Source organism: Clupea harengus, chromosome 21, assembly GCF_900700415.2.
Source record: "Clupea harengus chromosome 21, Ch_v2.0.2, whole genome shotgun sequence".
NCBI classification, from domain to species: Eukaryota; Metazoa; Chordata; class Actinopteri; order Clupeiformes; family Clupeidae; genus Clupea; species Clupea harengus.
The window spans coordinates 566,734-688,629 of record NC_045172.1 but is presented as its reverse complement, the minus strand read 5'-3'; the positions used below and the strand labels follow the sequence as shown (position 1 = coordinate 688,629).

The window sequence follows — 121,896 nt, the reverse complement described above, 5'->3', positions numbered from 1 at the left end:
CATAACACTGAGGCAAAACACAAATACCACAACAATGTAACAATACAGCAAACAACATAAACACAACATAAAAGTACACACAATTATAGGGCAAAGTAAAATATATGACCATTAATAAACGCTGAAAATATGACAAATACAAGGTGGACATGCAGTACAATAATTTGAATAACAGAAGAGAGGTGGAGCTGGGGGTGGTGAAATGGAAATGACTGAAGACTGGCTTAAATGGACCGCCTTCATTCAGAGAGTGACTGGTTGAAATGACCGAAGACTGGCTTAAATGGACCACCTTCATTCAGAGAGTGACTGGTTGAAATGACCGAAGACTGGCTTAAATGGACCGCCTTCATTCAGAGAGTGGCGGTGGTTGAAATGGCTGAAGACTGGCTTAAATGGACCGCCTTCATTTAGAGAGTGACGGTGGTGCCGGTGAATCAGGGAGTAGGTATACTAGAATGGCCTGCCTGAATGCCTCATAAATATGTTCTTCTTAAAGACTAAAATCAATTATCAGGATAGCAAACTAGCAGAAATAAGTACCAGCGAGGGTATTCTTGTCCACATAAACTTTAGATTTTTAAAGACAATGATATTCTCTCAATCTTGTCACATGTAACCTACATGCTAATTTTTCATCAAACTATAGATTAGTGTAAGAAAGTGGAGATTGTCATGGAGGATAAAAAGAGGGGATCCATCATAGCCTGGGGTAAATCCAGGTTCCACTGAGAGATCACTGGTAAACTGCTCTATCAGTCAATACAAATATAGGAATAGCACTTGGCTGACCTTTGTCCGTATGAAAGTGAGAGGGTGACTGATCTTTTGTTGAAGTCAGACAGACAATTGGTAAACATTTTTGTAGAGGAGGAGTGGTGTGTGTGTGTGTGTGCATTTGGGAAAGAGAGAGCATACTTGCATCCTAATCTAACACCAGCTGACAGGCTGCTCTGCAGTCACTGATATCATGGGAATTGCCTTTTTAGGAGACACCTGATCGCAGCCTAACTCACAAAGAGCTTATAAAAAGCAGCGGGTATGCGGCGTGGGGATTGGAGGAGAGAGGAGCATTAGTGGAGAATGTGAGAGGGCTGTATGGAGAGACAAAAAAGCGAAAGGCATTGTAAAGAACGTGTGTACTTCAGAGCGTATTTCGTTGTTTTAAGTGCCTCTGCTTACTTGAAATATTAGATATCATATAGGACAACTAATCAGAGTGGGCTAACAGAAGACTGTGGACCTTTCTCAGACTAGTGCGCGAGGTCACTGCCAACCCAGGAGCTGTGAGGCTGTTTGGGGCTGGAGATGGACCCCTTCTTAGAGAGGTTCAGGGCTGGGATGGCGCTAGGTGGAGCAGGAGACGCTCTAGGATACTGGAAAGGACGCTGGGAAGGCTGCTCATCTGGAGCAAAGGTTCAGGACGAGCTTGTGGTCATCGGGGGTCTGGTGGCCCTGAAACTGGACCCTGAAAACTGGCCTCTTAGTGATGGAGCCCTGATGCTCATTACCACTGCGGAGGCACTCGTCACAGGTGAGGATTCGTCTGTATACAGGAAGACATACTTTTGGACATGGGTGAGGTCAAACCTAAATGAAACAAAACTGTACAATACAATATTAGGCCAACGTAAGGTTACTCACCTCAGAATGTTTCAAAGATGTTTTGGTGACCACTGACATGATGGAGACCCTTTTCTTCTTGTCCTCTAATTTCATTCCATATCTATATTTTGAGATCTGTACTGCTGTTTTTACTGTTATGTATGGCACATAAGCATGTACATTACACCTAAATATGCATTCTATTCAGATATTTCTTATTCACCAAGTTGTTCTGCTCTCTAAACTCAACCTCTGCAAATATGTTGTTGTCACATTGCATCTGTTTTAACACAGCTCTACATCATAACCCACCATTGGATCTCTGTTGTGTTGACACATGAACAAATGTACATCAGTGTCGCTCATCTCTTGTGATATACAATATGGGGATTAGAATAGTGACAAGACTGTTTTTTTCTGTTCATGCTCATTAGTACACTAAATACTTCCAGGCGTATTCCATTTGTCGATGTGTCTATGTAAAACCATTCCAGGGCTAGATTGAGACAATGTGATAACAGTAATGACGCTGATGGGTTGTGTTTCTTTGGTTGGTTGGGTTTAATGCTCTGTAGTGTAGTGGTGGTCTGGATGGCTTGAAGACAGAGATTAGAGATCTGATTACACTAAATCTAGCGTAATGCGGGTGGTTAATAAATGCATTGTTAAATCAGGTCACAGAATGTCAGTGGTGCCTGGTAGCAAAATAAAAAACCTACCTGGATCACATCATTCTATGAAATGGTATTGTTAAGAAACAAATGGTTATTTGGTTAGAATGTCCTTGACACAATCTAGTCCCTCCAAACAAAAAAAGCCATGCTCTATCTCACTGTTTAGGTTTACTCTTACAATGACTTATCATAAGCACATGTGGAATGTGAAATGACAGATTGCCAAGAGCGTTGTGTCTATGTCTGGACATCCATCTATATTCATCTGAACTCAGAGCTGTGAAACAATAGATGAGTAGGAGCCAAGGGGACTCTATGAGCGGATCTGCCCTAGACCACCTAATGCCTGGAAAGTGTCACTAAGTCGTCCAGGCAGAAGTTAATCATAGCTAAACTTAGCTCCGCACAGCACTCCTCATCAGAGAAGCATGCCAAACATGCAGGAGGCTGAGGAGGCTTTCACCACATGTCTCTGTGAGTGATAGTGACTGATTTGGTGTATGTCCTTGAAGTTCAAACAATGCACAATGTGTTGCCAGTTCCCACAGAGCAATACTGGATTTACACATTTTACTGTGGCCTTAATATCTAAATACCTATTTAAAAATATCAAGGACGAGTATCAGTTTAAATTGAGTCAAGATTGTTTGTTTGCATCTGAAGTAGTTCCTCAAACATCTGGTGCTACTCTGTAATGTGTGTGTGTGTGTGTGTGTGTGTGTGTGTGTGTGTGTGTGTGTGTGTGTGTGTGTCTTAAATCACAGATTATTGGTGCCTAGAGGACCTGTACCGTGAGCTGGTGAAGCAGTATGTGGAGGCCATGGTGTTGCTGCAGGGGCGGCCCCCAGACCCAAGCACCGTAGAGGGTTGTGTCAATCTGAAACCTGACAACTTCCTCCTGGCCTGGCACACCCCCTTCAATGACAAAGGTCAGAGGCCAGTGCCTTGAGGTTGGGCAAAGTATATGAGCAACATTGTTAAACGCATGACATATAACAATCAGAGAAGCTTTTCTAGAAATGCTTAGTTATATAAAAATTGAAATATATTACAGATTCAAAAGCTAAATTTACGAAGCATACAGACTTTAACAAGTCTCATTATATGACCACCTCTCGGGTTTACATTCTTAACCAAACAAGAGCTATATCATGTAATTTACCCTAGTTTAGTTTGTCCAAGAGGTACTCAATCATGCTTGTTTGTTTAGGCTGGTTCCTGGACACAAATGTAAGAAATCTTGGAAATATGAAAAAGTATGTGTGTACATGTTATGTATGTGTATATCTGTATATGTGACATGTTATGTATGTGTATATCTGTATAGGTGTATATATGTTTATGTTACATGTTATGTATGTGTATATCTGTATATGTGTATATATGTACATGTGTATATCTGTTTATGTTACATGTTATGTATGTGTCTACAGGCTCTGGTTCGGGTGCTGCCACGAAGGCCATATGCGTGGGTATGCGGTACTGGCAGCCAGAAAGACTGGACAGCCTGGTTGAAGTGAGCATAGAGACCGGTCGGATGACCCACAACCATCCCATAGGTAATGTTTTCCTAATTGCTGGTGAAGATTCAGGCTGACCTGTATGATACGTTTTGTAGGGCCATATCTGTCTTCTTTGAAAGGCGCTGTAGGCAAACATTGAGGACAATCGAGAATCCACAATGACAATCAGGCTTGATTTTATGGTAATCACATATTAAACTTTTAAATGGAGTTGATTATTATCCAGTTGTCTGTACCTTATATCTGTTATCAGTATCCCCAGATAATTAGAGTAGCCAGGCCCATTCAGTTTCTTAAATCTGTAGGTGGGCTTTCCACCTCTACGTCATTGCAAGTGTCAGCATTTTCCACCAGCCCTTCACATTCTCAACTCAGCCATAGTGGAGCCATAGTGGAGTAGCAAGCCCAGCGTACTCTGGATTGCCATTTCAAATGGACCTTAGGTTTTGTAATCTTGGAATTTAAATAGTGTTGGCTTTTAGCCTAGATTTATTTGACTTGATCTCCAGACAAAAGATTAATATTAATTAAGGAATTAATTAGGGTTTTAACCCACAAAGGGAATTAATGTAAATCCATAACTTTTAACTTCATGTTGTTTGTCATAGGAGAAATTTGAATCAACTTGAACTAGAAATGAAAATGTTGGCTGAAGTCGTATTATTAACATCATTGAGAAAATGCACACAACTGCTTACAAGAGAAATGGGTGTGATTCTGAGGAGTAATATCTGTGCATGCTTCTCTATGTATGTATTAAAACAAGATATATTTACACTATTTCTAACTCAGAAATTGTTTTATGTAGTGTTTTTGTAGACACTCAAAGCACTACAAATATATCTTCACCATTAAAGCATCCCCACACATAGCTGTAATAGCAGCCATTTCACAGCAGTATACTCATGACACAATGGTGGTTTCAAAAGGGAAAACAAGCAGACAGGGAAAAGGGCAGTTGGATCAACTGAGGTGAGTTAGATTAAGAACAATAAGGTTACAACCCTTTCTCTTTCCAAAAGGTGTCATGGGATCAAAGACCAAGAGCGCGTGGAGAGCTTTGTTACATTTTAGACGAAAAAAGATATATGTGTAGAATATATTTATAACTGTTAAACTCAAAACCAGAGAAATTTGAACCCAAACTCAAAGTTCGTGGCAGCCTCAACATTCTGCATATTGAGTTATCTTTTGACATATTCTTGACCTGCTTTTGAAAACGACCTCTGTCCCCTTTCAATCTAATTTAGAGAAACACAATAGCAACGTTTGTAAACAATATACAGGAAACAGTCTGTTGTGTACCTGTTGAAGTGAAACTCCTAGATGACTTAAATCAATGTCTAAGCTTCAGTGTAACCTGTACCCTCCTGTCCAACAGGCTTCCTGGGTGCTCTGTGTACAGCACTGTTTGCCTCCTACGCTCTACAGGGTAAGCCAGTGGCCAGCTGGGGTCGTGACCTTCTGAAGGTCATTCCTAAAGCTGAGGAATACTGCAGAAAAACCATTCGTCACATGGCAGGTAAAAGAACAAGAGAGAACAGATACATAGTTAAACATGATTACGTACTTCTACTGGGAATTCTATTCTAAACTCAAATCATTTCGACTGTAAAACAAGAGCATTGCCTCAGAGTGTGTACATGTCCGGTCATTAGCGTGTTAGCACGTCTCCCTTCATGGGTATGTATGTGTGGTTTCCCCCAGAGTACCTGGAGAAATGGTTTTACTTTGAGGCCAAGTGGCAGTTCTACCTGGAGGAAAGAGGGATTACAGAAGAAGGACAAGAGAAGCCCATCTTTCCTAAAGAATATGATGCCAGCGAGACAGACAAGGTCATACTTTTACACAAACACACACGAAAATACAAACCCAACAGCTGCTGAATTTAAGATACTGAAAGATCGTTGGATCAACACCATCCAAAAGATCATTGCGGCTGAGTGGAAAGACAAAATTAAAGATCGGCCTGTTCCGACAGATTTTCAGTGAAAACACCACTGTTATATTATATTACAACGTACCTCTATTTTAGCTCTGATGTTAGTTGGGGTTGTGTGATTTAGCAAAGAACTCGATGGAATGCCGGTCTGATGAGTAGGGTGTCGGTTTATTCTATGCAACAGACCTCAAGCACACACAACACGCTACGATGGAAAGAGAGGAGATGATTAGGAGATATGGTCCATAGTGTAGTTTCTCTTCTGTGTTGGCCGTCAAAGGCTGCGATGTCTCCTCAATGATCCTTGCTCCGTTCTCTCACCACACATAGCGGTTGGTGCCTCGATGATGTTCTTTCTCCAACACAATGTACATACAAGTTACATTTCAGTTATAGGAAGGTAGAATACACAACTTAACATAAGGGTTGTGTCTGGGGGGTCTAGTTCAAGGTGTAAGATGGGGTATGGCCGGAAGGGAACCGTATGGGATCTACCTAGATATGAAAGGTGTGAATGTCAGACAAGGAGGTCTTGCTGACCATTTGTATGTTCATGAATGCGGCATGAATGTGATACATTCTTGTGGGGGAGGAATTCTAAGGAGTTTGAATATTCTTCAAAACATACAGTATATATAGTATGAAAAAAAATGTATGGATACAAACAAATTGTATTCAATAGTTCAATAATCTCTTCCTATCAATGGCTCAGGTGTATAAACACTGGAGCTCCGAAGGACGCCCAGGGAGGCGAGGGCATGATGCTCCCATGATCGCCTATGATGCTCTCCTGGCTGCAGGCTCTGACTGGACGGAGCTCTGCAAAAGAGCGATGTTCCATGGAGGTAATGAAACATATATATGCATGAATGTGTATCAATATACACAATTATCTATCACGCAGATGAGAACACGAAGTGATCTAATGATGTTGGTATATGATGTGTGTTTGTGTGCGTCTCCTGCAGGAGAGGGCAGCGCAACTGGTCTAATAGCAGGCTGTCTACATGGGCTTTTGTATGGACTGTCAAAAGTACCTGCTGGACTGTACCAGACACTGGACAAACGTGAGCAGCTGGAAGAACTAGGACAGAAGCTCTTCCATGCAGCCGCTAAAGAGAAGTACACAGAGAAGTAGTGTTCTCTCCTCACAGCCACTGGAAGTACACAGAGAAGTAGTCTTCTCTTCTCACAGCCACTGGAAGTACACAGAGAAGTAGTGTTCTCTTCTCACAGCCACTGGAAGTACACAGAGAAGTAGTGCTCTCTCCTCACAGCCACTGGAAGTACACAGTACAGTGTTCCCTCACATCTCCCACCTTGCACTCTATTCTACGTTGCTCAATCCCATAATCCCATTTGTTTTGCTAGATTTCTGTTTGCTTAGTTGTTCAGCACTCACTCCTGCCCTTTAAGAGACACCTTTCTGGTCAGTATTGAGTTGTTCAGCACTCACTCCTGCCCTTTAAGAGACACCTTTCTGGTCAGTATTGAGTTGTTCAGCACTCACTCCTGCCCTTTAAGAAACACCTTTCTGGTCAGTATTGAGTTGTTAAGCACTCACTCCTGCCCTTTAAGAGACACCTTTATGATCAGTATGGTACGTTGGGAGGCAGACAAAATACTCAAACCTGCTTAGGTTTTATTTTTCCTTTGAGAAGTTGGTTGTTGGTTGTTGAATTTACACATGGAGATTCCACACAGTTACACCATACTCTAGCAGAAGGGGCAGAACAGCAAATACTGTAGGTAAAAGAATGGGCCTAATAGTTAACAATAGAGATATTAGTAAAAAAAATGGGCATAATAGGTAACAATAGAGATAGTAGTAAAGTATAGGTTTTTGTGGCTGTTGAAATGAACGGTCTTTACTGGCCTGTCTTGTTACAACCATCTTTGAGTGTCTACTAAATATGTAACTGATATATTTTCATTAAATTGTCCTCACATCACCAGGATGTCTTGAGAGTTAGGGGATGATTGAATGCATTATTATGTATCATCTTAACAAAATACAAAATCTCAAAGTATTTACTTTGATTCATCATTGGGTCATGTAAGGAATGCTGCAAAGTTTAGGCTGAAAAAAAAAATCCACATTTTGAAAATCTGTTTGTTATCCTCACAAGGATACTTTTATGAGTCTGTCCAATGATAATGTTTTCACTACAGTGCTCACATGCACTGATCGTTTGAAACTTTGACTTCAGAGATAAGTGATGTGACATTGCATAAACACTTGTTCTTCATAATGTGGCTCACTTTTTATGGTCTTGATCACTTCAATGTGTCTCCATGTAGATTATATACAGCTAACCTAAGGAAATATGTAAACCATATTTTGAACATTTTCCCCCATCATGTTAAATTAGTAATGGTGGAACTGTTGTCTGTCATGGTTGGGTAGGATTGATATGGCCTGGCTCTTTGGGTAGGGGCATGCTGGTGTGTGTACAGAGGTGCAAGATTTCTGAAAGTGTGCAGCAAGACCACATTACAGAGACTTAAGCAACATTTACATTTAAATGTATTCATTTAGCAGATGCTTTTATCCAAATTGATATAATTGTACAAATTGTAATACAGTGGGAGATATACATTTATATCAGGATGGGTACCTCCAGTGGACATCATGTTACCTGTGGTTGCTTTTTGTGTGGGCTAGATACACAACTAGCCAGCAAGATCAAGGTACAGTCCGTGATTCGAATCCAATACACTTTTTGTCATATTCAGTTCATTGCTGCTCACAGTCCTCTAGCTGTCAGTTCTGTGTGTGCACCTCAAAAACACTCAGGTGTTTTACATAGTCGATGGTAACAGGGGATATAAACAGAGCATTCAGACGAGGCAAAACGTCAGTTATGCCATTTCCCTAAATGTGATTGGCTTGTTATAATACAGGGCAGGACTTCCAGTAACAAAACCACTAATTCATTTCCCGTCAGTGATTTGTCTCCTCCCTTACAACGTGTCTGGCTTATACGAAAGCCAGGGTTGGCAATTGTCTAGAGAAAGAAGAGACTTCTGTGTGGAGTCTGCATGTGGCCGGTAAAAGATATCAGGAAGCATTGGGCTTAGTAAGCTGCTTTGGATGCTACATGACTAAATGTAAATGTAATACATGCTCTGCTCATTTTAACAGCAGATCGATGGGAGAGCTTTTTTCTGGGTGTGTGTGTCATGCTTTTTCTCCACTTCTATTAGGTATGACTGCTTATAAACATACACCTATACCAGTTCTTAAACATTGTTCTTCAAAGTTTATAATGAGTGTTTGAAGTTTGGTGTAATTGTTTGAGTTTTCAAAATTTAAATTGGTTGAAGAGTCTTTAAAGACTGACCCATGCATTGAAGATACCATCTAAAAACTGCTTCACTCTTTGGTGGGACAAGAACAAGAAGATTCAATAGGATGTCCACGGCTGTCCAAAGAGAGAGAGAGAGGTGAGATGGCAGGGAATAGGAGCAGTAAGAGTTTTCATATTACCAGGAAGTAGTAGGAGTAATATCTTTACTAATACTATATGGAACGTTGGCAAGAGGAGGAAGATGTGCAGTGTTGTTTTGACTGAGATCTGAGTTGTTGTTTTGACTGAGATCTGAGTTGTTGTTTTGACTGAGATCTGAGTTGTTGTTTTGACTGAGACCTGAGTTGTTGTTTTGACTGAGATCTGAGTTGTTGTTTTGACTGAGATCTGAGTTGTTGTTTTGACTGAGATCTGAGTTGATATTTTGACTGAGATCTGAGTTGTTGTTTTGACTGAGATCTGAGTTGATATTTTGACTGAGATCTGAGTTGATATTTTGACTGAGATCTGAGTTGTTGTTTTGACTGAGATGTGCAGTGTTGTTTTGACTGAGATCTGAGTTGTTGTTTTGACTGAGATCTGAGTTGATATTTTGACTGAGATCTCTAATACCCACAGAGTTCTCCTCCCTGGTTGCATTTACTCCTGCTCCAAGCATATTCTCATGTATCATGGCAGGGATAGACATTCAAGTCACTACATCTCTCCTGGAGAACCTCATAGCTCCTTGCTTAAATCCCACTTCTTTCTGACCCCACCACTTTGGATAAATGCATCTGCTAAATAAACAACCACAATTGAAAGTTATCTAACACCACAAAAGTAATAAGTAAAAAGTTCTAATATGTTCTTATATATACAGCTAGTTAGATTAGCATAGTTAAATTGGTCTGAAATAGTTTACATTGGCCCATTGCAGTGCAGATTTATTTGTTTATATTACAGGTATAACTTTTCAAGTATGCTCGATGCTTGTGCCTGGCAGGATCAAAAGTTATGCGTTACAAAAGTGTTCTACAGCATGTGATTGATTGATTTACTTTAGTTAATAAAAAACATTCATATGCTTCTAGGTTATGCTATTCTCAGACACTTTCTTCTGCACCTGCTTTGGCACATTTGCTTTTGTCCCACAATCCTGCAACTTCACAAATGATTCCAAGCCAAGCACACAATAATTCCTTCAGTTCAGATGATGTAACTTTATCTCTAAATACCCTGGCTTCTATGAGGGGTACTTCAGTGAATGATATGACATTGGTGAATATATTGTTATTCTTTTCTTGAGCAAAATGAAGCCCCCTTTTATGTCATACAGGCCCATGATGATGAGACGGGTGTGGGCAGAGATCACTGCTCCCATTGATGCCAAGTCACTGAGGCGAGTTATCCATGACAGAACGACCCACCCAGCAGTGCGTGCAGTTTTGGACATCCTTCTACAGTACTTCCTTCTGGAGTTATCCAACAGAAACCACCTCCAAAATGATATGAGGACCCGAGTGAGGCCTGAACCAAGATGCAGTGTCAAAGGTGGACCACAGGGAAGCGGTATCATTAGACATCTAACCACATTCCAGCTTCTTCGGTCCAAGTTCCTGAGGGTCACACCCAATCAAACTTTCACTCGTCAGTACAAATTAGGATCTTCCTCCTGCAGGCGGTATGGTGGCCTTGTCAAGCAAGCCTCCAGTGGTGCATTGACAAGACAAACAGTAGGGGGTTGGAGGGTGAAACACTTGTCAGCCAGTTCTGCTGCAGAGGGAAGGAGTAGCACCAACCGCATGCGGACCATGCCGCGTGAATCCAAACCACGTGTCAGGGGCTCGGTTTTAGCGACCATACAGAGATTTGAGACCATTGGTCCAGTGCACAGTGTAAATAATTGTATAACTGTCAGGAAAAACAAAGATATTGATATGAATGTCACTTTTTTAGTAGCAGGAGAACAAAAGAATGACAAAAGGCAGAGAACACATGGGAGATGTCAAGGATCAGAGAAGCCAACAACAAAGAATGTAGATAGCAAGCTTTCAGAGGAGCTATCTGATAACAACTCTACACGTGAGCTAGTGATAGGAGATGCTGCACTAAATACAGCTGTAAGTCATGAAGGTTTTAGGACGCAGGCTCCTGGAGAAGTCACTTCAAGTGAAGGTTCAGGTGAGGAAGTGAAAGAGAAACGTTTAGGTAATGGAATGCACATCTCCCCTCACACGCTTCAGCAATCACCACTTATCACACCACTTAGGCCAGATTCACATCACTGCATCAAACCGTCACCATTACTATCAAATGACTTGGAAAACAAATCTAGAGAGTTTATCGGGGAAGATGATGTAAAACACAGAATTGCAAAGTGTTTACATGAACCTAAGTCACATGACTCAAAGCCTTGCCAGGTTAACCTCGGTGAAAAAGCACAACCCCATGAGTCAACACTGACGTGCACTCAGTTACATGGGAGGAATCTCCTGACAGACTCAAAGGAACTCATAAAGGGCCAATCTGTTCATACTGAACCAGATACTTCTTTCCACACTGATACGGAATTTCTGCACCATGAACCAACATGTCAGAGTAAGGCCTCTATCTCCCAGAAGAATCTAGATGACAAACCAGACGACAGATGCCAATCAAATAAACCTCAACCTCAGTCTCTAAATGATCTAATCCCAAAACCACAGCTGTCACAGCTTGGAGGACAGAGAGTAAGTGATCAAACCAGTTCATCTCACCAAACCTTCAAATCAGAAGGCCCAGACACTGAAACTGGTCTCATCACTCCTGATGACACCACCACATCCCAGTTGTGCAGACGGCACATTATTGATCCAAAACATGATGCCTGTCATGATGACATAACATATAATGCAACGAGCCATGGGCAGCATGTATGCAACATCATGGCAGCCAATGAGGATAGAAATAAAACAAGTGGGAGGTTATCTAGAGTTACACCAATGGGAAATAAGGCATCACAAGAGAATGAGCATACAGAGACTACCCTAATCCATGTGAAAGAGAATGATCAGAAGACAGAGAATCAGACTGAACATCCTTCACAGACTGAGGAGGCTGAAGGTCACTGCCTGGTCCAGCCAGAGAGAGCCAAGTATAAGACCTTTCACTATGAGGATCTGTCTGTGGAGAAGACTTACATTCCCAGAATAATTAGATTCACTGACACATTCTAGTCCTAAATGTATTTAATGATGGTATACATATTTTAGAAGTGAAGCTACTTTTGTCCAAATCATTTGATTAAAACTAAATGAATATGCTTTAATTGAATATCTTTATGTTCAATATTTCAGGTGGACCGTGGACCTAATTTATGAAAAATCGAATCCTTATCCTTCATGCTTTATATCAGTAACACAAAAATTCTATGAAAGGGTTAGTTTGGTATGGCTGTGTATATGCGATGGTGTGTGTACCAAATGTGCAAATTTCTCTCATATTTTTCTAAGACTTGTATTCCTCAACCAAGTGGACGTGAGAAAAGCATGCTGGCATCCTGGCTGGAATATCCAGGACAGTACAGTGCTAATCATGAAAGACCCCGGAAAGGAACAACACCAATTTGCATTTCCACAAGAAAGAACCTTCTGCCAGGCATAACAGTAATCAAGCTAATGTGTAAACCAGTGCTGGGGAAGCTACTTTGAAAGCATAGCTTTGCAAGCTACCAATTACTTCACACTGGAAGACATTGAAAGACAGCAAAGCTACCCTATAAGGATAAATCTAGTATGGCTAATTAAAGCTACTTAGAAAACAGTAGTGTGTTAAAGTACTCTGTAAAAAATGATCAAATTTACAATGTACATTTGCTATGAAATTATAACAAAATTAAAAAATATTAAAAAATCATGTGCCAGGAAAAAATGCCAATCAATTGAGGTTATTGCAAAAGGTGCTCACTTGTCCACAGGTCATACATAAACCCCCAAAATAAAATAGTACAAATAATGTCAGCTTTGGTTTTGTATATAACGTCCATCAGTCAGACACCTGATTGAGTCCAAGCAAGATTACTCAGCAAGCCAGGTAACAATTTCATGCAACAACTTATCTGAACATTTGTTAAAGAATAAGAATGATCAATTTTGCACATCAAGTGTGTGGTGGTGGCTGCCTGACGGGTGGTGGGGCTGGTCAAAGGGGGTTTAAGTACAGTAGAGAAGCAATGGTAACATACAAATGAAAAAGCATTCCTTTGTTTTTATGGGCCAAAATAGTTTGTAGTTTCAGTAGTTAACTACACAAAAATGGCAAAAGAGTAATTCTACTACATAAATCACTATGCCAATATGAATGCAGTTAAACTATGAGCAAGCTACTGCAAAATGTACTTAAACCATTAGTTAAACTACATGTAGTTCAATACTCCCCAACATTAGTGTTAACATATGAATCAAACGGTACAATACAGGAATCAAGAGTGTTATCAATCATGTACCAATACATTAGCAAAGCTAAAAAAGGAATTGGAAATGATCAGCTGATTGCAGAGGCAGTAATGCCGTGGGATTCAATGTCCTGACAAACTGGTCTAATTAATAGCTTATTGGAATTTTAAAAAGGGTCTTATAAATTCATTGCATATGGACTGGCCAGAGGGATGGGACCTGATTACTCTCTATTCCTAAGGTGAGGTGTTAACCCGAGATGTATTATTATTGAAGTGATTTGAAGAAAAAATGTAATTGGTCATTTAGTTCTTTTCATACTCTGAATCTGCCTCTTAACCCAGAGGGGGGAAAAACACATACAGTAAGGTGAAGCCAGTGACAGTACCTCTCATTAAGTAGTAATATGGCATTTTAGAACATAGAAAAACTGTCAAAATAAAAATCCAACAAAACTTGTTTTCAAGATGTTTCAATGTTTGAACACATACGAATTTGAGCTGCTGATTAGTAGTAGTGGCTCTATGTAACTGGTGCCCATTCAAATTAAATTATTCATATCCTGTCTAATCCATTTCTAGTTGTATATGCTACAATCCAGCCCGTACTCACATTGACAAACACAATAGGACTTTTAACTTGACATTGTGAAATCATTATTTGTCAGGATTTATGCCTTATTCAAGACAACTCGGAATGAATTTTCTTTATTGGTTTCAACAATTATGTTCAAATTGGTCAGACGACCTGCTGATGTCGGGGATCGTTTCCTTGTCAAAGCTCCGAATGATTGTGGCGTAGGGTACTTTGGTAGAGCGTTCCGAGTTGGAACTCGGAAATAAACGAGACCTGTATTATCTCGAACACAGCAATACTGTACACCTTCCGCTTTTTTGTAGCGTGTAGCCAACGGGAAAACGTTGATACACAGTCTGTCAAACGTGCCTGTCACTGCATGAGGGGACTATTCCCAAATTCAGAGGTTTAAATGGCAAAGTTAAGAAACATGAATGCAACCCTGATACCTATTTAACAGTGACTGCATGGTCGGGGCTAAATTCGAAAACTGCTAACTGTTAGTAGGTTAGGCCAACCAAGTGTATTTGGTGAGCAAGCTAGCTACTATTCTAGTTTAAGAGGTAACGTTAAAGAATATGGGGAGTTCATTTCGGGCGTACGTTTGGAAATGCACAGCAAAGTATGTCGCGTTGAATAGGGGTTGTTGCATTCCTAACTTTTATAGAACCACCGTTAGACTAAACTGTGCTAGTACGCGGTCCAGTGAGCGAAAATGGTGGAAACCATCGGGATTTGATACAGGGTTAAAAGTATACAACAGCCTCACCAAACAGAAAGAGCCACTTATATTGGCAGAGGAGGGGGTCGCAAAATGGTATGTCACGAGTTACAAAATCTGACCCCATAATATTACTGATTGACGTGGAGCTGTCCCTGCATTTATCGTGTGTCTTGTCATTTGAAGGTACAGCTGCGGACCTACTGTGTATGATCATGCGCATCTTGGACACGCATGGTAAATATCTCGCCCCTTGGACTTGTATCTAAGTGACCCTGATAAGACATTTGTACTAGCTAGTTAGTGCTGATGATAGTATGGTAACTTAAATAAAATGAACATGCGATAAAAGCTAATCACATTTTCTTACGATGATGGCCAACTTCGTAGCCTAGCACCAGTGGCAATACTAATAGAACTAGTATTCCCACCTACCCTTGTCGTATAGCCTATTTGCTCTGAATGATTTCAAAACAAGTTATTACAATTCATTCGTTGTCACGACGCAGAAAATGAACGTTTTGTAACACTTCTCAACGATACAACTTGAAAGAAAGAGTAAAAAGATCACATATTATGAATGTGCTTGGGATGTTTCAAATGTTTTTCACTGTACACACATTCATACGTCGCTCATCCCATTCATTCACTTATCATGTGTGGGAAACCGAACGTTGTAGGCTAAGCTATAACTGAACATATTGTATCCTGTCTCGTTTAACATGTTGAATCGATTCATGTCTGTGTCTCTTTTCGTAGCTCCTATGTTAGATTTGACCTTGTGCAAAGGGTTCTGTCAAAGGTTTTTGGAATAAATGTCATCCACGTCATGGTCATCACTGATATTGATGATAAAATCATAAGAAGAAGTATGGAGGTAAGCTACCAATCAGTCTGTTAGTTACGTGTTTCTAATTACAGCATAGAACTATATAATTCAGAATTTTCCAGCTAAATTCACTTCTTGCTGGTATAGAAAATGACCTAATAGCATGGATGCAGGAGACCTAGTGATCACTAATGTTGCAAATATTGTACTAATGCTTGCATCTTAACACCTGCTTATTGTGCAGTATTAAAAGTTTTACCACAATTCTAATCCAATACACTTTTTGGCAAGTTCAGCTAATTGCTCCTCACAGTCCTCTGGCTGTCCATTCTATGTGTGTGCTCTTTAAACAGGATACAAACAAAGTGGTTCTGAGTAGTTGCGAGTTTGACCAGGCTAATCCAGGCAATCAACATGTTACTTCAAGAGCAGGGAAGGGAGGGGTGTAATTCGATTTGCTGTTGAGCTCAAATATCTACAACCTCTCTGCAGAATTACAGACAGTGCCTTTAAACTGATGTTTGATTTTTACAGAAGAACATGTCACCCACTGTACTTGCCAGAATGTATGAGGAGGACTTCAAACAAGACATGTTAGCCTTGAAGGTAAATAAGGGAACTAGTTCGCAAAATGCCTCAATAAGGTCAAGTTTATGTAGCATTGGTGTTAATGTGCCCCTGAACATGAATTAAAACTTTATACAGCTGGTATACAGCTGGTCTGGTTAATAGGGCTTTCCCCCCAAATAGAGCAGATTGTTCATAATATAGTAGATTGCTAAAACACCAAAACATTGATGTGTTGTCTTACTTCTGATGTCCATTAGCGGTTGTTCATTTTCAGTTCATCAATTAGCTAATAATACAGTGTGTAGTGGCATCTAGTGGTGAAGATACTGAATTAGAACCAGCTGGATCCCCTTCCCTTTACAAGCGTGTGCAAGTACCTATGGCGGCTGTCAAATAAATAAAATAAAAATGCGACAAGCCCTGTCTTGAAACAGTGTTTTAGTTTGTCCACTCTGGGCTACTGTAGAGACACAGGCACAACATGGTTCACCCCATGGGAGAGGGCCGCTCCTTATGTAGATAGGAATGGCTCATTCTAAGGAAACGGAAACACAACAATTCATAGTGACAGGTATACACTAATGAAAAACATAATTATGAATACTATATTCCATTTCTACTCGGAGCTCTTGTTTAAAACTGATCAAATATGGTTTTCAGATTGCCTGACACATTGTTCTATTCTTTGGATCAGTTCATGTTAGGCACATGTCCGTTGTATTTAGGTGGGCTACTCCTTCTAACATATAGGCTAAACGGCCTCGGTCATATTCTATAATTAGCAGTGGGCTATAAATTCACCAAATAGGTTAATTTCAGGCTACTGGGCTGTAAGAGCGCTGCCATACTTAATTTGACCACTAGTTTGTTGTTCAGGGTCTGTTCCACTTTTTCACTGCTGTAACTCCACACCCCCTGGGAGGCCCTTTGGGAACCAGTGGTATAAGTGCTGATAGTAACGACTGGTTATGTATTGAATGTTAATAAATGGGAATCACTACATCTGAAATACTGTTGTGCTTCCAGGTTATTCCTCCAGTTGTTTATATGCGTGTGACAGAGAACGTTGCCCTTATCGTGGCTTTCATCGAACAAATCATACAAAATGGACATGCCTATGCAACAGCGAGTGGTGAGTCCTCTCATACTAGATCGATAATCTTGGTGTTTGAAACTCCAGATTTTCATCTCAGCCTAACACAATGGACTTCATTTTGTTCAAACAGGAGATGTCTACTTTGATGTAGGGTCCATGGGTCACAGCTATGGCAAATTTATGAACATGGGAGAGACGGCCGGAGAATCAGGTATTTCTTCTTTTTTGTTTGTATGTTATGACTGAGGCTGGATTTGATAACATGCTTAGCCATTAAAGCTTTCCTTGGAAGGGATGTTTAATATAAGTTTAATAACTGTTACTTTGTAATGCTTCAACATCTTAACTGAATGACTATATATACTGCAGGTTGAAATAAAATTACCTGATTTAACATGGCACTGACATATGTTAAATCAAGTTGTTATCTTGGTATAAATCCATTTTCCACATTTGCCTGTACAAACTAGCTGTACAAAGTATGTCTTAACAAGATGAGCTTGAAAAGGACAAGCTAGAGATATGACTTCTATGTGTGTTCACAGAGGGGACAAATAAGAGGGACATCAGGGACTTTGCTCTATGGAAGGCCTCCAAACCGCAAGAGCCTTTCTGGGAGTCGCCATGGGGACCTGGAAGGCCTGGATGGCACATCGAGTGTTCTACTGTTGCTAGGTTACCATCAATCATCCTCTCTTCCAAACTCTCATTAAGCTCAGGAGTACCAATACTCCCAGCATGTACTCTCACTACCAGTCATTAGCCAGGGCAATATATCTATCTCTCACTACCACTCATTAACCAGGGCAATATATATATTTTCCTGTCAGGAGTAGCTCAAGTCAGTCAATTGAAGTCCAGCACACAGTTCTGTGGTAAAAGTCCAAACCTAACCAAATTTGGTACACACAATGGGCCTCATTCTCGAACGCAGTTAAGAAGAATTTAAGAGGAATTTCTTCTGAATTGGATTTAGGAAAACATTTGGCATTCATGAAAGTTCTCTCATCTGGGATTTGTTCTGAACTTCAGAAGACTTTCCGAACTCGAAATAGCAGTCGTAACTCGGCCAGAGTTTTCTCAAATGCGATTCCTTAAAAAACCACAAGATGGCCCTGTGGGAGGAATCGCATTTAAGAAAACTCTCCGTGTTAGAAGTGTTAATGAATTTGTGAGAACTCGTTGGTGATTGCGTTCACATCAACTCTACAGACATCCTCGGATTAAAGTAATTATAATAATAATAATTACGAGAATATTTGTATCATTAACAATTACGTTTCACATGTATAGTCATGATTCTACGAGGCACCGTGATGTCATAAAATAAATAAAAGGACTGCGCTCGTCTAGTGTGCGTCGTTTGGCACTGCCGTCTGTGTAAGTACGGCAATCCAGAATTTTCATTTGTAGTTCCACGTTGGTGGAACGAACTGCCTAGCACTACCAGAGCAGGGGCGTCCCTCTCTACCTTTAAGAAGCTTTTGAAGACCCAACTCTTCAGAGAGCACCTCCCTTCCTAACTGGCACTTTGACTAGTGCTTAACTTGCACTTACAGCAGTTACATTCCTGCACTTCGTTTTTATTTTCTATTTCGTTTTTCTATTTCTTATGTAAAGTAGTATTTATTGTTACACTAGGTCTCTATTGCTCGTAGCTTGACTGTTCTCTCCCTTGTACGTCGCTTTGGACAAAGGCGTCTGCTAAATGACTAAATGTAAATGTAGATGTACACGAACACTGCAAATGTAAGTGAATAAATAAATAAGCACTAAACTCAATCGCGTAAAAGTAGCCATAGTGGAATATAATGGACACATCTATCCTGCAACAGTACCTCCACCTCTACACCGGTTCTGCGTTTACTTGTGCTCGCTTTCCGCTTTGACATGACTGCTTACGAGTTGCTTTCGCGTGGACTCGGTAGATTCCGACAGCACATGTCACTACGGTTGCGTGCCCTTATAAGGTGCTGGCGGGGCGTGTATGTATGCAAATCCAGGTGCACGAGAACGCGCTTTCAATTTAAGAAAACTCTTCCGGGGGAGCACAGCTCAGAACACTTCTGCTGTGTAGGAACACATGTTCAAGCGTTCATGAATTTGGTGGAGGTCTTTTTCTTACGTTGCTTTTCCGAAGCCCGTAAGAAACATTTCAGAAGAAACTTCAGAAAATTTTCGAGAATGAGGCCCATTCAGTACAACATTCTTTGGATGCAACGTCCATATGTCCAACATATGCATTACATTATCTCAAGAACTACTTCACCTAAAAATGTGGCTTTTTTACTTGGCCCAATTTGCTCACATTTCCTAAAGTGCCAGTGTCCTCTTTCATCTGCTGAAGCTGAAACTAATAATTCTCTCTTGGTGAAGATATGAGTACTCCAAACACATTGTGTAAACCTGACAGTGATGCAAAAAACATTTTAATGTCTGCATGCATACTGTTGAATATACTTGGAAGTCAGTCAGGTGATCATTTCCCATATAATTGGCATGATGGCTACGTTGCCAGTTCAGTTGTGGCTGTAATAGGCCTACACAATTACCAATAAGAGTGGGAGAATGTAATGACTGATACATGAGCCTACTTATATATAGACTGTTTACATTTCTATGAATACAATACTTTCTCTTCATACCGTACTATTTTTTCCCTAGTTGAGTTCTCACTACAGATGTGATGTAATGGTGGTCAGTTTCTGATATTTCTTTTTCTTTTCCTCAGCTCTGTCTTTGGGAGTCAGCTGGACATCCATTCGGGGGGGATCGATCTGGCCTTCCCCCACCATGAGAATGAGATCGCCCAGTGTGAGGCTCATCACCAGTGCACACAGTGGGGGAACTACTTCCTCCACTCAGGTACAGGTCTTTATATGCACACTGACATCTGATCAGTGAGCTTCAACCACAGTATACCATTTAAGCTGTAGACAAGCACTACTTCTCATAAACCCTGCCAATTGAGGAGATGAAAATGATGAAAATGTGTGATACATCTGCACCTCTTCCCTTGTCTTACCATACATGTAAATGATAATTCGATTACACAATTCAAACAATTGTATGTGCCTTCCAGGTCATCTTCATTTGAAAGGAAGTGTAGAGAAGATGTCAAAGTCCTTGAAGAATTATATAACTATTAAGGTAAGACATATCTATACTACTTGGGTTTAAACTGAGCACAGTAACTGAGTTATATTATCTCTATTAAATGGTTTCTTTCTCTATAGTCACTATATACACCCAACTATTTGTGAGATTTTTTTAAAGTGGGAAATAATTTATCAAGCAACAAATCTGAAGTCATTGAACTGTTTAGTTAAGGACTGCAACACATGAGAAATGAACTTGATGTTATACTTACACTTTTACGGATGACCGATCAGATTAGATACTGAAGCTAGGTCTGCAGCAGGAGGGATTGACATTTAGGCTAGCCTTTTTAAAGCAACATTATGTAACAATTTTACCTTAAAATAACACGTTCAAAATCCTTTTGGTGGTAGACTGACTTGTAATACAGATAATGGCATATGTAACACTGCCACAGCATGCCTGGTATGCCTGGTATCTTTGGTTGTTGTGCTGCTTTGTTTGCCAGGCGTGGGCTACAGATAGTTCCTGGATGTTGTTATAGTTCCCAGGTGTGCCTTCTCTAGGGAAACCTAAGGAAGAAAAGAGACACAGAATAATTCATTTAGCAAACATTTAAAAAATGCCAATCTATACCATACCAAGAACACAGTGTCACTTAAACTGACGACACATATGGTTGACAGATAATGATAGCTGGTTTAAACCATTTGCATGTCATGACTTTCACACTGAATAGATACCTAGATGTTTGGTAGAGCAAAAGCATTTTCAAAATGTGCAAAACAATGATAAATTGATGTTATGATGTGCACAAGTGACTAGATGATGTGGTGGTTGAACAAACAGTTTTGAGAATTTTACCTCTGATCTGAGAAATATACCAAAGCGACTGAGAAAAACTGTAAAAACAAGTATTGAACTTAACACTATAAATAATGAGCTCAAACATAATGATCTAAGGTAACTGGAAAGCTACACAGACATTCGTGGAAAACATTCACATTACGTAAAACTAGTTTGAAATGTTAGCCAAACACAAAACCAGACTCTGAATCTGTAAGCACTTTAGAGACTGTACATTTGTCAAGAAGTTAATATAGCCTATGTCACATCAGCCATCTCATGTTAACTAGCAAACAAGCTAACACGTACCTTGTGTTTCCCGTTGTGCTGTAGATTATTCTCTGAAAAACGTGTAGTTGCTTTCGTGTGGAGAATAAGGCTTCAAATGATGTTAGTTCGTGAAAAGTGCTTTTTTACCGCCAGCAATGCTCGAAATGAAAGGTTTCATCTGAGGGACAGTGAGTTTACAATTAATGGTAACTACATTCGCTGCTTCAGAACAGCCAACCAGTCATTGACCGATCCTTATAAAATGTATAAATTAATTGGCTCCACTGTTGCTGGGCTGTTGCAATGGTGAAAGGCATGACTATAGCAGCTACACCCCTGAACCCCTGCGAGCTGCGGTTTTCACCTCTTAACAAATGTGGACTCGATACGTTAAAAACGCAAATATGGTGCTTTAGCAGATAAGATGCCCACATAGCCATTGAATTAACGTGTTTGCAAAGGGCAAGGGGGTGGGGGTACTTCTCCCCCCTCATTCACTAACGTTACATTGATATCAGAGTAAGCTCTTGCTCCATTGATCTCAGGATTGTTTGATGTCTATGTGACGCCATTTAACATCACTTGCAAGTGGTTGTGATCACTTTGAACCCATGACTGCCTGTTATTGGTGAACTGATGTTGAGGAATTCAACTTTGCAGCAAACGTGTTTCCTGGTTGCTATGGTTGTCTATTATGCTAGCTAACTTTGACGCATGTGCAGATGGTTCAGTATTCAGTGACTCTTATGGACGGTGTCCTTATTTTTCGTCTTTCCCTTTCCCTTCCCGAGAAGGTTTTGTTTTAAGGTATTTATTCTTCATCTTAACCTTAACCTCAACCTCACTGAATCTGATTGATCTCAGTGCTGCCATGAGCTATAAAGCCAGATTGGTAGTCTTGATGGATGTTGTGTCTGTGTTGAAAGGAAGAGAGTTGCTCTGCTTTCTTTCAAATGAAAAGAACCTAATATTGATAAGATGTAGACATTGGACATGGGTACACAGGCATAAAGGGCCATTTGATGCAACCATCCCTCCTGTTTCAGTGGCATAATATGTTGGCTAATTCTGAGTCTGTTGTCTACATTCTACTGTTATTCTCAGAAATGAACACGATTCCATGCAAGAAATTGAAAAGAAACTAAAAGAAACTTCCAACTGTGTGCACCACATCCTTTACAGTGCAAACAGGCTCTAACCAGAAGAGTAAGAGATGTGGGAGGCCTCAGTGCACAACTGGGCTTGAGGATAAAAACATCAGAATCTCTAGTTTGATAAACAGATGCCTCATAGGTCTTTAGCTGGCAGCTTTTGGTAAAAGTATCCACAAAACATTCCTATCTACAACAGTGAAAAGGCCCTAGAATACCGGCCGCCTAGGCAGAGTTTAAAAGAAAACCGCATATCCCAGACAATGCAGGGAAAAGAATAAATGGGCGAAAGAAAATAGATACTGAGTGGAGTATGATTGAAAAGATGCTATGGACAGACCAATGAAGTTGAGATGTTTGGATCACAGTAGAGACAAGAAACTGGACATCATTGGTCAAGCACAATAAGGGAAATATCATTCATTGACATCATTGGTCAAGCACAATAAGGGAAATGTGATAGTCTGGCAGGGTTGGTGCTGGTAAAGTATGAATTTGTACAGAATAAAAAATCTTTCAACAAGGAAGGCTGAAACTCCATTTTACATTGTCATGCCCTTGTTTGCATCATGGCACATGACTGGAACCAGTTTCATCCTACACCATGCCCTTGTAGGGAAGAAGCAGTCAGAGTTGGGGAAGAAGCAGTCAGAGTTGGGGAAGAATTTGCAATTAAAAGTTTGTAATTGCAGCAAATGGAGGATTCTTTGATGAAAGCTTCAAACACAATATTCTGATTTTGATTAGAAATCATTGTTTCTAACTTTGTTAAATTCCTGACTATATTTTTCGTTCATTTGAATCGATGTTTAAACATGTCTTAGTAAGATAACTGGGCCTCCTCTCTGCATGGGAATGTACCTCTCAGTGTATGTACAGTGCCCTCCACACTTATTGGCACCCCTAGTGAATATGTCTTTGCTGTTTATCCTCTTGGTCTTTCACTCAAAATATTTAAGAAAATCTTACCTTTTCATTGAAGTAAAACTATTGAAAGAAAAAAAAAACTGTTGACATTAAATAAATATTTTTCCCCAAAACATGTGTGCCACAATTATTGGCACCCCTTAATTTAATGTTTTGTGCAGCCTCCCTTTGCCAAGATAACAGCTCTGAGTCTTCTCCTATAATGCGTGATGAGGTTGGTGAACACATGGCACGGGATCTGAGACCATTCCTACATGCAGTATCTCTCCAGATCCTTCAGATTCTGAGGTCAACGTTTGACTCAGCTTCAGCTCATCCCACAGATTTTCTATGGGGTTTAGGTCGGGGACTGTGATGGCCATGGCAAAACCTTTATTCTGCGGTCGGTGAACCATTTTTGTTGTTGATATTGAGGTGTGCTTCGGATCATTGACCTGCTGGAAGGTCCAACCACAGCCCATTTTAAGCTTACTGGAGGGGGCTGTTAGGTTTTCATTTAATATCTGCTGGTATTTGATGGAGTCCATGATACCATGTATCCTAACAAGATGTCCAGGGTCTTTGGAAGAAAAACAGCCCCACAACATCAAAGATCCGCCACCATTCTTCACATTGGGTATGGGGGTCTTTTCTGTATGGCTATCTTTCTGTCTACGCCAAACCCACCTTTGATGTTTGTTGCCAAAAAGCTTTATTTTGGTCTCATCTGACCATATAACTCGGCCCCATTGAAGGTCTGACTTACATTTGGCAAACTGTAGGCGCTTTAGTTTGTAGTTGATTGACAGCAGCCCTCCAAAACAACTTGTGGTGATGTAGGTGGCGTCTGATGGTAGTTTTGGAGACTTTCTGACCCCAAGACTCAACTCACCTCTACAATTCTCGAGCTGTGATCCTTGGAGATTCTTTTGCCAGTCGAACCATCCTCCTCACGGTGCTTGGGGTCAATGTACACACACGTCCTCTTCCAGGCTGATTCTTAACATCTCCTGTCGCTTTAAACTTCTTAATTATTTCCATGATACTGGAAATGGGTATTTTCAACTCTTTAGAGATTTTCTTGTGTCCATTTCTTGATTTGTGCAGCTCCACAACTTTCCGTCGCACATCGTCACTGTGTTCTTGGGTCTTTCCCATACTAATGGAATTTGGCCTGTGTCACCTCATATTTGTACGCCAGTGGAACAGGAAGTCATGGTTGACCTCTTAAGAGTTCCTTATCAAACAGGTGAACTTAAAAATGTAAAACATGACTGGAAATATACTTCAGTTAGATTTTAATTATAAGATTTTTGTAGGGGTGCCAATAATTGTGGCACACATGTTTTGGGGAAAAATATTTATTTAATGTCAACAGTTTTTTTTTTCTTTCAATAGTTTTACTTCAATGAAAATGTAAGATTTTTGTGAATATTTTGAGTGAAAGACCAAGAAGATAAACAGCAAAGACATATTTTTTTATAGCCTGTTTTGCTCATATTCACTAGGGGTGCCAATAATTGTGGAGGGCACTGTATGAACAGATCTGTAACATTAGACTGTACGCTACATGAAAGCTGTATGACCTAGCAGTTGTTATTCCATTGTGTTTAACTACTTGTGTCTCTTTGTCATGTAATACAGTACATGATCATTTTATGAAATGGATGCCAAGCGCACACATTCATGTGGCTCGTGCACTTCAATGTGGTAGACCAATTCTACTCTTTAATGCTGGGGGGTTCTATTAAGAATAAACATCAAACACATTAATACACATGTTCATCTGTGTACCTGCAGGATTTTCTACAGGCCTATACTGCAAATGAATTCCGTATGTTTTGCCTCTTGACAAAATACCGATCAGGTAAGTTTAATTACACATTAGCTAATATGAAGCCAAGTTTACAAATAGTTCAAATGAGAAATACAATTCTGTCCATAAATGCCAAGTTTCATATTCAATTTAGACTTAATCTTATTGGACAATATTGGAAAATAATTAAGTATATTTACTCAAATTTTGTAGTAGAGTATTTCTGTATTTCCATTTTATGCTACTACTTCGACTCCACTAGAGGGGAATGTTGTACTTTCTACTCCACTACAATTTGACAACTTTAGCTACGTTTAAGATGAAGATTTTACACAATGGATAATATTGCAAGCTTTTAAAAATGCAACCCAAACCTGTGACGTCTAACAAAAAGCAGTGTGTAATCGGGATCACATTTCATGTCTATGAGTTGTCAACAGCTCCTCTAAACTTCTCACATGGTTTCATTTCAATAAATGTTCAAATGAAAAAGATTAGAGAAAAAGTCCAAAAACTGAAAACATCGTGTATCAGAACTATCCCTCATTCATCAACTCATGCCCCCTCTGAAGTCCTTCAAACTAGCTTCACCTCCAGCAGCTACAACAGTAACATGCTGCTTACACACTGGTGCTTCAGTATTAATTATCTAATGTCATATATAATCAATAATAATCAATCAGAGGGACCAAACTAGTACTTTTACTTTAATGCTAACTAGATTATGCATCTATTGCTTATGTAGTTTTACTTAAGTGGGGTATTTCATGCAGGACTGTAATGGAGTATTTTTTACTGTATACTTTTACTTGAAGGTGCAGTGTGTCGGATGTAGTGGCATATAGCTGTGAGCTTGCAGATAGCAAACAACTGAATACCCCTCCCTCTCCCCTCATGATCCAAACATGTAGGAACACGTAAAGAGGCCGTCAGCTGCCATCAAAAAGAGAAAGCCTTCTCTAGAGCCAGTATTTAGTTTGATCCGTTTTGGGCTCCTGTAAAAACATGGTGGCAGACTGGCAGTTGAATGATGTAGAGATATGAGGTTCTATTTGTGCCTCTGTCAAAATGAAGGGGGCAGAGATATAATGACACATTATGGAAAATGGAGAAGAAATGCAGAAAAGACAAACTAATACTTCCATGTTTAAGGCATACCTTTGTGTTGTGGCGTGTGGAAATGGTGTAACAGACTGACCTAGCTACCAAGCTAGCCAGGTAATAGGCGATCCAGTCACTTCAACTGTCATTCTGTTAAAGTAAGCCCAGCATTAAATATATAACGTACTATAATAATTAATACCTTTGTCAGGTTTTTAATGGCACACACGACACACTGGAACACACACGTGCATATATGGAGGCGACACAGGACACACACACACACACACACGCACACACGCAGGTAGGCCTGAGGTCGCGGTGAATTTATTTTCTGCTTTTTCCCATCCTGGACCGTCCTTCCTCAAGGACCCCCCAGGAGCAGTGGGCAGCTTTGCAGCGCCCGAGGAACAAGTGAAGTGAACTGTCTATCTTTGGTCAGGGATGGACATGAGTTCTGTTATTTTGCATGTTTTTACTGTTGGGGTTCTTAGTGGAGGAAACCCCTTGTGAACACGGGGAGAACATGCAAACTCCACACAGAAAGGCCCGGGAGATAGCCCACCTGAGCACTGTGCATTCTGGGGAGGACCTGCCCCCCAGAGCCAACAGCGCCCCATGCGGGAATCGAACCCATGACCTTCTTGTTGTGAGGCAGCAGTGCAAGCAGTGCAAGCAACTGAGCCACCGTGCCACAATAGGAGCAACAACAACCCCTTACAAGACCCTCCAAGCTGTTCTTTTTAGCAAACTAAACGACCAAACAATGCCATAGTTCGGCAATTTTCAGACTGTCAGAGACAGCAACAAACTATCTGATTGGCCTCCACCGGTTAAATTGGCTCCTCATTTGCAATTTCTCAAAACATACGACATGCGTCCAAAGTAACCATGTTGTGTTTCCACAAGACCGCGTGGAAAAGCCTTAAGCCTCCATCAGGCTCTGACAGATGTCTCTGTCTAGTGAGACTACATGAGTAGTTTCATCCTCTGTATGTATGTGTGTTGCATACAAACCCCCAGAACAACATGTTCCATTTTGATTAGAACTACACCTACTGTTGGGACTTCAACATGTAGACTGTCAGCCCTAGCTACTCTGGTCTTTGCTTAAGCACAAAATGCAGAGGCTGCTTGGACTAAACACACCAGACTGAATGTCATCATTTAAATTAATATTATTAACATTCAGTATAAATGACATACCTAAACAATCATTTCGATTATTGACAATTCATTTTTTTTCATTGAGTTGAGGACAAAGACAGACTTATTACTTTAGCTTTTCTTAGAGATCAGCGTTGAAGTGACTGATTAGAAAATTCTATTCCGTGACTATAAGAGACTGGAATTTATTTGATGAATTAAAATGTTCTGTTGGAGACCCGGTTGTTATTGTATGGTTTACAGTACTTTAAGTCAAATGTTTTTTTTTTTTTTTTTTTCATACCACAGATTATCAATTTACTCAAAAACAAAGGTTTACCCAAACAACAAAGCTTTACCCAAACATTTTTTTTTTTTTGTAAACTAACTGATCATGTAAATGTTTTGGGTAGAATAGCTTGGGTGTAATGGGCATGAACACTGTCCAGTAACAACGTGAACACAGAGGCTGGGGAACACAGTGATTCTGACATGTTTGTTGGGCGTGAACACAGAGGCTGGGGAACACAGTGATTCTGACATGTTTGTTGGGCGTGAACACAGAGGCTGGGGAACACAGTGATTCTGACATGTTTGTTGGGCGTGAACACAGAGGCTGGGGAACACAGTCATTCTGACATGTTTGTTGGGCATGCTGGTGTTTGTTTGCTTCCTCCAGGAATAGAGTACAGCGACAAGAGCATGAGTGAAGCACGCAGTTCAATGGCCACCATCTCTTCTTTTACCCACAATGCTCAGGCTTACATGCAGGGCCATGTTCTGTGCCAACCCATAGACGAGGCAGTGCTGTGGCAGAGGTACACGTCTCAATATAGATTTATTGAATGTTTTGTGAAACTGAAGTTTGCACTCAATCTAATCAGTAATAAGGGTGAACCCATCCCTCACACTTCACTCCATCTGGTGTCTTGTGAGAAGCTGCCATACTCAGTCACCTCTGTGTCATGCATTACATCACAGAATCACATCACAGAATATTGTAATCCATCCAAAAACAAATCCCCATTCTGTAGGTTTTAAGTGCAAACACACCTTTCTTCAAAGTAGTATGTTGTTAAACTAAGAGCAAAAGCAGACTGCTGTTCTTACAGTACAAGAAGAAATCCATGTCTATAACAAATGTGCATCATTTCATATCCTTGCTCTGTTTTTAAGGCTAGCTTCTACCCAAACCAATGTGCGTGCAGCTCTGGCTGATGACTTTGACACCCCAAAAGCAGTGGATGCCATCATGAACCTCATTCATCAATGCAACTGTCAGCTTCAGACTGTCTCTAAGGTAACCTCCATTTCTCCTTGTGAATGGCACTATATCTTAAGAGTGACATGACCTACCTGATGAACATGCTGACTAAGTGAACAGTCAGAGTACCCTCACTGGCAGAGATAAACACAGAAATACTGTGATCTTCTGGAGGGGGGGGGGGAATCAGACACATGGCAGAAGAATTCATACACATATCAGGATAAGCATGTGGCAAATGTACACAAACATAAAGATGGTATACACATGATACATACTAAATGAATAGTGGATAAAATGGTAGAGCAATGAAACAGAAAACATTACGTGTAAAAAGGCTAGCACAGAGTATGTAGATGTATCATTCTGTAGTAGAATGAATGTGATGGGGATGGGTAGGTGTAGGCAGAGGGGATCAGGTGGAGAGACTACTGCAGCATTCCACAGCAGAGACAGTCTACACTAGATTAGACTATGAGGGGAAGAAAAGAGACAAAGTGAGTGGGCAGAGCTTGGTTCCCTAATATGTGTGTATGTACTTATGGTTATGGCGATGAGGAACAATGTTTGACTGCGGGCAAAGGTCACGTTATAAGAGAGAGAAAAGTTTGGTTAGTAAACATCAATTTGATAAACAGATAAAGTACTAGTGCCTTAGCATAATATGATTTAGAAGGAGACGCAGAGGGAGCGTCTGCATGGCGTGGTGTATGGGAATTGAGTTTATGTTAAGTGTTGTTGAGTTATGGTTGGTTATGGTTGGATGACCTGGTGCATGAGAATTTGAGTTATACAAGGATAGCAAAGGTGGCAGGATACAACCGGGTGGTGACAACCGCAACACACACCACATCCTGTACCCGGGATCCGTAAAGGCCCTCCTACACAGTACACCATGCCCCCAATTTGATTAATGTTGGGAATTTTATATATGTTCAGTTTATGATTAGTTATGTTGGCTGACATGGTGCGTGGGAATTTTAGCCTTCTATCTATATGGAGATAATACATAAAATACATAAGTAGCTAGCTACATTGGCTACACAGTTTAGGAAAAATAACAATAAAGCTTACAGCCCATGCACACCTGTCCTAAAGAAATACCACCACCAAGCTAACACACATACAATCACAACAGCTTACAGCCAGAGAGCTACAGGCTCAGAAAAGATGTTAACTTTGCCGGCCTTCTGAGTACCATGCAAACTCCATTACCACAGTCCCTGTTGGCACGGCACTCTGTGACATAGTCACTCACCACACCAGAAGAACAGTCTTTGAAATGAACCTGGATATGGTCTGCATGGGAAGCGGAAACAATAAAGATAAAATGGAAAATTCGTGACACCTGTAAAGCTTCCAATGATGGCCACAGAGTTGATTTCTCATAACAATGAACCCAAGTGTAGGCCAGTGTGTGTTCCACACAGCAAACCAGAGAGCATAGAAGGGATGTTTGTGTATTAGCTGGTTTAGCTAGCCTCATTGCCTTGGTGGAGACACAGTGCTACAGGCGTCTCTGTACACTAGCCTTAAACCTTTAGAAGAACTGTGCAACAATAGGCAGTGTAATAACAATATCATGAATAACCTGTTCCTGTATTTACACTACATTGCTGCAAGAAAGTCTTCTTTTTGTTTATTTGTTTATTTTATTTATTTAATTATTTAGAGATTTGATGTAATTTGCTCTCTTTGATAAGACTGCAGGACTGTCAAGAAGTCCAGCTGTATTTGGGGCTGTCCTCTCCTACCTAAGGGACATGATGGAGGTGTTTGGAGTTGACCTGCTGGACAGAAAGGTCAGAGCCTTCATTTCAGAATGCCTTCACTTAAGTCTAAGATTTAGGGTTGTTTTGTACATCCATACACAGATATGATAATGAATAAGAAATACTTCAAAGCTTCATAAGGAAGTTATCATTACCAAAAAAGCATCATTATCATCGATTCTGTTCTTCCTGCGATCCTGTAGGACTCCTGTGGTGTAGATAGCTCCAGAGTCCTTGAGAATGTGGTGGAGCAGTTGGTGCAGTTCCGCAGCGAAGTACGCAACTTTGCTCTGGAGGTGAATGAGTCTGGTGCTGCAGATGGCAAGAAGCACTTACACTCAGACAGACGACCCCTGCTGAAAGCCTGTGACGCCTTGCGGAGGGATTTGGCTCCATTAGGGGTTCATGTCAAAGTGAGTACCTTCAATTCATCGACTGGAATGAGTAGCATATTTAGGAACATTTTTTGTGTTCTAATTTTGTTAATTTTAACAATGGCTAAAACCGTTGTCTCAGCTGGCCAATCACAGAGTTTATTTAGCAGAACTTCCTCCTATAGCTGACATCAGCTGCCATTTGATATGTTTGGTTAAGAGGTTTATGACACGATTTTTTGACGCATCATGAAAAAACATATTTTACTTGGTTTGCAACTTCAGAACTAGGTACTGAAACAGAAAATGAATAGCTTATGTTATGATATATATTCTACTTCGTATGCAACTTGTGGGAGCTCTATTTTCTATGGAAATAAACATTTTCAGATGGAAACGCTAACAGTCAGTTCGAAGGGATGTGGCTAGCGCCTTTTAAAACCGGGCCGACAAGCTACAATTATTTGTCAACGAATGTTATTGTTTTGAACAACAGAAGAAGCACTATGGTTTATTCCTTGTAAAGCTGCTCCTGGCGAACACTGTCCAAAACTCACGGCCATATTGCCATATTCTGATATTGTAATCTCGTTTGACGCCTTCAGTTTAAAGGGATTGCTCAGCAATGCTATTGGTCGTCTTTAACCAAACCTTACAGTAATTAACTTCGGCCTGGCTCTGCCCGCTTTCTACCTTTATTTGAGCACACCTTGATGCTCACTCTGCATTGTGTTCTTTATTTGAGCACACCTTGATGCTCACTCTGCAGCGTGTACTTTATTTGAGCACACCTTGATGTTCACTCTGCAGCGTGTTCTTTATTTGAGCACACCTTGATGTTCACTCTGCAGCGTGTTCTTTATTTGAGCACACCTTGACCCCTCACTCTGCAGCGTGTCCTTTATCTGAGCACCCCTCACTCAGTTTCCAGTGGCCGCTTTCACCATCAAACTAGACCCCAAAAACTACATATACAATATGTTAATAAATACAATACAATTAATAAATAAATAACGTCTGCAGCGTGTTCTTTATTTGAGCACACCTTGATGTTCACTCTGCAGCGTGTTCTTTATTTGAGCACACCTTGATGCTGCAGCGTGTTCTTTATTTGAGCACACCTTGATGTTCACTCTGCAGCGTGTTCTTTATTTGAGCACACCTTGATGCTCACTCTGCAGCGTGTACTTTATTTGAGCACACCTTGATGCTCACTCTGCAGCGTGTCCTTTATTTGAGCACACCTTGACCCCTCACTCTGCAGCGTGTTCTTTATTTGAGCACACCTTGATGCTCACTCTGCAGCGTGTTCTTTATTTGAGCACACCTTGATGTTCACTCTGCAGCGTGTTCTTTATTTGAGCACACCTTGATGTTCACTCTGCAGCGTGTTCTTTATTTGAGCACACCTTGATGTTCACTCTGCAGCGTGTACTTTATTTGAGCACACCTTGATGTTCACTCTGCAGCGTGTTCTTTATTTGAGCACACCTTGATGTTCACTCTGCAGCGTGTACTTTATTTGAGCACACCTTGACCCCTCACTCTGCAGCGTGTCCTTTATCTGAGCACACCTTGACCCCTCACTCTGTTTCCAGTGGCCGCTTTCACCATCAAACTAGACCCCAAAAACTACATATACAATAATAAATACAATACCATTAATAAATAAATAACGCCTGCAAAAACGGTCTTCTGAAGTGAGAGGCGCATTGTTCTGCAGTGTTTTTTCTCGGGTTCTTCTTTGTAGAATTTATAGAGATCATCTAGGTGGGTGTGGTCCTAGACTGTAGTGCTACAAATTCTCTGTAGGATTTTGATCAGATGAGCCATTCTAGAATATTTACTTTACTATCTTTGAGCCACTCTAGTGTTGCTTTAGCCTTCGTCCTCGGATAATTGGCCTATTGGTAATCCCTCTCCCACATTTTACAACAGATTGGTTTTGTGATTATGATTATTATGTAGAATTGATTTCCATCCATTCTACTTTAAATTCTAAAAAGTGTCCTAGTTCCTGCAGACAAATCTCCCACAGCAGCTAACACTGCTATATTTTCTAATTAGGATGGCATCTCAAGAGTTACGCTACATGTAGTACTTTGAGGATTGGCCAAAAAAATTTTTTTTTGGTTTAATTTGACCATAAACCAGTGGTTCCCAACCTTGGGGTCGTGACCCCTAGTGGGGTCGCATGGAATTGAAATGGGGTCGCCTGAAATAGTAAGTGATCAATGCAAAAACATATCAATAATTTTTTTTATTATAAAAATAAAAACACCACACACAATTCAAAACAACCCCTCATAAAAATCGAATTCAAATAAAATGCGGGCACTCGGCATATCTTCATTCACACGACCACACATATCAACATAAACATAAACATAACATCAAACATAAACCGCGCGCAAAGTAAGCTAGCTAGCAAGAAAATCAGAGCGAGAGAAATACAATTAAGAAAATGGAAAGATTTCTTCACCCACGCAAGTCGCCAACATCTTCAAGTGAAACTCAGAAACAGACACCAAAAAGACAGCGAAAATATGATGAAACCTTCCTTCAGTATGGATTTACTAGCATAATTGAAAACAACGAGGAGAAGCCTAAATGTCTGCTGTGTAGTAATGTCCTGTCTACCGAGAGCATGAAACCCAACAAGCTCAAAAGACATTTTGAGACAACACATAAAGAATATGTGGGGAAACCAAAATCTTTCTTGCTAGAACGCAACAGGGGCTGCATTCGCGAATGGCGGTGGAGGAATTCTGGTTTGGCGCAAGAGAAGAGTACCCAGAGATCTCACAGTGTGCTTTAAAACTGTTGGTTCCTTTTGGAAGCACATATTTGTGTGAAGCCGGATTAAGTGCTCTTGTGTGCATGAAATCAAAGTACCGTTCGCAACTGGATGTAACGGCAGAGATGAGATGCACTCTGTCTACTATACCACCCAACTTTGAAAGGCTGCAGCGAGATGTGCAAGCTCAACCGTCCCATTAAATATGGTGAGCCCATATTTAGCTCATATTTGTAGCCTACTTAGCCTTGTCATTGTTTGTTCAGAATTAATTAATTTGCAGCCCATAAAATCCTCACTTAATGTGGTCTAAAATGAACGTTTACTTGCAACATAGTTTGTAATTCTATTAGGCCCACTTGATTGAAAACAAATATTTTGAATATCTGGGGTCACTACAGCTTTGTGATGTCAAAGTGGGGTCACAAGCCAAAAAAGGTTGGGAACCACTGCCATAAACCCTTTTTCCTATGTCTAAAGCAACATGCATCATGCTTTAATGTGGATCAATGGCTTCTATTTGCCACCCTCCAACAGTCAAGTTTTATGTATAGCTCTTAAAGGCCCTGTCACACCATGACGTTCTGGTCAACGTTCTCTGAACTTTCTAATCGTTCAATTTCGAGCGTTCTAGGGCGATGTGGACACATCTGGCGTGTTACTAACAAAAGAATAGCGTAGGACTGACACATGACTAGCGTGGGACTGACGCATGAGGAGTGTGTAACACCGACCAAGTGACGTGTCACTGGTCCGCGACAAACGTGTGCTGACGTGTCACTCCAGCGCGACAAACGATAAGTCAACATTAGAAGAGCGTGTTAAAGGTGTAATTAACGTGTGAATAATGACAGAAAAGCGTTTTGCGGCGTGTGGGTTTTATGGTCAAACGGGTATAAAACGCTGGAAAATCATAGTGGATTCAGTTGATCTGAACAGTGAACATCATGCCTCCAAGACCACGAAAAGGTGTGAGGGGGGCTTCTGCTACTAGCGCTGCTGAAAGTAAGAAGAATACAAAGCCTCTTTCACTAGCAATGTCTTCGGACGAAGATTTACTGTTATTATTACTGTGATTTACGAAATAACGGGCGTTATTCCTGGGGTTTTATGTTATTAAAATAAATGATTTAAATTTGACACTGAATTTGTGTTTCTCAATGTTTATTATTAGAAAACATCAACACATCCACACACATTGTCCATGTCACAAGAGTCTTCATATCATATCCATCTGCCATGGAACAGCACCAGCTATAACAGTGCTCAGCTATGTTCAAGTTCAGTACATCTACTTCATGCTGGCTCAAGCAAGCAAATACCCTCCACTCCGCTTTTCGCTAGATTATGCAATGACCTTGCATGACATGATAGCATTGGATATGTAGATGTATAGTGCACAGAATAACGTTTGCAATGATGTAAGTTGCGTTTGTTGATCACGTATGGTTAATAACATATTAATTGTATGTAAGATCTTCCCTTGGTGAAAAAACGTTCGCCAATATCTTCCTACGAGAGATGGGTTAGGTGCTCAAATTTCCCTCGATCAAAGAGGACGTTAGTAGGCATGTCCAAACTAAAAATCACGTCTCAGGATTGCTGCGCACATAAGTTATTTCGGGTGCATCAACTGTAGGTACTCAGTCTACCCTACCCAACGACTGACTACGATAGCCAAACGCGTGCAAAGTTAATAAAACGTTCCACGAAAGTTCTCCAGCGTTTAAATTAAACGTTGATGAACGCTGATCTCCATGAGAACTTTTGTGCATGTTCAAAACTTTTTTTTTGGACCAGCGTTCTCCTCCGATTACCGACGATTACCGACGATTACAGCGTTCACCAGCTTTCACACAAAGCTCTTCTGGCGCAATACCAGCGACCATGGACGATTACCAACGTTTCCTCTAACATCATAGAACGTTGACCAGAACGTCATGGTGTGACGGGGCCTTTAGATTGGCCTACTATACCTGCACCTAGATGTTTCAGAGTGATGGATGGGCTGTGGTGGCCTCCCTCACCAGTTAATAGTGTGATGCAACTTCCTCTTTCTTCTTATGGATCCAATGTTGGAGTTTTTTCCTCACTTAAGCATTCTAATCACCTTGCCTCTTTAGTCTTAATTTAATAAGTGGCACTTCTGTGTCATTTGGGAGTAATTTGTCATCTGCCTTAACCTTAATGGTTTTGATACAAGTAGTGGTTTTAATTTATTTATTTTTAATGTTGGTAGACAAATAATGATGGCCTTTGGAAATATACTTCACAATAAAAATACTGATGAATGTTTGTGTAAGTTTCTTTTGTAATTGTGAAAATGTTTATGACTTCTATGAGATTTGAATGCTTTTGCAAGCTATTGTATGTTATTCACAATGTCACATACCCTCATGTCCTCCAGCAGTAACACAATCATTATTCAAAGGGACTCATATATGCTTGTTTTAGCCTAGTGCTGGAGATGTCCTCTACTATAAATGGTGAAATTGGTTCTATAATAAGTAGTGTTTTGGTGTGAACAGGTGACATAAGAGTGGTGCTTTACTTTATGATCTTTAATAACCCAGGATGTTTGCTATCTCATTCCAGGACAGAGGCACAGCCTCCACGTGGGAGATCACACAGCTAAGAAGAGGCAAGGAAGAGAGAGAGTAGCTGTCTATTCTCTGTGAACGCTGTGGAACAGATCTTGTGTTATGTTGGGGTGATGAACGGCAGTAAACTACATCAGTAGTTGTCAACTCTTTGTCAGTGTTGCCGCTGTGACAGCAATTCTGTGATACTGTGTTTTTGTAGTCAAATATATGTCATCCCTGTGCACACATTATTTATGGTAGCAGCTTACTCTCTCTCACCCACACACAAACTAATGAAAACAGCGATTGCTGTATTCATTTTCAGTCATGAAATAGTTTAAACAAATCTCAAATAATACCAATTTGTAGAAATGCTGAAAAGAAAAATATTTGAAAAGAGAATCTGAGAATAATACACTGGACAGTTGGCAGCAGAAGACTTTGGAAAAAAGGAAAATAAAATGTTGCCTGCTGGTACCCTGATGCCCATGTACCAATAATTGACCATTTTAAGCTTGGCCTACCATTTTATGGGAGCGATGAGGCACAGGTGGGGCTTGAAAAGGCCCCCTTGTTCAAAGTGGGGGAATGACAGAAAAAGTTTGAGAACCACTGCCTTATACCATCTAAATGGTAATGGTAAGGTGATGCCAAACTACTTGCTTACAAAAACAAACATCAGAAAGTGGCAAATTGCTTCATACGGTTCCTTTAACTCAACTAAAAGCTAACCTACTAAATTGAAAAAAAATATGCTTATTTGTAATATCTAAACATGGATACAATCAGAATCCGAACTGTTTTTTTTTTTTTTGGCCAAGTATATTTTCACATACAGGAAATTGACTTGGTGTGGTTGGTGCATAGGACATAAAACAACAATATAACAGCTGTATAACAGATAAAATAGAAGCTAAGAGATCCAGCTCCAGTAGTAGTTCTTTATTGAGGGTGTGGTGCATGAACCCTCTGAACACTTCATATGGGTAGCATGGTATTGACACCATATGGTATCATTCCCTGTGGGCTAATTGTTATCATATAACTGTTTCCCCTGCTCTGCAGTAGTCTGCAATATAAACAACCAGAGGTGGGACATGTTATTGCTTGGTAAGTAACAAGTAGCCTAAGTCTCAAGTCCTAACGGTCTTGATTTCTGGATGACAGACGGTAAAAATGATAAGTAAAAGCCCAAGAATACTGCAGTATAACAGCACGAACGAAATAATCTTACTTCACTTAATCCATATAGCGGTAAAGCATTTTGACATGTAATGCTCTGTTGTTAGCCAAGGTTGTATTTTGATGCTTTAGTGTGGTCTATCAAACTACACCACTTTTGCAATTGTTCAGAGAAATGTCTCACCTTAAAATAAAAATACCATACCTCCTTTCTTACGACTTCATCTCATGGCTGTTCACTCCCGATAACATACCTAATAGTTACCGCCAATAGACTGATGCTAAAAACGTTGTTAGGCAGAAAACTAAAATGTTTCCCCCTCAACATAGGGGTAAAATCTCTGGAAGATGTAGAATATAATTCTTAAATAAAAAATGGGGAATTGTCATCTGTGTGGCATCCAGCCTTTAAGCACGGGGCCTATTGACATTTATAGGCCGAAACTACAAATTGTACCCCTCAATATAGGGGTCAAATTTCTTTATTGGAAGATGTAGAACTTGATTCTGAAATAAAAAGCGGGGAATTGTCGTCTGTGTGGTGTAGGCTATGCAGCCTTTCAATGTGGACTCGACTTCTACTGGTCTACACTCATAATGCAAAAGTTGTTAGGTTGGGCGAACTACAATTGAGTTTATACCCGAAAAAACAGCATGTGATTTAATAAAAAGAAGCATTCCATTAGACAACCATTAGCCTACAGTGTACAGGTTTATTGTTATACAATACCAATATTATCAATATTAAACAGTATAATCAGAAAAAGGGTTTGGGAAATAATCGTATTGATTGCTTCCTTTGTTATTCAAAGCAAAATATATAATTTTCATTACATTTCATAGATTTATTACCAGACTCTATGTAAAAAGTGCCACACACCTCGCGGGAAATAATATCCGTATTGTGTTCGAGAGCTGCAGATGTGAGTCGTTCTACACGAAAGCGGAGGGAAACTATTTTGCACCTGATGCAACATTGTGGTCGAACATAAGCCAGACACCCAGGATTTCGCGATGTTTTTTTTTCATCGTATGTGAAGGCTGAGACATTCATACCATTTTATTCAGTCTTACTAATGATGATTTGTAATATTAACAGGTTCATTTTGTTGTGGATAAGTAAAGCGTACTTTGCTACATTTTTGTAGTCCTGGTCATCTTTTGTTTGGCATGTTGGTAAGGTTATTTAGACTCTAAAGAGGACCATTTCTCAGTGGTTTTGTTCTTTAATTAATGTTTGTTCATGAATTACTTATTCTTCAACAAATGATTCAATTGTAGCCTAATTACAAATAGTTAATGTTAAACTATCATTATGGATGACGCTCTTAATGTATTACGGTAATACCATTGGCTGTTATATTTGAGGTATTACGGTTTCTCATATGACATGACATGTATGTCGTTAAGTTCACTTGTTGTGCAGAGAGACGGATGAATATAGCCGGTGCACTTGTAATGAATAAATACTTATAAAGACGCTCTACTTATTCTTTCACACCAAGTTAATTCCTGCGCAAGTCAGTTAACTTAACAGTTAAATTCACAACTCCTTATCCACAACTCTCTCTTGCTCACGCAATTTCATCGCAATAAACACCTTAGGGCCGCGAAATCCTGGGGGTAGGCTACTGATTGAAGCTCTGGAGAACGACTATCGCCAATTCATATTTTTCACGTGACTGAAAACGATGAATACTCGATTTGGTTGCTAAGCAGTGATTGGGAGAAGACCGTGTCAATCATTCTGAAAACGTGTCATGCCTATTTGAATAATACTGGAAAACTACAGTATGTTGACATTGTAGTGCAGCTAAAGAAGTGTTTCTCGTTATTAGTTTTACAGGGTATTCATCATTGAGAGCAGGCAAGCATCTCATTAGCCCTACATAATAGCTAGGCTATGTAGATAACGTTTGTTAAAAACAAAACATTATATTATTGCACAAGGCTCATGCTGTTGTTTTGTGGTAAAATGTCTCTTCAATGATTAAGGGTTTTGCCGGTAATTAAAGCAACCAGCTGAATGCCTGCAGGGAAAATGAGAGTTATGTATTTCTTGGTTACATTTAGCTTGATGACAAGCATACAGCACACGTTGACACTGGTAAGATACAGTAGGCTATTCTTTCAAATTCTGTCAGCTGTTGTTAAAAAAGAAACAACTGAATTATTTCTGATGTAGCCCATATCTAATGTTTCCACAGCCAGTGTCTTCAGCAGTAGGTGAGTTTCAATACTTAGGCTATATAAACTTGTCAAAAAAAGTTTGGAAATTTGTGTTTGGTCGATTATTTCTCTGTTGTTACAATGCTAATTGGCATTGTATTTTATATCCAAATTGTAAGGATCATGCATTTGTGGGATGAGCAGCACAGCTGATTATGTGGGTAGCGGCCAGTGTTGTATAGTAGCTTAAGTACGTTACTGTACTTAAGTCGTTTTTTTGGATATCTGTTCTTTACTTTACTACTTATATTTTTGTTTACTTTTACCTCGCTACATTTTGCAAAGAAAACGGATACTTTTACTCCGATACATTTCCCCTAAAACCTTTCTTACTCGTTACAAAATCAAATCATCTTTAGAAAAAAAATGATCATGAGAGTGACGAGACCAACGTCGGGGACTGTGGTAGAACACAGACTGCAGGCAGGTTTGGCGAATCAGTGGTCCTAGCGCACGTTAATGCGTTATTTACCGTTACCATGGAAACACCAATGAGCGTGAACCACACAGGCCAAAGTTAACATTGAGCAGTGGGGCACTTTCAGATGTGCCCCACGAAATCTGCCTGGCAACTAGACTGGAATAATGCGAAAACCGCGAGACCTGTACCCCGGTTCTAAGAGAAAAAAAACATACAGTCAGATCAAAATCAGACAGATCAATGCCAGTAACGTTACTGCTAGTTAGCTATCGCTAGTTTTCGAGTATTTGGGAAGTGTTTTAATTCAGCCTGAGACTGAACTCCATGCTTTCCATTGAAACCCCGTGTGTTCATGAACTGGTGGATTTTAACAGCAAAGTCATCGAGAGGTTTGCTCAAGCAAAGAATCACCGCGCCAACGTCCTATTTAAGTGATCTGCATTGGTGAGTCAAACCTTTTTTTTTTTTTGGAGCTGATGGATGTCAATGCAATCTGCAAGGACATCGTATTTTTACAAAGTTTTGTTCATTTAGCAGCATGTTTTGTTGCTGTGATTTGTTTAAGTTGTGCCTTTTGCTTCATATTGTATGCCACACGTGTGCCACAAGCTTAATAAATGAGTCAAGTTATTTGAGCTATGTGTCTGTCTAATATTTTTACTTTGTTGCAATCATTTTACTTTAATGCTGTATTATAGGCAACATCTTTGTGTTGCGCTGAGCGCTGAAGCATGTGAAATGTATTTGAAATAGGATTTCTGCTCCCTGCTGGCACTCAAAATGCAGCCCATAACACATCTTACTGGTCTACTGCTTCTAATAATCAGCTACTTCTACTTTTTTGACGGTGACATGAAGTCATACAAAATTGCCCCACCAGAAATTTCAGGCTAAAATCGCCTCTGCTCCAGATCAAGGCAAAATGGACTGCAATATGCAGTGTAAGGATATATCCAAAACATTAAGATCAACAACGAAGGGGACACAACAATAATCGAAGCAAAAGCACACAGGTCTCAATCTAAAAATTAGAAACCCCACGACATCTTCATTAAATGCCACCAGCACAACCTTGTAGACTAGTCATGTTCTTTCACCGCTGGGTAAGATCTGTATATAATATGTCAAGCTAGCTAATAACCTACAAAGATTATTTATTCGTATTCTTTATTCCATCTCTGGCGAAGTATCTAGCTAGTTAGCTAGGATGGTGTCAATCTACACTACAGTAGCATAGCAGTGTGGAGCAAAATAGCTGCTAGTAACGTTATTGTTCAAGGGATGTGTGTGCATGTTGCTGAAAGTATTTCACAGTCACTGTACAGATAACTTGCTTGTAAAACTGATGATCCTGATGTAATGCTATGGCTTTGTATCAGATCGCCAGGTTATTGCTCTCAGGTTGTGCCTTATGCATACCTTGCGATACTCAGGAGCCAATTCACAAAATGTTACAAAGATTCAAATTTAAAAAATTCATAATGGCTTTTTGGGACGTTTTGTTTGAAGATGAACAAAACATTTTTCAGTTTCAAGTAATGACTGGGTTGTTACTTTCGGTGCTGCTTTAGTATTGCCTATTGTGTTAAAATTAAGGCCCAGTTTATAAGTATGCTCATTCTAGTCGGAATAAACTTCATAATTCTCAAAATTCTGACCCTTTGCTTTTTTATTAACAGCATTTACTTGTACTACTTTCAATACTTAAGTACATTTAATATCAGAAAATTACTTTTGATACTTAAGTACAGTAAAGATCAGATACTTTAAGACTTTTACTCAAGTAGTATTCTAAAAGGTTACTTTTACTTTTACTTGAGTCATTTTCCAGGAAGGTATCACGGCCAAGTGAAATATGCCAAAATTCTCTATTGTCCTGTTGGTATTGACTCTTCATTAAATCAATAAAGTGAAAAATTGCTAATATTATTATTTATTTGAGCACTGAAGGTCTGGGGAGAATCTGCCCCCCAGTACCAACAGCACCCCATGCAGGAATTGAACCCAGGACCTTCTTGCTGTGAGGTGGCAGTGCAAGCACCTGAGCATTGTAACATTGTACATTTACATTGTAACAATAGAGAAATAATCGACCAAACACAAATTTCCAAACTTTTTTTGAAAAGTTTATTACACCCTAGACTACACACTGAACAAAATATCTCTAATAGGCTACACACAAACATTGCTTTCTACAATTGATATCCCTTTATTATGTCTCAAGATTAAAAATGAACAAGCCAAATATTCACTTGGAAACTATTTGTCTGAGATAAGATTTTTTTTTTTTTTTTAATCCATCTTAAAGGTGGTAGGTTACAAAATAACATGTTACTAATTAGGAAATAATAGAACCCTACCGTAACTCACTTCTATTAACTCCTAATGCCTCCAAATAAATTCCTCTCTTGGGGTAATGAAGAAATGTGACAACTAGTTGCAGCCATCTTAGGGTACACTTTACCCTACAGACTGAATAGCAGGTTTAATAATGTAGCCCCTAACTGGCTTTGTCTCCTGTATTGTGCTCTTGCAAATATTGTAACTGTGACTTATTGTCCTCAGGTATTTTTAAAGAAATTAAGAATAATACAGATATCATTAACATCAACAAAGGTAAGAGTAAACTACAATAATGAAACACTAAACATTAATTTTGTCATTGGAATATCATTGAACTAATAAATTCCTCTAACAGATTTGGATCTCTTTGAGGGCGACATAAAGTTAAAATCAGTAAGTTTGATAATGGCATACGGCAAGTAATCTCTTCATATGCATACATTTTACTTGCTTGAATTAACATGCTCATTTACATATTTTGCCTATAGGAATTTCAGAGAGGTGCCATTATTGACCAGAAATACAGGTGGACTTTTCCAATACCCCTTGTGTTTGACATTTCCCTTGGTACGTACCAGCATAACAGTGACGTCTGTCTGTAAACTGGAGATTTTCTTGTGGATTGCCGTGTCCTCACAGACTTTCTGAAAATATTTTTGCAGATTTAAATGCCAAAGGCGTGATTACAAAGGCTGTGGAACAGTTCCGTCTGAAGAGTTGTGTAGACTTCAAAATCAGAGATACAGAGTCACACTATATCACACTTAAAAAAAATATTGGGTAATGACATCCTTCTGAATGTTTAAAAAAGAATTAGCATATTTTCTTCAAGTCGATACACTGGTTGGATTTCTTTCTCCATATTCAGATGCTATTCCTATGTTGGATACAATCACATAGCAGACCAAACGGTATCCATTGGTGATCGTTGTGATAGCATTGCTACCGTGGAGCATGAGCTTCTCCATGCTCTGGGCTTCTGGCATGAGCAGTCCAGACCCGACAGGGATAGCCATGTTGACATTATGTGGAACAACATTGAAACAGGTACAGAATAAGTTGGCTGACCTCAGTAGCAACATTAGAGGATGATAGGCTGACCTAAGAAGGTTTTGCTCAGTCTTAAAAGAGTATCCAGCATACTAATGCATAAATGACTCATTTATTTGTGATTACATCAGTTGAAAACATATTGGATTAGTTGCTTTCATCATTGATTTAGTTCTCAATTGAGTGAGCATAGATTAATTTAATTGGCTGTTGTACCTTAAAGTGTATAAATAAATATAGATGTAATACTCATGATGAACTAGTGTTTAAAATTGTTCAAATGGAAACAACAAAACAAAGACAATAAGTGTAGTGTAATTTAATGAAAAATAATTTGTGTTGTCTGTCATGTCCATGTATGGGACTCAAATACTAGGCCCATCTTTTTGAAAAATGTAAGTTTATTTGGATGTCATGAATGAGTCATGAACTTGTTTTACAGAGCTGGAAAAACACTAAATTCCCCAACATTTCTTTGTCTTCATTATATTGCAGGGAAAGAACACAATTTCCAAAAATATGATTTAACACAGGTCACAACACAGGACATTAAATATGACTACAAATCGTTAATGCATTATGGAAAATATTCCTTCGGCAATGGACAGGGGAACACCATAATCACACAGCGCCCAGAATTTCAAGACATTATTGGCCAGCGTCAGGAAATGAGCCCAAGTGATGTTGAGGAATTGAACCTACTCTACGGTTGCAGTAAGCGTTACCTTGTGAACCTACTCTACGGTTGAAGTAATCGGTACCTTGTGAACCTACTCTACGGTTGAAGTAAGCGGTACCTTGTGAACCTACTCTACGGTTGAAGTAAGCGGTACCTTTTGACCCTACTCTACGGTTGAAGTAAGCGGTACCTTTTGACCCTACTCTACGGTTGAAGTAAGCGTTACCTTGTGAACCTACTCTATAAGCGGTACCTTGTGAACCTACTCTACGGTTGAAGTAAGCGTTACCTTGTGAACCTACTCTACGGTTGAAGTAAGCGTTACCTTTTGAACCTACTCTACGGTTGAAGTAAGCGTTACCTTGTGACCCTACTCTACGGTTGAAGTAAGCGTTACCTTGTGAACCTACTCTACGGTTGAAGTAAGCATTACCTTGTGAACCTACTTTACGGTTGCAGTAAGCGTTACCTTGTGAACCTACTCTACGGTTGCAGTAAGTGGTACCTTGTGAACCTACTCTACGGTTGCAGACTTGCAGTAAGCGGTACCTTTTGAACCTACTCTACGGTTGCAGACTTGCAGTAAGCGGTACCTTTTGAACCTACTCTACGGTTGCAGACTTGCAGTAAGCGGTACCTTGTGAACCTACTCTACGGTTGAAGTATGGCACGGTGGCTCAGTTGCTTGCACTGCTTGCACGGCCGCCTCACAGCAAGAAGGTCATGGGTTCGATTCCCGCATGGGGCGCTGTTGGCTTTGGGGGGGCAGGTCCTCCCCAGAGTGCACAGTGCTCAGGCTATCTCCCGGGCCTTTCTGTGTGGAGTTTGCATGTTCTCCCCGTGTTCACAAGGGGTTTCCTCCACTAAGGACCCCAACTGAAAAAACATGCAAAATAACAGAACACATGTCCATCCCTGACCAAAGATGGACACTTCACTTGGTCCCCGGGCGCTACAAAGCTGCCCACTGCTCCTGGGGGGTCCTTGAGGAAGGACGGTCCAGGATGGGAAAAAAGCAGAAAATAAATTCACCGCGACCTCAGGCCTACCTGCGTGTGTGTGTGTCCTGTGTCGCCTCCATATATGCACGTGTGTGTTCCAGTGTGTCGTGTGTGCCATTAAAAACCTGACAAAGGTATTAATTATTATAAAAGTAAGTGGTACCTTGTGAACCTACTCTACGGTTGAAGTAAGCGTTACCTTGTGACCCTACTCTACGGTTTCAGTAAGCGTTACCTTGTGAACCTACTCTACGGTTGAAGTAAGCGTTACCTTGTGACCCTACTCTACGGTTTCAGTAAGCGTTACCTTGTGAACCTACTCTACGGTTGCAGTAAGCGTTACCTTTTGCAACTAAAAAATCATTGACAAACTAATGTCTTTTGATATCTCATCTCTTTACATTCTTTTAATTTACCCATACTAACGTACAGTACAATAAGGTAAAAATGTCAATATAATTTTGTGAGCTCCTTGGATCAAAGTGACTTTTGTGTCTTGCACTACCAGTTATGTTACAGGGATATGTATGTATGTATGTATTTATGTATGTATGTATGTATGTATGTATGTATGTATGTATGTATATACCATCACTTTACCATGTGTCTGGACATGTCATTTCAAGGCAATCAAATGTTTGCATTTCCTGTTGTTTAGCATTCAAAACTCAGGGGACACACATATTAATGAAATGTATCTCTCTTTAAATCTATAATTACTTTGGATGAAAGCAACTTACAGAAGTTGCAGTGTATTGCACTTTACTGTGCATTGCTGTACTGTACAGTGTATGGAATAACAAATCACGTGTACGTTTCTTTGGATGAAAATAGCAGTGGTAAATTAAAGAAATGTCCATTTCTCTCCCGGTGGCCCCCACCCACAGCCTCCTCTGTGACGTTTATGGAAGGCTTCAACTTTGAGATTGACACAGAGTGTGAGCTCATGGCTTGCTCCACCGCAGAGAGCATGTGGAAGAGAGTGACCAGAGTTGAGGGAGGTCCAACTGTTGACCACAGCACCCCCAAGAGCCAAGGAGGTGTAAACAGCTAGACCACAAAAAAAGATAGCTGAATGATCACATTGATGACTGAAATATTTCCATTGCTATAGTTTAAAGTGCAAATATCTCTGAGTAAAAGTAGGGTACATTTTCAATAACCATTGGTTCATCTACAGGTGTAGGACATTTTGTGCATTTTAGCACAATCATTGGAATGACGGGAGACAAAGGCATATTCAAAACCAGAAGGATGACACCCCACAGAGATTTCCAGTGCCTGGAGTTCTTCCAGTATCACAGCGGGCATGACACAGACCAACTCAACATCTGGATCAGAGAGTTTCAGAGCGAGTATGACACTGTTGGAGCTTCTAGACTCATTGGACAGATCACAGGTGAAGAACTGGCAATAAGAGTAGGTGTTTTTATATACTGTTTTGAGAGATTGAGCACATGTCTAAATGTGTGTTTAGCACAACATTTTTAGTCTTAATATTTATTGTCAGTTTTTATGGTCAGTATTTATGGTCAGTTTGTCAGTATTTGTGTGTAGGTAGGTGGATTTGAACCTACTGTCCTTCTTCCCTCATTTAATCCACTAAATTGTTAGCACAAATGTTTTGATATGTTTTGTTGAAGACTGACTGACCTAAATCTGAAATGCACTTGTTTGTAGTCCAACTGTTATGCTCAGCATTTTCACACTGGGCTATCTGAGCATCTGATACAAACTTGCTCTAAAACAAACTTGTGTTTTACAGGTTCCCCAGCACACTACTGGCGGCTCCAACACCTGCAGCTGAGGACCACTAAGGCCTTCCAGATGGAGTTTGAAGCCGTCAAAGGACAAGGCGTGTCCGGTGGTGGTTTCTCATTGGATGATATCAACCTCTCAGAAACTGTGTGTCCACACCATGTATGGCACATTAGGGATTTTGGTGGAATTCTTCAGTCTGTCAGTGGCAAGCAGTGGTCAAACAGCCCCAGGTTCTACTCTAGTGAGGGATATGGCTTTCAGATCATCGGTTTATTCCAGCCAGGTGCTTTTGGAGTCTTTTTCCGACTTGCTTCTGGAGCCAATGATGATAACCTGCAGTGGCCATGTCTAAACAGACAGATCACTTTTCAGCTTTTAGAGCAGAGATCCAGTATCCTGCAGCGCATGTCCAAACAGCTCAGCTGGACTCTGTCAACAACACAAAACTTTACAAGTGAGTCATGGCCTGAGGGCACAAGTCTGCACCCATCAGTTACACTGGCTGGTTTTGGTGATATACAGTATACTAGGTTTAGTAGCTTGGCAATATAATCCCATTTTTCCTTGCAAAAGATGCTCTAGATCTGTTAAATTGCGACAGCATTTCCTCAACACAGGCCTCTTCAGGTCACCCCACACACTGTTAGTGGATTCGGGTCTAGGTATGCTTTAGGCCTTTTTTGAGCTGATTGGTGAAATTCCTCTTCATCATCAGCTTCCTAGCTGACCCCTGAAGGTTTTACATCAAAATCGACTGGTATTTGTGGCCTTGAAAAAATCGACTGGTATTTGTGGCCTTGAAAAAAGCCACAGGTATGGCTAAAGAAAAGCAGCCCCAGCCACTATGTTGCCTCGCATTGGGTATGGTGATGTGATGGGCTGTGCGGCAGAAACACATGGAAAACACATCTTTTAGTTTTGTAGGTGTAGTTTTTTCCCCAGCCAGTGTCAGGCCCAGATGTTCTGTTTTATCAGTGCATTTCCTTTGGGTTCTCTCCCCATGTTTCATAGGGGATGGACAGACACATTGCTATTGGGACAATCCTCGTATAGTGGGACGACAGTATTCAGACTCAGAGGGCGTGTACCACGCAGGACCTTTCTATGGCCATTCCTATTTCTTAAGCAGCGACATCATCATGGAAGGGGATTTCATCCGAGCAGGAGATGCATTTCTGTTGATCAACTTTGAAGGTAAAACTTTCCTCATTTCCCCAAAATATTCCATTCAAATATGTATTGATTAGAATCATGAGTAATGCATTTAATCATGTTCAGTATGCCGACAGACAGTGCTTCAAATCATATCCCAGTGGTGGTCAGGGATGGATTACCTGACAGGCCTACCGGGCCCAGGCCCAGGGGCCCATGAGCTCAGGGGGGCCCTAAGCCAGAGCCTCTGCGTGAAGTCGCTGTTATGTTTCTCTTATTTGTGATTGAAAGAGGTGTATTTTGTGAATTTGCTGTTGGCTTTAATTGAGTGTACATGAGCTGTCTTAGAAAATGTGTATGTGTCAATTTAAGTAATCTTTAGCGAGTACGCAAAGGGAGGGGGGGACCTGTAACATGTCCAGGCCCAGGGGCCCATGGTTTCTTAATCCGTCCATGGTGGTGGTTGAGATACCAACCACTGCTAATTTATGTTTAATGTTACAGATGTGTTGAATCAAATCAGCCCAATTCTTCCGACTCCAATGCCTGAATCAAGTGTCAATCTTCCCAGCCTGATCGACAACCTTAGTCCATGTGTATACCAGGAGCTGTGAGTTTTTGTTCATTTGGTTATATAATACCACTATCATCATCATCTTTACTACTACCACTACTAAAACCTATAATGATAATAATAATAACAATAATGTCAACTTTTACCTCTCCTTATCAAGCGAGTCTGCAGTCTGCGAAGTGATCTGACAGATTTTCATTGTATGAGTCAGCTTAGGAGTTCTGAATCATTTGAAGTTCTAAAGTAAGGAAAGGATGTAAGGTCCTGGTAGCCTTCAGAACCTGCAGCTGTTTTACTTTCAGTTAAACCCAGTAGAAGATGTTCAATTCCTTGTGTTATTGGTTAGGAACTTCTCACAGTGGCCTAACCTCTCTGTCACATGCAAGCAATCAAACTCAACAGCCTAGCCTGTATATTATAACACTTCAGCACCACAACTACTATACTGATGCCTAACAATACTTACCAACAGCTACAACAATGAGACGCTTTCTAACTCTAACCCATTTAGGTGTTGGCTATATGTCATCTTTTTCACTATTTTTTTCCTCTTTTTTTTCATATTTTCGAATATGGGTTTTTTTTGTCTTCTTTTTGGCTAAAAGAGTAAAAATGAGGAATTCTCATTATTATGTAAATTCTTACAATGGCCAAGGAATTGAATGATTTATTTGATTATTGAATATTTTTTTGTGAGGAACTACGCATATATTATGGGAAAAAGTAAGTGGCTTTCACATATCACATGTTGGGACTTGGGACAAAGAATAATAGATTTAGTTTGTTTCGTTTTTTACCCCTCCCTTTAGATCAACTGACTGTCCAACTGCTTCAGCTGTCTGGTGAGTAGATCTGAAGGAGGTTTGCTTCATGAAACAGCTCAGTGATGCTTACCCACTGGGTGTAGAAAGCAAGTTCTAGTTTTTATCTCATCCATGGTCAGTGCAAAACAAAAATCCATGAAAATGCTTGAATGTAGCCTGCAGCTGGTTCACTAATTATAATCTGAGTTGTTCTTCTGCTGCTATCTGCCAGTTTCTTTTTGGTGTCACTGAAAAATCTGTCCTTCATGTGTACCAATACCAGTCCAAAGGGGAGCTTGCCAAAGCTTCTTCATTTATGGATAAACCAAGGAATTTGCAAATTGTCAATTGAAAAATTATTTTCAATAAGCGTTTATGATATAAATCTTACTTATGTAAATTATAGAATGTCTGCTCCTCATTTCCTTTATGCTAACATCACAACACTGCTAACCGGAATTCATAACACATAATTCATACCCGTCAGTAGAGTTTGATTCTCATATTAACATCAAATGAATCACTGGAATAACTACAGGTATTGAATGAGACAGTAGAGAATGATTTCGCTTGGCTGATTCTATTTGAAATATGATTGCAATGTTTTTTTCTGTATTACTTTCAGCACATCATCACAATCCGTCTCCTTCCTGGCAGTCATAGCTGTGATCCTGTTAATTCACTGGGGATAGATTACAGCAGTTTTTCTTAATAAACAACACCAAATGGTCTACCTTACTATGACCTACCTTGTGTTTAACTACCCATATTATTGTGTGTTATCATGCTGTTAAAATGTGTACAGTGGTCCTTGTTTTTTAAGTGTCTTGAATGTTAAAAGGTCTTGTGCACAGGATTGACGAACAGTTTTTGTTACTTTGTGATCATAGTCGTTGAAAGTCTAGCTATAAATAATCCTTCTGTGTTTTGTTTTTACTTTATTTCTATGGTCAACCATTTGAAAGGCTTTTAAATGCCTTCTGCGGATTCAACACTGTTGCTTTGTCAACCACTGACCTACAGGGATACACATCAATACATCCTAAGTAACAAAAAATGTGCTTGCCGAACATGGCTCGATCAAGACGACCCAACTCAGCCTAACTTTAGCTTTGAATCTAGGTCCAGGTTCGGTCCTAACACTTATCTTGAATGCGGCCCAAGTGTGGTGTAGCGCATGCTAATTAATTGGGTTGCTTCCGGCGCAGACAATAAAATACCCTTTGCCATACACTAAGCAGAAGCTGCTTACCTTCAGTTTGGTCCAAAAACCTTCTGCTGCCTTTGACTAAACTAAACTCGGCAAAAAAAGTGTGGAAATCTGTGCTTGGTCGATTATTTCTCTGTTGTTACAATGCTAATTGGCATTGTATTTTATATCGTTATATCTGTTCATTAACCTTTACAATGTTGTCCAACTTGTAAGGATCATGCATTTGTGGGATGAGCAGCACAGCTGATTATGTGGGTAGCGCTCAAGTAAAATGTTCCAAAATTCTCTGCCAATGCTAAACAGTGTATTCTGCTGTTGGTATTCACTCTTGTTTTGAGTTGTTCAGTGGATTAGATGATTGAACTCTCGATCAGTAACAAGGAACAAACAAGACATATTGGCAATTTTACCCTTTATTCATTTTAATACACCATCAGGAGCGGGTGGAAGATCCATACGTAGCCACAACAGCCTGGCACCACCTCCTCATGCTGGTCACCAACCTGGTCACACGTTGCTGTGGGATGGCATTCCATTCCTCAACCAGGAGTCGTTGCAGGTCAGCCAGCGTGGTTGTGTTGGCCACTCTAACACGTACAGCACGCCCAAGCTGATCCCACAAGTGTTCAATTGGGTTGAGGTCTGGACTCATGGCAGGCCATTGCATTCTCTCTCTTTATTAAATGAATAAAGTGTAAAATTGCCAATATGTCTTGATTGTTCCTTGTTACTGATCGGGAGTTCAATCTTCCAATCCACCAAACAACTCAAAACAAGAATTACTTCTTTACTTCCTTACTTACCACCGATTGTCTGGTTACCACCCATTGTGTACTGCCAGCACGGTCTTCTATGGCTCTCCCCAGCATTGCCTGTTGGCTTAATGCTCCAGTCACTGATCAAGGCAAGGCGAGTTCATCTATATAGCACAAATCATACACATTGCTAACTCGAAATGCTTTACAAATGAGCAGTTAAAAGAATATAGGATGCATATGCATATAGCATATGTTGCTCCAAAATCTCTATGTACTTACTTTTCTGCATTAATGGTGCCATCACAGAAGTGTAAGTTACCTTTGCCAAGGGCACTGACACAACCCCATACCATGACAGACCCTGGCTTTTGAACTTGTTGCTGGTAACAGTCTATTCTAGATGGTCCTTTTCTTCCTTGGTCCGGATCCATTTCTTCCAAAAAAAGATCTGAAATACTGATTCGTCTGATCACAATAGACGTTTCCACTGTGTGATGGTCCATCCCAGATGCCTCCGAGCCCAGAGAAGTCAACGGCGCTGCTGCACAGTTAACATAAGGCTTCCTTTTGGCACAGTAAAGTTTCAACTGGCATTTGTGGATGTAACTACGAATTGTAGTGCTTGACAAAGGTTTGACAAAGCAATCCTGAGCCCATGTGGTTATATCACTTATAGATGAATGATGCGGTTCTTGATGCAGTGCTGTCTGAGGGATCGGAGATTAAGGTTATTCAGCTTAGGCTTGCACCCTTGCCCTGCACGCACTGAAATTCCTCCAGATTCCTTGAATCTTTTAATTATGTTATACACCGTGTAGGGTGAAATATCCAAATCCTTTCCTATCTTTCTTTGAGAAACATTTATTTTAACCATTTAAATAATTTGCTCACGCATTTGTCGGCAAACAGGCAATCCTCTGCCCATCTTTGCTCTTAAAGGACTAGGCCTTTCCTGGATGCTGCTTTTGTACCAAATCATGATTACAATGACCTGTTGACATCACTTGTTTCAAATCACATCATTATTTAATTATTCTACCTCATTACTACCCATAGATTGCCCCCGTCCCAAAAATAAATAACTGCTTTCTTTTTTTATTCGCATTTTCCATACCGTCCCAACTTTTACTGATTTGGGGTTGTAATATTTTACAGTTTGTTACTTCTTTTAGGTGTGATAAATCAAGCGTCTAGTGATGGCAGGAAGATAGGTGGCAGTCTTCAGGTGGAGGATCTGAAGTTATGATATGCTGTTAGTTGTTAATTGAGGCTTGATCAGTTAAATTCTGCACACCTGTGAAAACAGACAAAACGAACAAAGCACTTGTTTGAAAAGTCTTAGTTTCAAAAAACCATAACCCTGTCATAAAAATTAGCTGGAAGAAATGGCAGGATATCCTGCAATACATCTTTGCTTTATGAATGTTATAGTATTCTGTGTTTGTATAAACTGATTTAGAGAGTAGTTGATCAAACTGTGTGTTCATTATGGAGGCTGCAGTTTGTAGTGCTGTTGAATTGTATTGCGTTGTGCTGACAAGCGTTTCTATTATTTTGACCACCCCATGCCAATCAGTGAGGCTGGGCTAAATAACAGAAACACATTTGTGTTTAATTCAATACAGTTTAACAGCTCAACAAATTACACCCCCTAAAACAATCATACAGTTGAATTGCCACCTCTTTTAAACTGTTTCAACGTAAACTGATTATAACAAACACGAAGGGGGATTTATTGCAGTACTGTACATTCCGTACATACTGTACGTTACAAAGTGATAAATGCTTTACTGTCCCAACTTTTTTTTAAATATGTTGCAAGACTCGGAATTGAATTAAGTGTTTATTTTCAAAAAAACTTTAAAATTCATGAGGTAAAACATCAAATAATGTGCTGCTGTATTGTTTTCAATCTAATACAGGTCAAAGAGAATTTACAAATCATTGTTTTCAGTTTTAATTTTAATTTAACATACCGTCCCAACTTTTTCTAATTTGGGGTTGTAAATTGCAAGGAAGATTGCTCTTTTCTTTTCTTTTTCTTAAAGCAGCACTAAGGAGTTTTTTGGCTTGGAGCTCCCCCTAGCGGCGAAACCTGTTGAAATTGGCTTTCATGTAGTCCATTATTTTTCTGCTTTAGCATACTGATAGCAACGTCTTTGTTTTTCACGTCAAAGGACAACAGTTCGTTGCAAAAGACCAAATGATAACTACATTTTAACTCATCAAACCGTTTGACAAGGCTTTCTACTGGCATTGTTTCCCTTACATCTTTTTTTTTTGCCGATTTTGGGAAAACCCATTCATTTTTTTCTTTTGAACCAGGAAGTGTTAAAACGCTAAATAAAACTATAAACTTCCGGTCGACTCCCATACTCTATAGATTCCATGTACTTCTAAGGGCATTTCAAGTTTTTTTTCAAGTCAACTGCGAATGTTTGTATTATCCAGCCTTTAGTGTATTGTTGGGAGCCCATCTATTTTGGTATTCATTCTATGAATGAAAAACGAATACAAAAGTTTGAACTTTTATTCTGACGAATGGTGACTACACGCAGTCAAATGTCCCTAGAATAAACGGGCTCTGGTGTCCCGTAAATGCCATTGAAAGAATTTGGCGGTAATGGTCGCTCAGTTTTGTCATCATAATTAATGAAAGGGGGAGAAAAAAAATAATCGACGCGAGTCCTCTAGGTAAGCATTGTGGTGCATTTGAGCACATGTCATAGGTGCCTATGTTTCACTCCTCTGAAATGCTAATGTAGGTGACGTAGGATAGATGATCTGTGCAGTTCAGATACTCGATTGCAAAGCTAACGTTAGCCAGCCAACTAGTCCAATTAACCCAGTATTCTTCCAAATTGGGAAACTTGCACAACGGAAAAGTTGTTCGCCTAGCTAAATACTTTGCAACACTGTTAATTTCACTGTTCTAATCGCGGGTCAAACCGAAGATTCCGTCTTTGGTCTACACTACTAAAGTAACAACAGGGCAAGTCGACCGGTGTTACGGATCTGCTGAGGTTCATTTTAACTGGGGATGAGCGACCACAACAAGGTGGGCTGATAACTTCAGGCAACTGGGATTAAGTGCCTATGGCATGCAAACACCTTGCAAACACTTGTAGCTCAGCTGGTGTCCTTTGGCAATGTCAGAATGTGAAAGCTTTTAAATCGTTTTTTCACGGTGGTCTGACCCAAACCATAGACCTACATATAGTGCTAAGCCTGGGTGGCTACCGGGAATAACAGGTGTTTTTCTGTCCTTCCCATACCCATATACCACCAACATGAATTATAAGATGATGCCAAAACTGGTTGGCTATAGAAATGCATCTCAAATGGTTGCATACTGTTACTTAACAGCTGCATTCTAGAGTTTGGGTCTAAAACTAGCGAGCTAGCTATCGCTAACTACCTAAAAAGCACGTGAAAGCCTTGTAAACACCACCAACAGGCTAGCACTGATAAAAGCGTGCTAACATGCTACCTGGAATCTTTTGGTGATATAGAATAGATAGAAGAATAGAAAAGCCTTTATTGTCATTGTATTTATACATCGACATTTTGAGTGCTTCTCCTGTTGGTGTGACGAGGGACAACATATAACACAACAACAAACATATAACATAACAATACTACAACTATCCAAAAAACAGTAGGAACAGCCCCCCAAAAAATATATATATACATTAAGAGTAGAACAAAGTGCGGTGGCATAGAATAAAGTACTTCAATAAATACATCAATTAATACAGCTTTGTTTATGCACATGTATAAGGTGACTGAGATGGTATGTGACTTGTAGTCAATAAAGTGCTTAGTGTTTAGTGCATGTCGGTATTTAGAGTTCTGATGGCTGTCGGGGAAAAAACTGTTCTTAAGACGCGTGGTCCTTGCTCTAAAGGATCTGTACCGTCTGCCTGAGGGCAGGAGAGTAAACAGGTGGTGGCCTGGGTGAGAGGAGTCTTTTAAGATGTTATTGGCCCTGCTAAGGTAGCGGGAGCGGGCAATGGATTCCAGGGAGGGCAGTGAGCAGCCAGTGATTTTTTGTGCTGTGTTGATGACACTTTGGAGGGCTCTCTTGTCTGCTGCAGTGCAACCGGAGTACCACGCCGAGATGCAGTAGGTTAGTACACTTTCGATAGTGGTGCGGTAGAAGGCCACCATCAGTTTACACTCCAGGTTGTTTATCCTGAGTACTCTCAGGAAGTGTAGTCGCTGCTGTGCCTTTTTTACTGTCTCTGAGGTGTTGACAGACCATGAGAGGTCATCTGATAAATTGGCTCCTAGGAATTTGAAGGTGTGGACCTTCTCCACACAGTCCCCGTTGATGTAGAGTGGGGCCGGAACTGCACTTTGCCTTCTGTAGTCCAGAATTAATTCTTTCGTTTTTGTGGTGTTCAGTGACAGATTGTAGTCTGAGCACCACACTGTCAGTTTCTGTACTTCATCCCTGTACGCTGATTCGTCATCTTCTGATATGAGCCCGATCACGGTGGTGTCGTCAGCAAATTTAATGATGGTGTTGGTGGGATGGGTTGGAGTACAGTCATGGGTGTACAAGGAGTACAGTAGTGGGCTCAGCACACAGCCTTGTGGAGAGCCAGTGCTTAGAGTGATGGTGGAGGAAAGGTGGGGACCGAGTTTTACAGTTTGTGGGCGGTTTGAGAGGAAGTCCTTTATCCAGGTGCAGATGGAGGGGGAGAGGCCTAGTGCAGTTAGTTTGCTGACTAGTATGTCAGGGATGATAGTGTTAAAAGCTGAGCTGTAGTCAATGAAGAGCATTCTTATATAGGTTCCACGGAGTTCCAGGTGGCTCAGTGCGGTGTGGAGGGCTACGTCGATGGCATCTTCCGTGGACCTGTTTGCTCTGTAAGCAAACCGATGCGAGTCAAATGTGGGGGGAAGGGTTGATTTGATGTGCCGTGAAACCAGTTTCTCAAAGCACTTCATGATTACAGGTGTAAGTGCAATCGGTCTATAGTCATTCAAGCTGTTGATGGCTGGTTTCTTAGGGACGGGGATGATGATAGCTGATTTTAGGCAGGGTGGGATGGTGGCTAGAGTGAGAGAAAGGTTAAAGATCTTAGTGAAGACCCCAGCGAGTTGGTTGGCACAGGAATTGAGTACCTTTCCAGATACTTCGTCGGGGTTAACAGATATGTACTGTCAGTAGAGGTTGGGTAGAAGGGTAGACTATCGGTATGCCGGAAAGTAATATTAATTGATTGACCTGAACGGAGGAACGATCTGTTTCCACGAAAGTAATATAAATGAATGATTGGTTAATAGTAGGACCTTTACTTTTTCATTGAGTAATGTTGTTGATTGCCTGACTTTTCAAAAATGATGTGCAATGCAAAATATACAAAACAAAATACGGAATGCCAAACAAGATCATTGACTTAATTGATGAGGGAGATGGAGACTTAAAGGGAATGTATGCTTGTCATGCTTGTCCTTGTAAACAGTGGCGTGCACCAAAAATGACATTATGTCCGCTGGCTCGTGGTACGCTTTGGTGTCGTTTTGGCTGGTTGTGCACCTCCCAGTATGATTAATTATGTATTTAATATAGAATATAACTTGTTGCATATGCAAAATGGATGAGCTGGAGACGGGAGTCACAGGTCTGTCTGTAAAGGCATCTCTGCGACCCTTAAACGCAGGACCACAATTGTACAATCGATTTTGAGGTTTACTAGCGTTACAGTCTTGCCAAACTGCAACTGCAAATTGTGAACAAAGATGGCAGACCAAACCCAGCTGATGACCGTGTTTGTTATCTAAATGGAATTTGTTTGGCTTTTTGTGGCTTTGATTTTCGAAAAGTTACAGAGAAATAGACACTGTACTATCCGATAACACTGTTATTGTAACCATCAATACCGTTTGATGTCAGCCAACTATCTGACGTTAGTGGGGATGGGTCATGATTTTCGAATATTTTAATAGTCATTCAATTATAAAAAATCAAATAAGTAACATGACTCTTGTCTTGTTTGCCAACCACCAATAACCAACAACGAAAGATTCCAAGCCAAAGACTACTACTTTTTGAAGTGTGGAACTCCTAAAACTAAAACGAGGTGCATTGCTCTGGTAAATCTAGCTGGTTTTAAATATATGGTTTTATTATTGTCTTCCACTCGTGTTTGATAAACATTGAACCCCGCCCAGCAGTTTAGCCTAACATAAGACATAAAACTTCACTTTGGGATTTTGTTTCTGATTGGTATTACACCTGAAGGCACAACTCTTTGCTGGACATCTGTTAAAATGTGGTCAAAGTAACGTACTGTTTCCCCATAGAATTGTATGGTTTCCCCCAAATCTGATACGTTAGCATTTCATTTTTTTTTAATTCAAGGTAAATAGAATCATTACTTTAGACATATATTATTTGATCTACATCTAATGAATGTATAGTAGTAGTACATTTACATTTACATTTAGTCATTTAGCAGACGCTTTTGTCCAAAGCGACGTACAAGGGAGAGAACAGTCAAGCTAAGAGCAGTAAAAAAGCATGGTGTAACAATAAATACTACTTTACATGAGAATTAGAAAAACAACGACCTAGAAAAAAAGGAAAAGGAAAAAGAAGTGCAGGAATGTAACTGCTGAAGTGCAAGTTAAGCGCTAGTCAGGTGCCAGTTAGGAGGGGAGGTGCTCTCTGAAGAGTTGGGTCTTCAAAAGCTTCTTGAAGGTAGAGAGGGACGCCCCTGCTCTGGTAGTACTAGGCAGTTCGTTCCACCAACGTGGAACTACAAAGTAGTAACAACCTACTGGATTTCTGCCACCAGCCAGTGCGCATGTTCCACAATGTTTGTAAACGTAGGATTGGTCTATGGAACATTGGATAACAATTGCATGTGGACTAATGGTAGGTGATGTTCAATATTGACATTAACACCAAACATTTTTCTGTTTTCCAGGTGTAGCTAGCCACCCTGAGGAGAAATAATGGCACACATAACAATTAACCAGTATCTACAACAGGTTGGTGTAGTTACCTAGATGAAAACTTCTATGTTATCAAGTGAAAATCAGTTATATTGACACACTGTTGTAGCCACCTACAAATAGAGTAACTTTAATATAAAGCAACTTTAAGATTAGTGAACATCATCTTTAAAAGGAGATATTTATGAACATGTTTTTACTTTCTTTCAAAGGTGTTGGAGGCTATTGACACGCGTGATGGCACCTTCTGTGCGGAGCTTCTGTCTTTCAAACACCCACATGTAGCCAACCCAAGGCTTCAGGTAATGTTGCTGCATGGCAGTCTACATCATGGACGTTTGGAAACCAAAATCATTAAATTGACTTTTTTCATAATTAGTTTTCATATCCAAACCTATACACAAATAATGAGCCTTTTTGTACTGTTTTTGTTATTCTCCACTTTAATAAAAGGCAATGAGAAAAATGAGATTCTGACTGACAATGGTCATTTTTTATTTGATCAAAAAGACAAAGATGGTTAATAGAAGGAAAAACATATCCTAGTGCATGATCAATCAGATCAACTGAATGGGGGAGCAATCGCCCTCACTGCAGAACAAAGCTCTGTAGAATCTTTGGTGAAGACCAAAGGAAGACACGGCTCCCTTCATATCTCATGATCTCACAAAATGTCACCCTTATTCTGGCCCATTTCAGCCTATTTAGTTCCATTTTGATTAGTTGTCTGAAATCTGCTGCCAGGTTGCGGTGCGTCCTTCAGGACTAAAATGGTCCCCGATGTGCCTACATTTTCTAATTTTGCCAGTGGCGACCCCCCCCCCAGGAGATTTTCTGTCAGTAAGCTGATGTCATTACATGACCGCGTTCTTCATTTGCGCTTTAACTCAAAACTCACTGTCCACATGAGCGACTATATGTTCATCTTTTATGAGTGTAGGTTGTGCTTATAATTGATATATTTACGACCCGGGCTGCACAACTAAGTATTGTTATAATAACTAGATACTAGTTATTCAAAACGTGAATAATGTTTTAATTAAGTGTGACTCCATGCAAAGTTATTTTCAATGGCTGAATGGGACGAAGACTAGAATGAAAACAGGTTGATTTTATTACACCTACATGTTTCTAGGATTTGACCGCTTTGAACTGAAAAGATTTCTTTGGGTTTAAACTTAAGTCATTGGTTTGACGTTTTTGTTTTCACAGCTTTTAAGTCCAGAGGAGAAATGCCAGCAGGTGCTTGAGCCCCCGTATGATGAGATGGTCGCTGCTCACTTGAGGTACGGCATACTCACAATATTAGTTTTTCTGTTTTCTAGTGGAATATTACAGCAGTGGCAAAATGTTTGAATGGTACAGTATACAACAGAAGTGACTACACCCTTATCAGCTAAATGTCAAATACCGTAGGGTATTGGCTCTTATGTAAAAAAAACATTAACAGTTTGGATTTACTATATTAAAAATACAGGCCCCTCACTAGGAACCCAATGCAACACAATTCAGTACAGCTTTTTTTACTGAGATGCAAACCCTTTATTGTTTAAGTACTTTGTATGTCCACCTTACAGATACATCTATATATTACCACTATATATTAGCCACAGTGGCAAAGTTTACAGCCTGGCTGAGAGCACTTCATTTATTTTATAGAAAGCTCAATAGAGATGGAACATATATAATAACAGTTACGTCACTAAATACAAAACTTCAACCCACTGGCAGGAAAAACGGTTGTCATCATAGAGCTTCAGTGTTCCCACAGGAGTTCGTTAGGCTATGGTGGATGGACCTCACCTGAACCACTTAACATTTTATTGGATATGTTTAAATTCTACATATTCAAATTCCCATTTCATTGAATAGACTGAGATGGCTTAAAATGTCAATCCTAAACCCAGTGTTAGCATCTCATTTGATCTGGCGTCTGTCAACCGGTTTAGAATGAAATGTACCATGTCCAGCAGTCCTGAAATGATCACGTGAACAGCTCGCTTTGGGTTTAGAATGGAATGTACCATGTCCAGCAGTCCTGAAATTATCACGTGAACAGCTCGCTTTGGGTTTAGAATGAAATGTACCATGTCTAGCAGTCTTGAAATGATCACGTGAACAGCTCGCTTTGGGTTTAGAATGAAATGTACCATGTCTAGCAGTCTTGAAATGATCACGTGAACAGCTCGCTTTGGGTTCAGTGGACTTTAAAGTGTCATGTTCATGTCACATCCCAACATGAAAACAAACAAGCATTTTTTGTTTTATTAAGTGGCCGTGCACCATTAATCGGTGTAGGCCTACATCATTGTACAATGTACAATGTCCAGTACATTTATTTTTTTCAGTTGAATATATCTTTTTGCTCGTGATGAGACATATCAATAGACAAATATATAGACAAATCAGATGTCAATATTGCACCTTTTCTGTTGTGCACGTGAATAACCTATCAGGGGAGTTGTATGGTGGGTGGGGTTGGAGGCTTCCTGTCCTAGAACTAATACCTTTGAATTGGTATGAAGTGGCACATTTGGTCAGGTGATGGCATACCTTTTTCAACACACATTTCTATCGTAACAATTTACTTTCCCACATGTATCTAAACCCAAAAGACAAATGCAAACGCACGTAGGTTTTTTTTAGGGTTAACTTCTGGACAATTGAAATAACATTTAAGGGCTTTTAGTGGTACTTTTTGGTATATTGAAGGCATACTCACATCAGTTACACCAATACACACACAAGTAGGCAGTGGGTAGTACGTTTCCTGATTATGATGATCAGTAGGTCCTAACTTTCTGTTTGTACTACAGTCATTAATCAATTTATTAACTTATTTTGGCATAGCAGTTAACTGATTTATGTGACACCTTTGTCTCAGAATTTCAAGAATCTTTTGGAAAATGTTCTAAAGGTGTTGGTGCTCTGCTGTGTGACCTGTGTTCTCTGCTGTGTGACCTGTGTTCTCTGCTGTGTGACCCTGTGTTCTCTGCTGTGTGACCTGTGTTCTCTGCTCCACTCTAACTGAAAATTAAAATGATGTTTCATTCCTCTGCTTCCTTTCACAGGTGCATATACGCGGTGTCTAATCATGATTTTGTGGAGGCGTACAAATGTCAGACGGTGGTGGTACAATATCCTTTCAGTAAAGTGGAAAATGGAATCTGCATATTGTGAGGGTTCTGACTCTCTGTTCTGAATAGTGTGTGTGAGAATGGTTTCTTATACAAAATTCTCTTTAACATCTCACGTCATTTCTGAAGGCTTTCCAAGCCCACAAAGAAGAAAACTGGTAAGACTATATGAACTATTTTTTTGCTGTTATTGGAGTATTGTGTGTTATTGCAACTATTTGTAGTTCATATTTTAGGAGTCAGCTATGATGAGACATGCTTCGAGGTTGTGTCACAATCAAAGTCACAAAATTCACTTTGTTCACTGCAGTCTCCCAACATCCGATTTAATTCCAATATAATTGGGAGGCGTACCTAACCGACCTTATACAGGTGCAGCTCCTGACCACAAATATCAGTAGTGCCAATTTGGTGATCTCTGACGGAATCTGTCCTGATTGAATAGATGACATTTATAGAGTAGTGCAGCTTGTGTATGTCCCCAGGCCTGTCCATCAAAACCTGTAGTTTTATATTTCACCACTGCAGGGAAGCGTTGGGTAAAATCCAGTGGACACACATTGATGCCAGGTATAATGTAGGCATTCAGGCCCAACACAAGGCAACAGTGTTTCTCTTGATTAAATCAACTTTTGTCGTACTTGTGAACAACAGTTCTTTTTCACGTTTGTGAAAATACATAAGAGAGAACATGGTTACTGTAGTCAGAGAATACTAAGTAATATCTTCTGATGACGGGTGTAACATCAAATAACACCAACAACCATGTCAAATATGGTACGTTTTGATTCTTTGATATGTTGCTAAACATCATTATAAACTGAACACATATCATGCACATTGTTCAGCTGATAGAAAGCTACCCTAATGATACAATGAGTCCGAGCCCTTAGCTAAAAAGCAGCCCAAGTTATGCTGGTCTCCCCACCATACTTCATAGTCAAGATTCATCTTTCCCCCCAAATCTGTGTAAGTTTGATGCCATGCCAAAGGGCAGTGCAAAACAAGAAGGGAGGGGCAGGGACAGAGAGAGCAACCAACCATTTATTTCAGTTGGAAAATGGACCAATGAAAAATGACAATAACTGGGGAGTACGTGGGTCTATCAAAAAGCTGCCCGCTGCACAGGATCAAGACAAACATTTGAGAGTTGGAATGGTGTTGGATCTCAAACTCCTATAGGGAGAAGCAGCACTAATAAAAACGAAACGACACATGTGATTGCTGAGGCAATGACTAATAATTCACACTTTCATTGTTATGGCTTCATCCATGTGCATAAAAGATCCCCTTCTTGAGGGTAGGGTAAATGTAAGAACGACCTCATCGCCTACCAATGTTTTTCACCTGGATTTTAAAAGAGACTAAAATGTATTTCATATTCAACCTCTTTATGAGGCTGGTCATTATTGGAGACTCGGCTGTTATGGGAAAGTGATGGTAAATGTTATGTTAAATGCTAAATGCAACTATTTTGCTGTTGTATTATGGTGTAAGTAATACTATCTGGTATTTGCAGGGCATTGCCAATGATGTTTGCTGTTGCTCTGGACTTACGGATATTTGCCAATAATGTGAGTTGTTTTCAAATAATTCAGTAATGGATTGTGAAGGTCCAGGACCCAAGGTCATGTACCTGTTGTTAGGCTGTGTTTTTATCTTCAGCTACTGTGTGGTCTGCGGCAACATTCCGTTCCAGCAAACTGCTGCCTTCATTGTATTTGTGTGTTCATTTAGGAGTTGTTCTGCTGCCTTCATTGTATTTGTGTGTTCATTTAGGAGTTGTTCTGCTGCAAGGAGTTGTTTGAGCAAGCTCTTTTATATTCTTAATGCTCTTGCGGACAAACACGTGTTGTGTTGGCTGCATTTAAAATACACAGATAGTATGCCAATTGTGTTCGTAATCCCATCTGAGTATGCCGGGGCCTGGTCATACATCTCCAACCATACTCTTCTGCTGCATCCTTCTTATACTAGAACTGCTCATTCATGTCAACCTATGAATACTTTTCTTTTACACACTAAGTAAGTGTATAATATTCGACACATTGAAAGTCCAGTAGGTAAAAGCACATGTGCAAACATTATTTCTGTATATATACAAGGCCTCAGAACTTAATGTCATCACATCTTGGGTCTGGTGAAGGAATATTCACTTTCCTGGTGAGCAAGCTAGCAAAAATGAGGATTTGTCTACCCCCTTTCTGTAAGTTATGCTTTTGTGCATGGTGATCAATTTAGATTTGCGTTATGTGATCAGATCGATTGAAAGTGTGGTCTTAACAGCCTTGATGAAAATGTTCTTGAGCTCCATGCAAATGAGTGCGTTATTAATAATAATTGTTCTATCTGGGAAGCATGCCATACACAAGTAAAACCTCATTTTATACTCATGAGGAATTATGAATTATAAGGCCAGGTCACACTGAGCAAATCCTTCAGTGGATCGGACCAGTAGGATCCATTCTCCCATCCCTCTCCGATATCCTGTTCACCTGTATGTGTTTTCATTTGGGCAGGCGGAACAGCAGTTGCTGAAGAAAAGCAAGGGAAAGGTGGGAGATATGCTGGAGAAAGCAGCTGAACAATTAATGAGCTGCTTCAGAGTGTGTGCCAGTGATAAGTGAGTATATGCACACACCCACATACACACACACACACACACACACACACACACACATACAAACACAGTTTTTCCCAATTTCTTTTTGGCTTACCATGTAAAAACCATTGACCTTGGGTAACGTCATAGATAATAGCAATGGCTAGTAATCTGATAAATAATTTTAATGTTATGACAAGGGGTCCTGATCTAATATTACAGAACTAGAAGGGCACTGGGAGAGCTTTGACCTCTGCTAAAGCCAAAGGCCTATCTCAGGCAATGTTAGAGAAAGTGAAACAAGTTTGTGGCTCTGCCCCGTGATTTGGATCCGGTACAAAATGTAATGTGTTCTTCCTTGGACCATGCTACAACTTTCCACCAAGTTTCATGAAAATCAGGTCAGTGTTTTTTGCGTAATCTTTCTTACAGACAGAAAAACAGACAAGTTTCAAAGACGCTTGCCAAGTATTGCTTGGGTGTAGAAGAATGTAGCCAGATGATTCATGTCTAATGCCAAGTTCTCAACTGAAACATAACATTATCCTGTCAGCAGTCAGTATTACCGTGTAACCGGTAATTTCTGTTCTTTAACTTTAAACTGATCGTTGCTTTGCAATGCTGTGTGACTGAGCAATCACACTAAAAACTCAGTAACCTCTCAAATACAGATCAAATGGACACACGTTAGTTAAACAAAGTTAAACATCACAACTCCCTCCAAGCTGTTCTCTTTAGCATAGTCAACAACTTTCAAAGATGCAAAGATGACAGACAGTCTGATTGAGGCCAAAACTGTTCCTCATTTGAATGAGATTGAGGTTTTTCCAACTTATTTCACTTCTCTATGTCACGTTGCCTGCCTCCAATATAAAATGAAAGTAACAGAGAACTTTGCTTGACTTGAGTTTGTTTCAAGGCTTAGGCCTTTTCTTTAAGTGTCAATGGAAACACCATTTTTAGTGGCTTTACAACCTGTAACTGGGAAGAGAATCAAATCACTTCACACATTTTGTTAACTGTTCATTTAGCCTTCACTGTCAGATGTCGCAAATCAAATATAGCTATTTAAATATCCAGATACCACTGGGGAGTAGAGAATTCTCATTTATGTTTTATTAGTGTACTTTCTGTACCTTTCGCTGTTTTGGATGAAGCACCTTTTGAAATGAATTTGAAGAAAAAAGATTCACATCCATGAAGAACTCATTTCTGTTTTTTTATTATTATTGTTTACATTTAATTAATGTTTCAGGAAACACTGACAATCCTGGCATAGATACAAATAGATCTGTATTTTGACCCAGGTAAAGGATCTACAGTTAGATATTAAACTTTCTCTTGCCTTACTTTTCATTTAGTTGATATAGTGATTAGATATGTCCCACCCTTGTAGCAATGCCATTACTGCTAATATTATTGCACTTAAGCAGCAAAACTGAAAAACCCCTGTAATAATCCACGTGATGCGCTAGAACTAATTATCATGATTGTCCAATTAAAACAATATTTGGTCTTTTCCTGAAAACAAAAATCTATGCTTTGTTTGTTTGGAGTGATAGATGTGATAGAGTTTAATGTAATAAAAATACATCATCTACTGCTGAAGTCAACAACCAAAGAATATGTATGTATACACATTCAAGTGTAAGAACATGTGCACACACGGGCATACAAGTTTCAGATTCGGCCGCAGAAATGGGTTTATTTTTCCCTCTAACACCCCAATACTTCTGTCCTGCTCTCTAGCCGCGCTGGCATCGATGACTCGAAGAAGTGGGGCATGCTCTTTCTCATCAACCAACTCTTCAAGATCTACTTCAAGGTGTGGATTTTGAACAAGGACATGACGATACATTTTTATTACCATCGTTTTTCTGTGTATTTGCATTTATGTGTGTGTTTCATGAACCCCTTCATAGATCAGTAAGCTGCACTTGTGCAAACCACTTATTCGGGCGATCGACAGCTCCAACCTGAAAGATGAGTACAGCATGGCACAGAGGATCACCTACAAGTACTATGTTGGCAGGAAGGCCATGTTCGACAGCGACTTCAAACTAGGTGAGAGGCCTTTACTTTTACCTTTGACTGTTGCAGAACATGTTACTTGGTTGCCATGGTTCCCTAGCTGCAAAATACAATACAAAATACTAATCCTAAAGTCAAACCCTCAGTCTGCACCTAGTCTATCACATGATTTAAGAGTAGTGAAATGTGATGGAACAGTATTTTCAGGCTTTTCATTCCTTTTATTTTGCAGCGGAGGCTTATTTGTCTTTTGCCTTTCAACATTGCCATCGCTCCTGCCAGAGAAACAAAAGATTGATTCTCATCTATCTCCTACCAGTCAAGATGCTCTTGGTAAGACACAGATGATGCAGGTTATGCAGGTGCCATACATACAGGGTAACAACATTTCATTTCTGTAGGGCTGCAGGGCAACATGAGACACACAGTGTAACAGTGCAACAGTTATCCTTGGTGGAATGGCTTAGTTGGGGGGGGGGGGGGGGGGGTAGGTAGGTATAAGAGTATCATACTTCTTCTGCCCATCATAGGGGTAGGTATAAGAGTATCATACTTCTTCTGCCCATAATAGGGGTAGGTATAAGAGTATCATACTGCAGCTTTTACCACCTGAACAAGCCAGCCGCAAATAAGATATCTTTTTTCAAGCATTAACATAATGAAGCAAAAAAAAAGAATTGCGTTAAATGTCCTGATCTTTTACTTAGTATTTATTTTGAATTTTGAACTTCAGTAAATACTAGTTATTCTTTGTAACTTTGTATGCGATTCAAGGCATGTAGAGAGAAACCAAGTTGAAGGAGGAGAAGACGTGTGTAAAGAATGATAGCGATGAATGATAACATCGGGGTATTGCCATGTAGATTTACAGGCCTTAAAAAGACATACTCTACGTAGCCCCTTCTTCAGGTCACTCTGAGGGGGTGGGCCAGGACTTATCCCCTCCAGACTAAGTCCATCATAGATTTGATTGGTTAGACATCCAGTCATTTTGCTATTAAACTGAAATGAGCAAACCTTTTGAAAGTCCTTCAGCGGCCTGCTTTGATTTGCTGGAGCTCATCAGACACAGTGCAACATTACATACTCTGTTGTCTCTATACATTTTGTATCATATTGACACTTTTATTACAATACATTTCATCACCCCCTTCTGATGAAAGTAGAAGGATCATGGTTTTTTTCCATCGTGCTTTTACAAATGAAAAATAAAATCAAATTCCCTAGCATCCCCTTAAACAGATTCAGAACATGGAAAACGGCAAATTCAGAGGACTGCAGATTTCGAGTCTGTTTCTTCTTTTGATAGGAAATGCCTTAGTCAGGTCTGTAGAATCCAAGTGACCCAGACTTTCTCCAGCCCTGATTGTGTCACGTATCTTTCCTCCTCAGGGCCACATGCCCAGCCCCTCCCTCCTGCAGAAGTATGACCTCATGCAGTTCACGGATGTCACCAAAGCTGTCAGGTATGCAAATCTGCCACTCCCTTATCTTGACAAAGATCTTTCCTTTAGCGCATCTGATCTCTGTCTATCCAGTACAATTCCTTTATTTGACTGCTATCCCAACTTCTCCCTCTTCTCTCCATCTTTCTCTGACGGCTATCCCAACTTCTCCCTCTTCTCTCCATCTTTCTCTGACGGCTTTCCCAACTTCTCCCTCTTCTCTCCATCTTTCTCTGACGGCTATCCCAACTTCTCCCTCTTCTCTCCATCTTTCTCTGACGGCTATCCCAACTTCTCCCTCTGCTCTCCATCTTGTCAAAAGTGAGGGAAACCTGCTGCTGCTGAATGAGGCGCTGACCAAACACGAAACCTTCTTCATCCGCTGCGGGATCTTCCTCATCCTCGAGAAGCTGAAAATAATCACCTACAGAAACCTCTTCAAGAAAGTGTACGTGTCATTGAAGATTTGTGTGGTTATGTAAAAGGCCGGAATGTATGTGGACATTGTCCTACGCCATTCTTCCAGCTTTTAAGAAAGCTTACAATAAATCAGTAAATATTCAAAAAGCCTAGTTTAGGATTTGATTGTAGGTGTTGTATGTGCAGGTACCATCTCCTGAGGACACACCAGCTGCCCCTTGATGCATTTCTAGTGGCACTGAAGATGATGCAGGTGGAGGACGTGGATATCGATGAGGTGCAGTGCCTCCTGGCCAATCTCATCTACATGGTAAGATCCAGTCACACACCCACACATGTCAGAGCCTGGTGACATTGGTCATGGTTCAAGCATGCATTTGGAATAGTGCAGAGTGGTTTGATTGTTTTTGGTTTGTTTCGGTTTTAAGAATGAATCACGGTTTTCAGTATTATTATTGTAATAACAAGAGCAGCAGCAGCAACAACACAGTGACGACAATTTTCCCTTGCAGAGATTTAATTCACAGAAATTCAGAAACGTAAAAAAAAAAAAAAATGAAATAAAGTACATTTGGCGCACTTCTGAAACTAAAATGTGTAGTCTCTTCCAGTATGTTAATTCATGGGATGCCATGAGGGGTGTAGAGATGCTTAGTGTCTTTGGCAGGCAAGCAGTTTATTACTTTTCACAACAATCTAAACGTTCATTAGCAAGTAGCTAGCTTCAATAGCAATTTTGAGGACATTCTACCAAGTATAATCTATGCTTTCAGTTTGTGGGGGGTATAAAAGAGCAGACTCACGGTTACTTCATGAGAATGTATGTTTGAGACAGTGGAACAGTAGGATGTTGCGACTGCACTGGTGCCACTGATTGAGGATCATTGAATTATGGTATTTGACCTCGCGGGAGTACACATAGTTTATAAATCACCAAACAAACTTCAGTGCGGTAGGTTTATGATTTCAGCATAGACTAATAGTTATGAAATCTATGAAAAGCTCCTCTTAATTCATCAGATATTACTAATTAAGTGAAGTGTTTTTCTGAAGTTATCCCTGAGGAAAGTGTGGTGATGTCTCACATTAGTGGACTGGATCTGTAATAACACTGAATAGCACCAATCCATGTACATATGATTAAATACATCTCTGCATTTTATGTGAAAATGCCTCTAGACCTACAATGATGTTATTCTGAAGGCCTGATTATACCAGAAGGGTTACATATGAAAACACAGCAGCTGACCCGAACAAAGCCCTAAAACAAAGGCTTGGATCGAAATCCCTGGATTACAGGGGACTGATGACTAGATTTCTATCCACTGTGCTATGATATACTTTCCTTTTGAAGATTTGTATTGCAGATGTCCATCTGCAATGTCATGGATATCAGAAATCTCGTGCAGATTTCCTGTTGGTGGCTTCTCTGACAGTGGACAGACCATACCATGTATGGAATAGCAGTGGAGTAGCTAAAGCCTCCCTTATGGTTGTGTTGCTGCCAATGTTGAGGCCAATCAGATTTCAAGTTAATATGTGCCAGTGTTCATTCCTAAACAAGGTGGTGTATTATCAGGCTGGTTTTCTATTGTGCAGTCATTGTTGTAGAGGGTGATTTAACACTTCCATATATATCTTTCTTAGGGTCACATCAAAGGATACATCTCTCATCAGCATCAGAAACTTGTTGTCAGTAAACAGAACCCCTTCCCTTCTTTATCCACTGTGTCCTGAAGAACAGATGACGCAGTACTGTGCACTCATTCCCTTCTGAACTACAAACTCCACAGTGCGCACTCCACCATGAAGCAGTCATCCAGGATTTTACTGAGGCCATTTTTGTATTATTTTGTACTGTAACTAAAATAAAATACCACCTGACCACCTTCAATGATTTAGTTTCTTCACAATCCTCTTGAATTGAATGTTTGCCATTTGTGACAAAGTAGTTGTCAAGTTTCCATTCACTTCTTGCTGTTTTGTTTTTGAAGAAGTTAATATCTGTGTAAATAAGTGTGCAACTTTTTAACCTTCAGCTCATGTCCATTAAATTAGCTTTTTGGAAAAAATGTCATGTACAGTTTTGGTTTACAGCAAATGTGTACCGTTACCTTTCCAAATATTTCCAAATTTTAAATACCAAAGCGTCATGAGAATAATGCTGAAGATATTTAGGTCATTCAGATTGATTAGCTAATTATTTCAATGGTTCAACCAAATGGAACCATAGAAAATATCCAAAGAATGGAGCAATTGTTTGTTTGGCAGGGCAACAAGAAACTGCCCTTGGTGTCAGACCAGACATCAGGGAGGAACTGCCCTTTGTGTCATAGACCAGACATCAGGGGGAAACTAGAGGAAAGAAATACTTCACAAAGAGTCTATGTTTTAAGACATCTTAGACTCTTTGTGAAGTATTTCTCTCAACTAAGATGTCTTGAAGCATAGACTCTTTGTGAAGTATTTCTCTCAACTATGCTGCAAGACATCTTAGATGAGAGAAATACTTCACAAAGAGTCTATGCTTCAAGACATCTTAGTTGAGAGAAATACTTCACAAAGAGTCTATGCTTCAAGACATCTTAGTTGAGAGAAATACTTCACACAGAATTTATGTTTCAAGACATCTTAGTTGACATTCCAAATGCTACACAGACATATTGGGCATTTTGTTGCACAAGTAGCAGATGACGGACAACTACCATTTCCATCCTGTAGCCCATCACTGTAGCTACAGTTATGTGCAAAATAATAGCAGTGTGTTTAAAACAACAAAGAAAAAGTTCCATGTTCCTAATAGCATTTATTTCAATACATACAAAGGCACTAGGAGCAGCACACATTCAATTCCACATGAAAAAATGAACTTTTTTTTTTTTTAAACTGAAAATAAAGAAAAAGATTATTCGGCTGTTCAAAAAAATAGCAGTATCTGCATTTTCATTTACGAACTGGAATATTTACAGTATAAACTTTAAAATTAAATGAAGATTTAGCCCCTACTTTAAGCACTGAACTAATATTTAGTTGTGTAACCATTATTTTTTATCACTGCTTTACATCTGTTTGGCATAGAGTCAACTAACATTTGACACCTGCTAACAGAAATTGCAGCCCAAGCTGACTGGACTACACTCCACAGATCTTCTGCATTCTTGGGTTTTGCATCAAAAACTGCATTCTTCAGGTCACTCCACAAATTCTCAATCGGATTGAGGTCCGGGGATTGGGCTGGCCACTTCATCACATCAATTTTGTTGGTCTGGAACCAGGATGTTGCCCGCTTGCTGGTGTGTTTGGGGTCGTTGTCCTGCTGAAACACCCATTTTAAGGGCATTTCTTCCTCAGCATAAGGCAACATGACCTCTTCCAGTATTTAAACGTACTGAAACTGGTCCATGGTGCCTGTTATGCGATAAATGGGCCCCACTCCAAAGTATGAGAAACATCCCCAAACCATTATGCTCGCACCTCCATGTTTTACAGTCTTCACAGTGTACTGTGGCTTGTATTCAGTGTTTGGGGGTCGTCTCACAAACTGTCTGCGGCCTTTAGACCCAATAAGAACAATCTTGCTCTCATCTGTCCATAGAACATTGCGCCACTTCTCTTTCGGCCAGTCAATGTGTTCTTTGGCAAACTGTAACCTTTTCAATACATGTCTTTTTTTCAGCAGTGGTCCTTTACGAGGGTTTCTTGCAAATAGTTTGGCTTCACATAGGCGTCTTCTGATCGTTGAAGTACTCACAGGCAAATGAAGATCTTCTTTGATCTCTCTGGAGCTGATCATTGGTTGTTTCTTTGCCATTCTTGTTATTTTACGATCTACGCGGATGGTGGTATTCCTTTTTCTCCCACGTTTTTCTGGTTTTCTTTGCCATTTTAAAGCATTGGAGATCATTTTAGCTGAGCAGCCAATTATTTTCTCCACTTCTTTATAAGTTTTCCCCTCTCCAATCAACTTTTTTATAAGAGTTCTCTTCTCTTCAGTGCAATGTCTAGACCAACCCATTTTACCACTGGACAAGGGCTAAAAGCAGCAGGTACAACCCCTGCTGCCTTCCTTCCTTAAATAAGGGCCATTATTGACACCATTTCTTCACCGACTGATTGACCTCCCTAATTGAACTCCACACTGCTATTAATTTGAACACACCCATTTGAACACCTTTCATTAAATTAGTCAATTACCCCGAATCAGCAGCATGCATGTCATGTCTGTTAAGTCTGTTGTTTGGCCATTGCTCTGCTGCACCTAGTCATGATTTAGTTCCCATGTTGTATCATAATTTCTGCCAAAATCAGTACTTAAACACATTAGTGATGTGAGACTGCTATTCTTTTGCACATAACTGTATGTACACGTAGGCGATTTGAAAGCCCATCACTGTTGCTATGTACCCTTTGGCAATCTGCACCAACTACAGTCATGCAAGACGTCTCTGGGGTCAGCAAAACAATGGTGGGTCACTGTGTACGTGACCTCTCACACTTCCTCATGCTGCCCTTGAATGAGGCTATTACACTTAGAGCAATTGCAAAGGGTGTACGGTAGGTCAAATCATGTTGTGTGATGTTACCTATTTGTGTAAATGACACATTTTCTAAAGTGTTTCCAATTTAGATTCAATCAACATTTTTAGCCTCAACAGAATTATGGTACTGTTAAACAGAAATGCCTGTCAAAATGACCAAGAATTTGTATTCTGTCGTGTGTGTATTGACACATTTTTATGTTGAAACATCCATTTCATGAAAATGTGATTTGTTTCAGAGAAAGAAAGAGTTCAACTGGAGGTGAAGGCAATCACGGCCACATATGAGTGTGCACATATAAGTAGTCATGTACATACAGAAGACTTAAAAACCCAAATGTCAATACAGACTATACTATACTCAACAATACAATGAACATAGGGGGAATCATGAGGGTGTTTATTTCACCAGCGCTTGGGGTCAGGCTTTCTTCAGTTCAAGCAGGGACTCTAGCCAGGGCAGGAAGCGTGAGAGCTTGGTGAAGACCAGCCCCTGGCTGCAGTCGTGGGACAGCATGAGTCCGGTCACAAACGCAGTTTTGCCTTTCACACTGGCCACAGGAGTCCCAGGGAGGAGCCCACAGTCACCTCTTCCTTTAACTGTGGGAGGAGACTTTTCCATCTTTGTGGAATCAACATATCCCACTGTGGGTTCTAATGTCCCCTTTTGCGTAGGACTCGCCTGAGACGTCTGTTCATCAGGACTCGCCCCAGACGTCTGACTCGCCCCAGACGTCTGTTCAGTAGGACTCGCCCCAGACGTGTGTTCAGTAGGACTCGCCCCAGACGTCTGTTCAGTAGGACTCGCCCCAGACGTCTGTTCAGTAGGACTCGCCCCAGACGTCTGTTCAGTAGGACTCGCCCCAGACGTCTGTTCAGTAGGACTCGCCCCAGACGTCTGTTCAGTGGGACTCGCCCCAGACGTCTGTTCAGTGGGTGTCTCAATCTGTGCAGTGGACTTCTGAACTTCTGATAAAAGTAGTACGTCCTCTGTATACTCTATTAAATCCCCTTCAGTCACCCACACAGGCCGTTGTGTCCTAGGCCTTAGTCTGTTCTTTGGAGTGATCTGACTTGACCTCCCTGCCTGCACTGTGTGGAGCTTTTGCCCCTCCCTTGGGGGATGTTCTTGTCCTTCCTCCTTGTGTTCTGTTCCCAGGTTACTCTCTTTCATGCAGAACATCTTATTGCTCAAGGTAAAGCTGAGGTTCAGGTGGTTACGGCAGTCATGCAATGAGACGTAAGAGTGCCGGACACGCCCTGACGAGATCAGCCCCTCCTGGTCGTCTTGCATCAGGATGTTCTCACTGAAGTCCTTCTCTGGAAGGCACAGGGGTATGGCAGACACTCCTAGTGGTATTGAGGAGTTCAGTTGCAGGAAGCAAAGGTCGTGTCCTTGGTGACCAAGCTTGTAGCGACTGTGAGTAGTGGGGACAGCCTCCAGTGGCAGCCTGATGCCTCTAGAGCGAGGGGAGAGGTGTCCTGTTGATGACCAAGAGTCAGCTGTCACCGGGTATTTCAATCTTATGAGTGGAAAAACATTTTCTCTCTTAAAAGATGGCTGAAGAGTTATGTTACTGATAACACTTTGTTCTATGTATCTACACATTGTGTATTTGCGAAATTGTGTCAAATAGTTCACTGGTCATGTTAAAATATTACATTTTCTCTGTCTAACTACTTGTACCTTCATAGTGCCATCGGTTTGTTGGAAAAAGCATCTTACCAATATGGACGTGTGTGATGTCTGTGTTGGAACTCATGCAGGTTGCTGTGGTAAGCACCGCACGTGGCCCCAGGATCACACCATTACACACAGGCTCTCCACTCCTGGACACCAGAGTCACCTGCACAACAGCACCAAGTGCAGGGGGGAATCAGTATGGAACACTGGGCCTAATCATCCAGGTTGGAACACTGGGCCTAATCATCCAGGTTGGGGGGATTCAGTATGGAACACTGGGCCCTAATCATCCAGGTTGGGGGGATTCAGTATGGAACACTGGGCCTAATCATCCAGGTTGGGGGGATTCAGTATGGAACACTGGGCCCTAAACATCCAGGTTGGGGGGATTCAGTATGGAACACTGGGCCCTAAACATCCAGGTTGGGGGGATTCAGTATGGAACACTGGGCCAAATCATCCAGGTTGGAACACTGGGCCCTAAACATCCAGGTTGGAACACTGGGCCCTAATCATCCAGGTTGGAACACTGGGCCCTAAACATCCAGGTTGGAACACTGGGCCCTAATCATCCAGGTTGGAACACTGGGCCCTAATCATCCAGGTTGGGGGGATTCAGTATGGAACCCTTACACTAAAGGCAGCTCCTAATTTTGGAACCCTGTTGTAGTTTATTTTTATGTCTTTTAGTTTGTTTATCCAAAATGATGTAGATCATAACTCAAACAAAACTTGGGACAAGCTGTTGAGAAGTTTCAACTCCAAATACACTTCACTTGAAACGGATCCCATTTACGTGGTCGTATCCTAAACTGTTGCAGTATTTTATATTTCCTGATATGTTATTTATGCAGTCTGTGAGTTGTTGTTCATCAAAATCTATCTTATTCTTGCTGGTCTCTCCAGAACCTTTAATGTGGCATGAGCAGGAGGTCCACAAAATATTACTTCTGTTTTGTTTTTTCATGAAGCTGAAGGAAGTTCAATGTCCTCCAAACTAAACAGCTGTTATTATTGATTAGTGGTCGACCGATATAGGTTTTTAAATGGCCGATGCCGATATTTAGAGAACAGGATAGCCAATGGTCGATATATATATATATATACAGCTGCGGAAAAAATTAAGAGACCACTTCAAAATTATCAGTTTTTCTGGTTTTACTATTTATTGGTATGTGTTTGAGTAAAATTAACATTTTTGTTTTATTCTATAAACTACTAGTTAGTTATTTTTTTTGCATCTGATAAAATACAACAATTTAATAATAACACACAAAATTGCTGAACTTAAATGAACATCTATTTAACACTGTTATTGTCTGCATTGTCTCTGTTTGCTTATGTAGATCTGCACTTTGCACTCTACTAAAATGTCCACAAGTAATCAATAAACCAAACTGTAAAAAAACTAAAGACTTTTATGAATAAAAAATAAATGCATATGTGCGTAATGTGCGCATGCTCCAAGGGTCAAAGTGTGCACGGAGGTAGGAACACGTCTTTATGTATCTCAATAAACTTCAGATAACCCTTGACACATTATTTACTCTCTGAAAGTCGCTTCAGTAGATTTCTAAATGCTCAGGACACAGCATAGACTTGTATTTACAAGTGGCGATACGCCATTTCACAACCGTCAGTGGTTCAGCTCTTTGCGTACCACACAATAACACAACAAGTGATTAGACTTCTACTAAGATTTCAAAGTACTCTTTCTAACATACAAAGCTCTAGAGCTTAGCTCTATTTGCCTCCAGGAATGAGTTGTCCCCTACTGCCCACCGTGACCACTTCATCTCCCCCTCCAGTGGAATAATCTGCCTGCCTTCATCTGAGAAGCAGACACCCTTTCCATCTTCAAATCTAGACTAAATACATTTCTCTTTAGTGCACCCTTCAGTCATGAATAATGCATCAAAACCCGGCACCTGTTGCAACCTACTTCTTGTCAGCCTTGTTGTGTTTAGCAGCAGATCCTTAAAAAGCCTTAAAAGGTATTTAATTCATTCATCTAAAAATAAGGCCTTAAGTGGTATTAAAATGTCTTTAATCAATCTTTCAAAAGTCTTAAAAATACTAAGACGTGTAATGTAGGATTGTTTGAATCATTTGTTTTCTGACACTGCAATTCAAAACCTCAAAATAATGTTCTCATCTATTTTTTAAATACTTTACCGAATGGCTTTCGCGTTACTTCCCGCAGATCAGGATAGCCAAACCATCAACATTCATTTATTATTGAATATGAACCATGGGCATGTATTAAACTGTTAGTGGGAACATTCAAAGCACTCTAGCTACATTAAACACTTGTTAGAATTTGGCAAATAAAGAAACAAAGATATTTAATCAGAATCCCCAAAAACCTGATGTAAGAGGGTGGAGAACTCAGATATAAGCAGATATATCCCTTCATATCCCAGACAAACTGATGATACCTACTTGCCAAGGGCAGTGCCCCTGCGGACAGATCTCATCACCAGAGCGTCTGTGATTCGGCACTTTGTGTCTGCTTGTGGAATGGGGGATTCTTCCGCAAGGATGTTTCACTGAAGACACAGAAAACAGAAGATGAGAAGCAAAGATTCTATTTGTACAATTCTTACAGTACTATTATATTCATAGCCTCTCTTAAGTATATTTGTGGTAAGAATTTCTTCTCTGAAAAAATGACTGTGCAATGTGAGTGTGATTGTGTACCATGAGGTACGCATCTCTTCCGATCTGGATGCAGTGTGTATCCCTGAGCACAATGACAGGTGTAGGCTCCATACGTGGGACTGCAGAAGTGTTCACAGGCATGGGGGCCATTAGCTGGGCACTGAGAGATATCTACCAACACAATGTCAGGAGGTTATGTCCATGCACATACATTCACACAGTAACACTATATCAAATACAGCAGTCAAATCTATTTAAGAACAAGCAAGCACACATTTTAATGTTGAATTGGCTCATCTCTCGGCATGACGTCAGACACCCAAACACACAAGACAGGCAAGTGATAGCACTGTTTCCATACCCCTCTCACAGCTGGGGCCCACGTAAAGCTCCGTGCAGCGGCAGGTATACCCCCCTATTCTGTCTACACAGGTTCCTCCATTTTGACAAGGGTTGGGCGAACACTGATCCCCATCTGTAGAGAGAGAGAGGGTGAAACAACATGAGAACCCACACCACAGCAGCATTCAATCCAAAGACATTCATCAAATAGAACTCAATCATTAGTTGCTAAATGCTATGGAGGGGGATCGATGGCTTAATGTAATACAATCACACCAGTGGTTCAACACACTGTCTTTCCGAATGAATCCCCCAAAAGGTGCCATAATGAAAAGCAATGGCCTCTATTGCATGACCATGACGCTAGCGTAAAAATCACTTTGGAATGAAATCAAGCCTAACCGAAGCTCAATAATGCAGGGGGTTTTAAGTTCTTGTGTACTAAGGTCATGACCTGCAGCCAAGATCTAGAAGAGGGGCTACTTGATATATTTGAGGGTGTCCTGCTGGAGGTGTATTGGAGGAGGACTGGACAGCGATAGGCAACACAGCACCGAAGAGAAAGAAGTGTGGTGTGCTATGTAGGCCTACCCAGCTTTGTCACAATACAAACTGTGCAATGAAATGCAATGTGTCTTTGTTGACTGTATTTTAAAGTGAGTCCTTTAGGCAATCAGTAGGTAAAACGCAGTACAGCTCATTGATTGAATTCCAAAGTGAGTTTTGGCATGATGTGCATTTTCTTATGAAAAAGCAAATCTGCGTGGATTGTATTTCAGCAAACACTTGGGCTAGCGTCATGGTAACGCAGTAGAGTCCATTGTTTTTCATTGCCATTGCGCATCCCTTTAGAAAAACCATGCGTTTAACACAGGCACTGATCAATCTCCATACAATTCGTCTTTCTTTTCATGTGAAATAAATTCACTTATATTAACATATGAAAACATCAGGGTCTGAAGACAGCATACTACTGCAAATAATGAATGGCTCTTCACTAAGTCTACACTAAAAACTGTAAAAGTTTAAAAGTTCTGATGACAATGAATTAAGGCTACTTGGTGACGGGTGGTCATCGTACGTATGGAGGAGGTCGGTCTGGGACCCTGGACAGCTTTCTCAAGGTGTCTTGTGCCTAATTCAGAGAAGCACCAACAAACAACCTGTTGACAACCTCTTTGAAGTGCTAAGAGGAGTTGTTCACTGAGGGTGGTTTTGTTTATCCTAATCTGGGGCTATCCTACCCCGAATCCCTTTTCTTTGCCTATGCAGGGTCCCTACCACACATCCCTTACCTTGGGGAGCCTGTGTTTCAGTAAGGTGTGATTTCTGATCAGCAGGAAGCTAGTTTGTTTATGAATGGTGATAAGCAGATAGCATAGAGAGATCTGGCCATTCAGCGAGGTTAACAAATAGCAGGAGCAATTTAACATCTTACTCTGTGTAGAACTTAAACTAAAATAACACTGGCACAAACAGTCCTCAACTCAACAAAGGTTAAATTACATACAAATCAATGTGTCTCTCAAAAGGTAAATACATCATCGTCTGGTACTATATAAAGTACTTGTGACCAACAGGTACTGGCTATGTGCACTGTATACTGTATACTATATAGATCACTTACCATAGTATACTGTCCAGAAGGCTTCCTTTCAAGAAAGCAGTGACAGCAATTAGCAACGGTGAGAGTAGCGATATAATGAGAGAGCACAAGCTTACATTTATGTGCCACAGCTGAAAATACACTCCATCACACTAGAGTTTAAAATGAGAGGTCCAAAATCTATTAGACTACCAGTAAATGCAATGTAGACATATTTCAAATTTAGACACATTTCAATACATACTTTTATTTTTGCTCCACAATACGAAAGCTTTAGTCAGCTTTTGAAACCTACTGTTTTTAGATCATTCTCAAAGTACTCCCTGGCCTCCTCTTTGTTGCACCTCTCCTCATAGCACTCTTTCTCCAGGTTCCCCTGGTGGATCTCCTCAAAAGGAAGCCATGAATTGGCCCGCCTTGAACGTAAGAAGATGGCTGCTTGAAACTGCGCCTGAAACACTGAAGATAGACAGGCGGATCTCAGTCTCTGCTGTACAATACTTTTATCAAATGCTCGGTGTAAGTTCTTCCCCCTATGTATTTATGCATCAGTGAGACTATTTGAGCATAGGCCTGCCTTCATTTACACTCATTGTACCAGCAGACCAGCAGTGGCATGGACTTTGAGGATGTCAAAGTGAGTAATCTAACTACCATTGACATTCTTTACACTTAAATGATGGAGGATGGGTAGAATTTGGTAAAACTAGTCTTTTAGAACTTAATAAATTGACAGATGCTTACCTTAAAAAAAAAACTCTTTGAACCACTCCAATCTGTATTTCACCCCTAAACACAACACAGAAACTACCTTGGTTAAGATAATCAATGTCCTGCTTCGAACCGCTAATAGTGGACTTCTTTCCATACCCATCTTCCTGGACCTTCGACACCATCATGGGCGGAGCACCTGAGGCACTTAAAGGATATAGTTCAGAGAATTTCTGATGCTGGGCTGGTAGTTAATGCCAGTAAGTGTCAGCAGGTCCGACCGGAGGTTTGCTACCTGGGGTATGTCCTGGGTGGAAGAACCATCAAGCCACAGGTGGGCAAGGTGGAGGCTGTCCAAAGCTGCCCACCACCCACGCCTAAGAAGGGCGTGAGGTTCTTCCTTGGTTTGGTTGGGTGGTACCAGCAGTTCATACCCAGTTTCTCCAGTCGGGCTGCAGCACTGACAGGAATGTGACATGGCTTTTCAGGACCTCAAGGACAGTCCTGTACTCCAGAGCCCTGATTTTGACTTGCCTTTCACGGTCCAAACCGATGCCTCTGGAGTGGGGCGTGGGGCCGTGTTGCTGCAGGGTGAGGGGGAGGACCGAAGGCCTGTTCATTACATTAGCTGTAAGCTCTTCCCTAGAGAGACCAGATACTCCACTGTGGAGAAAGAGTGCCCGGCCATTAAATGTGGACACGCTCAAATATGACCTGATGGGTAAAGAGTTTGTGCTAGAGACTGATCATCCGGCACTACAATGACTGTACTGCATGAGAGACAGAAATGCTGGATAACGCGGTGGTATTTGTTTTTGCAGCCATACCGTGTCACTGTCAAGTACAAAGACGGCAAGGACAATGTAACTGCCGACTATAAGGAGGGAGGTGTGTGACACCACGTTTCTTAAGCGTGTCCTCACCACGTTGTAATGGCGGACACAACAAACTTTCATTATACTTTTAACCGACATCTACCGTGCTTATTGTACATCCCCACATATCTCCGTAAACTGGTTCATCTTGGCTGGCGTGTGTGAAAACCGGTGATGGTGTGGGCCAATTAGGGTGCGTTTAGTTATCCGTTAAAAGGGTTAGGATTTCCACATGGACCAAATGTCTCCTATGGTGTTAAAGGAGGGATCTTAACAGGGTCAGAAATCATGTCCAGTTTTGATTTAATGTTTAAATATTTCAATATTTGTTTCTCTCTCAAGATAACCTTGTTGTTTGAGGAACAGACACGAATTTTCACAATAAAGTGAAGACGGCAAAGCTGTTGTGGAGAGGGGTAGCTAGGATATAGTCAATTATGGTAGATTTTTGCAATAAAGAGCCTCATCTCATTTCTGTCTGCAACACATTCTCCTAAGGAAGTCTAAGATAAATGTCTGTGATTAAACTGATACAATTGAAACAATAATATCACATATAGATCTCCTAAGCTATCAAAAAATGTCCTAAGAGAGCATACTGCAAGCCAGGGCAGTGAGGCTAACGTTTGAAATATTCTGTCTAATATGCTAGTAGTAGTAGTGGCAGTAGTAGTAGTAGTAATACTAATAGTAGTAGTAAAAGAATAAGGAGAATGACAACAACATAGTCTAAAATGGGGTATACTTTGCAAAGACACTGTATTGCGTCGCAGTGATTCTTGAGTTAGCTCAGACATATCAGGTAGGGCCTATTGAACTCAAAGGATCATTTCACTGGCACTGATTACTTGAATGATGTGCTTTCAAGCGATCATAAATTGAAGTTAACATTTTCAAAACAAAAAAAAATACTGTTTGACTAACATCAACAGCTGCTGCGAAAAACAGCTCTCCTACTTTGTCATACTGCTGTTCCACACGTGCTGATTTCTGTGTCTGTGCACTATCATTCAGAGAAAAGAGGATGATTCACGATTGCTTTTCAACAAGTAAACTGTGAGAGTTCTGTATTTAGCTACATAAAGTTAGGAATTATCCACAATCTTTAAACAGTTATCAATTCTTGCCTAAAAAATGACTTGCCTTTAAATGGGGTTTAAATATTTTCAGAACAAAAACGACCATTTTTTTATGAAACTGATCATGGGTATACATCAAAAATATATAACTCTCTAGCACCTTAAAAATTACAATTTAAAAGGTTTAAAATATTTTCCGGTCAAAATAATATTTTAGGACACACCAGGAATGCATTTGGCTGCATTTATGTAAGACTGTGTGTGTACCAGTGTGTGACACTGAAAACATTTTAAGCTTCTATTAACTGCAAAAGTTGTACATAAAACTCACCACCTTAAAGAGACAATTGTATTGTTATGTCGCTATATAAATAAAATTGAATTGAATTGAATTGAAAAATTGAATTGAATTGAATTGAATTGAATTGAATTGAAAACTGAATTAAATGCTAAATGTTTCACCGCTGATGATTCCCATTAAGACAGTACAAGGTTCCAACAGGCCAATTACAGAAGGGTGTACATGGAGCTACAGCACACTTTTTCCACATTGAATAATTGACACCCACAACATGCAAAATTGTGTACACATATGTCAACTAACAAGGAGATGACATTTACCAGGCTTGTTTGCTCTTGTTGGTTGCAAGTTGCTCAACACAAAGCAGCAGAATAAGAAGTTCCACCTCGGAGATCCCATTGCGATACCCACGCTTTTCATCCTCCACACAGGTTGTCTTCAGGACCCGCTGATGTTCACCAGTCTTGCACCAGTCTACTCTTCCCCCTCTCTGCCTCTCTCACCCCTATTAAAAGAGTCTGTCAATCTTTACATGAACTGATCACTATATTATGTTACATGATCTATACATCCCTAGGCCCTTACCTTGCATTATAGCTTCATCGTCTAGAAATAAAAGTCATTTGTCTTCTAAATCAATTCATTGGGGAGTTTTGGAAAGAGACATAAACAAGATGTTCGTTGTCTGGGCTGTTGTGATAAAAAAGTATGAGAGGAATGATTTATCATGAACGTATTTGTTTTGACTCTTTGCTCTGTATTGCGGTCTTGCAATCACTACTGTTGGACTTTAATCTGTCAACAGCACGTAAACCAAACGTTGCAAGTGCTGTGTGGTTAACTGAAAGTGCTGTGTGGTTAACTCAAAGGTTTTCTAGCTGAGTCTCTGAAGGATTTATATATTTGTTTATGTTCCTGTAATGCTGTTATCTTTATCTTTTATAAAATAAGCTCTTTTTATTCATATTCTTTTCATATTCTTATTTAATCCATATTTGCATGAAGATTTAGGCAGAAAATGAGACGTGAGTAACACCATAATGAATATCAAATCAAATCAAATCAAACTTTATTTGTATTGTGCATTTCATACCAGGAGGTAACAATGCGCCTCACAGAAGGAAAATGGGGGGTTTACCAACACTTGTAAAGAGACACAGATTTCCCAGAGATAAATACACAGATAAATATTACAGCGAGTGATAGGCAAGATTAAAGAGGTATGTCTTAAGTGCATGTTTAAAGGTTTCCACAGTTTAAGCCATTCTTAGGCTGTGGGCATAGAAACTAAAAGCTGCTTCTCCATGTCTATGTGTCCAAGCTTTTGGAACTGTTAGGAGTTCAGTGCCAGAGGACCTCAGGGATCTACTGGGTGTGGACCTTGAGAGCATGTCTGTTATATATTCAGGTGCATGACTATGGAGTGATTTATAGACTAGTAAGAGAATCTTGAAATCTATTCTGAAACTAACAGGTAACTAGTGCAGTGATTTTAATACTGGTGTGATATGCGCCCTCTGTCTTGTTTTAGTGAAGACTTGTGCCACTGCATTCTGCATTGTTTGTAATTGACTAATGTCTTATTTTGGTAGACCAGACAAAAGCAAGTTACAGTAGTCTAGCCTGCTCGTGATAAAAGCGTGCATCAGTCTTTCAGTCATTCTTTTAAACTTACACTTAACATCAAGCATCAAGCCAGACACCTAGGTGTCATATTTGACTCAGATATCAATTTTGAAACCCATATCAAAAATACAATTAAAACATCTTTTATGACTTAAGAAAGGTGCAACCGTTTCTCAAGTCATAAAAGATGTTAAATGTGAAAGTAAGTACATTAACATCATGTGTAATCTTCTGATGCGTTGTAGTACTTCCAGAACAATACACACCAAACATTCTTAGCTTCAGCTTTGGGAGTTCAGGAGTCTGATAGCAGAGGGAAAGAAGCTGTTATTGAGGCGCGTCGTTCCAGCTCGCATAGATCTGTAGCGTCTTCCAGAAGGCAGAAGTTCAAAAAAGTCATGGCTTGGATGGGAGGAGTCTCTGATTATGTTCTTTGCACGATTTAAGCTACGCTCAGCATACAAGGAGAGGACTGATGGAAGGTCACAACCAATAATGTTGGAGGCTTTGGTGACCACTCTCTCCAGTTTCATTTTTGTGCGACAGTCAGAATTTCCATACCAGACAGATATTGATGCGGTGATGACACTATCTATGATGGCTTTATAGAAGAGCACCAAAAGGTGTTTGTTGACATGAAACTTTTTCAGTTGTCTAAGGAAATACAGTCTTTGTTGGGCTTTTTTATAAGATGGGAGGTGTTGATATCCTATTTCAAATTTTGGCTGATGTAAGAGCCCAGAAATGTAAAGGACTTTGTAAGGGTTATGGGCTGGTCAAATATATTGACTAAGGCTTTGGTGTTAGGCCTCCTTCTCAAGTCCACTACTACTAGGAGATAGCACACAGCCTTGCGGCGCACCAGTGTTGAGGGTCAGAGGGCATGATGTTGCGTTGTTGACTTTGACTGTTTGAGTTCTGTTTCTCAGGAAGTCCAGTATCCAGTGACACAGAGCTATGTCGATGTTCATGGCTAGCAGCCTGGAGAAGAGAATGAGTGGATCAATTGTGTTGAAGGCTGAGCTAAAGTCAATAAACAGCATGAGCGCATACAGTAGGTCTTACTTGACTCCAGATGTTGCAGAGTAGAGTGAACAGCCAGGTTGATGGCATCTTGTACTCCTCCTTGTCACCCCTTACAAATGCAGAATGTTTTTTCCTTTGGAATGCAGCAACCTCTTTGCTGAACCAGGGCTTACCATTGCCATATGACTGTAAACGGTAAGATGAAGAGAACTGGAGTATTGTTTTATTAACCAAGCTTTTAAATTCCAGGAACAATTAGACTGTTATCACCCAGGTCATAGCATACAAGGGGAGACTCGCAAGTAGAGAGTGAACAGTGTTAACAAAGCAGAAGAACAAACACGTGAAACAGGACTGGACCGCTATCCACCAGAACACCAATGTGTGTTTACCTTGGAAGGGTGCCAGGGTTTACATAGGCCTGTCCCCCCGGTTTCTGCTGCTCCAGATCGGATAATTAGCGGTTGAGAAAGAAATGACATAATCGCTAGACTTTAGGGCCTAAAGTTTAGGCTATTTACTGAATTCCATACTGTATAATGCATTTGGACAGTGTAATTTGTATCAAAATTTGATTTTGCAGAACGGCAAAAAGTGGGGAGATTTCTGTAAAATATTTGTCTTCTCTTCTCTTAAAGACATTCCTTTGGTTTTGTCTTCTGTCTTGGATTTGAGTTGAGGTGTGATGGGGAGGGGTTATGCAGCTTATGCATGTTTCAAGACAATAAGTCCTCCCATTCATACCTTTTGTAACTACAATGAGAGGGTCATACATGTTAGATGGCCATATATTTGTGGAGTGATTAGGAGCGTTCATTTTCATAGCATACCTAAGACTTTAGAGAGTTACCTTTAAGTTAACAAATATTTTCCACAGGGATCATAGGGATTTTAAAGGAAAAATGCAAATAAAGCATGCATAGTACTTTATTATTACCATATTATTGTACCTGAACTGGTGCAGAATTCAAACAATTAAATATGACTTTGGAACCACTGTTTAAAGTTTCTTAAATAAAAAAGTTTCTGAATCTAGCTCAGAGCTCCTGGGGCTGATGTGAATGCAAGCCTACTGTAAAGCGACATTTAAAAGCTTTCCTGTCACTGTAAAAACAAATGGACATAATGGTATACAGTTTATTTCACATGTGTATTTTAAGTCTCAAGTCATTTAATTTCCCTATGAGTCGCCAGGGATAGAACAGACTACAAAACAGCTAAATGTGACTCATCAAGATTTTTTTTATTGGATTAAATCTCACCAGCATCATCATATCATAAACAGTGACATTTCTCCCTTCTCCTCTCAGTCTGTCTCTTGTGCTGTTATGGAAACTCAGAAGTATATGACACTGTGCACCGCATCTCTTCTCCTCCTGAGGTTTGTGGACATGATGTGGCTCATGGCTCCATTCAGCCATGGGATGTACTTGGACACCTGCGTGTACACTCCATACTTCCCCATACGGGCACAACCCTCACCCCAGCTCACCACCCCTGTCACAAACCAGGTGCCCTTGTATCGTGTCACGTGAGGTCCACCACTGTCCCCCTGGCAGGCATCCTTACTCTCCTTGTCATATCCAGCACAGAACATGTGCTTGGAAATCTTAAAGCTGCTGGACTCAATGCAAGTTGCACGGTCCACATAAGGCACGGTCAACTTCTGCAGAAGAGTGGACTGTGGGCCACCCTCACGGACACGCCCAAAGCCACTTATCATGCCGTCCGCCTGCCGCATCAATATTCGCTCTGCAAAATCACGGTCTGGTAGGCAAGCGGGTATAATGTACTTAGTGAACTTTATAGGGGTTTTCAGTTTGATGAGAGCAATGTCGTTGTGGTAGGTCTCAGGAATGTAGTTCTTGTGCGTGATGTAGAGCTCCACCTCGTGACTGGCCTCCCTGCCCTCTTCTTTCAGGGTGTTGAACTCACCTGACAAACACAAAGACAAACACAAAGACCAATGGAGCACAAACACAAATAGGTGAAAGAGAAAACCCATGGCCAACAATTAGCCTTGGTTAACGCAAGTACATACAAAGTAAGTCAATTAATTTTCAGAAAATGCATTTCACACTTCACAATGAATGACCTATGACTTTAAATTCTATATTGAGCCTTTTAACATTGAGTCTGACATTAATAAGGGACCTAATACTAATAGTATCTTTATCAATAATCACAGACATTCAATACAAATGAGTCGTTTTTACACCATAATCATCATTGTCGAGTTACATTTAAAAAAAGATAGTTGATAAAAAAGAATAGAAGCTAATAGAAAGCTGATATGTAGACATTGTTTTTCTTTATCCAAATAAAATATCTGAAATAAACGTCATACTAATGGCCAAGTCTGAGCAGAATACAATGTTGTGTGTGTAATGTTTGTTGTGAATGACTAATGTTAGCATTTTTCATTAGCCAGCCAGTGTTGAAATGGTAACATTTGCCTGAGCTAGCCAGGTAGCTTATCTTACTCTTACAGACGTTCCCTGAGATACAATGTTGTCAGATGAGTATGAAATTAATTAATTTCCTCAAGAACAGTCATGTACAGAACAACAGAGTCTGATTTGTTAAAATTTTCATCTTACCTATGAAGAAATATCTGATCATACAAAGCTAGGCTGAAGTTTTAGTTATGAAAGGTTTAATGAAAACTTTAGCTAAAGCTGACCAAGAGCGTTGCCAAGCAATCCCTTTAAACTGATTGTGTGAGATGAGATTACATTGTAAGAGGGTGGCAATATCGCCACGTGTTCTGGACAGTCTTCCCCAGGAGTAGCGATTCTTCTGTTTTTCAAAACACATAACTCATGAACACATAACTGTTGCTTGTCAGAATTGTTTGGGGGTTTTTGTCATTAATTTATTTAGTTATTCATTCAGTGTGGTCGTGGTGTTCTCCTGATCCACTCTCTTGCCTCTTCAGACAAGCCACTTCCACCTGCCCCGCGATCCTGCCTGCTGCATCACCTGATCTTCACCTCAGCTGTTTCCACTCTTATTAATCAGGCCTCATACTCCCAGCATCCCACTATGTTCCTTAGCCTTCCAGTGCTCTGTTCTTTGCCTGCTTATTTTGATCCTGATCGTGTTTTTGAACCCTGCATGTACTTTGTATCCGGTCTCAGCCCGGGTTAAACATCCATGCAAGACTCATTTGATTCATGTTCACCATCAATTATTGTGTAATTCTTGAAATGTAGCAGTCTTGCTCCCCTGATTGTAAATGTGTTTACACTGCACCTTGGTATACCACCACACATCCATGGGTCAGTGTTTTGAGCAGTGGTCAAAAAAGACTGATCTTATCGTGCATAAAGAGATGTATTCTGATCATATCCTAAAGTGCTGTTCTGTTGCAAAAACGTCATATTATTCACAAATCATCAGTACAGGAAAAGGAAACACCAGAGCTCCTTTTTACACTCTAAATGGACTACTTAAACGACCTGATGGTCACTGCTGCTCTTTCAGTTAATGGGTTCTTTCCAACCCTGAGCTGATCCATCCCTGTCTCTGGGATTTCTTAGAGAGGTGTCAGTATATCTACACACAGCTAAACAGGCTTTCACCCACCTGTTCCGTTCATCTAGGGTTCTACATGCAGCGACACCATCAAATAGCCGAAAGTGTGTTGCATGGATCCTATCTGCAGCACTATCAATTAATGAATTAATTATGCCTTTTACCAAAATCTCTTGTTTGTTGATTAATTATGCCTTTTACCAAATCTCTTGTTTGTTGATTAATTATGCCTTTTACCAAATCTCTTGTTTTGTTGATTAATTATGCCTTTTACCAAATCTCTTGTTTGTTGATTAATTATGCCTTTTACCAAATCTCTTGTTTAACTGGTAGAGAAGGTGGAACAGGCTTTCTAGTCTCTGATGACTGGAAATTCACACAGCTGAACAGTTGCAGCGCCCCCTATGGACAAAATGTCAGTACATTTGTGTCCAAAGAATGTGGTAGTGATGCAGGGTGTCAAATGTCTTGAAGTTTGAACCTTTACATCACAAGATATCGGCTAGTGAAGTGCTAGATTTAGGCTTTGAACATTATCCACTTGGTGGCGCACTACATATATGAGTTGGAATGAGCTAGGGTAATGCAGCTCCTAGAGGCCAGCTTGCCGTAAAAATTGGGCTATTGCCCAAAAAATGCTTCGGCCCTCCCCCACTTCAGGGGGTGCACCAATGGAAGAAGCACACCTAAGAGCACAAACCCCCTCTTCCACGCGGGGCTACAACCATACCATTCCATGTGGATTGGAGAAGTTTATGTATATAATATTATTGACCAAAGATTCTTGAAAAAAGGCAGAAGAAGAAAAAGAAAAACTTTGATCTGAAACTCCATTTAAAATACCTTTCTCCTCATGCATTGTTACTTGCTAGTCTTTCTAGCCATCCAACTCAATGTTAGAGGATTGCGATACGATGGATGAGGCAAAGAATCATCGTAACAGAACCTGCGTACTAAAACATTTGTAGCTTCAATTCTGGAAAAGGGTTCTTGATATCTGAGTTCAAAAGCCAATCAAATGACTCCCCTCACTTCCATGCTGCTGAAGCAACGTGTTGTTTGGCTGGACTAGTGTATGGTCTGGTTACTCCATGGTCTAGTGTCTGGTCTGGTCTGGTTACTATGGTTACTCCATGGTCTAGTGTCTGGTCTGGTTACTATGGTTACTCTGTGGTCTAGTGTCTGGTCTGGGTCTAGTGTATGGTCTGGTCTGGTTACTATGGTCTAGTGTATGGTCTAGTGTATGGTCTGGTCTGGTTACTATGGTTACTCCATGGTCTAGTGTCTGGTCTGGTTACTATGGTTACTCCATGGTCTAGTGTCTGGTCTGGTTACTATGGTTACTCCATGGTCTAGTGTATGGTCTGGTCTGGTTACTATGGTTACTCCATGGTCTAGTGTCGGGTCTGGTTACTATGGTTACTCCATGGTCTAGTGTCTGGTCTGGTTACTATGGTTACTCCATGGTCTAGTGTCTGGTCTGGTCTGGTTACTATGGTTACTCCATGGTCTAGTGTCTGGTCTGGACTGGTTACTATGGTTACTCCATGGTCTAGTGTCTGGTCTGGTTACTATGGTTACTCCATGGTCTAGTGTCTGGTCTGGTTACTATGGTTACTCCATGGTCTAGTGTCTGGTCTGGTTACTATGGTTACTCCATGGTCTAGTGTCTGGTCTGGACTGGACTGGTTACTCCATGGTCTAGTGTATGGTCTGGTTACTATGGTTACTCCATGGTCTAGTGTATGGTCTGGTCTGGTTACTATGGTTACTCCATGGTCTAGTGTCGGGTCTGGTTACTATGGTTACTCCATGGTCTAGTGTCTGGTCTGGTCTGGTTACTATGGTTACACCATGGTCTAGTGTATGGTCTGGTCTGGTTACTATGGTTACTCCATGGTCTAGTGTCTGGTCTGGTTACTATGGTTACTCCATGGTCTAGTGTCTGGTCTGGTCTGGTTACTATGGTTACTCCATGGTCTAGTGTCTGGTCTGGTTACTATGGTTACTCCATGGACTAGTGTCTGGTCTGGTTACTATGGTTACTCCATGGACTAGTGTCTGGTCTGGTTACTATGGTTACTCCATGGTCTAGTGTCTGGTCTGGTCTGGTTACTATGGTTACTCCATGGTCTAGTGTCTGGTCTGGTTACTATGGTTACTCCATGGTCTAGTGTCTGGTCTGGTCTGGTTACTATGGTTACTCCATGGTCTAGTGTCTGGTCTGGTTACTATGGTTACTCCATGGTCTAGTGTCTGGTCTGGTTACTATGGTTACTCCATGGTCTAGTGTCTGGTCTGGTCTGGTTACTATGGTTACTCCATGGTCTAGTGTATGGTCTGGTCTGGTTACTATGGTTACTCCATGGTCTAGTGTCTGGTCTGGTTACTATGGTTACTCCATGGTCTAGTGTCTGGTCTGGACTGGACTGGTTACTCTGTTCTTTGGTTCATTCCCATGTACAGGGCCAGGACTGTGCATTAGTGTTTGAGCACAGATGAACAGCTTGAGGAATGTGAGGAGAATTCCACAAAAGTTGTTCAGCAAAAGGTGTTTTTTACACAAGTTTTATAGCCCTACTTAAGAAACTGTGTATTATATGAAAAGGAAATTGTAATACTATTACCTAGTTAGCATCTCCATCCAACACACACACATAAACACAAATACACTCACACACACACACACACACACACACACACACACACACACACACACACACACACACACTCACCAAGAATCACTGTAATGGTTTTGGATTGGTTCATGCAGTGGGCAGCTGAGAGGATGAAAAACTCGTTCAGGATGGTTCCCCCACAGAAGCCCATACCCTCTTCGTTCATTAGAAGAGCCTGAAAAAGAAGTAGAAAAATATACAATTCTTAGATATTGAGTGTTCAATCCAATTCAATTGTGTTCATTTATAAAGCACCAATAGCAATTGAAATGATCTCAAATCACATTACAGAGCTCAAGGACTGATACCCTAGAGCAGGAACTCTGCGATGAAAAACTCCCTTCGAACAGAAAGCAACTCCTCTAAATATTCCCTTGTAAAGAATGTACACATTTTTACAAGTTTAAAACAACTCAGACCCTTAACAAATACTTGACTTCACTACATATTATTCAAAAATGTATGTCCGGTAGATGTATTGTAGCGCCAGAAGTCCTCAATGCAAAATGGCATGTTGATCTTTTTTTGCACTGCAATTCATCATGGTTGTACTTTTCAATTGAAAATAAGCATGGATTCCAGCAGTCACCTTCTTAAAATACAGTTTGCATTATATTTTGAATGCGGAAATTATGTTTTCAATTGAAATACATGACAATGACAATAACATGACATGTCATTTCGCATTGAGGACTTATGCCATTATTATTCTTCCATACAAGAATTTGAATATTTGAACATAGGAGATCAAGTTCTTCTTTGATGTGAGCAGTCAGCAGGTTGTGTATCTGCATGATCCTTTGTGTGGGACAACATGTTTATGTGGGAGAGCGATCAGTAGGTAAGAAGTGTATGTGTGTCTTCTGGTGAGGGACAACATGTTTGTGATGTGTTTTAAACTCCACCTGCCATGGGCACTCCCCTGGAGGGCAATCTTCTCCATTAACAACACGTGTGTCCCCTACAGATTCTGGAAGGATAACATCCTCGATCACTTCCTCCACCTCATCCTCCAAGGGTAAGAATAAAGTGGGGCTGATGGTAGTATTAACAATGCTCTCTACTGTCGCTGTGGGTGTGTTGTAATGTGTTGTAGGATTATTATTTAATGTGGTGTTTTCAGCATCTGGGATGTAAATGAAGATTGTCCTTGTCTTCTCCGCAAGAACAACTCCACATTTAAAGGGATCTGTATGGAATGAGAGTTCATATTTCAAGAGTGGCAGTATTTGTTTAAAAACAAAAAAACTATAAAATATTACTATTAGAGTGGCAGTACTTGTTTAAAACCAAAATCAATACAATATTACCAGTAGAGTGGCAGTACTTGTTTAAAACCAAAATCAATACAATATTACCAGTAGAGTGGCAGTATTTGTTTAAAAACAAAAAACAATAAAATATTACCATTAGAGTGGCAGTATTAGTTTAAAACCAAAAATCAATAAAATATTACCATTAGAGTGGCAGTATTAGTTTAAAACCAAAAATCAATAAAATATTACCAGTAGAGCGGCAGTATTTGCCAGTTACAAGGCTGTAGCCCTTAGCGCAGGAGCATTCCATTTTCTTGTCTCTGACATGGCAGAAGTGGTCGCAGCCACCATTCTCATTCTCACACAGCTGAGGGATCGCTACATCATGGGAAAGTCAGAAAGTCATCTTCTCCAAATAAAAACACTGAACATTGAATTTACATGGTCTATCTTGAATGGATGCCCCACTGGACACAGCTTACTCAGTTAAGGCAACACAGTATCACTGAAATCATCAGATTGTACTCAGTTTAACTAGCATAGATGTAGCAGTCCAGCAAGGGCTAGTGTGCACTATCAACAGAGGAGTATGTATACTAGATACTGACATACCAACTTCACAGTTGTAACCATGAAATTCTTGTGGGCAGAAACAATTGTAGTTCCCAACTGCGTCTTTACACTTGCCAGCATTCATACAGGGCTGGGACAGACACGCATCTCCATCTGTTAGGCCCCAAAGACAGAAATGATAAGTGAATGTCAGGGAACCTTTAGAGGTAACAGTTCACAATAATTGCAATTCTCACAGCTGAAATTGTTGTACTAATATGGTAAAATGGAATTACTTTATGGATATGTGCAACAACACCTATAACATCAAGGATTTGTTTTCAACTCCTAATAAGATATACTGAATGCCTTTCCAAATGTTTTATGCAGGCCTCACCAAGAGAATTATTTTGAAGGCAAACTTGAAAGTAATGTCTTCAGCGTTTTTTTATTACCGGTATCTGCCCATCTTACCCATCTCAATGACGACAAGGAGTTCTCTCCATTCAAGTATTCCCTCTCTTTATCCCCCTCCCTTGACAAGTTTATATGTGGCTGTTATTGTGTTATTATTCTGTGTCTAAATGTTGATTTAGGTATTTGCATTAACTTGTGTTATCGTCTGTAGTAAGTTATCGTCGTAAGTCTGCTCTTTTCTTTCCAGAATATATTTTATGAATATGAATATTTTTCATTCAGGTACAGACTGTGTGCCGCGCAGGGTAGATGTTAAAATGGAAGTAGCCTAGCAGCTGCCAACATAATACGGGCACTATCAGTGCCTAAAGTGGTCAGTTTGCCACTTATCTCCCATCTGTTTGAGACGTCGATTAATTCCTCTGCACACTTCCAATGCAAAAGATCTCAATTTCCATACATTGTCAATAAAATGACCTGTGACACCCAGGTAATTGTCATTTCTGACTGACGTCCAGTTGTCACCAGTAAGGGCGACGCTGGCAGCTTGTTCGAGGAGCTGAATTTTTGTGCTCTCTCGCCGTCATACAAGGAATGTATGCGACGGTAAATCGTAAGAATTGTCCCCTGAAGGATTCGAATCACCTCAGACAACCCACCGTCCTCAACTATGTTGATGGGCCGACAGTCACCGGCAACCTAAACTGCGTAAGCGTTGGTAACCTTTTCACAGACTGGTCTAGTTATTTTAGTGAAGTCGTGGAGTGTGGGTTAGCGACCATCTAACCTGGGACTGCTTTCTGTCGGGTGATAACTTAAAGACGAGCTGCTTCTGTGATAGCTAAATTCAGCTTGACAAATGCTACATACAACTTTAGTTTTGTCGGTTGTTCCGTCATTTTTACTCTTAAACTAAAACTTTCCGCCCAACAATCCCTCTGCTCTCTCCATCTTCAACTACCGTCTCGGTCTCTCCTATTCCTGACTGCAGGCACGCGGCGGTCTCGTGTCATGTGTCAATGCACATCGGAAATATTAAAATATTTTATCGCATTAATCTCGGCCACAATAATCTCATAGATTAACGCGTTAACTTTGACAGCCCTAATTTTAATACATTTTATTGGCAAAAATAACAATTTACATTACAGTTCGTAATACTCTCAGAACCAGATCATTTTTTCTTCTTTGCCTGAACCACCAGTGTCTTCATGGCCCGCTTTCGCTGTTTTGCCACGTCTCAGCCTCGCCCCTTTGTCTTCTTCAGCAGGCGTGCTTTCAGCTTCTGATGTGATGCAACAAGGCAACTTCGCGTTAATATTTCCATGCACTCGCGGTCCCTTCTGGTGCGCGCACCTGTTCGCAATTCACTGAATCTCGCGCTCCCTTCTGCCACGCGCACCTGTTCGCAGTTCACTGAATATGAATACCTACACCCCCCCCCCAAAAAAAACATTTCTCATCGAATCTACACGATTCACGTAGGTCGCCTATTTTGGTTTCAAAACGGCGAATTTCGCCGAAAGGTGAGGGATTTTCATGCCTGTTATAAACTTCCTGTTTCCTGTTCCATTTACCTTGGCCCAGGTAGCTTACTTATAAACTTCCTGTTTCCTGTTCCATTTACCTTGGCCCAGGTAGCTTACTTATAAACTTCCTGTTTCCTGTTCCATTTACCTTGGCTCAGGTAGCTTGTGGCTTGTCTGAACGTTTAATTGCAGCAATGAAAATAAATGTGCGTGCGTGAAAACTATTGTAAAATGGTGCCAAAAATTACACAATTTTACAATCAGCCATGATTCAGTAAATATTATGGATTATTTTATATGCCTATATTAAATGATATATCAAATATAAACATTTAAACAAATAACATTTCAGTAATATTTTCACCCGTATCCCCACCCAAAGCCCTGATGTTCGTATTTCTTTTTTTAAACAAAGTGTGTCAAATTTCTCGCACGCACATAGTTTTCATTTAGCAGCTGATACGTCATGCTAAAACACCTCTTGTTTCATTACAAATGGAACAGACCTGGTTTAGACCTGCTTTTGTGAGGCGGAGAATTCTCACACAAATTAGAGACGCGCTCTCGTCAGGCAGTCTTAGTAGATACCACCAGGGGCGTAACTATAGGGGGTGCAGCAGGTGCGGTCTCACCTGGGCCCACCTAGCCGGGGCCCATAGACATAAATATGTCAATCTAAATAGGCTGAATAGCCAAGTCGCATTGCCAAAAATACTGATGTATACCCATATTCAGTGAAAAAATTACACTGACAAGTGGTATAGGCAGAATATGTGCGCGGGGGGAGGCGCCATGGCGGCGGCGGTTACAAACATGAAAAAAAAAAGGGTATGGGACTGTAAAATGTTCGAGAACCACTGCCTTACGGCACTGACTAGGGCCCGTCATAATAGCCTGCACATGGGCCCGTGATAACTACGTTACGCCACTGGATACCACTAAATATATAATTAGGCGCACTTTACACATCTCCTCCCATCTTTTTGCGGAAAACAACCACCCTTCCTTATACCCTTCCATTTATGCTTAAGTATAAGACCGGAATCTGCGGTTTTACCTAATAGGCCAGGCCTAATGGGCCTAATGTGCCCATTTTGGAGCCAAAAATAGAATTAATTGTAAAATAATTTTTTTCAGCATATATCATTTCTATGAGGTGTCCAGAACAACATACTAAAAGTCCTAAGAAATCCTAGTTGAGGAAATATGTTTAATTCTCATCAATCTGAGATGTGTGCTAATAATGCATGGCAAAAATACACCTCAAAAATTTATTTTTTTCCTTTACTCCTAACAAAATAAAACTTTACACAATGAAAGTACCCATGAAAAGTAAAATCTTTTGTATAACAAGTTTCTTTGAAAATGAATTTTAATATGCAAATGAGCTATACACTAATCGAATATGCCCCAAATACACCCAAATAGGCTTAATTTTTTCCTTTACTCCTACCACAATAAGACTTTACATAGTAAAAGTATACATGAAAAGTAACTTTTTTTGTATTACAAGTTTCTCTTGAAATGAATTTGAATATGCACATGAGCGCCACACTCATTGAATATGTCCTAATTGCATAGGCAGAAACACCATACCCCTGGCAGGTACTACCAAGCCAGGCAGTTTTCAGGTTAGAGGCCAGTCTAAAAGCAGCATTGCCATCTCCCATTGGCAGTAGGATGATTGGATGAAGATTGGGCCGATGTATTTGTCATACATATGAATGGTGTTTATAGTATTATGTATTATGTATGTATTATAACCTAATGCCAGTGGGTTATCAATGCCCTAATGCCTGCTATAGTAAGTCTATCCAATGGCTGTAAACTATTTCGTATGGCAACACATGCCACTGAGGAGTCTTGACTTCTTACTAAACATGGATACCATCCTACAAACAACAATACACTTCATTACATATAAGAGAATCTTACCAACATACACGTTCCAGAATTCATCCTGATAAGAAAAAATGAAATCAGTCATTTTGATCACCAATAACACATTTATGTGCACAAAAACCAGTGATATTATGTCAAAATTATCTTGTGAAAAATGACTGAGAAGAACTGAACCTGCAACAAAACAATGAGAGAGGTTAAAGGTTAAATGAGAGTGGTTAAACATACCGTTTTCTCCTCATGCTCAAATATTTCTCTGGCCTCTTCCCGGTCACAAACTTCCTCTACACACTCCCGCTCCATATTGCCCTGCCGGAATTCCTCAAATGGGCTGTTGGCCCGCTTCCCTCGTTTAAGCACCTGACTGGCATCCTGATTCTGGAGGAAGACTGATGGGGGTCAACAATAACATCATCAGAAACATTACTGATATCATTATTATCATCACTGGAGTCATGGTCAGAAACATTACTGATATCATTGGGCCTCATTCTCGAACATTTTCTGAAGTTTCTTCTGAAATGTTTCTTACGGGCTTCGGAAAAACAACGTAAGAAAAAGACATCCGACAAATTCATGAACGCTTGAAAATATGTTCCTAGGCAGCAGAAGTGCTCCACCGGAAGAGTTTTCTTAAATTGAAAGCGCGTTCTCGTGCTCCTGAATTTGCATACATACACGCCCCGCCAGCTCCTTCTAAGGGCACGCAACCGTAGTGACGTCTGCAGTCGGAATTGACCGAATCTACACGAAAGCAACTCGTAAACGACTCATGTCAAAGCGGAAAGCGAGCACCGTCGAGTAAACGCAGATCTAACTTCAAGGGTGGACCATTGCAGGATGTAGATGTGTCCATTCTATTCCACTATAGCTATATCAACGTGATTGAGTTTAGTGCTTATTTATGTATTCACTTACATTTGCTGTGTTCGTGTACATTCACATTTATATTTACTCATTTAGCAGACGCTTTTGTCCAAAGCGATGTAGGCTACAAGGGAGAGAACAGCCAAGCTACGAGCAATAGAGACCTAGTGTAACAATAAATACTACTTTACATAAGAAATAGAAAAACGAAATAGAAAATAAAGACGAAGTGCAGGAATGTAACTGCTGTAAGTGCAAGTTAAGCACTAGTCGAAGTGCCAGTTAGGAAGGGAGGTGCTCTCTGAAGAGTTGGGTCTTCAAAAGCTTCTTAAAGGTAGAGAGGGACGCCCCTGCTCTGGTAGTGTTAGGCAGTTCGTTCCACCAACGTGGAACTACAAATGAAAATTCTGGATTGCCGTACTTGCACAGACGGCAGTGCCAAACGACGCTCACTAGACGAGCGCAGTCCTTTTATTTATTTTATGACATCACGGTGCCTCGTAGAATCATGACTATACATGTTAAACGTAATTGTTAATGATACAAATATTCTCGTAATTATTATTATTATAATTACTTTAATCCGAGGATGTCTGTAGAGTTGATGTGAACGCAATCACCAACGAGTTCTCACAAATTCATTAACACTTCTAACACGGAGAGTTTTCTTAAATGCGATTCCTCCCACGGGGCCATCTTGTGGTTTTTTAAGGAATCGCATTTGAGAAAACTCTGGCCGAGTTACGACTGCTATTTCGAGTTCGGAAAGTCTTCTGAAGTTCAGAACAAATCCCAGATGAGAGAACTTTCATGAATGCCAAATGTTTTCCTAAATCCAATTCAGAAGAAATTCCTCTTAAATTCTTCTTAACTGCGTTCGAGAATGAGGCCCATTATCATCATCACTGGAGTCATGGTCAGCGCTGGAGGTACAAATTGGAATTCCACATGATGATTTTTTGCTATGTGAAACTGAAGGTGCCATATGGTGAAAAATGGCACCTTTGTTGCTGTTTTTTAAATAAGACATTACAATGTAACATACCGTTGTACTGGGCCTTTCTACGTGGGCTGTTACCTTCCTTGACTGCCACACCCACAAACTACACGGAGGCATGCTTGACTGCGGACATTGGATTTGGTGATTGTTTTCTGTTATTATTGTATTATTTAACATGATGATAAACTTTCACCAATGTTTAGACCCACCAATCTCTCTATAGTAGGTATCTAGATAGTTAGATGGACTAGCTAGTGCACAGGTTAATTATATAGCTGGTATTCTAATTACGATATAATTCTCAGAAGCATCAGGGCTTCATGTGACAAACACCAGTCTCTCTGTGTTTCCAGTAAATGCTGGGTGAAGTGATGGGTGAAGTGATCAAGAAAAAAAGCTCAGGCCTTTATTGGAAGTTTTATGGTATTTTCCTTCAGTTTAGCAGCCCTCAGCATCTTTCTTCAAGTGTTTAATTGTATTGTGTATGGTAGATTTGTTTGATATTTATTAGTGCTGTCAGTTTAACGCGTTATTAACGGCGTTAACGCAAACCCATTTTAACGCCGTTCATTTTTTTATCGCGAGATTAACGTGAATTTTTTTTTAATCAATTTTTTTTTTTTTTTTTTTAGATAAACATTCTTTTTGGCCTCGCAAACTGTGTAGTAGGCGAACGTTACGGTTATAGTGCGGTTAACTGCACTATAGGCTGAGTCCTTGTTTACCTGAAATGTGCACTTTATCATTTTATTTTGTACCGCCCTGTTTGGCAATATTGGTTTTCAATAAAATAAAACATTTGCATAAAGCAAGCCAATCAACTTTTCCATGTTGATAAGGGCATTCAAATAAAAATAAAATGATGGAAAAAAAAAAAACCGAATAAAAAAAAAAGATAAAAATTTGCGATTAATCACGATTAATTTTGAGTAATTTTGACTATGACATAAATGCGATTAATCGCGATCAAATATTTTAATCGTTTGACAGCACTAATATTTATTCATCATCCTGGCGTAGTACACAACTGTAGAGTTTTGAGTGTATTTTTAAAAAAAAATTTTGCGACATCACTTCACAACTCTCCCCCTGTTCTCCAAAGAAAAAAGAGGAACGGTCATCAATGACAAAGCGGGAGATAGATACCTCACACTCTGCCTGATTCACGCTCATCATCGTGATTTGCGAGACTGAACACAGGGTGTTTGCCTGAAGTATTTGCTTGATTCTAGGTAGGAATTGTGCCTCATCTTTTCTCAACCCCCCCCCTTGCTTCTATCCCTCTACTGGGCCCGCCTCAAGCTCAAGGTCTCTTCCTGTTCAAATAGAGTTTCACTGTGGCCTCTTGCTTGCTCTAGTCTAGGGGGTTCATGTCTTGGGTTGAATTTTCTTTGAACCAAGTTGATAAAGAACTACAATGAACCCTTTGTTTAGATGATTTCACAGATATCGCACCTCATTGAGCTGATCAAAATGCCGATTTTTATTGCTTGGTCAGCTGAATAAAAAAATGCACACAGCATGGTGATAATCATTACAAGTCAGGGCATCTGGAGCAGCGGCGCTCGTGGGAGAGCTGACAGGTGGCCACAGGGCGAACAGGAAGGACAAGGCATTTGCTAGGGCTCAAAGGGACTGGAACGAAAGGAGCAATAAAAAAAAATGTCAAGGCTAAATATTGATTATTCACAATTAGTAAGTTATTACTGTACAAACACTGATGTTTTTTTTTATAGCTTCACTGATATGGCTGGTAGTATTTTTTGGGGGATTTGACATAAACTGCTCTCCCACAGGACTAGGGCAGTAGGTTTGTACATTCCCTCCCTATTGGAGCCATTCATGTGAGGATAGAACCAGCATTTTTTTGGTTCCACTTGTGAGAAAAGTATTAACATTGATGGTAATTAGTTTTATACCATATATTGAAGATTCAGTCTTAGGTTTGATCAGTCAGGATTCAGGTTTATTCTTGAAGAATGGCGGCCGACCACTTGTGAGACAGAGACTTTCAGATCCATCCTCCCTCACAGAACTTCACCTCAGCATATCTGACTTGTTCCTTGGGGAACAGTCTGTTACATACACTGACATTAAGGGGTGTTACCGTCTATTCAAATGGGCCATGCATGCAGGGTTCTTTGTCTCGACCTGGGGGGGGGGGAGGTGAGACCAATGTCGCACCTCACTCCCCTGGTCAAAATCAAGTATATTCACCCTGGAACTGTTTACATGCTAGTTAAGTCCAAATAAAAGTAACAATTAGAACTAGGTATAATATCATTGACTTATTGACTATGGAATATTCTTATGACCTATGCTGGTCCCTTCAACATTTATGCATAATTAGGCAAATGCACCTACAGCGCCAGCAATGATGCCATTTTAACAGACAACACTTTCTTTAAAGTCCACCTGTCAGTCAACATTTCCAGCAGCAACATCAGCATCACTGAAAGTTTACCTTGACGTTCATACAAAATTTCTTGAGAAGTATTTACGGGCTCAATGGCCTACACATAACATCATTACTTACCACTACAAGGGGCTAAATCCGTCTTAACTTTTTCAACACATCAAATTCACTTTGTTTTGCTTATCCCTCCACTAACATACTAAGCACAGGAAGAACGTACCATCTGCAGAAGTTTGGTGAAGCAGCAGGAAGAAAGAAACCGTCCAAAAGACCTGTAACATGGTCAGTCCTCTAAAAACCCTTTAGTTCTCTCCTGGATCCTACTATGAGAAATCAGATACTGGAGGAGGTCGATGACCCGCTCAGCAAAAATGAGTGACAGGGAGCGAGAATGAGAAAGAGGGGGAGGGATTCACAGAGGGTTAATGAAAGGGGGAGGAGAGGACAGCTCAAATCCAATAATGTAAATACTGAACTGTTGGCTTAGGGCAAAGTCCCAAAACAGTTTTGACTATTGTCAGACAGCTGTGATTACGAGGGAGTCTAGTAATCAGTACCATCATTTCACTGTTTATTTAATGTACTCTGCCAGTGGTGCATACATAAAGACATGGATATCTGCCTTAGAGAGTTGACAAGTGTAGCAGCAACCACAACAGCATTATTGTGAGTTTTCCAGTTGGTACTCTTGATTGTGCCACTACAGCTCTTTGAAATAGTACAAGGTTAATAAAAAGCTGATTAGTTTAAGCATTATTATTTTTATGAACAGTTTATTAAATAGTGAATTTCATGTTAAAATGCCAAACTGCTGCACAGAAAAACATTTTTTGTGGATATTCCTAAAAATAGTCTGTGTGCTCTGGAAAACTGTTGTACAGGTGTCCTGCAGCTGAGCAAAAAGCCCTGTCGGACAGTTTAACCACAAGTTGCTGTGTCAGCTACTTGAGAGGTCATCACTACATTTACATTCAAAATCAATAGTCAACACTAAGGAAGCTAGAGTGAGTTTTACACATAACAATCCAAGTTAAATAGAGTCCTATGTTGAAAACATGTACATTTTTATCAAGTTAAGAAACCTGGGGTCTGATTTATAAAACGTTCATACGCATAAGTTGGGTCTTTGAATGTGTGTATGCTATAATGTGTCCATGCTAAAATGTTCTACACCAAGTTCAGACTCATAAACACAGTATTTGATGTGGAAACCGTGGGCTACTTGCCAGGGGCCTTGAACATAGAGATTCCATTTTTCATTTATAAACACAGTCTTTGACATGGGGAAAAATACTCAGTTCCACTTCAGGTCTCGACTTGGCATTCCTAGAGGCAATGTTAGGGTATTGTATTTGGATGTCCAAGAGCACCAGTTGCATGGACGAAGAATGGTAGGAAGTCGCGTATTTAGAAAGGAGCTACTGTTTTCATGTCATTTTCTCTCTCCACCACACCACTAGGTGCTCGCAAATGCTGATGGATGTAGAAACATTGGGCCTCATTCTCAAACATTTTCTGAAGTTTCTTCTGAAATGTTTCCTACGGACTTCGGAAAACCAACGTAAGAAAAACATTAAACTTAAGCTATCTAACACAATGTAACTAGGCTAGTTTGGTGTTGCTGGCCACGGGGAGGCACAACTAAGTTTTTACACCTCAGCTGGCAACAGTGCAATGCTAAGTATGCTAGCTGTATGCTGTGCTCATATTATGGCTGTGTTCGAATTCTCAGATAGCTGTCTTAATCCTTGATCTCTTGTTAGACAGGGGTCTGACGAGACAGGTCCTTTCGGGGAAAGGTATCTCAAAAACCGTTGATTTCGAACAGTCTATTAAGATAGCATGTACGGCAACATGACGCTGTGTCATCACGCTGTGTGTGCTTATTTGCTAGTTAGTAGCTACTGTTAGCGACCTGGCTAACGGATACATCGCTAACGAAATCAGACTATTTTTGTTAATCAATCATGACATAAGTATATAGTACACTGTTTATTTCTCGGTAACTTTTAAAAAAAATTACCAAAAAAAGCAAAAGAAACGTACATCGGTGAATACTTTTGTGGAACTTCGACGATTTCATCCGCCATCTTTTTTTTTATTTGTCTCTGGTTAGGGGATGGCGCAGAGAGTTATAGGTAATAGCTGCCGCAATCGAGACATCAAGGCAGCTCATAGGCTCTCTTGAAAAATGACCGTTATGTGACGTATTTCAAGGTATCTTATTAAAGCGAAAGACATTTCGAACAGTCCCTGCTCTCTTAATAGAAAGGAAGGAAGGAAGGAGGCATTTTAAGACATTTCGAACACGGCCTATGGTCACGTAACCTGGAACTCATATAGATATTTACACACATTGCTTTCCTTGCTCAGCATGGGAGGCTGCTTGTGCTTCAACCACTTCATGGTAAAATAAATTGTCTATCAATTTCCTACTCACACTGATTGACTGTGTGCTAGCCTTTGGCATAGTCACCACACATCAATTGAAGACCTGCCAGCCAAGTATTTCCATGCATTTTCCTGTAAACCCGTCTGGGCCCCATTCGTCGTAAGGGCTGAAGCTAAGTTAATCCATTGTCCGTTTAGCCCGTTAACATTAGCGAGCTGATTGAGAACAGCAAATATCGGTTTGTCAACGGCTCATCCGCCTCCAAATCATGTGGTTAATTTCAACCAGGCTAAACTTATCAGGGCAATTGCGCGTGCACGTCCTACTTCAAAAGGCAGGAAAGGTCGATCACCAAAACAATGATTTTCTAACGGTATAATGGTTCTAAACTCAAAGAAAAGGGCTCTTTTTTTCTCCGCTGGCGTGCAGGAGATGAAGAATACAAGACCATAATCATGGCAAAATTCAACACCGCCACTGCTGTGAGAGCAAGGTGTGTTGGGATGTTTATAGGGTGATATCTATGTATGCATACCTGACGGCAAGTGTGAACTGGTACAGAGTATACCCCTACCGGTTCGTAACTGCAAAGTTGCTAGTTCGAATCCCCTCACCTCCTTCCTCGCTGTAGTTTACATTTCCTTGTAAGTCGCTTTGAATAAAAGCGTCTGTTAAATGACTAAATATATTAATAAAAAATGCAATAAATTGAAGCAGTGAAAATAAATTGTCTGTATTTCTCTCTATTATCATGAGTCCACCTTAATCATTTTCTACAATAATGATACGCTATGGTGTACTAATAACACTGTCATATAATTATGAGTGCTTTGTTCTCCGCATCGCCGACACTACAAAAATGTACCACTCGCAAAAAAGCGCAAGACAGTCAATGTTCGACTGTGGTGTTTGCAATAAATGACTCGAGAAGGTCTTGTAAATTAATTATTCCTTGTCGGCTGAATCGGTAGCGCTCATACAAGAACTCATCATGATGGAATAATGGATCTTGGCGATCGCAAAAAACTCTCCCTATGCTAAAATAACTATCTAATATCAGTCCTTGGTCAATGGGATCCCTCCTTTTTCCGGGGGTGTGGCAAGCTTATCCAGCTACACTTAAGTTAGCCTGCCCTGGAGCAGGTTAGTGCCAATCGATATGTAACTATGGTGATTTATCAAAAGTTGCTTCCACGAACCAAAAAGAGGGGCGTTTTTTTTTTTTATCTTAGCCTGAAAATTAGCTCGCTAAACCGCTTAGCGAGCTACGACGAATACCCCCCTGGTCTTGATTCCGTTTATTGACAATAATAAATAACAACACTTCTGTCTTCTTTTACTGATATTCAAGTACGTAATGACAAGCCGCTTAAAGTGGGGAATTATTTGGGGCTATTTTCATGTGGGAAAATCACATCCCTAGGTAATGTCACCTCAAAGTGCATTATTTTCTGATACCAATTAAGTCTATTGTCCTGCTTATACCACAGTTGCCACACTAACGTATGCGGAAATAATTTTCATGTTTTGATCCCCAAAAAGGACTTGTAAAACTTTGGTTCTTTTCACCACACATTGAGTCTTTTCCTAAATACTTAATGGATGATTGCTATGGCCCAAGCCCAGTCGTTCGTTCTATACTGTTTGTTGCCAAGCTAGCAAATCCAAGCTTTCTGGGATCACTGTGGTCCTTCCCCCCAATGTAGTGTAACAGGGCTAACAGGGCTAACAGTGCTTATAGCTACTTCAGACATGTGTAACATGTTACTTCTCTGTACTTCCATTGGTCAACTAATGTGTAAGTCTGTCACAAAATTACAGTTCATTTAAACTTCACAACGAGCATAGCAAATTGATATGCAAGTGTACGGACAAAAAACTGGGACTACTAAATACAAATATCAGTTAATTGACGTTCTAAAGAGGAAGTTCAACTAAGCTGTGGTACAACTTATATTATTGGTGAAAGCACTTTATGACATAATTGTGAGTTTTTTTTATTATAGGGAGGAAAAGTAATCAAGTCACCCTTTGTGATTTTCATCCTAACACTGAACGAAATGAATGAAATGAAACGATGTTTCTAGACGTTTTTTTTTTATCTCGGTCCACAAAGAAAAGTTTGTGGAATGGTTTCCATGCTTTGAGATAGTAGTGATCATAGTTTATCTGCTTTGAGAGAGTAGTGATCAGTTTATCTGCTTTGAGAGAGTAGTGATCATAGTTTATCTTCAGCTACAACTGTCACATAGATGACATCACCAGTTTATGCACCTCACCGAACTCATCAAAATGGCGATTTGTATTGCTTGATTGGCTGAATATTTTTGTAATAACAAAACAACAAAGCATACCGTGTGGTGATAACCATTAGAGGTCAGAGCATGTGGAGCAGGGCCGCTACTCACATAGCCAACTGAAAGGTGTCGGGGCTAACACAAAGCACTAGGCATATGCTATGGTGAGTGTATGTTGACTTATATGTAGTGCTGTCAGTTTAACGTGTTATTAACGGCGTTAACGCAAACTCATTTTAACGCCGTTAATTATTATTATTATTTTTTTTATTAACTTTATTTTTGGCCTCGCAAACTGTGTAGTAGGCTAACGTTACGGTTTGAGTGAATGGTGAGCGCGATAGGGCGAAATTGATGATAAAAAGCTTCTGAATGGAAAGCTTAGTTTTAAAAGTTGTGTTGTGCAAAAGAAACGAGCTTCACTGTTGTCTGAAAATGTAAACAGGCAGCTGGCTGAAAGCAAAGAAGTAGTAGGCTTACCTTTTATTGGTAACCTAACTGTTACGGTTCATTGTTTCTGAAATAAGAGGCCTGACTGGTATGTTCCCAGGAAACTTGAAAAAAAGAAAATATTAAGCCATGGTTTAACTGCACTATAGGCTAAGTCCTTGTTTACCTGAAATGTGCACTTTATAATTTAATTTTGTACCACCCTGTTTGGCAATTATGGTTTTCAATAAAATAAAACATTTGCATAAAGCAAGCCAATCCACTTTTCCATGTTGATAAGGCCATTAAAATAAAAATGAAATGATGGAAAAAAGAAATAAACAAAGGGACATTTAGAATAGATACAAATTTGCGATTAATCGCGATTCATTTTGAGTTAACTATGACATAACTGCGATTAATCGCGATTAAATATTTGAATCGTTTGACAGCACTACTTATATGCCTTACCATTTAAGAGCCTTTTAGATGCTAAGGATGTGTCTCAGTGCTGTTGTTTTAAAGGACCCATCGTATGCCCATTTTACCACAAGTTGATATGGTTCCTTGGGGTATTAATGAAATGTCTGTAACATAGTTTGTTCAAAATACCACAAGGATCATTATAAACTGTACCCTTTTACCCTGCTTAATACAACCCTTCTCTCAAACACGCTGTTTTGAGCTCCTATGCTAATGAGCCAGCTAACCCTTCCCCCTCCTCCGTGGTTTTGGGCTAATCTTTGAAACGAAAAATATGGCCACTGGAAACGAGATAGAGACGTAGATTGTTCAGACCCTGGACAAGAAGAGGCTCCCAAACAAGTTCAAGAATTTAGGGTACAACAGGACGTTTCTGAATGGTAAGTACATTTTGTCAATTCTACATTTGTTTTTTTATTTTTTACTTTGGCTAAGGAAATATGGTCTGTTGTCGGTGTCGAGAGCATCGCAATGCTAGTAAATAGTGTGTGCATGTACGAGTATGTAACAAATACAGTGTGTTTATGGAAGTTACTGTTTGTGAAAAGTGTTTATATAAATGCAGGTAATGGGAACGCCATTATGCCTGCTACACGAGCAACAGCCAAACAAATACACCCTTCTCTTCAGTGTTCTGTCAGAATACAATTTTTCAATAATTCAACCAGATGGCTTGCAGGATAGCTTGCTTTTGATGGCTGGACTGTTTGAATTTTTATGTATCCTGTTTAATAATTTTTCTCAAGTGGTGCATAGCAAAATACACGAGTTAAGCTCCAGCTGTAAAGTAAAATATTATCTGAAAACATTAATGGACCAAGCAGGTGTAGAACATAACGTATTTACCTCATTCAAACCTTGTTTTTTCATTATATTGTTGTATTTGTCGACTTACGTCTGTAACTGTAACACAACATTCAAATACACTTTACCTGCAATGTTGTCACTTTTTAAAAATCTTTTATCTATTCAGGTGTATTTGTGCCAAGTGTGAGCAAATGCCTACAGAGCCTGAGAATGTATGCTGCAGGAAGATACCACAAGTAGAATTCTTTGTGAATGGCATTGTAATTATGCGGCCATCTTCTGTTTTATATTCCATGATACTTACACTTTCAATATTCAAGGTAACAAGAAGACTACTGCAGCTTCCAAACCAACCAACATGCAGGCATGGTTAATCATTCGGGCCTTGTACCTGTTGACATGTTACATACCAAAACTGTGTCTATAGACTTTTTAAGCATAGTTATTAAATGTACTGGCTAGTACATGGGTAATAATAATAATTAAAAAAAATTATAATGAAAACATTGGTTGTGCCATCAGTAGCCATACTGTTTACAAAGGAAGACTCAACAGATGTGTGTCACCATTTATTCTCTCAATACAATGTAAACTTTGCTCAGACGTTACAGGTCTTTGGCATACAGAAGCTTTGTTAGCTGGTTTTGGGGCTTTCTGGGACGAAAAATCCGAGTGGTCCTGCCCTTCTGCTGGTGCTCCAGATATGCATCTTTGAGGATCTGTCTGACAGGCCACATGATGTAGCCTAGGACAATGTCCAGATGTTCTTACTAAAGAACAAAAGCAATGTTATGCATGTTTTTTCCTGAATGTAGTAAAAGGAAAATACTCCATACTGTAAATAAAAGCTAAACAAATTAAAATGTCATCTCACTGACCATTATCCTTGCACTGCCATGCATACAACATGAACTAAAAGCAAATACATCACTAGCATTTGAAGAAATGTTGTATTGCATTACACCTAATATCAGTTTCACAACACAGAAGAGTAGGTACAATAACATTGGCATACTACCAACCCAGCATTTTTCTCATAAATCATTATGAAATAATCATACAGTGAAGAGTATTTTTAACTTGTGCTGTACTACACACAAAACCCTCAAATGCCCCACAGTGACAAACTGTTTTGGTAACTGCAGGTGAGGCTAAGCTGCTTATCAAGTCGTTTATGAATGACGCCCATCATTGTAAAAATCCTTAGGGATAGCTATACACAAGCTGGCGCCGAGGTCTCACACACCAGCTGCATGAAAACACACCGCAAAAAAGTGTCTCTTAGCAAAATTACATTCAAACTAGCTGCTGTTCATGTAAGCATGGAACAGCCGTGTTCACGCCTGACTTCTTTTTAATTCGAAAAAAGCGCTGCCTTCAGCGCGAGAAATCTCTAACCTTATCAACGGAAATCATACATTTTAGCGATACATTATTATCCGTTGGTTATCAACTACTATTATTAGCTAGCTACTATGGCGAATAAAATGCATTTACTTGCTTTAGCTTAGGCGTTTGAGAAGGAGGAGGGTGTTCGTGAACAGCCAAGGCGCCATTAATGGCTGCATTAAATCCTCAATTCATGGATTATCTTAGCTATGATACTCTCTTGAGCAATCTACAGTGCAGTGGGGTATGTTGTGCTGTTGGATGTGACAACAGACGCCAAAAAGAAACCTAGATGTACAATTGATACAATCGTGAATAATTGCGGTGTCTTCTCTCTGCTAAACTCTCCTGAGCAAGCTAGAGTGCTAATAGCTAGCGAGCTGTATAGCTCTTTTATATGGGTTTTAGCTAGAACTTGTTAGCCCATATTGGCACTCTTGCTTGCTCAGGAGATTAGTTTTGATAAGACACAGCACTTATTCACGATTGTATCAATTAACCACCACTAAAATAACACGGTTGATAAATCGCTGTTTGAAGTAGTCCCCCTACAACATGCTAACGTTGCTAACCACCACACAACATGTCTAAAAGAAGCAAATACCAGAATTATTTAAAAACAAAAATACTTACATTTCCCTCGTCTTCAGTCCTGCGACGGATAGATGGCACGACCCCCCTTTCAATATCAACCTTCCAGCGAGTCCAGCGTTATATTGGCCCAGGTTGATAAAACAGTCCAATTCAAAGTGGTTAGCGCACACTAACAGATATTTGCCAACTCTTGCAGGAAGATTGCCTTCATATATGAAATCAATCCATTTCAATCTTGTATCTTCTGAAGCTGGAGTCACATGAAGGCATTTGTGCTGATCTGTGCAGCCGAACACTGAGCATCTTGGTTGTCGACGTTGATTCATGCTGCTAGCTAGCTTATCCAAGTGTTTCCAAGGCTTGCAAGAATAAAACGGCGCCAGGTCACCGAACCGTCTTTAAACTGGGTGGGTCGAGTGGTGGTGGGGGGCGGTCCAAGGCCATGTAGCCAGACTCCCTACATGGGCGTGCTTCAAAATCTACGTAGACGTTGGTGGTGATCCCATTGGACGCACTCAAGCATATCGTTTCTGACACCACAACAAGCCGCGTGAGTTGTTTTTTCCCAGCGTGTTTGTGTTGGGAGACATGCCAGATACCTTTAGGTTATTTGCATAACCCTGGTTCTCTGATAGCATGAGTGAGGTGTCTCACTATGGGATACGCCCCAGCCCGTATTCCTCAGAAGCCTTATATCATTACGCCAGCCCCATTGGCTGGCACCTGTGGCCTGGGGAGACCCCGCCTTCCTATATCTAGGAATACACAGCGTCAACTCGTCATTCAAAACAAGCAAACCTCTTCCTCGCTTCGCACAGCAAGGAGGGTAATGCAGTGAGACACCTCACTCATGCTATCAGAGAACCAGGGTTATGCAAATAACCTAAAGTTCTCTTTCAAGCATTCGTTTCGATGTCTCACTATGGCAGTAGTTTTCAAACGTTTTGTCCGGGGACCCCATAAAATCCATTTGCCAAGTCTCGCGACCCCCCACACATTTTGACAGGATATTATAGGTCTAAATTCAGTTTCATCTTGAATGATGAGACTGCTTGCTGAGACATCCAAAATGCCCTATGGCTATGGCAACACCCCCTAAACCTGGTGCTCTCCTTGAATCCTTCGCACCCATTGACCTCCCTGAACTAAACTCCCTGATCCTCTCATCTCGTCCATCGACGTGCCTACTAGACCCTATCCCCACAAAACTTCTTAAACATGCACTATCGTTATTAAGTGAGACATTACTTAATGTAATGAATAATTCACTAATTTCCGGATACGTCCCCAAATCATTTAAAATAGCAGTGATCAAACCATCTCTCAAAAAACCTAACCTTGATCCTGATAATCTAGCTAACTATAGACCCATATCTAACCTCCCCTTCTTGTCAAAAATACTTGAAAAAATAGTAGCTAAGCAACTTACTTCCTTTCTACACCAAAACAAAATCGAAGAAACCCTCCAATCTGGCTTTAGAGCCCACCACAGCACTGAAACGGCCTTAGTCAAAGTCCTGAATGACCTACTAATCGCATCCGATCATGGGTGCACCTCAATACTAGTTCTCCTAGACCTTAGTGCCGCCTTCGACACTATAGATCACCATATCCTATTACAGAGACTTGAACACCATGTTGGCATCAAAGGCTGTGCCTTATCCTGGTTTAGATCTTACCTCTCTGATCGCCATCAATTCGTTCACGTCCATGAGAAGTCATCCAATCACACTAGAGTAAGCTACGGTGTTCCCCAAGGCTCTGTCCTCGGACCACTGCTCTTTTCCCTTTACATGCTACCCTTAGGTGCTGTCATAAGGAACCATGGCATTAACTTCCACTGCTATGCTGATGACACCCAACTCTACCTATCCATGAAACCTGATGAAATTGTACATTTACCCAAGATAGAAACTTGCCTGCAAGATGTAAAATCTTGGATGGCTAACAACTTCCTGCTCCTCAACTCTGATAAAACTGAGGTTATGCTTGTAGGCCCCGATCAATTGAGAATGACACTATCTAGCCATCTATCCACACTCGATGGCATCCCAACACCCAATACTAGCATCAAAAACCTTGGTGTAACTATCAACCAAGACCTCCTATTTGACTCACACATAAAACAGATCTCAACAATCATCATTTTTTCATTTACGCAATATTGCCAAAATTAGAAAAGTTCTATCCCTCCAAGATGCAGAAAAACTAATCCATGCATTTATTACTTCCCGACTAGATTACTGCAATGCTCTCCTGTCCGGATGCAGCATCAACTCAATAAAGAGCCTCCAACTTATACAGAACGCTGCTGCCCGTACACTCACCAGAACTAAAAAATATGAGCACATCTCACCTGTACTTGCCTCTCTGCATTGGCTCCCTGTCAAAAGTAGAATTGATTTCAAAGTACTCCTGCTAACATACAAAGCCCTAAATGACCTGGCTCCAAACTACCTTAAGGAACTAGTTGTCCCCTACTGCCCCCTAAGACCGCTCCGTTCCCAGAGTGCAGGCCTCCTTGTAATTCCAAGAATATCAAAAACCACAGTAGGAGGCAGAGCCTTTAGCTACCGAGCCCCCCTCCTCTGGAACAATCTCCCTGCCTCCATCCGAGATGCAGACACCCTACCTATATTCAAATCAAGACTAAAGACATTCCTCTTTAGTGCATCCTATAGCCATAAGTAATTGCGTCAACAAACCCATCACCTGCTGGGCCAGCCAGTCAGCAAGCATAACTAGACATAACTGAACACATAATAAAAAAATAAATAAAAAATGTATATCACTGGGCTACAGACAGCGTATGTTGTACCCTGCAACCCTAACAAAGCTTACGACTAAAATCTCCATATGTACCAAACCAAACTAATTGCTAAATTGCAGCATAACTAATGCTAAACCAAACTAAATGCCAAACCAAACTAAATGCTAAATGCCAGAATAGCTAAACACATCTAAAACACATGCAATACCCCCCTAATCAACATAAGTGGGCTACAGACAGCGTATGTTGTACCGTGAAGGAGTGCGGAAGATCCCGGGTACAGCACACGGCGCGTATTGCGACTGTCACCAGCCAACTAAATACTAAATAAAATCCCCATACACCCAGCCAGGCAGCCTCTCTCTCTCTCTCTCTCCCTCTCCTTTCTTATCACATTGCTAATGCCTATAATAACCCACTCACTCTGTTCTTTTTCTTTCTCTCCTAATCTAGACTATCTTCGCCATGGGACGCTGCTGTAGTCTCTCTACCCGGTCTACCTGCAGAAACCCTTGACCAATTGCACCCACCGCCACTGCACTGCCGTACACTTACTCTACCTCATACCCTATTTATATACAATATATATTATTGCCACCATCGACATGTTTCTCTGTTCCTACTCCCCTTACCCCTGTAATAGTAACCCTATCAGCACAGTGTATATCCACTAAACTGGTCTTGTCTGTATCATGTATTTACCACTGGATGTCTGTATATATATTATGTACATCTACCAAATGCAGGCTATGTACAACACCTGTTGTTTCCCTTCCCCTTCTGCCACACAACCCTCCCCCCTTCCCCCCTTCCTATCTCCACCCGGCCGACCTCAAGCAGATGGGTTCCCCCTTATGTGCCGTGGTTCTGCTTAAGGTTCCTTCCTGACTAACGGAGTTTTTTCTTGCCCGTGTTGCCATTGTGCTTGCACTAAGGGGGTTTCACGCTCTGGGCTCTGTAAAGCGCCTAGAGATAATTGTATTGTTATGGCGCTATATAAATAAAATTTAATTGAATTGAATTGAATTTTCATTATCCACCCTGATGTAGAAAACACCATTTCTGATAGACTATACAGCATGTCAAAGCCTAATATGTTGATGCACAGGGCAACAAGATCATTTTGCGACCCCCAAAAAACGTTTGGCGACCCCACTTGGGGTCCCGACCCCTAGTTTGAGAACCACTGCACTATGGGATAACGTAGCTCCCGTATTGCACAAAAGCCTGTCTCGAATGCCTACTGCCAACCTACAAGGGCTGAGAGCCCGAAGGGCCCGACCTAGATGCACCAACCCCGAGCACTGCATGCGCTACTGGTGTTGCCGTGACATCAAATTTATAAAATCTGACAAAGGTTTGGTAGGAAGACCATCCTGCCGACCTACACACAACGTCCATAGACACACCCTCAAACAGGGCCCACGATGTTGCTAAGCCCCTTGTGGAATGTGCACGCAAACCAGCCGGTGCCGACAGGCCCTTGCTGGAATATGCTAAACAAATAGCATCCACAATCCAATGTGAAAGCCGCTGCGTAGAAATAGGCTTACCCGTATAGGGCTTTGCCCATGACACAAAAAGCTGATCACTCTGCCTAAAAGCTGCCGTCCTGTCCACATAGATCCGGAGGGCTCGGACCGGGCACAACGCATGTAGACGTTGCTGCTCCGGAGAATCGAAAGGCGGAGGCCGAAAAGCTGTCAGCTCCAGTGGAATGCAGGGCTGAATAACCTTAGGCATAAACGCCGGATTCGGTCGTAATGACACTCTACAATCGCCAGGCGCAAATTGTAGACATGAAGGATGTACCGAGAGAGCTTGCGGTTCACTGACACGCTTTGTTGACGCCAGAGCTAATAACAACGCTGTCTTTAGAGACATCGCTTTAAAGTCAACGTCCATCAATGGCTCAAAAGGAGGAGCCGAAATCACCTCCAGCACCATGGACAGGTCCCACGATGGAGCTAGCGGTTTTGAGACCGGTAGGCTCCTGCGCGCTCCTTTCATGAATCGAACAACTAGTGGGTGTTGCCCCACTGATTTGCCCCCAATGCCGACGTGGCATGCAGAGATCGCGGCCAAAAACCGCGGCCAAAAACACCCTGGCCAGGGTGGGAGGAATTAACGCGATGGGTGGAAATGTGTAGAGAAGAGCATGATTCGGCCATTCGTGCGCTAGAGCGTCTACTCCAAGTGGAGCGTTCAGCTCCCGGAGAGAGAAGTAAAGAGGGCATTGAGCTGTGTCGTGTGACGCAAACAGGTCCACTGATGCCCTACCGAAAATCAACCAAATCTGATCGCACACTTTGGTGCTGAGCCTCCACTCGCTGTAGAGTGGGTCGCCCCGAGACAGCAGGTCCGCTGCCAGATTCTGAACTCCAGGGACGTGTGTAGCTCTCAGAGATGGAAAATGATTGCTGCCCCACAAAATCAGTTTGCGTGCAAGCGTGTGTAGCGGCCGGGATCTTAGCCCCCCTTGTCTGTTCACGTATGCTACAACAGTCGTGTTGTCCGTGCGAACTAGGACATGATGCCCCTTTAGCAGGGGAAGAAAATGATTCAGCGTCAGCCAAACTGCTTGTAACTCCAGATAATTTATGTGACACGATCGCAGACTCGGGTTCCACTTTCCGTTTATTGCCCAGCCCTCGTGTGTCCCTCCCCAACCAAGGAGGGATGCATCTGTTGTTACAACTTTCCTGACTTGCACTGTGCCCATAGGCACCCCCTCTGTCAGAAAGTTCGGGTTCCGCCATGGAATTAGTGCCATGCACGCTTCCGTCGTCACTCTCACTTTTCGGCGAGCGTGACGTAATGGGTCTAGCCTGAGAGATGTTACCCAACGTTGCAAGTCCCTCATGTATAAGCGGCCCAGTCGGACTACCACCAACGCTGAGGCCATCAGCCCCAGCAGTCTGAGGCATACTCGGAAGGGAATCACTTTGTCCCTTTGGAAGTGTGCCAGACATAGGTTGAACTTGTCTATTCTTTCGCGTGACAGATGCGCTCTGAACGTGATTGAATTTAGTGACAAGCCCAGATAAGAGACAGTTTGAGTAGGGCTCAATACACTCTTTTTGTAGTTGATACTGAATCCCAATGCAGTGAGGTGTTCTACGAGCGCTGTTGTATGCTCTTTCGCTAGTGCTTCAGATTGGCATGCCACAGCCAAGTCGTCCACAAAAGTAACGATACGGATCCCTTTCTCCCTCAGGGGAGCCAGAGCCGCTTCCGTGCATTTTACAAACGTCCGTGGGCTTAGTGATAAGCCAAATGGGAGTTTCAGAAATTCGTATGCCACCCCCTGAAATGCGAATCTCAGGTATTTGCTGTGGGGTGGGTATATTTTTATGTGATAGTACGCGTCGGTGAGATCCACGGTAGTGAACCAGTCTCCTGGGCATACGAATCGCAATAGGGTTGGATACGTGAGCATTCGAAACGTAAACTTTCTTAAGTATTTGTTCAGAGCTCTTAGATCCAATATTGGTCTGAGCGCTTGTGTTCCCTTCTTCGGGACCAGGAAATATCTTGAATAGAAACCCGCATGACTTTGGTCTGGCGGAACTATTCTGACAGCGCCTTTCATTAACAGTGTGGCGATTTCCCCTTGTAATATTTGGGCTGCTTCTCCCCGCGCATGTGAATAGACAATTTCCCTGAACATGGGAGGAGCGGTGCGAAACTGCAGCCTGTAGCCGTGTTGGATCGTGCGTAGGACCCATTTGGACCTCACGCACGCCTCCCAGGCTTTCATGTGCTGGGCTCGGTCGCCACATGGTGACATGGCGAGGCTGCCCGTGTGCGTGTGAGCGCCTTGCGCTCCGCTGGCACTTACGTGGCTCATCTCTCCCGAGACCGTGCTTGGAGGAGATGTTATATTGCCTGTGCACGTTTTTGTTTTGCAACATTGGGTGCTTTATGTTTTGCAACATTTGGACATGAAGGGGAACCTTTATTTTGTTTTGGCAACAAGAAAAATGATAAAATTTTTCAAAAGAACCTGTGTACAAACAAATTTTCTTTTTACAGGGTCGTGTCCTTTGGACAGAACGGGCCCTGTTGGCCATTTTGAACATTGGGGTTTGCCACACAAAATCCCAGGCTGAACGTGGGATTGAGGACGGGGGCCAGTGAACAGGGGGGCTCCCGTTTCCTCCCTGGGGCCTAGCGAGGTCAGGCAGTCATCTTCTTCCTCCTAGCCCCGGGGTTGGGGTGGGGGGCAGACTGACCAGCTGGCGGGGCTGCATGTGAACCGGGCTTCTTTCTCCAAGCCGGCTTCACCTCTTGCGGGGCGCCCTGGGTGGGGGTCGCTACCTGTGGCCTGGGTCGTTTCTGATAACGATACCCTGGGGCCGGGCGTGCAGCTGCCTGAGGGAAGGTTTGGCGAGGGAACGCAGAGGGGCCTGGCTGTGGCTTTCTCGGCAGACATAGTTGCAGAGCCTCGTCGTCTCTCTTTTTCTCCTCGCATCTTTTTTGCATGTGCGCCAGGGCCGTGCCAAAAACGCCGTCATAGACGATAGGTGCGGCCTCCTCCCGGTCAGAGAGGTTGGCTAGGTTTAGCCAGCGAGCCCGCTCTTGAACCACCATCGTGGCCATGGCTCTTCCAGCAGCTTGGACGGCACATCTTTGCAGGCGCAGAGATAGGTCGGTGATGACACATATCTCGTCCCACTTGGTTGGACCTGGGTTCGCAGTCATTTCTTCCTGTATCTCCGCCTGGTAGGCTGTGAGGATCGAGATGACGTTCAGGGCTCTTGCAGACAACGCTACCGCCTTGTACGCTCTCTCGGACAGGCTTGATTGTAGACGTTCTGCTTTGGAAGGTAGTGTCGGGGTAGCCGTGGTAAGCCGTCGCGGCTGTAGATGCGCGGCAACCAGCGGCTCCATTGCAGGCATACGGAAAAGACCTTCTTTTTCCATACCCTCTAGGTCCAACACAGAACCACCTTGTATCGGCGTCTTGCACGTGAAGGGCTTGTCCCTCCATGTGACTGAGAGCTCCTCCAACAGTTCCGGGAAAATCGGTAGGAGTTGTCTCGCCGAATGTTTTGCCATAGGCAGCCTCTTCCCCTCGTACCGCGACTTCGCAGTCTCTGCGGTAACCGTTGGCCACGGAATTGCCAGCTTGTCTGCTGCGCGTTTGCACACGTCCTGCAAGTCCAAACTGATCAATGGGGAGGGTGGTGCCTCCTTCTCCGAAGCCGAAACGAATGCTTGAAAGAGAACCAAATTAACGTATAGAAGCACTAAAAAAGTGGAATTTTCATAATATGGCCCCTTTAAATAATTCTCTGATTTAATTTTTTTTTTTACTTTATGTTATTAATTTATACTTAATTTCTGAGTTGTATAATGTGTTTTGTGTATTTATTTTGTCTGTTTTATTTTGTTATGGTTTGTTTATTTATTGTTCATCTGTATTATGTACCCTCAATCAGGACATTGCTGCAAAAGAGCCCTGTGCTCAGTTCATTCTCCCTGAATAAATAATGATAATGATATGGCTGATAGTATATATAGCTCCGTGGTATATATTTTTTTTAATCGGTGTATGGGATTTTGGATGTAATCTGCTCTCTGATAGGAGCGTAGGCAGTGCCGCCGCTCCCATAACGCGCACTACGCGCTGTGCGTAGGGCACCAACTCCTGTGGGGGCACCAAAAAATAGGCAACTGAAAAATCATCATTGTTATAATAATTATAATGCCGATATTATTTCATTTAGAAATATTAGGCACCGTTTAGGCATGTATATCACAAAACAGAACAAGAGATATATTTAATTGCTCAAAAAAGTTACGCTGGTGCCCCCCCCCCAAAACAAATACACACTCAACTTCCCAAGCTGTGGGTGCCATAGACATGGTGCTCTTTCCTATCTCAGTGGCCTGACGAACTTTGACAGTAGGCTAGGTCAACTTTTCGAAAATGGCCTCAAAAAGACAACAGGAGTAAGGGGCAGACAAAAGAAAGAGAAAGAAACTGCGAGATGATGCCCGTGCATCACTTCCAGGTAAGTCCATGTGTAATTATTGTTAAATACGGGAAATGTGCGTTATTGCTAATGTTAGCACACTCAAATATGGTATAACTTAGGTGCAAGTAGGGTTGCCAACCGTCCCGAATTGTCCGGGACATCCTGAAATATTATGGGTGATTTTGATTTGTCCCGTCAGGGACAGCTCCAGTCCCGTATTCCAATCACAGCCTTTTTTATTTGTATCCGTGAAAAGAGAAAAATATAACAGTTAAGTGTAATCTGTGCCCTGGAGACAAGCGCCTCTCAACTGCACTTGACTCCACAAGCATTTGTTACGCCAACACGAACAGGTGAAACTTGTAGCGAGAGATCATCATGCCTCGACTGAAGGACAGACTTCCCCAACTCAAATAGAGTATCTTAAATCACGATTAAATTGGAAGCTTGCACATTGACTACTGGTTGTTTTTATATTTCATATCAGCATTCTTTACACATAATGAACTGTTGTTAATATGTGTGAATATGAACTCATGAATATGAACTCGTTCATATGAAGTGTCACAGGCACCAATTATAATTGTAGAAGTTAAATCGAGGAGACTATAACATTAGCTAGATAACTAGCTATCATTTCATGCAAACGGAAATCTTCCATTTAAATCGTTTGTTATTAAAAGGTTCCTTAGCTAGCTAACCATAGCCTTAGCTAGATAACCATAGCAACCAGGAATCACAACTTTAGCTGCAAAGTTATGGATCTGACAAGAGGTAAATGCTTGGTCTAATGCTATTTCAAGAAAACAACATGAAATTTGAGAGAAACTTGTAATAATTGTCATGACTATTACTATGAACAATACATCCAAGCAAGTACAGTAGTGGTTTGCCAAAATTACACTGAAATGAATAGGTTTATGGTATGGCTAATGAAACCTTGCGATTTCCATTATTGTTGGTCAGCTGTTGGCGTGCGCGCACACCTGGAAGAAAGTTTTTTTCTCGGGGGGGGGGGGGGCATCATAAAGGAGTTATGCTTAGGGCACCAAAATGGCTAGCAGCGGCACTGAGCGTAGGTTTTTATTACATCTGGAACCATTTGTTACATTATTGGGTGTTAGATTATCAATTCTAACATAGTTGGTTTGTACATGGTAGTGTATTTGTGGAAGTTCAGGAATATTCTACATTCAGGAACATTCTCTTGTAATGCTAACGTCTGCTAACACTCACAATAGGACTGAAGACATTGTTTATTTATTTTTATTATTTTGTGTTCTGTATTTTCTTTATATTCGGCATGTTTGTCAAGTAAACCACTGAATGTTACACATAACATTAAATACAAAAAAAATTACTTGAAAGTACAGTACAGTAACATATATAGCTAAATGCTTTACTGGTTGTGCATGACCAATATAAACATTCTGTTTATTTCATTGTTGTATTGAATCCCAGTACAGATGTGTGCTCCTGCACCCACTCAAGGTAGTTAGACACCCGAGTGTAAATACCATAATTCCCTGGTCGAGCACAACCCTTTCCCCAGCTCACAATTCCCAATAGAAATGTTGTGTTACGATAATGAGTGACCAGAGGACCGCCACTGTCCCCTTTGCACGAGTCCTCTTGGCCCTCAATGTATCCAGCACAAAACATATTCAAAGTGAGTGACACATTGCTGTTCTCGACACATTCCTGTGTTCGGATACGTGGCACCTTCAGTCGTCTGAGGATAGTGGACGTAGGTCCACCTTCACTGCGGCGTCCCCATCCACTAACTGTGTGGAAGTGGATGGCCCAGAGCTCACGTTCCGCAAGGGCACGTGTTGGTAGGCAAACAGGTACAGCGTGAGAGGTGAGCACAATAGGATGATGGAGACGCAGGAGGGCGATGTCATTATCTGCTGTCACGGGCACATAATTGGGATGTGAAATCATCTGCTTCACCATGATGGTCTGCTCCGTGCCTTCATCCACATCACGATCATGTTCGCCTGGGACATGCAAACAGACACACAGAGAAACACACGTAAACAACAACGTTTTTTTAATTTAGATTATTAAAGTAACAGTTTGTAGCAATTGTACTTTAGGGTTAGCAATTTTACCTTAAGAAAATGGGGCGCTACAATGACATTTAATATGGAGAATGGCCTCTGTGCAATTGCCATACCAGGGTCCGTAGGCATATTACTTCGCTATGTAAGTTTCTGGAAGACGCCCGAGTACTACTCTCTGCCGGACTAGTAAGTACCTTATTTGCCGTCTTGCTTTGTCTTGTGTTGCACTTCCTTGAAGTTTGACTGTGTTAGGAAAGTTGTTGACTCACTACTTTGTCATAGTATCAAAGTAAGCTAATTTCAACAGGTTTCGCTAGGTTTAGCCGCTAGCATCTCGTTAGCGATTAGCAATTCCTCCGTTGTGCTGCTTTAATATCAGGTTCAGATATATGTTCAGTCCCTGCACATCAAAACATTCCATGATCCATTCAGGTCCTGTCCCCAAAACAGCACATTCCATGTGCTGGCATTGGCCTGAATTACCTTATTTATTTTACTTACCTTGTGAAAGTTCCACCATACAATGAGCTTCAGTTCACACGGTTCATTTCCAAATAAAATTATTCATTTTAAAGCTCGATAATACAAGAATAGCTATTTTCATTTTTCAGGTGTAGTTCATATCTAGACCACATAAATACAAATTGTAGTCTTCACGTGGATAGCTTTACATGTGCAGTCTGAACCAGCTATGACAAACTCCCAGTTACAATTATTCCACAGAACTCTGGTAGGACTGGTAGTATGTTAACCGAATCGAAAGAGCTATTCCGTAGGGTTGTTAGGGCATTTTAACAGAAAAAGAGCAGTTGCCCAGCATAACAAAAATTAGGATTCCTCCTGATACAGAGCGATTCAAACTTGGGAGGCTAGCTAGCAAATATAGCTAGTCAGCAACGGTCGCCAACAGCACTTATTACCAGTATTGATGTCTATGGGCATCATTTATGGGGGGGCGGCCCAGTGTTTTCCGAAAGCCCGATATTCCGAAATCTCAATATTCCGAAAAATTGTCCCCCTGGCGAAATTTAGAAATATTTTAAGTGGCACAAACACACACAGCATTTAGTTTGCGCAGCGGAGACGCTCACCGGCCTATCATGCATATAACTTTTCCTAGGCAATATTTGTTAACAGCCTACTCTGGTTTTGAATATGGGGTACCACTCATGCGAAGGAAATCACCGGCAGATTGTCGCAGGACATTACGCAGATCTTGTCAAGCACTGACAAAGTATGCATGCGTTGGCAATCATAAATTGTGAAATAAATGCATTTATATGTTTATGATTGTGTGATTCATTGGGATGTGCATGTGGGCTATAGTGGTTCACGTTGCTGTGCTCACAATTTCGGAACAGCGGGCTGTCGGAATAATGGGCCTTCGGAACATTGCCATGGAACCATTTATGGTAGGGACAGTGGGGATGTCCATACCTCTTTTCTGATTAGCTAAAATCGTTCCCACCACTATTTTGATTTTAGTTGCATATGCGTTTAAATCAAATATAATTTCTATCAGCTTGACTATCCCTCTTTTTTTCCTTTCAATATAGTAAACCATTTATTCTAGAACCTAATAATTTTGCACTGATGCTGAATCGCTCCCCATACTATGTCAGTGTCATATATCTGCTGAGAGAGGAAAGGTTCAAAGATAAAAAATATGAGTCGGAGTGATACCAGCACATAAAGAACCCCAAATTAACATTGATGCATAACTTGAGCCCTTGGGAGGGAGCTGTCATGCTGCTCTTCTCTGCCTCTCGACTGATATCCCAGTGTCCATGGGGTGCTAAGAGGTGAGCTGTGATCTATTATGTTGCTCATATTGTACCATATATTAGGGCAGACTTGTCCAGATTTGCACCTCTGAAGAGCACAAAAGATTTGCAAAGTTGACGAGAAGGCCACAACAACAGCAGC

At 40.8% G+C, this 121,896-nt stretch overlaps 7 protein-coding genes and 1 pseudogene across 11 annotated transcripts in view; 4 read left to right on the top strand and 4 right to left on the bottom strand.

Moving 5' to 3' along the window:
* The first annotated feature begins 808 nt into the window (after window positions 1-808).
* adprhl1 (ADP-ribosylhydrolase like 1) lies at window positions 809-10,127 on the top strand. 2 transcript variants are annotated; one of them, XM_012823276.3, is made up of 8 exons: window positions 809-1,534; window positions 3,044-3,208; window positions 3,713-3,838; window positions 5,184-5,324; window positions 5,510-5,637; window positions 6,457-6,589; window positions 6,713-6,907; window positions 6,949-10,127. In XM_012823276.3, the coding sequence occupies exons 1-7, from the start codon at window positions 1,309-1,311 to the stop codon at window positions 6,880-6,882; spliced, it is 1,089 nt and encodes a 362-aa protein (XP_012678730.2). In that variant the 5' UTR covers window positions 809-1,308; the 3' UTR covers window positions 6,883-6,907; window positions 6,949-10,127. The 2 variants fall into 2 exon arrangements, with proteins under 2 accessions (XP_012678730.2, XP_042558847.1); XM_042702913.1 differs by having other exon boundaries at window positions 810-1,534; window positions 6,713-10,127.
* A 4,231-nt stretch (window positions 10,128-14,358) lies between these two features.
* cars2 (cysteinyl-tRNA synthetase 2, mitochondrial) lies at window positions 14,359-37,780 on the top strand. The gene is made up of 15 exons (XM_012823309.3): window positions 14,359-14,863; window positions 14,954-15,004; window positions 15,527-15,644; window positions 16,131-16,202; window positions 17,193-17,298; window positions 17,393-17,473; window positions 17,808-17,937; window positions 19,994-20,127; window positions 20,345-20,412; window positions 25,335-25,401; window positions 28,277-28,415; window positions 28,774-28,897; window positions 30,565-30,663; window positions 30,837-31,046; window positions 36,400-37,780. Exons 1-15 carry the CDS (start codon window positions 14,625-14,627, stop codon window positions 36,463-36,465), a joined length of 1,704 nt encoding a protein of 567 aa, XP_012678763.2. The 5' UTR covers window positions 14,359-14,624; the 3' UTR covers window positions 36,466-37,780.
* Window positions 37,781-46,057: 8,277 nt separating this feature from the next.
* Window positions 46,058-50,308, top strand: LOC116218097 (meprin A subunit beta-like). Its single transcript, XM_042702945.1, has 7 exons — window positions 46,058-46,331; window positions 46,472-46,690; window positions 47,057-47,506; window positions 48,064-48,246; window positions 48,709-48,814; window positions 49,588-49,620; window positions 50,207-50,308. Exons 1-7 carry the CDS (start codon window positions 46,196-46,198, stop codon window positions 50,271-50,273), a joined length of 1,194 nt encoding a protein of 397 aa, XP_042558879.1. The 5' UTR covers window positions 46,058-46,195; the 3' UTR covers window positions 50,274-50,308.
* A 3,620-nt stretch (window positions 50,309-53,928) lies between these two features.
* pcid2 (PCI domain containing 2) lies at window positions 53,929-70,050 on the top strand. Its single transcript, XM_012823293.3, has 15 exons — window positions 53,929-54,246; window positions 58,494-58,557; window positions 58,734-58,823; window positions 59,734-59,807; window positions 61,593-61,658; window positions 61,775-61,816; window positions 63,178-63,232; window positions 64,178-64,281; window positions 66,010-66,085; window positions 66,183-66,324; window positions 66,524-66,624; window positions 67,684-67,757; window positions 68,059-68,184; window positions 68,343-68,466; window positions 69,804-70,050. Exons 2-15 carry the CDS (start codon window positions 58,522-58,524, stop codon window positions 69,891-69,893), a joined length of 1,200 nt encoding a protein of 399 aa, XP_012678747.1. The 5' UTR covers window positions 53,929-54,246; window positions 58,494-58,521; the 3' UTR covers window positions 69,894-70,050.
* A 705-nt stretch (window positions 70,051-70,755) lies between these two features.
* On the bottom strand, window positions 70,756-82,695 carry prozb (protein Z, vitamin K-dependent plasma glycoprotein b). 3 transcript variants are annotated; one of them, XM_042702896.1, is made up of 10 exons: window positions 82,539-82,695; window positions 82,274-82,458; window positions 79,283-79,446; window positions 79,009-79,033; window positions 78,463-78,516; window positions 77,401-77,514; window positions 77,079-77,210; window positions 76,821-76,927; window positions 74,421-74,541; window positions 70,756-74,176 (listed from the first exon to the last, which is right to left on the bottom strand). In XM_042702896.1, exons 2-10 carry the CDS (start codon window positions 82,371-82,373, stop codon window positions 73,116-73,118), a joined length of 1,878 nt encoding a protein of 625 aa, XP_042558830.1. In that variant the 5' UTR covers window positions 82,374-82,458; window positions 82,539-82,695; the 3' UTR covers window positions 70,756-73,115. The 3 variants fall into 3 exon arrangements, with proteins under 3 accessions (XP_042558830.1, XP_042558833.1, XP_042558831.1); XM_042702899.1 differs by lacking the exon at window positions 78,463-78,516; XM_042702897.1 differs by having other exon boundaries at window positions 82,274-82,659.
* A 3,132-nt stretch (window positions 82,696-85,827) lies between these two features.
* Window positions 85,828-101,138, bottom strand: f10 (coagulation factor X). 2 transcript variants are annotated; one of them, XM_012823295.3, is made up of 8 exons: window positions 100,980-101,138; window positions 96,705-96,865; window positions 96,510-96,534; window positions 92,689-92,802; window positions 92,326-92,454; window positions 91,726-92,009; window positions 90,878-90,995; window positions 85,828-86,540 (listed from the first exon to the last, which is right to left on the bottom strand). In XM_012823295.3, exons 1-8 carry the CDS (start codon window positions 101,038-101,040, stop codon window positions 85,942-85,944), a joined length of 1,491 nt encoding a protein of 496 aa, XP_012678749.1. In that variant the 5' UTR covers window positions 101,041-101,138; the 3' UTR covers window positions 85,828-85,941. The 2 variants fall into 2 exon arrangements, with proteins under 2 accessions (XP_012678749.1, XP_031414027.1); XM_031558167.2 differs by having other exon boundaries at window positions 96,705-96,854; window positions 100,980-101,117.
* LOC116218274 lies at window positions 99,413-99,567 on the bottom strand (annotated as a pseudogene).
* Window positions 101,139-118,990: 17,852 nt separating the features above from the next.
* LOC105896512 (coagulation factor VII-like) overlaps window positions 118,991-121,896 on the bottom strand; it is a 9,270-nt gene continuing 6,364 nt past the window's right edge. The window contains exon 8 of the mRNA XM_012823277.3: window positions 118,991-119,904. Within this exon, the coding sequence (XP_012678731.2) occupies window positions 119,339-119,904 (566 nt within the window). The 3' untranslated portion in view covers window positions 118,991-119,338. The remainder of the gene's footprint in view (window positions 119,905-121,896) is intronic.

What these genes read in the sequence shown, in the direction of transcription:
- adprhl1 (XM_012823276.3), top strand. Translation starts at nt 1,309, where the DNA reads ATGGACCCCTTCTTAGAGAGGTTCAGGGCTGGGATGGCGCTAGGTGGA. An exon ending in TGCGGAGGCACTCGTCACAG is followed by an intron (nt 1,535 to 3,043) that starts GTGAGGATTCGT and finishes CTTAAATCACAG; the next exon opens with ATTATTGGTGCCTAGAGGAC. An exon ending in AAGAGCGATGTTCCATGGAG is followed by an intron (nt 6,590 to 6,712) that starts GTAATGAAACAT and finishes CGTCTCCTGCAG; the next exon opens with GAGAGGGCAGCGCAACTGGT.
- LOC116218097 (XM_042702945.1), top strand. Translation starts at nt 46,196, where the DNA reads ATGGAAGGCTTCAACTTTGAGATTGACACAGAGTGTGAGCTCATGGCT. An exon ending in CACCCCCAAGAGCCAAGGAG is followed by an intron (nt 46,332 to 46,471) that starts GTGTAAACAGCT and finishes GTTCATCTACAG; the next exon opens with GTGTAGGACATTTTGTGCAT. An exon ending in AACAACACAAAACTTTACAA is followed by an intron (nt 47,507 to 48,063) that starts GTGAGTCATGGC and finishes CATGTTTCATAG; the next exon opens with GGGATGGACAGACACATTGC.
- f10 (XM_012823295.3), bottom strand. Translation starts at nt 101,040, where the DNA reads ATGTTACAGGTCTTTTGGACGGTTTCTTTCTTCCTGCTGCTTCACCAA. An exon ending in TCACCAAACTTCTGCAGATG is followed by an intron (nt 96,866 to 100,979) that starts GTACGTTCTTCC and finishes GACCCCCATCAG; the next exon opens with TCTTCCTCCAGAATCAGGAT. An exon ending in ATTCTGGAACGTGTATGTTG is followed by an intron (nt 92,803 to 96,509) that starts GTAAGATTCTCT and finishes GGGGCCTAACAG; the next exon opens with ATGGAGATGCGTGTCTGTCC.
- pcid2 (XM_012823293.3), top strand. Translation starts at nt 58,522, where the DNA reads ATGGCACACATAACAATTAACCAGTATCTACAACAG. An exon ending in TCTTCAAGATCTACTTCAAG is followed by an intron (nt 66,086 to 66,182) that starts GTGTGGATTTTG and finishes ACCCCTTCATAG; the next exon opens with ATCAGTAAGCTGCACTTGTG. An exon ending in TACCAGTCAAGATGCTCTTG is followed by an intron (nt 66,625 to 67,683) that starts GTAAGACACAGA and finishes TTTCCTCCTCAG; the next exon opens with GGCCACATGCCCAGCCCCTC.
- cars2 (XM_012823309.3), top strand. Translation starts at nt 14,625, where the DNA reads ATGGGGAGTTCATTTCGGGCGTACGTTTGGAAATGCACAGCAAAGTAT. An exon ending in GAGGAGGGGGTCGCAAAATG is followed by an intron (nt 14,864 to 14,953) that starts GTATGTCACGAG and finishes TGTCATTTGAAG; the next exon opens with GTACAGCTGCGGACCTACTG. An exon ending in AGCTTCAGACTGTCTCTAAG is followed by an intron (nt 28,898 to 30,564) that starts GTAACCTCCATT and finishes CTCTTTGATAAG; the next exon opens with ACTGCAGGACTGTCAAGAAG.
- prozb (XM_042702896.1), bottom strand. Translation starts at nt 82,373, where the DNA reads ATGAAAAGCGTGGGTATCGCAATGGGATCTCCGAGGTGGAACTTCTTA. An exon ending in CAGACCGACCTCCTCCATAC is followed by an intron (nt 77,515 to 78,462) that starts GTACGATGACCA and finishes CTCTCTCTACAG; the next exon opens with ATGGGGATCAGTGTTCGCCC. An exon ending in CATCACACACGTCCATATTG is followed by an intron (nt 74,177 to 74,420) that starts GTAAGATGCTTT and finishes GGTCATCAACAG; the next exon opens with GACACCTCTCCCCTCGCTCT.